The sequence below is a fragment of the Ctenocephalides felis genome, unplaced genomic scaffold, assembly GCF_003426905.1.
Source record: "Ctenocephalides felis isolate EL2017-DRISC unplaced genomic scaffold, ASM342690v1 CF-g0.4_SCAFFOLD_01170, whole genome shotgun sequence".
NCBI lineage: Eukaryota > Metazoa > Arthropoda > Insecta > Siphonaptera > Pulicidae > Ctenocephalides > Ctenocephalides felis.
In genome coordinates, this window is record NW_020537324.1 from 86,410,498 (window position 1) to 86,554,676 (window position 144,179).

The following is a 144,179-nucleotide window of genomic DNA, read 5'->3' on the forward strand; positions in this document are numbered from 1 at the left end:
TCCGGCAATCCATGGGCAATCCGTTCTTCAGAGTGGAGACATTTAAATCACTGTAATCTCGTCATTGTCCCATCAAGAGAGACTCCGGAGACTCCGGAGACGACGATTTTGCACTCGGCAGGTCTGCAATTTCCACGTCCGACGAATTGACAATCAAATGTCTTCGGACAAACAAACAACGGACTATTTAGTTATTCAGTTGGTTATTTGCAGGAAAGGATCGGGGAAAGGTCAAGAGGAATCGATCGATGGAGACATTGACTGAGGGAGACCAGGACTATTGGCGAGTAGCACTACTAATATTGATCATTATTTTTAACTTTCCGAAGGTTTAAGTTTTCATCAAAAATTTTGATTTGCTAATTTTATGTTTTCTCGACGTTTCAAGCCTTTCTGAATCGAATGAGACAAAATTTCGAAAAAGTATGTGTGTGTGTGAACAAATTTTTGACCTTTTTTGACGTTTTCTCCAATACGGTTGGACCGATTTAAAAAAATCAAAAGCCATTCGATGTATCTCGATGAGGCCTAGCGTTTATCAATTGTGCGCGACGATCAGCCAAGCCGTTTCTGTGTAAATAGCAGAAAAGTTTTCGTCCACGTTTCAGCCTGCAATTCTGAATTGATTTTGAAAATTCAAAAACAGTTCGGAAGATATTGGTTGGGAATCGATCTGATTAGTTTTTCGTAAAGATTCTTTGGCACAAGTTCTTGTAATTAACTGCTGAAATTTTTTTTTTCAATTTTTATAATTTTTTTTGGCGATAGATACCTTGGTCTTATAGATCATACTAAAATATTACAGCCCTGCGACAAGTCGTTTAATTTCAAAAATTCGTCAAAATTTGCAAAAAGTAGTATTGCCTTTATTTAGCGTTTGTCAAAATTAGACCTTTCGTCGACGTTTTCTCAGAAACGACTAAACCGATTTCAGAAATTTAAAAACCATTTGATGTATCTCGATGATTATCATTAGAGCCGCTTCTTTGTAACTACCGAACCGATTTTAAAAAAATCAAAAACTGTTCGAAAGATATTAGTTGGGAATGATACTGATTAGTTTTAGGTGAAAATCTACCAAGCCGTTTTCTTTTACATTCAAATTCTATTTGAAAGATATTGTTTGGAAATTGTGCTGATTAGTTTTGGCTTAAGATCGGCCGAGCCGTTTCTTCGTCATTGACCGTTAACAAAATTTTTTTGATGAAATTTTTTATGTTGATAGACTTCTTGCTCGTAAAAAACGTACTAAAATTTTACGGCAAGTAGTTTAATTTTAAAAATTCATCAAAGATGGAAGAAAAATGATGAAGTCAAAATTTGTGTCAAAAGTCGCTTTTATGATGTGATGAGTCAAATTTTGAATTCCTCAAATGTATAAGCCATTTTTTTGGAATCACCAAAAAAATAAGTCTGCAAACTCATCTAGTTGTGTAAAAAATTTTACCACTAATTTAAATCATTAAATAATATCAAAGGCTACGTACATTACATGATGATTATATGTGTAATGGGCAGTTGAAAATTTGATCTAAATTTTCCAATTTCGGTCGATTAAGTCAATTATTACAAATTTCAGTTATTTCAAGCTACTTGCTTCAAGGCAAAATGCCATGCTTCAACTAGTTTCAATATCCATTTTTCGTATTTCCTTTCCTATCCATCAAAGTCACCTCGGATGCTCCGATTCGACACAGGTAGCCCCCTTGTGGCCCCTCAACAATTTTTTGTTCTTGAGCAATCTCATTAATACTTCTCATCTTTTTCAATAATCATCTTTTTCCACGATTAATTTCTTCAAATTAAAATAAATAATGAGCGACGATTTATAAAAGTTGAAATTGTTTAAGAGCAGCACATCTGTCTATATATATACAAGGTCGACAAAAAACCATGTGTGGCATTTTTTCGAAGATAAATTGGGATAGTTGTAAATATGAGGAGATTAGATGGTTGGAAATATTTTATATAAGAAATAAATATATATATATATACACATATACATATAGTATGTTGATAAATAATAAGTAATTAATTCTGTTTGTTTCAGATAACAAAATTAAAAATCGACAGTAATCCATTTGCTAAAGGATTTCGAGATTCGAGCCGTTTAACGGAATTTGAAAGGTAAGAAATTAATATTATTAATTTATATATATATATATATATATATATATACTAGATGACCCGACAAAAGTTGTCCTGTAACCCACGCCTACAATTTTTTATTAACCTATACTAATATCTATCGTTTACATAAAAATAATAATTGTTGTTTTTTAAATTACATTTCACACCAAAATGCATATACATTATATACATACAAAATTATTATCATTGATTAATATTTGGCTTTTGAAACATCCTTCTCATTTATTTTAGGCATTTTGTGGGATTTATTCTATTGAGCAAATCAAAGAAAGCAAAAAATTCTAGCATTGCATTAATAAATGTAACACTGGTACTTCATGTTGGATTATCATTATTTAATTTTTTATTATTTAAAATATCCAAAATTGCATCTTAAACTTCTCTTAATCGATATCGTGAGAGCCGAATTGTATGTATTCATCTCTACTTTCCCATTTGTTGTTTTAAAGTGAAATTTTTGACGTATTTTAAAAATATTGTAGAAAGATTAGTAAAAAATGCGAATTCGAATCTTGTGTTGGCGCCCCCTAAATCGTGCACTCGCATTTTTCGCATACATCGCATTAAAGGTAGGATCGGTCCTGATTAATACTTAAATTCATATTTTAAGTGAATTAATTTGTCAAATCCTGTCTATATGTGTATCATTCAATCTACCATACATATACTGTGTCTTATATTATTTTAATTTCTGGCACATCTCTGGTGCTTTTTGGCAATAATAATGTGTACATTTCATTTTTCTCATTCATAATCATAAATTTATTATACATATTCTAATATTGTCTAGGTTCATAAGTAAATTGAAATTTTTGGCAGATGATAGTTTTCATTTGTTTTCAATGCAAACATTGCACATACATCCCAGTACTTCATAATCACATACATCCTAGAAAATTTCCTTAACAAACTTCAGAAAGATTTATCAAAATCCGAATAATCGTTTAGTAGGAGTATACAGTGAGTGCTTGTAATTTAATATGAACTTTATATAATAGCAATAAAGCTCAAATTGATTCTACGTTTTAGTTAGAAAACATTTGTATGTGTAAAAAATGCTGTTTTTAGGGTTTTCCAAGCAATTATTCGATTTTTTCTCGCCAAATTGGCCAAATCGGTCCAAGCGTTGTTGAGTTATGCGCTTACCAACACATTTTGCGATTCATTTTTATATATAAGATATTTATTTTTTATTTATTTATTTATGTTATATTTTTATTTACAATGTATGTTATATGTTAGTATAGAACATATTGGTGGTGGTGCATGGTGCATAGATTAGCAGAATGGTGACAGCCTTTCGGAGTTAGTCGCTCATAAAATTGTCATTCGGGACATAAATCCAACTTAATTAATGTCCAACACGAATTTATTGCCCACCATGAACAGACATCACAACACACTCACACAAAACATACACGAATCGCACGAATTTATTTATAAACTCAAAAACGACAGAGACACATGAAAAAAAAATGAAAAAATAATACTTGCTTGATTAGTATTTATTCGAAAGAAATTTGTTGGTAGTAAACTAAATTTTTAATATATGGTTAGTAGCACTACTATTTATTTATTGCCCTAAGTTTGCATGTTTTTCCTGAAACTTACATTTGATTCCCTGTGTTTTCTCTTCTACTGCAAGCCATTCATCCACCTGCACATTTATTTGACCTTTCAGTCCTTCTACTTTGCCTTCAATAACATAGTGACATAAAGCACTTTATTTTTTATTAATACCCATTTTCCAATTACGTAATAACACCCAGTCCAACCCAGTTTCCCTACAAATTATGATTTATTGGATGAATTCTATAAATTTCTCGTTCCAGAGAAACTATGGAATCAATGTTGGCCGAGCAACATTATTTGAGACATCCTGCTCTGAGATCTTTTCCAGATTTCGATCTGACCAATCAGAACGTAAGTGAAAATTTTGTCCATATATGTATATTAGGGTGGTCCTTAATATGGACATTTTTGAATTTTCTTGCTGCCAAGGGCTCAAATGGTTCCAAAATGATAAAAAACAATTCTCTGAAAGTTTTAGCTCTTAATATTGTCTTTTAGATAGAGCGCAATTCAATCAAAGTTTTGTATGGAAATAGCATGGAAAAATTTTTTAGGCATAACTTAGCGACAAATGAATTAAAAGTGAATATTCGTGTCATTTTTTATTGAAAATTCGATGCTCTGCAAATTTTTTTCATACTATTTCCATACAAAACTTTGATTGAATTGCGCACTATCTAAAAGTTAATATCAAGAGCTAAAACTTTCAGAGAATTTTTTTTTATCAATTTGAAACCATTTGAGCCCTTGGAAGCAAGGAAATTCAAAAATGTCCATATTAAGGACCACACCAATATACATATTTTTAATTATTTTCCAGTTGACCCTGGAAGAAAAAGCCCTCTTAGCAGCCCGTTCTCAACTTTTCCTCCGCGCGTACACTTACCCACCGCCGACTCTCGGACCACAGTTTTACAACCCTTGGACTAACCCGTATCTACAATTCATGAACAACATAAACCATTTGAATCAATTGCAAAATATGAATTTACCAGGGTTGACGAATTTTCCAAATTTGGATTTGGAGATGTATGAAAGAATTCTGAGCGGTGGTAGTAGGAGTTATGATGATGGTAGAAGATTTTTGGGGGTTGGTCGAGATTTTGCAGTTAGGGGTAGACAAGGTCTTGATGGTACCGGGGAAAAATGTTCTGATACCAATAGTGAGCCAAGTGTCTTTTATAATAAGTCTGCACGTTTTGAATCTTTGGAAGTTGATTCTGATATCAGGAACAAAATTAGAAACGAACAACAGTTCAAAAATAATCTTGAACCATCACTTGTCCACGATGATGACTTGCCTAAAACAACCCTATTGTGCGAGACCTATAAATCCAACAAGGATCTTACAAGTTCTCATTTTTGTACCAAAAATATACATTCTAAAACTTTTAGATCAAATTGTCAAAGCACGTGCAAAAATCAAGGATCTTCAATTGTCGACGAAACTAACCTCATGGACGTGAATTTTGGTTATTTCAACCACCACAATGCAAGTTTTAATTTACCAGATCGAGAAATTCAAGACAATCAACGTCCAAGATTATCTTTTAGGTACAGAAGAGCCCAGGATGGTGATTTGATTAAAACAAGTCATCATGACAAGGCTGATGTTAATTTTAAGGAATGTGCAAATCTTTATTTTGATGACAGAAATGCGAGTTTTAATCGTTTGGAACAAAATAGTGATAGCAGGATCAAAATCAGACCTCATACTTCTACAGGCTGCACCAAAATACATCCTCATGATGAAGCTCAAGACTTCAAAAACTCCGAATTTTATCATAAAAGTCGTAACTTTTCAGGAGTTCCAGGAGATTCTGAAAATCATAGCAGAAGCCAAGAAATTGATGTCCCTGAAAACAAAAGAATTGCTTATTGCGATAATATTAGTCCTGAATTAGATGATGATCAACATATAAAATTTAATAAATTTAGACAAACTCCCAAAGTTGAACTAGAAAGTCCAAATTTATTAGAACCAAATTACAGCAAAATTCGTTTGCAAGAAATACGAAAAAATAAATTTGCATCTAAATTAGATGTTGGTGATTATAGAATAAACTATTCTGATACAAGTCCTAATAAATTTGGATACACTTCTGACGAAGACTATTCAGCAAGTGGAAAAATAAGTTCTAATGACTTGAGTATCAATCGAAACTTTTGCACCAATAATTTAGAACAAAATGATTCTTTGCTAATACCATGTCCTGAAATGTTGCAAAATGATTCTAGAACCAAAATTTGTCCCGATCAAACTAATTTTGGGCATGTTTCTTCTGAACCAATGTTTAGGTCTAACCTGGTACCTATTAGGGCAACTATAAATTTTAATGACAGAACTGAAATTAAGACCAAAATTATGGATTTGATCAACAAGGACCAAGATAATCAGAACAAAAATCAGATATTAAATACAAGTACTAAAATAGATACTAGTAATTTTGAAAGTACAACTGAACTTGACTTTAGGTCAAATTTGGATACAAAAATTCAGGTTAAGGATGAATTTCAAAGTAATGATGATTTTATTAAAAATACAAGGCCAGACCCAGGTTCTAATATAATCCTGGATAATATTAATGATCCTGATTTATATTGTGATAGCTTCAAAAGGCCCAAAGTGGCATCTGGTGACAATTTAGTGAAACGTGATGAAAACATTTGATTTAATAATTTAAATATTTATTTGACAAATTGTATAGTTATTAATATAATTTATTGTGAAACATATTTTGTACATACACGTTGCATAAATAAATAAATAAATAATAAAGTTTGCACTTTTGTTCTGGCTTTTTGCATAATTTTGCAACTGTTATGATGTGAAACGATTAAGTCACGTGATATATTAATATTTTTACATCTAAATTCCATCTCATTTTACATCTAAAAAATTGATTATGTTTAAAGTTAAAATAACAAAATGTTTTATTATTTATAACTGCATCTACATTATGCATTTTTATTAATAATATTATTTAAACATTATATTTACATTACACCTGTCATTTAAATTATAAGTCTAAAGAGCCATCTAAAGAGACAACATAGTGAAACGTGATGATTAATTTTAATCATTTAAATATTTATTTGACAAATTGTATAGTTATTGATATAATTTATTGTAAAATATATTTTGTACATACACGTTGCATTAATAAATAAATAAGTAATAAATTTTGCACATTTATTTTGATTTTTTCACAATTTTGCAACTGTCAAGGTGTAAAACGATGACGTCACGTGATATATTTATATTTTTACATCTTGGTCTTGAGATTCCATTTAAATTCATTATATTTAAAGTTATTATAATATTATTTATAACTGCATCTACTATATCCATTTTTATTAATAATAATAATATTTAAACATTATATTTACACCTGTCACTTAAATTATAAGGCAATTTCTACCAAAGATTTTTGTCAAACTAGTTTTGCGACAAATGTCACTAGTGTTGTCTTTATAGTTCCTCATAAATAACTTTTATATCCTTTTAGTGTTAGATCTGTCATCTGTGTGTTTTTGCGACATTTTAAATAAAAATAGGTAAGATTATTATAATTTTATATAGATGTTTTAATATCATAACACGATGCAAAGACTCGGTAGTCGACAATTATCAGAACAAAATATAATTGTTGTTAATAAATGAACAACATAACCTCTAAAATTTGGCAGACAATTTATATAAAAGACACATGGTTTATTTTTAAGGTTTACTACATCGGTTCTAAATGAATATGTCAGAAAATTATAATTATAAATATATTTAAAGTAAATTTTGAAGTATAAAACAATATATTACATTATTTATCAAAACATATAATTTTTTTCCTTGATGAATATATTAAATAATAACATTAATACGTATAACCAAAATGGCAAGTCTGCTTTTGATAATATTATAAATTCAATACAATTTTCATAAAACAACCTTATACTATAACCAAAATGTAAATTAACTTTTATTGATTTTTGCAATATTTTTCTAACAACAATTAACTTTAACAACTTACAATAATTACATTTTTACAGGATGTTATAGTTATCCATTTTATTTAATATTTCCTAGTATTGTTAATAATTAATATATATTACTTTTCTAAATAGTAGTGTTAGTAGTGTTATGTTGTGAAGTGTGTCCTGGCCTCTTGGACTAAGCTGGTCGCTGACAATGGTAGGAAGCATGCAAAATATTATTTTATATAATTATATATATATATATATATATATATATATTTATATATATATATATATATATATATTTAGTCTTGAATTTGATGTTAACATAACATATTTTATTTGAGTTAAAAAGTCAGACGTTACATCAATAAAAAATAGTATAAGTTTTAGAAATTTATTAAATAACCATACGTTTCGGATCGCATCTTAGCCTTCATTCAGTGACAGTGAATATAACTATAAAAATTAAAACTATATAAATAATATGTAACAAATTTCAAATAAAAACAATAATAATAATAAAAGATACCTACAAGCCTAATATAACAGATCAAAACATTATTATTCTATGGTGTGGTTTTTGTTTAAAATTTCTTACATATTATTTATTTAGTTTTAATTTTTATAGTTTTAATGATTGATTTTATAGTCAATTAAAAATTAATTATATAATCTATGCATATTTTTTATAAATTGATTTTTTTTAGTTTCTATTAGGTTTCTATTAAATGTATATTGTGCGAAAATTTTTGCAAGATTATTCTATACCGAATCCCTAAGGAAAAAAAGTCGTAAATACAAATTATCCTTACATAAACAAGTTTTCTCACAGCTTGGAAAAACATCATATCATCCCCTTGCAAATATATATATATATATATATATATATATATATATCCATTTATATTATACATTTCTACGTAATCGATACGATTGGGAAAAATGCGGCTTTTATTTTGTGGGTTTGACTTGAAATAAGAATGACATTAGAATCAGTCAAACTGGTGGCCGACGGGGCCCCCAGGGACATACGCGGTCAGGATAAATTGTAAGGGGGCTCAGTGATAACATTATTACTTACATTGTAAATTTATATATATGTATATATATATATATATATATATATATATATATTAATAAAGTCTAATAAGCGGGAATAGCATCAATAATAAAACAGAAATTTCCTTTAAGTATCCTAGCCTTCATTCAGTAGAAACTAAAAATAAAATTTATAAACTAAAACATTTGAATTGGAAAAAAATATAAAGAGTATGAAGTACTTACAATTAGTTAATCTTAGTTTTAAATTAGAAAATTCAATAATTCATGGTTTCAGGATATGGTAATGCACTACACTATGTTATACAAACAGTATTTCACAAAATACTGTCTCAAAAAATCACAATTAGATAATGTGCAATATATTAACTATTTACTGGTTCAAGACATAATGGACATGATTTTTCAAAAATATTATTTCCAAATGTGTAGAATCTTGGTTCAGTGTGGAACTAGTAGCGTATCTTTTGCGCCTAAAACAGCAAATTCCTGTAAAAATCTAGTAAGACTTTGGCAATTTTCCTCGTCGGCAATAAATCTCAATATACAAAATTGCACATTATCTAGAGAGCTTCCTTTTCCCTTTTACTAACATGACGTACACGTGACGTGACGTAACGCCAAGAGGCGCTGGCACGTGACGTACTAATTGCAGTACGATGGGCAGACGACGATCACGACGATCACGACTCATTTTAGCGAAGGGCAGAGAATTAAATTCAATCAAATCAAATCGAAACGAAACGAAACTAAACTAAAACACATCCGAGACGAATTCATTGCTCTTTCATTGGATAATTGAAACTTGAAATAAATTCTCAAATTTTCCACACTTTCAAAATTTTTGGACAAATTCATACATTTTTATAGGAATTTAACATATTTTGTAATGTTTTATAACGTATACCAAGTTATTAAGCGTTTTTTGGAATTCCTTACTATTTACTAATTTTCATTTCATTTTACAAAACTTCAATTGTACTTACAAAACTTTCTATCATTTTGCAACCTTTGACATCATTTTGCAAGATTTTTGTTTGTAATATTTTACAAGGTTTTGTACGATTTTTTAAAACTTGATACTTCTTCACAAGATTTTATACCCTTTAACTTTTTTTTACAAAAATTCATACATGTTTGAATCGTTTAACAACACTTTGTATCATCTAACAAGACTTTGTACCATCTAACAAAACTTTATATCATTTTGCAATACTTTGCATCATTTAACAAGGTTTTGCATCATTTAACAAGGCTTTGCTTCATGTTTCAAGACTTTGCATCATTTTTCAAGACTTTGCATCATTCAACAAGACTTTGCATCATTACTCAAGACTTTGCATCATTTTTCAAGACTTTGTATTGTTTTTCAAGACTTTGCAATATCCAATAAGACTTTGTATCATTTTTCAAGACTTTGTATCATTCAACAAGACTTTGTATCATTCAACAAGACTTTGTATCGTTCAACAAGACTTTGTATCATTTTTCATAACTTTGCATCATTTCACAAGACTTTGCATCATTTTTCAAGACTTTGCATTATTTTCCAAGTCTTTGCATCATTTTTCAAGACTTTGCATCATTTAATAAGATTTTGCATCATTTAACAAGACTTTGCATCATTTTTCAAGATTTTGCATCATTTTTCAAGACTTTGCATTATTTTTCAAGACTTTGCATTATTTTTCAAGACTTTGCATCATTTTTCAAGACTTTACATCATTTTTCAAGGCTTTGCATCATTTTTCAAGTCTTTGCATCATTTAACAAGACCTTATATCATTTAACAAAACTTTGTAACGTTCTTCAAGACTTTGCATCATTTAACAAGACTTTGTATCATTTAACAAGACTTTGTATCATTTTCCAAGACATTGCATCATATTTCAAGACTTTGCATCATCTTTCAAGACTTTGCATCATCTTTCAAGACTTAGCATCATTTTTCAAGACTTTGCATCATTTTTCAAGACTTTGCATCATTTAACAAAACTTTATATCATTTAACAAGACTTTGCATAATTTTTCATGACTTTGCACCACTTTTCGAGACTTTGCATCACTTTTCCAGACTTTGCATCACTTTTCAAGACTTTATGTCATTTTTCAAGACTTTGCATCATTTTTTAAGACTTTGTATCATTTAACAAGACTTTGTATCATTTTTCACAACTTTGTATCATTTAACAAGACTCTGTGTGATTTAACAAGACTTTGTGTCATTTTTCAAGACTTTGCATCATTTTTCAAGACTTTGTATCATTTTGAAATTGTTTTTATTATATTTCAGACTTCATATTAATATTTAAAATTTCATATTAATTTTTATAACTTTGTACCATGTTGCAAGACTAAAAACATTTCAGTTTACAGTTTTCATTTGCAAAGTACCAAACGAGTCAATATAATAATATTTTTAATACTTTCATCAACTCAAATTTCCCTTTCCTGTGAACAAAGTATTAAAATAAGTTTTATTTTATGTCATCCCCAAAAATGCACTTGTTATAGTAATTCTACCTCGACTTTCCCACAAATAAAAGCGACAAGTGTTGCAAATAAACTTTCCCACAGGATGCACTTTCCGAAATTTTTGACACTTGCCGGAAGATTCGCCCCCGAATTCGAAAAGGACAAGTCACCCCAAAGGGACTCCGAAATTATATACGATATATATAAATTGAGTTTGATTCTTCTGGTGTGATACAATGATGATTCGGTGAAATTACCGCGAAATTCAAATTGAATTCGAGTCAATGACAAATGGTTTTGCGAGGGCACTTGTATATATATATATATATATATATATATATATATATATTAGGGTGGTCCTTAAAATGGTCATTTTCGAATTTCCTTGCTCCCAGGGGCTCAAATGGTTCCAAATAGATAAAAAACAATTCTCTGAAAGTTTTAGCTCTTAATATTAACGTTTAGATGGAGCGCAATTCAATCAAAGTTTTGTATGGAAATAGCATGGAAAAATTTCCAAAAATTTAAAAAATGTTTTTTAGATGTAATTTAGCGAACAAATGAATGATTAAAACTCATTCATTTGTCGCTAAGTTATATCTAAAACATTTTTTTTTAATTTCCAAAGTTTTTTTCATGCTCTTTCCATACAAACTTTGATTGAATTGCGCTCTATCTAAACGTTAATATTAAGAGCTAAAACTTTCAGAGAATTGTTTTTTATCTATTTGGAACCATTTGAGCCCCTGGGAGCAAGGAAATTCGAAAATGACCATTTTAAGGACCACCCTAATATATATATATATGTATATATATATATAAATATATATAAACGTTGACCGGAAGGAAGATTTATTAAAATTATTTATATCACTAATATTTTTTTTTGTTAAAAACACTCATTTTTTCGAAAATATTTGTAAATGTTTTTGACTTCACAAGACTTTGTGATTACATTGTGTTACAAAGTCTTGTGAAGTCAAAAACATCTACAAATATTCTCGAAAAAATGAGTGTTTTTAACAAAAAATATTAGTGATATAGATCTATAAATTATTACAGAATAAACCTGATGATAATTAATATAATTAATTTGATTAAAGTCAAATTGGACGTTTGCACCTCGCCCTGCTCCAAATATATACTTTTTATTAAATTTCCTTTAATTCATCGAATGTTACTTGAAACTTTTCAAAAAGCAGGTCAAAGAAGAAACACTTAATTCATTTTTTATCTCAACTCGCTTCATTTTTCATCTTGGATTGGATTATACCATGTTTCCTATAAAAAGTGTATAAAACTTACAGTTTGATTGTATTGACAAAATATAGACAAAGTAATGGGGTTTATTGTTTTTATAATACCTAATTGTATACAGCATTCAAACAACTCATCCTCATGCACTTAAAGTATTAAATACTTTTGATTCTCTAGAAATTGTTTAGAATATACCTTACTTAGCAAAACAACGTTTGCCGGGTGAGCTAGTATATATTATATATATATATATATATATATATATATATATATATATATATTTCTCCTGATTCTAATTGAATATCCGTCCATAATGAGCATGTAATTTGATTCGATGCCCGCTCCTTGTGCTCACTACTTACTTACTTAGTTGCTTACTTACTTACATCAACCCCCAACAGCTCCCTTTATCCCTTCATCCCTTCATCCCTTATCCTCTATTCTATTCCATTCAATTCAATGTTGTATCATTACTATTACTATCGCGACACTAAAAGTGCCCCCTTGTCTGTCCTCTACGGAACAGATTTATTCGCACTAAAATCACTACTAACGGGGCAACCGCCCTTAACAAAGGGAGAAAAGTTATATCGACTGGAAATAGATTGTTGATATATAAGTATTGTTTATAATAATATAATTTGTTTTATAACAAACATGACGTTTTGAGTCTGATTTGTCTTAGTATTAGAGCAAATTAATAAACTAGTGGGGTGGGTGGCATCGTGCCTTAAGGCAAATTGCTGGAACTTTCCGTACCGTAACGAAATGTTCGAGGAATATTGAATGTTTTCAAATAGATTATTATAAATATTGTAACATTGTCTAATATTTATAAGAATTATATCAACTGAATTGCAGAGTTGAAATTATTTGTTTAAAGTATATTAGAACTATAGTCAGAATTAAAAATAAAATCTGAATTATTTTCGATATACAAAAAATTAAAAAATAAAAAAAAAAAAAATGGAACAAAAATTTTCATTTCCAAAATCAATTATTTTGTTAAGACAAGCAGAAAGTTCTTTGAATCAATTGAATCGGACGCTTAGTTCTCTCAAAAACTGCCATTTTTTGTACATTTAGCTCTGTATCTCCGAAATGGCTGGGCCTGCCTTTGCGAAAAACTAATAACCCCTTCTCCCAATCATTACTAATTGAATGTTTTTTAGATCATTCAAATCGGATGGTGCGTTCTCTCAAAAACTCGATTTCTACTCTCTGCACTCTTTGCTCCTTATCTCCGTAACTGCTGGACCTGCCTTTGCCAAAAACTAATCAGCACATCTCCTTATCAATAGGAATCGAATGTTTTTTAAACCATTCAAATCGGTTGGTCCGTACGCCCGAAAACGTGGGCGAAAATTTGTATCCATACATACATACACACACACACACATCCATTTTTTCTGAAGTATGCCAAAATGTTCAGAAACCTTCAAAACGTCGAGAAATGTAAAAATTTTCAATTCCGATTTTCGGCCCATTACAATAACTTATCCTACGGGAAGTTAAAAATATTAATGTTATTTATTAAAGTATCATCACAAAATTAAATTCAGATGCATGAACAAGTTTTTATATTTATTGTAGGATATTGTGTATGTTGATTTTTCACTATTCATTAGTATTAAATTATTATATTCATTAGTTAATTAGCTTTTTGCAGATATTCTTGTTTATTCGTATATTTTGTAGTTATTCTATTTTATTTATTCGTATTTGATGATTTACTAAAAATTTTTTACGTTAACTCTTTTTACGAATTTACTATACTTTATTATGAATGATAATATTTTTTTGTTGATCTTTATGTCACAAAGTAGTTCTTAAGCTTTATAAATAAGTACATTGATTTTTAAAACATATTTTTAATTTTGTATTTGGTAATGAAAAAGATAGTTGATAAACGCTGACTAAGATATGTGTGAAAACAAATACACTCGCAGAAATCATTTTTATGATAAATTTATAATTCATTTTATTTATACATTTTTATTAGCTTTTAGTATTTACTTTTTGGGTTATTATTATAAAAAAACGATTTGATCACGTGACCTCCAGTGCCTTGTTTTTAGTAATTGTGAGTACGGATTTATAATCAAATTTTGCAACAAATTCATGATTTTATTTGTTTAATATTGATTTTACTTGTGATCACATATACTCTATATATATATATATATATATATATATATATATATATATATTATATAAATTACAATCGTGTAGAGTTCACAAACGGAGTTAAAGACATATTAGTTAATTTTTCGGTTCAGCGGATTTGTAACCATAAAGCACATCTGCTCAAATATATACGTAAACACTTATATATACACACATACATATATATATATATATATATGTATATATACCTTAATTCTGTTTTTATGGAGCATTACAAGAAACTTTTCCGAAGAAACCATAGCTCACAAGTGATTTTCTTCGACATAATTACAATTTTTCACCATCGACTTATATGAAAAAAATATGTTTACTTCTTTGGGAATTTTATGAAATTTTGCATAGTTACAGAGTTTAATGCCAAAAGGAGTCTCTTAAAATATTATAGGCTTATGAGAAACGTTTTACCTTAGAAATTATAGTGTTTTCAGTCGTTAAGTTGGAATGATTCTGGAATTACTATGTATTTTCGTTATGTTTAAATTAATGGACCGATTCCGCCCTATAACAGACCGAAGTTATTGTAAGGCTATGTTATGAAGAACTTCTATACTAAATGTTGACAAAAGCCATGTGGTTGCTGTGCAGTCAGGCGTGTTTCTCAGGTTGTCAGATAGAAAACCTAACCTAGAAACCGCACTAATATCAAAAAAACGATTTCAGATAACAGGGTCTTTCTGACTCAGCTTCATAACACACGAGTGACGTTGCAATTTATGTGTAGAAAGTCTGAATGCACGGCAAATATATTACATTTTAACAGTAATCAGTATGATTCAGTAGCATAATGTATGGAAGTTGAAGCGTAACATGGCCTTGCCATAACATTTTCCTTCAGCAGAATCAGTTCCTAAGTTTTCAGATTAGTACTGGAATGCTTTTTTAAGTCCCAGTTTGCTATATTTACGTTTGAAATTTCTCTAATATTTCATTACGTTACGGGTAGTTCTAGCAATTTGTCTCAAGGCACGATGCCATGCACCCCACTAGTTTATTTATTTATTTTTTGGTGTATTTTTACTCTGTTTTTCCCTGAAAATTTGTTTCGACACTATTTTCCTTTCGCATTTTTCTCGTTTTCTTCGCAAAAAGGTGACATACGCTCCAGGATGACTATGTATTAGCGTCACGTATGTAACGGGTGACACTTCAATTAATTTTGCGTTTCCAACATTCTGCGAAGTGTCCTTTTTTCTGGTGTTTTATTTTTTAAGACACTTGTGGGGATGTACGACCAGAAAAGATACTAAAAATCCGTAAAATATTTGCCAGGATCTAATTTGATAAAAATGGAAGTAAGTAGAAAAACAAGGTAATAAAAAAATTAATAGTCATGCATGAATGTAAATAAAATTTTCTATATTTTTAATCAAGACTCTTGATAGTTGACGACGAATAATTAAAAAAAAACTTCTTGGTTTTTTAGCACTTATTGATTTTTTGTTCAAAGCTCAACACACACACACACACACATCGAGTGCGAACTATTTTAAAGTTAATATTAAGAGCTGAGAATTTTTATTAATTTGGAAGCATTTGGGGGTAAAGAAATTTGGAAATATCCAATACTATATATATATATATATATATATATATATATATATATATTTGTATCTTGATGAGGGTAGTGCGCGGGGGCGTAATTCAGCCCTCCAGTTGTGTAGCCCTAACCCTAATTTGCTATAAATTAACCCGTCCACTCTTTATTCGAATGTCAAGCGATACACTTCACCCTAATTTATATTTGACATCTAGTTAACTACTCGATTATACAATTTATATATACGTGTATATATATATATATATATATATATATATATATATATATATATATATATATATATATATATATATATATGTATATATATATACACCCACACACACAGAGATATAATAATACATGTGCTTCATAACGGATCAGAGACATGGACTCTCAAAAAATGTACTTGATGTTACATGATTTAGTCGTGTTGAAGATAAAATAGAAGAATTAGAAGAAAGTCTCTACTATCAAAAGGAAACTCTGAGTTGACATATTGGGAAGAATGTTATTGGAGGTGTTTTTGAGATCTGAAAAGTTTACAACAGGATGTTGATGGTGGACAACTTGAGGAAGAAGCAAAAAATAAAGCATTTCAGTACTGATCTGAAAATTTTAAATTTAAAAATACTCCACCAGTTTACTTGAAATGTCTTGATAACGTCTGCTAAGTGCGAGGATCGTTAATTATTAATTAGAAATTATTTTCTTAAATAACTTTATGTTTTTTATGTAAATATATGCTTAATAGTCTAATACAGTTCAGTTTTAACGTCCTACTACACATTATTGGGTCTCATAAGCTTATCAAAAAAGACTTTCAGAAATTGATGCAACACAATATCAAGGAGCTCCTTGGAAATAAACTTCATCCTTCAAGTATCAACAATCAATAATGCATTAGTGCAATAAATATTAATTATTAAATTAGGCATTCAATTAGTGGGGCGCATGACATCGTGCCTTAAGGCAAATTGCTGGAACTTCCCGTACCAAAATTTGTTTTTAAAAAAAGATTAACATTTTTGAAAAAAATTTACTCTGAAAAAATTAGATTTTTGAATAACAATATATTTTTGACAAAAATTTACTTGTGAAAACTGAGTTACCGTTTTTGGCACTTTTTGCCCCATATCTTCGGAACGTCTAGACCTGCCTTTGCCAAAAACTAATCAGCACGTCTCCTTGTCAATACAAATCGAATGTTTTTTGAATTATTCAAATCGCTTCATCCGTGTTCCCGAAATCGTCGACAAAAATTTGTATCCGCACACACACATACACGCACACACACACCACATACACACATCCATTTTTTCTAAGGTATGCCAAAATGTTCAGAAGGTTTTGAAACGTAAAGATTTGCGATTACTATAACTTGCCCTGCGGGAAGTTAAAAATGTTGTTCCTAGTCAAAAACAAGCTTTGTCCTTCTATTTCAACCTGACCAGATCAATCCTCGATTTTCTGGTTCTCGTTAATTTGATTATCTCCCTCTGAACCATCCAAGTGTGATCTTAACATATTATTTATCCACCACCACCAGCACTCCTTTTCCCTTACTTTTCCTCTTTTCCACTTTTGGATTCTTTGGATTTCGTGTCAGAAAGTCAAATTTCACGGTCGGTCAAATTGGTCGGGGGGTTGATAGAGGGTGCTTTTCGGGGGTGCCCGAAGGGGTGATCAGATTGCCCCTATCAAAGAGGATGAGATCAAGACCGAGTCGATGGAAGAGATATTGAGTCGCTAGTGCAAAACGCATAGAGCAATTTATAAGTAGACAGAGGGGATGTAGGTGGATAATATATATATGTATATATATATATGTGTATATATATATGTATATATATGACGAACTCCGTTTTGCCACCAGATGCTTTCGTAAAAAAAAAGAAGAAATTTTTGTTTGTTTTATATTTGAAAAGGAAAAATTTGACTTTATTACACAACAGTAATGAATTCATTTTGATTACAAAAATGAAGTGTTTTTTAGTTGAACTTCTCTAAGTTAATGAAAGTGAATCCGCAAATTATCCGTTTCATTGAAGTGCTCTTTGGTAAACCACATTTTTTGTTTTTTGGTCTGCCGTTAACACAAACAAAGCGGATGGTTTTTCAACTCGTGAACAGGCAACGTATAACTGCCCATGTGGAAAACAATGATTTTCTAAATAATCTATTTGAAATTTATTCCGCAAACACTAAGCGACTGGCCTTGCGACTTGTCATTGCGAACGCAAGGCGAACTGGAAATTGCAATCTTTTGAAGTCAAACGGAAGACCAATCGGAATCATTGGTATGTCATCAAATCGCCAGCATTGATTGAATGGTGAAATTCAGTGCGTGTAGGTACATCATTATTCTTTGCGGAAAGAATTGCTGCCAAGAAATCAAGCACAATTCTGATAACTCTCACTAATGTCATTACTCGAATTTTTAATTACTGTATGTGAAGTTCCAGCAAATTGCATTAAGGCACGATGCCATGAACTAATTTTCTTAGCTATAAAGCTTGCGAAGCCCGAGACCTTTCCAAGGAATGAAAAATTGTCGAAATCGGCTCGTGCGTTCTGGAGTTAAATCGTCAGGAAGGCAAACCCGACTTATTTTTATCTATATGTAGATATATATATATATATATATATATATATATATATTCATATGTACAAGGTATAAATATGCTGAATCGTTCTCTTTTAAATGCATTGGAAACTTTAGCCGATATAACAATAGTTACAATCGTTACAATTCAGTTTCTGAGTTTTTTAGTTTAAAATAAATCTAAAGGATTTTGTTAAATTTGAATACTAAGAGCAAACATGCTTTAGAAAATCTTTTTTAAAAAATCAAAATAACCATTTAAACACAATATTCAATATAATTTATTAAGAAAATATGAAAATTTAATTAAATTAGAAACAGGATTAGTTAAAAGAATTAAAAAATTAAAACTAAATATATTTTATGAAGACATTTTTTTTAATCTAAATTTTTACACATTTTTTGTCTCAAACAAAGTTTGTCTGAAAAAAAAGTCTATTTTTTCAAGATTTGATCTTTTCGTCGGGATTTGTGCGGAGATTTTTAGCTGAATTTTTTGAATAGCAATTCAATATTTGTTTTTTAAAAAAATCAAGTTCCCTATTTTTACTCGAATTTGATTTAATTGTATTAATTTTAGAGATGGGATTTGTGGCGTGTTAGTGATATATATTCATATATTATATATTCATTATAATTTATTTAAAAAATATTATTTAAAGATTTGATATTTTCGTCAGGATTTGTGCGTAAAGATTATCAGCCGATGGCGATTTTAAAAAAATGGCAATTTAATAATAATTTTAGAAAAAAATCAAGTTGTCTATTTTTACTCAAATTTGATTTAATAGAATTGATCTCAGAGATGGGATTTTTGGCATGTTAGTGGCAGTATTTTGAAAAGGATTTTAAAGGATGATAGGTGGCCAATGACCTTGGGTGCTCTTTGGAAATGCTTTTGTACCGCGCAAGGAGTCTTCGGCAGGAGACTATTTTGTAAAACTGTATGAATATATATGTATATATATATATATATATATATATATATGTGTGTATATATTATGTGAGCATTTAATTTGCTCACAAGAGAGACCTGTTTTATCGGCGCTAATGGGCGTTTCAGTAATTAAGAAATGGTTGCGCAACGACTATCGCAAAGATATTAGCAATTAGCGGATTTTGCAAAATGCACGCACATTTTTTACATGTATCATTTATCATAAATATAGGTGTTGCTGCATTCTTCATAAAAAAACGCACTAACACACTGACAGACAGAAATTATACATATTAGGATTTTTAAATTTCTAAACTAAAAGTCTCAATTTTTTCTTCAAAAAATTATTTAATTAATTTTTCGGGGACATGGGATGACTCCTTACACCCCATCATGACAACATTCAGAAACTATTTATAGGCAAAAATTTTCAAAGAACTCAGGTACCTTCATAACTAAACTCTCCAAAGACTCTTCTAAATCATTGGATAGACAAATTGCAACAATAACAAATATAAATTAAAATGGGACAATATTTGAATACGCATTTTTTTTTAAATGTTTTAGTTTCAAAATTATCTTTTATAATTAAGAAAAACACTTAATTAAGCGCTCGTGCAATTAACACATCTTAAGACAGGTTTAAGAACGAATCAATATGTATGGGAGAACATTGCAGAGGAGTCTTGAGTTTATTAATAATTTCCAAAACTTTGCATTTGAGATATCGAGTTGAAATTGATATTATTTGATAGATAAAACATGTAAGAACATTATGGCAAATTTTAGGAATTTTAAAAAATTAGAACAAATAAAAAAATATTATTCAGTGATACAAAGTATACCTATGTGTTTTGTGATGTGATTGGTTTTAAATATTGATAGAACCGTTTCTGCAAACTTTATGCAATTATAATTTACACTAATTAGTAGATATAGTATTTAAGAATGTGTTTTGTCAAAAAATAATAATTTAAAAAATTCAGCAACATTTTTGAAAAATTAGTCTAAAAATGCAACAGAAAACGTAGATTGGTCAAATGTGTATTTGTTAGCTACATTTTTAATAACATTTGAAATACTTATTAAAATTTAATATTTTATTTGGCGAATTTGTATAAAATTAAATAATCTACAATATTGTCTAACATTAAAAGTTTCTACAGCAACTTGATACACACATAAATCACTGCAAAAAACAAGTCTCAATGAATTTTCAAGCCAATACTAGGTTTAAAATGAACCAGAAGCCAAAAATTTGAATTAAATTTTATAAACAAGATATTTAGAGTTCAGTATTTCTTACAAGTGCTCTATTACCCCCTTTTCCTCTATTTCGGTCCTTTGATGAGCCGCAATTTCCAAATGATAAACTATCACGCGATACAAGTCAAATGAGAAGAAATTTGAACTAAAAACGAGTTTCGAACAAATTAACAGAAAACATTTAATGGAGATTACTTTAACAACTATAATGAACTGGAAAAATAGTGCAAAAGTACTAACTGCATACACTGGGAAGAAAATGTTAGAAAAGATATATGAAATCTGTGAAATGCATTTTTATTTCAGTATACAAAACTGTGTACTTTATACATCATTCTTAAATCTTCTAGTTTTATCATTATTTTTTTTAATGATTTTCATATTTATTTTTGAACTTCCCGTAGTTTAAAAAAATGAAAATGAATTTTTTTATTTGTCTTTACGTTTTTTTAGAATTTTTATACAAAAATTTCAATAATATCAAAAATCGAAATTTTTCAAAATTTTCAAAAAATGTTTTAGTACAGGATATTCCAGCTATTTGCCTTAAGGCACGATGCTCGATGCCATGCCCACTAGTATATAATTTGATTTTTATAATCATTTATTAAATTTATGTATCAGTGAAGGAAATTCGTGGATCCTAACTACATTCTAGTACAAAAAAAACAGTCGAGTCTTTTGTGGATTTCTACTCTAACATCTTTCTCCTGAACATGACACCTGCAAAGTAGTCGAAACGTCCGTCGTCGGCACGTATGTCGTTTCTTTCTCAGTCATAAGAGGCAGTGATTTACGACCTACGAGCAATGTCGGTGGTCGGACGAAAGACCGATTTTTTTTTTGCTAATTTTTTTTTCAAAAATGCTTTTCTTTGTTTTTGCGTCGTTCGTGCGCAACGAGAGAAAAATTTAGTGATCCTTGTAGTAGGCGGGTGACACAGGAATTTGAATAATATCATATTCTAAGGGCGGGTACACATGGGGTAAAGGACATATTAACTTAGACTTAGTAGCACTTTTTTGTCATTGATAGTTATTTAAAGTAATTGAAAGACACTTTTAGAAATTTTTTTTTTCTCATTTGAGAATTAGCTAATAATTGATCAATATTAGTTTTTACTTTATAAATAGTACAGGACGGGGCACAAAGGTCCAATTTGAAGTTGGGCGATTATATTGTGAAAACCAAACCAATGATATCTCAACAAATAACCCATATCAAACAAACAATTATCTGACTATGTTCAGTATAACTTCCATCATGTGTTTTTTTGCTGTTTTTCAAGAATTTATTACCTGTTTGTTTTTACTTCATAGATCTATTGTCATATTTTCATTTTATAGAGATTTTACAAAATAATACCAACATTTGATCAACCAATGCAAAATATGAATTTCTTGGGTACATTTTCTACAAAGATAACACTGTAAATAACCTTGATCTGGTATTTTGCTAAGAATGTTCATTAGCAGAGGTGGAATAACTATTTATTTAACTTATCTCCTGTAAAATTGCTTTTTTACTTAATTTACTCTATTATTAATCACTTTTTAATTTTTACACTTTTGCCAAGGTAAAAGTTCAGTTGGTCCTTTTTACCCCATCCACGTGTAAGCTTTTTTTCATAAAGGTTATTCAAAAAAACAACTGTTGAATTTAACTCAAAATTAACAATACATCTAATAAAACATTCAAAAAACGTGTACTTAAAAAATTTATTAAGGTCTTGTAATCTAAACAACAGTGCTCAAAACAAAAAAAAACTAACAACGAAAAAAAAAACTTTTTGTATGGATTTTCAAACATTGTCGTTTTTCTCCCGATATCATTGTCGTAAGAATCAAGGTGATGATTAGTTATACATCTTTTGCCCTCTACTTTCAAATATTGTTGTTAAAAAAATCTTAACTCTACTGGTTTTTGAGATATCGGCGATGGATCTTTTTACTCAAGTATAAAAGTACAAAATGGAGTAAGTGACATTTTTTTACATATGGATTAGAATAATAACAGAAATCAGAACTAAATAGTTTTATAAGCTTTCATATTTTAAGTGAATTAATTTGTCATATCCTGTATTAATCTGCCATACATATATTGTATCTTTTTATTATTTTAATTTCTGGTACATCTCAGCTGCATTTTGGCAATAATAATGAAGACATTTCATTTTTCTTATTCATAATCATAAATTTATTATACGTTTTCTAATATTGTCTAGGTTCAAAAGTAAATTGAAATTTTTGGCAGATAATAGTTTTGTTTCAATGCAAACTATGACATGTCGTTTTTTACATTTATTTTCATTCATTTCTGCAATATTGCACATACATTCCAGTACTTTATAATCACATACACGCGGTAGTTTCTTAACAAACTTCAGAAAGATTTATCAAAATCCGAATAATCGATTAGAAGGAGAATACAGTGAGTGCTTGTATAGTAATATTATCTACGTCTTTGCTTGTAATTTAATATGAACTTTATATAATAGCAATGAAGCTCAAATTGATTCTACGTTTTTGTTAGAAAACGTTTGTATGAGAAAAAGAAAATGGGGTGTTTTTAGGGGTTTCCCGGCGATTATTCGATTTTTTCTCACCGTAAGAACCATCATTGGACATCAACGAACATTTTAAAAAAAGAATGGGCCAGATTGGTCCAGGCGTTTACCAGCATATTTTGCAATTCATATATAAGACGATAAAAATTTCAATAAAAGTCAGTGTCACTGCTGCTTGATATCAGATTGTCTGATGCAGGTATCAAACATGACATAACTTAAATGACATTCAGTGAGCTTGTTTCTGAGTTCATCTTAAAATATTTCTGATTCTCGATTCTATCAAGTGCCATATGTTGCTACTTATCCAAATATATTTTTGTGCAAAAATTTTTAACTTAGCCATTCGAACCCAGCCTAATCCCGTTTTCCCCCGTTCTCCTGTTTAAACTATTTTTCTCCAGTTTCTCTTGTTTTCTCCTCCAACACTTGTCGTTGACGCTGTTCGCTAATTAAGTGCACGTTTTGCCTCTTTTCGGCCAAGTGTCACACTTCATGTGTGGTCGAAGGAAAAAAAATTACATATTTAGGAAATAGGAGTCGCATAGGAGAATGAAAGAAAGATGACACAATTGATCGATTAGTTTTTGAAAAAAAAAATCATATTTTTTAAACACCTAATATTTAATAAAATGCCATATATATAAATAGTGTCCTCTATGGTGTATAAATAGGGTCCTCCTTGTGGATGGAGTCGTGAGTTTGAATCTCACTCTGGACAACCTGCATCGGGCAGCAGCGATGTCTATTTGCACTTGAAAATATAGATGAAAAATATGTTTCCATTTAAAAATAAGCCCATCTAAGACACTGCGGTGCAAAATGGCAATGGGAAATCTCTCACACTATTCTTCCCTTCCCTAATCTAATTACCTACTGTTGCGGGGGCACACCTTGCTTTTTTAACATTTATAAATTTGTATATACATATATATATATATACATACATATATATATATATGTATATGTATATGTATGTATATATGTATAAATTATAAATATATGCAAGAATTTATTTGTTAATGAAATGACGAACACAATCTAAGTGACAGATCTAAAGCGTTTAAAGTGTCATTCGGGATTTTGCATTCGAATATTGATATACATGTATGTATATATATATATATATATATATATATATATATATATACTAGGTGACCCGATAGACGTTGCCCTGTACCCACGTCTACAATTCAAAAGTTCCAAATTTTTTAATATCCTATCCTATACTTTTTAATATCCTATTTGATGTCCTGCCTTTGTAATTCATTTATGGTCTTAGCAAAAACCATATAAGAAATTCAGAAAAAAATAATATAGTATCTGCGGTAAAAGAACAATATCACACTTGATTTCACCACACGACATAATTGCTTCAATAATTTAGTCTATAATTTTCAAAATCTCGTACCATATATCAGTCGCTATTTGGCAATTATAATTTCTGAAGTATATTTTTTTACTAATAATTTAATAAACATTATTGTTTGTGTTCAAATCTTAGGTGAATTAATTTGTAAAATCTAGTTCTTCAATCTAAGATCAACTTGCTAAATATTCCATATCCAATGCCAAACAAATGAATTTTTGACACTTGAAACAAAATTTTAAATCATTTTTTTAATGGGTAGAAATATTTTTTTGCACTGTTAAATAATTTAGTAAAGTAAACCAAAATGCGACATGCATAAGTTTAAAAATGTATATACAATTTTGGACTTATTGCGTTATTTATTAAACTGAATTATATAACTTCATCTGCCAAACATGTACTGTTGACTGTATCTTACATTATTTTAATTTCTGGCACATCTCAGCTACTTTTCGACAATAATAATGTAGACATTATATTTTTCTTCTATATTATATTCTAATATTATCTAGGCTTATAAATTCAACTAAATACACATTTCGAGTGAATTGACATTTTTAGCAGATGACAGTTAAAATGTTTTCAATGTCAAACAATGATATGTGGTTTTTTGTGCCATTCATTTCTCCAATATTACTATAGTTTTATCGTTTATTAAATCTTAAAAAATTCGTTTGACAAGTTCTGAAAAGAATTATCAAAATCCGAATAACCGTTTAGGAGAAGTATCAAATAATACACCCGTACAGAATTTTATATATGAGATATATATATATATATATATATATATATATATATATATATAATTTTATTAACAACATAGTTAGTAATTTTACAACGTACGAATTGTAAAAATTCCTTATCGGATTCTCAAAATCATCGGCGGTGTCGTTCACACAAGAACTGTACGAAAATATTTTAATAAGCTCTATAGGGGAAATCGGGGCACATTTATAACACTATAAACCAAATGTCTTTCTATCAGTAAATCCAGGAATATAAGCTTAATACACACAACACCTTGATAAAATATTTTTACTTTTATTTTAAACACAAAAATTGTTTGATGGATTTATGCAAAATTAAATTGCATTCTTTAAAATCTCTATCTACTCATAAATCAGCAAAATATAGTTATACACGTCAAGATTGAATTTGCAGAGATTTTTTTATTTAATTTTTGAATTAATTTAATGAGAGTAATTGATATGGTAGCTTATTAATTTTTTCACAAATGCAATGAGTTACTTTCATATAAGTTTTATAATTTATTGATTTTTGTAAAATTCATTAACCCTAACAATTTTTGTGAGCATAAGAGTACTCTATAAAGGAGTTACTTCTATACCATGTCATTTATCCCCCCGGTCTCCTGTATGTATAAATTAGTATGTAATCAAGTACTTGACACGTTGCTACTAGTTTTTACGGAATTTTCCTTTCCTGTATTTAATTATTATTATTATTATTATTATTATACGATATGTAATAAACGATTCGAGGTGTGAATACATTTATTGTAGACAAAACCGCATCTCAGGAAGCTGACGAAAAAAAAAATTAAATAAAAACTAGAATTTGAATTTAATAAAAACTAGAATTTGAAGTCATGCAACTTGCCTTTGATAAAAAAAATACTAAGAATAAAAAATAATTTTTTAAAGGGATTCAAATCAGAATCTAATGTGATTTTCAAAGGAAGTTTTTGGTTTTGGACATAGATTGCTTAATGTTGTTTGTTTATATATTTAATTTAGAAATTTTATGTGGAACACCTCGAAACGTTTGCAAAGTTATTTTAACATAATTTTATATATTTTTAAAATAAGGCAAAAATTTTTTCTCCCAACTACTTTAATAATATTGGCGACTAAAAAAGGAATATATGGTGTGCAATATAATTGTATACAATCCAATAACATAAAATTTTAAAGTTGAATGATAAAGTGTATTTAACTAATGTACTTGTGTACAAAGACTTTTTTGACTTTAACATTTGAAAAAACTGAAATTGAATTAATTGAATGAATGCCTAAAAATTATATGAGTATAAGCTTGTATGTATTACAAATAAGTACATGCATCCATCTAATAATTAAAAAAAATCTGAATCACTTTCAAAAATATTTGAGTATTTTATACACTTCGAAACCCAATTTAAATGTACTATATGGGTAAAATTCACCAAATATTTAAAATATACTAAAAAATAACAAAAAATTGGTGAAGAGACGTATTTATAAAAGTGTACTAATGAAATTTTATACTAAAATTAGATATGACCACCAAAAATGTTGCTTTATTAACAAAATTTACCTAAATTAGTTGATACCGAGTGTCCCATGCAAACCAGTACGCTGATTTTGACGCCAACCTGGATCTACCCCTCGTTTTAGGTTAAAGACGTTTTACGCGTACCGGTATTACATGGGACACTTGAAATCGACTGATTTAGGTAAATTTTATTAATAAAACTTAGTAAAATTCAACTTTGTTATTGTTTATTGTTATTTTTAGTTAAATTCTTAAAATTAAATAGATGTAAATTTAACCTGTAACACACGTTTTTTGTTCATTTTTCGTAGTTTTTGCATTTTTTAGATACTTTGTTAAAACGTATAAAAGACTTATTAATTTTTTTTATTACCATAACTTTAATTCTACGGCCATATCAAATTTCAAATCTCCTAAACGTTTCCCAAAATCCCCAGCAAATGCGTTTATAATTATTTTTCTGTCAAATGAAACAATAATCGCTACGGGTCCGTTTGTTTCTCCTTAAGCACCTGCTTGCTTAATCTTTCACAAAATTTGGGCGTAAGAGATCTCCGATGTTAGATTACAGTTTATTATGTCATAATTAGAATTTCCTAAAAGTTGATTAGCATACAATAATCATATGCTCCATGAGCACCCATCAGTGAGAGCACATTAGAAGTTAGTGAATTAAATCATAAAGGAGCCTCCTTGGATTGTACGGGACTTTTTTTGGTAATTTACGGAACGGTAATAGGATGACATAATACTTTCCGTAGGGTAATTTACACTACCGACTAAAACCTCTGCTTTCGTCGACGTTTTCGAGAGCACAAATCAACCGATTTGAATGATTCAAAAAGCAATCGATTCTATTGACGTGCTGATTAGTTTTTGGGAGAGGCAGGTCCAGCCGTTTCGGAGTTACGGAGCAAATACAATCAGAACAGAACAATAATATCTCGAACAATCAGAACCACTGGAAATCCATGTTTATACGTACTGTAATTTATTAACTTCCCGTAGGGCAAGTTATAGTAATAGCAAAAATATCGAAAATGAAAATTTTTATATATATTTACGTTTCAAAACCTTCTGAATATTTTGGCATACCTTATTGTTACAAAAAATGGATGTATGTGTGTGTGCGTGCATGTGTGTGTGTGCGATTTGAATAATTCAAAAAACATTCGATTTGTATTGATAAGGAGACGTGCTGATTAGTTTTTGGCAAAGGCAAGGGAAGCCGTTTCAAAGATATGGGGCTAAAAGTTTCAAAAACGGTAACTCAGCTTTTAAGAGAACGGAGCGTCCGATTTGAATGATTCAAAAACCATATTACTTATATTGATGAAATGAAGAATTGATTAAGTTTTTGGAAAGGCAGGTCTAGCGGTTCCGGAGATCTAGTAAAAAAAGTAAAAAAAAGCCATTTTGCGGTCAAAAATGATCATTAGACATATTCACATCAAATTATCAGATATTTCATAGAGATTTTAACAATAAGTATAAATTCCTATGGGTTCCGTACCAATGTTTATGCGTTAGACGGCGACGCGGCGCTTACGCGCTTCGATATTTCGTCTCTATGCAGTTAAAGCAGTACGATTGCTTTGAAAAAAATAAAAAAGACATTTTTTTTAAAAAAATTTATTTTTTTTTTTAATTTTTTTTAAATTTTTTTTTTCAAAAAAAAGTAATTTTTTGTTCAATTTATAGTTTCTCAAAAATCTTATTTTTTCGAAGTAAATTTTTTTCAATAATGTTAATCGTTTTTAAAAAAATAATAATTTTTGGTACGGGAAGTTCCAGCAATTTGCCTTAAGGCGCTATGCCTTAATTGCCTTAAGACAGAATTCCACTTACAGCTAGTTAAATTTTTCAAATCGGTTCATCGTTCATTGTTCTAGAAATGAAATTAACTCATGCATAGTCAGATTGTATGTACCCATGTCCTTTACGGCTTTCTTTCAAATGTATCAATTTCTGTTTTCGAAATATATGAAATAAATGAATAATTATGAAATTTTTTTTACAATATTCAACAATATATTTTCAAAAAAATGCGGACGGGGACCGGACTCGAACTCGCATCGATCAAGCCAAATGGTTGTAAATTCGTCTCTTTAGCGACTGAGCTACATCGACACCTTAAATTGTCGATGTTTTTCATTTATCTCACAAAAAAGTAGAAAAGTTAAACTATACTCTCCCTCATCCTCGGGGATAAGGAGGTCCGGCTGCTCTTGGCAACTGAGCCTATCGGCCCAGCTGTACCCCCTCACCACGATAAGGTGGCAGCCACGAGGGGGGGGATGGGAGTCAGGGGGAGAGACGGGATTGCACACTCACACTCAGACTGTGATCACCGACCGAATTCCAAGTCGACGCGAAAGCCAGGGGAATCGCACGAGGGACTCGACCCCGACAGTCGCGGACTCAAAGAACCCGACGACGAGCACCACATTCACACCATGCACACACTTACACCATGCCGCACGTAAGGCAGACGCAGGCCGAATTCCGAATCGACGCGGGAATCACGGGAATCAACCAGGAGACTCAACCGAGTGACGTCCGCGGGACTCGAGGAACCCGACGGCGAAGCCCGCCGCCACACAGTTTGGCAGCTCTTGCTGGCCGGCCCGACTCGAAAGCTCCGGGCACCACGTCGCGATCGAACCGCTCCGGCCCTGGACACGAATTTTTGTTCAGTGGGTGGAACCCTTCCAGCGTTCTGGTCAACGGTCTTAAAGCCTGGGCCAACCAAAGACCTCACAGAAGTGGCCGAGTCCGACGATACCGTCGCCGAAGCGGAGCATCGTATCGTAAGCGCAGTATTTTATCGCGTGCATAAACATCGCAAGACGATGACGATCTAGTTCGAAGGACAGGCTGCCCTCTAGCGTCACTGATACAGTCATATTGTATGTACCCAGTACCCATTTCCTTTACCCCTTAAATGACTGTATCAGTGACGCTAGAGGGCAGCCTGTCCTTCGAACTAGATCGTCATCGTCTTGCGATGTTTATGCACGCGATAAAATACTGCGCTTACGATACGATGCTCCGCTTCGGCGACGGTATCGTCGGACTCGGCCACTTCTGTGAGGTCTTTGGTTGGCCCAGGCTTTAAGACCGTTGACCAGAACGCTGGAAGGGTTCCACCCACTGAACAAAAATTCGTGTCCAGGGCCGGAGCGGTTCGATCGCGACGTGGTGCCCGGAGCTTTCGAGTCGGGCCGGCCAGCAAGTGCTGCCAAACTGTGTGGCGGCGAGCTTCGCCGTCGGGTTCCTCGAGTCCCGCGGACGTCACTCGGTTGAGTCTCCTGGTTGATTCCCGTGATTCCCGCGTCGATTCGGAATTCGGCCTGCGTCTGCCTTACGTGCGGCATGGTGTAAGTGTGTGCATGGTGTGAATGTGGTGCTCGTCGTCGGGTTCTTTGAGTCCGCGACTGTCGGGGTCGAGTCCCTCGTGCGATTCCCCTGGCTTTCGCGTCGACTTGGAATTCGGTCGGTGATCACAGTCTGAGTGTGAGTGTGCAATCCCGTCTCTCCCCTGACTCCCATCCCCCCCTCGTGGCTGCCACCTTATCGTGGTGAGGGGGTACAGCTGGCCGATCGGCTCAGTTGCCAAGAGCAGCCGGACCTCCTTATCCCCGAGGATGAGGGAGAGTATAGTTTAACTTTCTACTTTTTTGTGAGATAAATGAAAAACATCGACAATTTAAGGTGTCGATGTAGCTCAGTCGCTAAAGAGACGAATTTACAACCATTTGGCTTGATCGATGCGAGTTCGAGTCCGGTCCCCGTCCGCATTTTTTTGAAAATATATCGTTGAATATTGTAAAAAAAATTTCATAATTATTCATTTATTTCATATATTTCGAAAACAGAAATTGATACACTTGAAAGAAAGCCGTAAAGGACATGGGTACATACAATCTGACTATGCATGAGTTAATTTCATTTCTAGAACAATGAACGATGAACCGATTTGAAAAATTTTAAAAGCAGTCGACTTTTATTGATAGGAAGATGTGCTGATTAGTTTTTGGTAAAAGCAGGTCCAGCCGTTCCGAAGATACGAGGTAAAAAGTGCCAAAAATGGCAGTTTTTGGGAGAACTAAGCATCCGATTTGAATGATTGAAAAAACTTTCTGCTTGTGTTGATGAAACGATTGCTTCTGAGGAAAGATCTTTTTTTTTAATTAAAAATAAAATTGGACACACACACACATATTCACACATACACACAGACATACATCAATTTTTTCTGAGAATATATCAATATTTTCATTTTCGTTTTTTTGCGATTATTATAACCCTACGGAAAGTTAAAAATTAAATACTTTTTTGTTAAATTTTACGTGGACGATATCTCGGATAGAGATAGATAAGATAAAATAAAAGTTTTTTTACAAATACATTAGCATCCTGTCAAAAAAAAGTTTCGTCAAAGTCGGTCCCAACGTTTCGAAAATTAGCCCAAACAAGCAGACAGACAGATAAAAATTTAAAGAAACGTTAATTTTCTACGTGCAGTTTCTATTTTGTATACATATGTATGCACTAAAAAACGACCAATTAAATTTTACAAACAGACACTTCAATTATAGTTTGTTTCCCAAAGCCTCCTGCAACCGTGTCAAAATTTCACCCACCCAAAAACAAAAGCACCCGTCCACTCCATCAAATATTTCCTAAACCTCCACTTTTTTCAATGTCAACACAACATTGCAAAATATTTTTGTACAGATCACCATTTTCTATTATTTTAATAGACTTCTGAAAACAAAGTGTCAAAATCAAAATTTATCAAGATATCGTGTTAAAATGGTTAAAAACCATTCGATCCCTATTGATAGGGAGATGTGCTGATTAGTTTTAGCATTAGCTAGCATAGTATAAGTGAAAATGTTGCACAGAGTTATTTGCAAATGCGTTTAGACTGTGACTATACGGGAGCACTTTTTCACTATTGTGCAAATTAGACAACTATTTTTTTTTAATTGAATTCGAAATGAAATGACGATTGTTAATGTACGATTTACATTTGATTTGCTTAGATATAACAAAAAGATGGCAAAAATAATGAAAGTTACAGTATTTGTAATAATATATTTGAAAACGTTTAAAATTTCTCGAATATTTTTTCATTACGGTACGGAAAGTTCCAGCAATTTGCCTTAAGGCACGATGCCATACACCACTAGTTTTTGAGAAAATGTGGCACAATTGTCCTTCGTACAACCAAATTATCAACGCTTCGTTCTTGTTAACAAAATATTGTCAATTGTCAAATGTCAAATCTAAAATCCTTTGTAATTTTATGGTGTACCTGAACGCAAAATATTTTGACTCTAATTGTAATGTCTGAATAGCACTCTGCGGGCAAAGGACCCCCTAGAGGTCCTTAAAATGGTACAGAGTCCTTTCAAGGAATTTTGGCATAGACTATTGAGGTTAATGTATTTTTGTGTTATTTGACACTTTCATGGTAGATTTTGTGGGTGTACATATATTTTGGAAATACTTGGAAAGAATTTGTTAAATGTGTTAACCAGGATGTAAGTTTAATTTTGGTAAAGTATATATACATTAGGGTGGTCCTTAATATGGATGTTTTTGAATTTACTTGCTCCCAGGGCTTTAAATACTTCCAAATTGATAAAAAACAATTCTCTGAAAATTTTAGCTTTTAATATTAACTTTTGGATAGTCCGTGCTCCAACCAAAGTTTCTTATGGAAATAACATGAGTAAAAGTGAATAAAAATTTTGAGTACAACATTGTATTTGCTTATTTTGATCATGAATAAATAATTTACAACAAAAATTTGATATATTTTATAAAATAAGTATTTACTTAGTGAGAAAAAGAAGTGCGGACTATCTTAAAGTTAATATTAGGAGCTAAAACTCTCAAAGAATTGTTTTTTTTATCAATTTGTAAGCATTTGAGCCTCTGAGAGCAAGGAAATTTGAAAACATCCATATTAAGGACCACCCTTATATACACATACAATTGTTGTAATATTTAGAGGTCAGAATAAATTGATAATAAACTTTTTCTTCTAATAATACAATTTTTTATATGTCTATGTCTAGTTCCACCCATTTTTTATATTTTATTCGTCAAGGGAGACCTCACACGTTTTTTTCTTAAAAAAAACATGAATATTTTTCTGTCATTTTTTTAAAAACATAATTATTAGGGTCGTTAGCGTTTTTAAACATTTTGACGCGAGCCCTTCGAATTTTAAATTAGGAGAAACATCTGTTTAAGGGTAGTTAGAAATGTATAGACACACACATATATACATATATATGCAAATTTCATATTCACACTTATATATAAAAATATATTCTAAGACTTTTTTTTAAAATGCTATAAATTAAAACTACTGAATATATTCTATTTTTTTCATTTGAAAGTACAATTTTTCAGGCTAATTATAGAAAATGATTTAAAACTAAAACTATGCAAAAACAAAAAGACTTATATATTGTTAGAACAAAATTTTGAAAAAAAATCGTCCATGGCGGACCCAAATTTTAAATTTTTTAACATGTTTTTATTAGTTTTTTCACACTGCAAAATTTTATTTATATTTTTTTTTAAGTTTAATTTTTGTCTAAATGAAATAAAAATTATTTCTATGATTTCTTCCATTTTTTAACAAATCTTTTCAAATTCTTCTAGCCAAATTAGAGTCTAAAACTATTCCAAAAACTCATAACTTCTCTCGGTTCGAATAATTATTAAGGATTTCATTATTTTTACGACCAGTAAAAAATGTAATAAAACTTTTACTGTTTATTTTTATATATTTTCGAACAGTAGCCATCGTTGAGAGGATCGCCAATTATACAAATTAGGCAAAAGAATTTTTTTGTTTTTTTATTTTTCGGTTTTGATGTCTAGACTCACCTTAAGACATATTATTTAGTTTAATATATAAATAAAAAATAATTATTATTTAGAAACTATATAATGAATATATACTATAGCTAAAAATATTACAAATTAGACACCAATTTTTATATTAGAATAAATTTAAAACTATACTCAATCATTTGTATTGTAGTATTCATTTTTTTACTTTTTCTTGTATATCTGTTTAGTAACTCGCGCAATATAAATAAGATATTAAGCAAATTTGTTCAAAATTAAATTATCTATATTTTCTAACTTTATAGACCCCTACTGCAACTCGGTATACTTTAAAATTACACTGAAATTAATCTGAGTACGATTGGAGTACTTTTTTTGTTATAAAATTTATGAACCACAAACCATTCGATTAATATGTATGGATTACTAGAGAAAATACTTTAAAAATGTTTAAATTATAAATTTTAAGAACAATAAATTTTTAGAACATTTTGGTATACTCAAAAATTAATATTTAAAAGTACAAACTTAACCTGAATTGCAGAAGTTCTTCTACTTTGCCAGTTGGCTTTTACTGTTTTTTAATTTAATTTATTTAAAATTTAATAATATACAAATATATTTATTTTTAAGTTAACTTTAATATTTTTCAAATTTACTTAATTTTATTTAATAATAAAATTTTTATAATTTTTGAAAAAAATTATAAAGAAAATAAACCTCTCACAATTTTTACATGAATTTCAAACAATAAAATAAAACTCACACAATTTTTATATAAAAAAAACAGGAAAATTTTGTTTAGTGTTTTTATTCCAATTTGTTTAATTTTAAAGTTTAATTTAATTTTAATTTTTTTATATTTGTATTAAAAAAAACTGAAACAAATTCCATATTAATTTTTTCATAATAAATAAAACCACAACTTTTTCAATCCAATATTTTTGTATAATATATTTCTAATATATATAATATTCAATAATTATTATATTTATATAATAGTTTTTAATATACACAGTCAACTTATAAATATTACGATCTAGAATTATTTACACGATTTTTTTTAGCAACAATTAATTAATAAACAAAATTTACTTAATAAAAACACAGACGATTTTTTTTCTCAATAATTTTCTAATAGTACGTTGTACAAAATTTTGATAAAATGTCAGACAATCACATATTTGATAAATTTACATTGTTTAAAAATTAAAAGTAAATTTTTACTAAAATTTTTGTCAAAAATTTGTAAAAACAGTAAATATTTTTTGTTTTACACATTTTTTTCGCAAAAGCTTGTTATTTTGTACACAATAAATAATCACACGATATTTTTTACATATTTACAAATTAAATTGATATTAATTGAATTAACTAATGAATTCATTTATTAAATTACAATTCAAATAATTATTATTGATAACTAATTAGTATTGACAAAAACTAACAAGTATTTACAATAATTAAATAATCCAATAATATTGAAAATAATTCTTTGATATTGCCAATAAATTAATTAGTATTAGAAAATTAATTTTGATAAAAAGTAATTAATTTTTATTGCCAATAAATATTTGGTTTTGAAAATAACTCATGATTAATTATTAACAAATTTGTTTCATTACTACTATCAATAATTATTAGATTGATATTGCCAATAATTAAATAATTATTAACGAAAATAAAAAATTATTTAACTGGTATTGATACTATTATAATTTTTTATGTAAAATTAATCGGTTTTTCAACTTACACAAATCTTTGGCTCATTTTGAGAAAAATCTCTTGAAAAAAAAGAAAAAATCGGCGGATTTTGACATAGCACATTAATGATAGAAAACTAAATTAGGTAATTTAGTGAAAAAATTAGTACAGTACTTTTAATACACAAAATATATTTCCCCGATCAATTTTCGCTTCCAAAAGTCGTAAAAGCGATATTTACACGACTTTTACGATTCGTCGTTCAAATTCTCGATTTCACGGCAAATAAATCAAACTTAAATACGATTTCTTTTCCAAAATAAACAATAAACATTAAAAATGTCACCGACATCGACAATTCTTCGTAAAATACAAATAAGAAAGCAAACATTATTAAGAAAGAGACCTCGAGCGTGGCGAGCGGAAAATTGCCGTGAAATTTTTAAAAGGACCTTCTCGACGTGTGCGAAGGTTTGGCCGAAAATAATAAAAAGGATAAAGGATATTGTGAGGATAGTTCTGTGGCATGTTGGTTAAATATGTGGCTAATGTTGGGGTAAATTTTAGACATATAGGACAAGTCGTTTGGGTACAAAAAATTGTCGAAATTTGACTTCAATTGCAAAATTTTGAAGGTTGAAAGTGCGTATGTCCGGGATATTTTAAATATAACAAAAAGGATAAAGGATATTGTGAGGATATTTTTGTGGCATATTGGTTAAATATGTGGCTAATATTGGGGTAAATTTTAGACATATAGGACAAGTCGTTTGGGTACAAAAAATGGTTGAAATTTGACTTCAATTTCAAAATTTTGAAGGTTGAAAGTGCGTATGTCCAGGATAAATTAAATATAACAAAAAGGATAAAGGATATTGTGAGGATATTTTTGTGGCATGTTGGTTAAATATGTGGCTAATGTTTGGGTGAATTTTAGGCATATAGGACAAGTCGTTTGGGTACCAAAAATTGTTGAAATTTGACTTTGATTGCAGAATTTTGAAGGTTGAAAGTGCGTATGTCCAGGATATTTTCAATATAACAAAAAGGATAAAGGATATTGTGAGGATATTTTTGTGGCATGTTGGTTAAATATGTGGCTAATGTTGGGGTAAATTTTAGACTTATAGAACAAGTCGTTTGAGTACCAAAAAATGTTGAAATTAGACTTTAATTGCAAAATTTTGAAGTGTGGAAGTGTGTGTGTCCAGGATAATTTAAATATAAAAAAGGGTAAAAGATATTTGAAAAAGTTTGAATTCGTTAGGATAGAGAAATACTGCCTTTTATACAATTATTTATTCCTATTTTGATTTTTCATGCTTGCTACGTCAAAATCCCCAAAAATTTCTTCACAAAAACCCCCAAAAAAAAACAAAAGTATCAAACTTTCATTTTTAAAATCTAAAGTTCCGTACCAATTCAATTTAATTAAATTCTCCAATTTTCTAGCACGTCTAAGTACAAATCACAAGAGTCCACTACATTTATATTTACAAAGCACATTGATATAAATAATTAAATATAAATATATATTACAAATAAATAATTCAACTCTAATAAGTTGATAGTCTTTAGGGTCCAAAGGGGTACTGGACCCTTATTTTTTTACAACACAACACTTGCAATAGCTAAAGTTTTGTTTCACTGATATAAAACACTGTACAATATGTATTAGAAATACATAGATCAACTCAGTTTTGTTAAGGGTACTTTAGACCCTTAATAAAAAATCTTAATGCACATGCAGAAATTTATTTTGGTATAAGTCTTTTTGTTCCACTGATACAAAACACTGCACAATTTAATTTTAGATCAAAATTGTCTATTTTGTAGACAATGATGGCCTTTGATAATGTCGCTGAAAGTTTTTCAGGTTTTTTGAAGCATCATCACCAATTTTTAGATGATTTAGAAACAACCTTTTGAATTAGTAGTTTTCCCATCAATTTCTGATCATTTTTGGAAAGCAGATACAATGGATTATCAATTGAGGTCAGAGATTTTCAACATTTTGATCAATTTTCTGTGGTTTTGTCGACATAATTTTTTTTACAAAACTTGCTACAAAATTGGCAATGGATAAATCATTAATTCAAAGAATCAATGATTGCCTTTCAAGTTGTTTTTCTATATCTCTCGCAATAAGAAATCATCACAATAAGAAATGTCTTCAATACTTTCCATTGTTATGATATACTTTATCCAAGAAATTCAACTATTACCAATAATAAGTTTACTATCCTTTCCCCTATTGTCAAAAATAGAAGTCAGTTCTTCCAGTTGTCTAATATTTTGGTCACTGAATCAACAAAAACTTTATATATTTTTGACGTCATCTTAATTCTTTGATCATTTTTCTGTAGTTTTGCTGATATAAATTTTGTACAAAACTTGCTACAAAAATTGGCAATAAATCATCATTTCAAGAAATTAATGATCGACTTTCAAGTTGTTTTTCTATATTTCTGGTAATAAGAAATCATCACATTAAAACTGAAAAATTTGGTAGTTCCTTTGATTTGGTAGTTCTACCAACGAAACAGTCTTAAATCCTTTTTATTGTTCTAATATACTTTATCCAAGAGATTAAATTTTTTGTGGTTTTGCCGACACCAATTTTTTTTTACAAAACTTGCTAAAAAATTTGCAATGGATGAATCATCAATTCAAGGAATCAATGATTGCCTTTCAAGTTGTTTTTCTATATCTCTGGCAATGGGAAATCATCACAATACAATAAAAGATGATCCAAAAATGTGTTCAAACAAATTTTGGTTGATTCTTCGACTTTGATCAATTTTCTGTGGTTTTGTCGACATCCATTTTTTTACAAAACTTGCTAAAAAATTAGCAATGGATAAATCATCATTTCAAGAAATCAATGATTGACTTTCAAGTTGTTTTTCTATATCTCTGGCAATGAAAAATCATCACAATGAGAAATGTCTTAAATCCTTTCCATTGTTCTAATATACTTCATCCGAGAAATTCAACTATTATCAATAATAAGTTCACTATCCTTTATCCTATTGTCTATTCTGTCCCCCAGGACTCGACGGATTAGGATAAGGACTATACCTCTGTCCCAAAAACCGGCTCTGGTTCCCACTCCTCAAATCGCTAGCCACCGGACTAGGGCTCCCACTACTGCTAGGAGTCCCCGGTTCCCTATTAGGGCTTCTATTACCCCCAGCACCAGCCCCCAAAGCCCCAAAACCAGGACTCCTCGCCGCAAAGGCCGATCCTTGCTGCAAATACTGATTCTGCGTCCAAAAACCAGCCAAAGAATTCAGGGCTCCCAAAGTTTGCAACCTGGGGTAAAAAAATTCCCCGTACGGCCCATTTGTGGCTGTCGATGTCCTCTGTTGCTGTTGCCATAACATATGGGCCCTTGCTTTTTCCAGGATCGATTCGGGGTCTGTTTGGCCCTGGTTTTGGGCCAGGCTTTGGTGGGCTAGATTCTGGGCCCAGATCATGTGGGCTCTTGCTGCTTTGTCTAAAATGCTGTCTTCTTGAGAGTTTGATGATTGGGCTAGGTTTTGTTGGTGTTGGGCGATTTGTTGGCTCAGGGACTGGTGTGTCGTTTGGGCTGCTGCTAGATGGTAGGGCGAGTGCGCGTGGGCTAGCAAGGAGTCTGGGAATAGACGTAGGGGTGAACGGAGGTGCTGTTCTAGGAGTAAGGCGTCCATTGGGTCTCTGGAAAAGAAAAAATCAAATTTGTAAAATTGTGTGTATGAGAGAGTTATCAAGGTTCAAACGAGCATTCTACTAAACGAATAGAGATAGGATTTTTAATTTTTCTACAGAAACTACATAAATTATGATGAAATGTATCATGGTTATTTGGTATACACGTATTTTCTCCTATTGTTTTTTATAACATAAGTCAACTATGCTGAAGCTAAAAATAGCAATAAAAATTTTAAACTTTCCGGGGATGTTTGCTATTTTAGAGTATAAAATGAAATTAAAAGTTCTATCAATTTTTCTATCAACTATGATGTAGCTAAAAATGACATTTAAAATTTTAACAAAAATGTTTTTTGGGAATTTCATACGTTTTGGAGATCTTTGGTATTTTCAGAACGTAGAATGAAATTAAAAGTTTTATCAATTTTTTTATTTTAAATATTGGATACGGTGCAATTATGATGAGCTCTTCAGGAAGTTTTAGTTTATGTGCATTAGGGTGGTCCTTAATATGGACATTTTCAAATTTCCTTGCTCCCAAGGGCTCAAATGCTTCCAAATTGATAAAAAGCAATTCTCTGAAAGTTTCAGCTCCTAATATTTACTTTTAGAAATAGCATGAAAAAAATTTCAAAAATTTTGCAGAGCTTCGAATTTTCACTTTTAATTCATTTGTCGCTGAGTAAGGGATCGTTCAAGTATCACGTAACGAGATTTATTACAATTATTTACATATATTATTTATATATATATATATATATATATATATTTGTGTGTGTGTGTTTGTGTATGTGTGTGTGTCTTTCTCTGTGAGAATCCGAGGTGTAAAATAAGGTGTCGATCCCTCCAGGCCTTAAGAGGTGTTAATTTTTTTCTGACATAAACGATTCCTCTCTTAATATATTCCCGTCGATAAATTTCATTGATGTATTTATATGCAATATCTCAAAAACAACGTCCTTTATAATATAATATCTTTTACCGAACACGTTTCGGCCAGATTCACAAAACGAAATGAATCAGTGAAGTACCGACGAAAATTATAAAAATAATTGAAAGTAATTAGGATAAAAGATCATCGCAAATCAACTGTAGTGTCAATTTTTCTCACACAAATCTTCTCTAAGAGCAAATCGCCTCTAAAAACTCTTAGAAACGCTAAGTCAATCTATGTGGTCTCATCTGGTCTAGTCTAATATAGAAAAAAACAACAAAATACTTTAAAGCCAAAATTATTTTTGACAACTTTTAAAATATTAATTTTAGCTCTTACACAGTTGACTTATATTCTGGAAGTCAAGGTTTGAGAACCCTATCTCTATTAAATTAAAAGAAAATCTGTGAATCTCAATTCTTGCTAATTAACGTATCAAGAAGTTCAAGCAACTTGTCTTAAGGCAACTCCGGTACTTAGGGGGCGTCTATTAATCACGTGAGCGAGTTTTTAAGGGTTTTTGAACCCTCCCTACCCATTGGTGATACATGGTGATATTCAAAATTATCCCCCCCCCACCAAACATCACGTGATAAAACTGTAAGATTTTTGATTTTTTTTTGAAAATGTTTGTTTTTTTTAAAAAAAAAAGTCAGTTATAAAATAAATACATGTGATATCTTACTATACTCCTCCCTCCCCCACGTGATATTTCGTGATTTTTAATCAAACCCCCTAAAAGCCTCACGTGATTAATGGACGTCCCCTTACAACTATTTCGACTATTATGTCCTAAATACGACGGATGTTTCACCAAGAACAAGTTTAAATTCGACGATTCTTACCAATATTACGGTTACTGTTTAATAATATTTTCATTAGTCGAATTAATACTAAAGTATTTATTATTACTTGCTATGATCACGTACGAAAGACGAAATGATTCGGCAATCGACGAGCAAAAGTCCATGTGTGTGAATGAATGTGCCGATACTCGTACGAAACGAAACGAATGCGATGATTGCACTGGGATAGTGTGAGGCAAAGAGAGACGGTGAGAGTCTTGCGTTCGAGCCCTGTAATCACGGACGCGGCTGCCGACAACCGGCCGAAGGAAAAGAACAGTGGAGGACATTGGCATTGAGACGAGTCGAGGGTCACATTTGGATATATAAACTAGTGGTGCATGGTATCGTGCCTTAAAAGGCTAGTTCCTAGAACTTCCCGTACCGCAATTTGAATTTTTTTGAAAAAAAATGTTTTTTTTTATTTTGAATTTTTTTGAGAATTATGAGCACTTTCTCAAAGCAATCGCGCTGCGTAGCTGTTTTAGAGACAAAATTTGTTAATTTGATGTGCATATGCCCGATATCATTTTTGTGTGCCAAATGGCATTTTTTATTGGATCTCCGAAACTGCTAGACCTGCGTTTCCAAAAATTCAATCTGTTTTTCATTTTGTCAATACAAATTAAAAAATGTATCCGCACAGGCATACATACTACACACACACATACATCCATTTAAATAAAAAAAATTGCGATTTTCGATTTTTGCGATTCCTATATATAATAGCCTACAAGATGTTAATTGATCTCTAACAATTAAAATATTTATAAATTAATATAATGAATTCTAACGATTAATTAATTAGAAATCAATTTTTTCACTGTGCTCCAATTTCCGTGATATTTTTGAATCTCTTGAACCAAGTCAATTCTAGATGAAATACGATTAATTGTAATTTTGGTGGCACTCATAAAACTATTTGATTTGAAGGAAAAAAAAGACCTTTAACAGTACTCATTTTATTTTAAAGCTTATTTTGAGCACTATAAAACCCCATAGAATATATAAAACGTACTACCTCGCCGCTAGATGGCTTCAAATACAACAATTAAATTTCAAACGAAATAAAAAACGACTTTGCTTTTTCATATCGATCTTAATATTGTCCCTAGGACACGTTATAAAACACCGATTTATTAAGATTTAAATTGATATAATTTTGTTCATGGCATGATTTTCGTTAAAATGTATATTTTTGCAGATATTTGCAAAAAACAATAAAAAGCGCCAAAAAGAAACAAATTTTCAGTAGTCGGTAACTTGATGTCAAAGGAGTCTAAATTATTTTCACTTTTGAACTTGAGAGTAAGATGAACCTAATTCCAAAAATTCATACAAATTGGAGCACAGTATAAAAAAAATCAGACCCAAACCGCTTCATTAACTTGGGTAAATATTTCGTATCCAATGCCAAACACATGAATTTTTGACACAATGAAACTTCTAAATAAGTTTTTACATAATGAGTAAATTTGGCAAGTTTGTACAAATTTAATAATTGAGTTTCATAAATTAATATATAGATTTTATATTAAGTCGATACATATCGAAAACTTTATGCCACTTGCATCTGATTATTTGATGAATTATCTTGAATTTCTTGAAAAAAATATGAATATAATTATAGAAATAAAAAATATGTTATAGAGGCACTTTTTTAATACTTTAAGAACTTAAACTATTATAAGATAATTTATATTATTAAATCTACGTTTAAATTCCAAATGTATCTTGAATTTCTAAGGCATTTGAGTTTAGTAGAATTTTTTTTTGACTGGTCTTGAGAAATCTGATTTGATTTAATTTAAAATCTATTTAGAAATCAATAACAAAAAGAATCATATAAATTATATGTGTAAATTTAAGTTGTTTTAAAGTATACCGAGTTGCTGTAGGGTTTGTGATGTTAGAAGAAATTGTAGAATATTTATTTTATTCATTTTTGTCAAATATTGCTTTTGAATTGGATGAGTACTTTGAAAGTTACTAAAGTCAATCTTAAGTAGTATATGGGTCCATAATTATACTTTCAAAAGCGAATTAAAGTATATCGAGTTGCTGTAGGTCTTTGTAATGTTAAGAAAAGATTATATAGCACTTAATTTTAAACAAATTTGTGAAATATTTTAATTACGTCGTACAAACCGTTTGAAAGTTACAAGGGATATAATAAATAAAAGCACCGCCAATAAATGAATAGTCAATCATAAGTAGTACATGGGTCCATAATTCTACTTTCTAAAGTATGAAAAAAAAATCTGTTTAGATATTATAATAATCATTTGGGTATTTAAATACATATCCTAATATAAATTATAACTTTTTCACGAAGAATGTGTAACATTTTAAAAAATCTGCAACGTTTCAGACAATTTATAATATTTTAAAGGATTTGACTCAAGATTCTTAATTTTGAGACAAGAGACCTTTTGAATTAAATCTGTACCGTCAATACAATTTTTCTTTTTCTTCTCAATTAAATCTGTACCGTGTTATATAGTACTTTTTTCTTCATTGCTCAAGTGAGAATTTGCCCCGAGGAAAGAGTGAAATCTGTACCGCCGCCGCTATTAGTGATAATTAGCCGACGCGCACGCATCGTCCGACCAGCACACCAATACAATTTTACATTTAGATTAAGATAATCGTCTCGAAAAGATTGAAATTAAAAGGAAATCGATGAAATACGATCGGTAATAGATCGACTAATTTATTTTACACAAAAATTAGCCATAATTTTCAATGTAAACGCAGTTTTTTAGCGGCTTTCCGACGAGCGCACTTGTTCTGCAATTTTGGACGAGAAAGGAATAATGGAATTTTAGTAAGTTGCGGGATTAATTTAATCGTCTGTAAAAAATTAGCAATAAAAGGATATTGATGAAATTCGATCGATAATTGATTGATAAATATATTTTATGCAAAATATGTACATTTATTGCAGATTTCCGACAAACTAAGTTGCAAAATTTTGATAGCACCCTCGAGTGCTATTGTATCTAGCTGATATGTCACCTTTTTTTCTAAAGCCTTTGATGAGCTAGGATAACCAAATATTTGCATATAACTTTATAATTGTCTATTTAAATATGCGATTTATATAAGTATGTTTTAATATAAATATTTTGAGGAATTCATATTTTTGTGCACCCACGCGCTTTTGTACCCCTTCGCCAAGATGCATCTCTTCCTTTTTTTAATAATCGATTTTTGATAAAACTTTCTGAAAAAACAATTTGTATCAGATCGTTAAAATCTAGGTATTTAATTACTGGATTTGTCTATTTTGATATACAATATAAAAATATATATACTATATTTATTGATAGTTATATTACGGTCTACGTTTTATTTGTGACAAAATTTTTGAAACCATATTGGTGAAATTTTCATATAGTATTCTACAATTTATGCATTTACAAAACCAACATAAAAATTAATGTTCTATTATAAATATTTTGGGTAATTAATATTTTTATCCAAATGTGCACCGGGACGCTTTTGTATTCATTCGACAAGTCATGCCTAGATTTGACTCGGTTCCAATTAAGTTATTAAATAATACTTTAAAATCAAACAAAACAATTTTAATTAGGCAATATTATTAATACAGGCTTCCATAATCAATTCATGATTTTTTTAAAAGTCTGATACAGCATTTTATGTCTTAGAAGAGTTTTTAGTCCGGTTATGGAAGTGAATTTACAATTGTACATTTAGTATCGAGATTTTCCAGTTTTCCTTGAATTTTATCACTGCAACTCGCCCGTAGGCCACACCGTTCGGAATTCAAAGTTGCGATATATGAAAAAAAAATTAAGAATTTTGAGACCTTTCTATCGACGTATAATACTTTATATGTTTTCTTTGAAAAAATATCGAATAGTGTGGATAGTTGCTGGAATTGACTGTGTTTTGGTTGATTTTATTTTTTACTTTACTCATTTGTGGTTTAAAAATATTGTGCAACAATTATATTTATATAAATGTTACTTTCGTACCTTTTGGCAAAGTTTCAAAACTTTTACCAGCATAAATGTCAAAGGTTACATTTTTGTCAGATTTGGTAATGGTTTTTTTGCGAATTGAAATAGAAAGTTCCAAAGTGACTTCCAAAATTATTAAGGGGCACAACTAGTGTAACCGCCTAGAAAAAGATGATTTTTAGGAATTAATATTAAAAAAAATACTTGATAAATCATTTCAAAATTTTACGGATACATTTACACATGTTTTAAGAATACATAGTAAAATATTTGAAGAAAAAAATTAAATATTTTTTAAGTTATCGTCGATCTCCAACGGCGTGAAAAAAAGGCCCTTCACTGCTGCAGTGATTCCGGCCTTCTACGTGGATGAAATTTTAAAAGAAAAATTCTCGTTAAATTAGATAATCTTGTCTGTAAAATGAACTACGATAAAAAACAAAAAATCAAAAATTGACAAAATGGCGGCGTTTTTTTAAAAAAAGTCGAATTTTACCCAAAGTTTTGGTCGTTTTTGGATTGCCAAAATTCGATTTTTGATCCGATCAAAAAATCGATCGTTTATTTTATGAACTATATATAGAACATGTAAAAAAAATTGATAGTGATGGGATCATTTGTTTTTGAGTAATCGCTGCAGCAAATTCAGAAAATGCTGTTTCGAGAAAAACGCGTTTAAAGATGAAACGATCGTTATACTATACACTATATATATACTGTTTAAATGGCTGTGACTCAAAAACTATTTAGGATATCGATTTAAAATTTTGGTATGTTATTTTTAAAGGAATAACCTATCAAAGTATGAAAAAATTGAAAATTTGTTTTTTTGAAAATTTCACACTAGTTGTGCCTCTTAAGGCACAGCATAGAAGTCTAGAAAATGTATCTCCTTCGGCAATTTAATTAATTTGTCCAAAAATCATCTATCCCCCGACCACACACCACTCGAACCTCTTCGTCTATCCATTATTTTGTGTTGGCATTTTTTGGCGTGTTAATTTGTCTCGATGGATTTCTTTCTTACGTCCATCGGGGTCCCTTGATCTCTTCAGTGTTCTCTCTTGTTCCCTCGGTGTCTCTGACTCTGAATGTTTCCTTCGTCGGCTCCGAAGAAAATTACAAGGCGCCGAGAAGTAATAAGTTCAACGGTGTGAGGTGTTCGACTTCTTTTATACCGAACACGCCCATTTCTGTCAGGCAATACATTTATATATAATATTCAGTCGGGGAAAAGGGAAAACTGGGGAAAAAATAGCAAATACTGGAAGAGAAACCAGGGTAAACTGGTTGGCCTGAAGGAAAGATCTTCAGGGGAGGACAAATGTATATTGACACCAAAGGAGAGAGTACTCTATTAATGCAATATTCATTAAAAAATATAGTAATAATACTAAATTTTTGTTTTTGATCTTTACGAATCAGAAATATAAGCTGCTAAGTGAAATCGCAGTTTGCTTAAATTATTATCATCTCCCAAACTTCTTAAGGTATCAAAATTAATAACAGCATAAAAACAAAACTTTTCAAAGCAAAAAACACCTATAATATTGTCTATTATTACGCCTTTTATTATAAATGATCTCAAATTGCCCTCGGGGCCAAAAACAACTTTATGGCGCAAACTTTTAATTTTTTTTCGCTTTATTGCGAATCTAAAAATTCTCTACGTTGTGTATAGACGAATAACATATTTCAAAATATTTTTTTTGCTTGCTCAACATGTTTTTTGCTGAAATTCATAAATTGCTAAAGGTGTGAACTACCACGCCTCTGCAATTAACGAACTTTCATTAAGAATAACGCATTCTGATGGGAGAAAAGAATTAAAAAAAAATTGAGAATAAGATGGTAAGAAGAGGAATATTGGATGTGGATTTGTATTTGGGCACTGAGGGTTTTGGACACAAATTAAGATTTTAGGACGAAACTTTGGAGAAAATATGAAGAGGAGGTTGTATCTATATGAAAAAATGAAACTTGTCAATTTTGGAAAAAGTATGTGAGTTTGTATGTGAATCGATTTTCGACCTTCTGTCGAGGTTTTTTCAAGGAACTGCAGGACCGACTTCAAAAATTTAAAAGCCCTTCGATGTAACTCTTTTTTTTCGATGTAGACTTGGGTCAACTTTTTGCATCTTCATATAGGGTTATATTTTCAGATGTTATAAATATATTTATAATATTGTTTCATCCTTCAGTGTTCGTGTTCAAATCCGCTCTTTGAAAATTTATCATTAAAACAATCTCCTCTCGTCGTGTATCATTCATTGACCGGCCGGGCGAGGTGTAAAACGCTAATAACCCTACGGTCCGCCTGTCCGCCGGTTGCGCCGATTGCGCCTCTCGGCCGGTCTCGCGAATAGATGTAAAACGAGTAAAAGGAGTAAAAAAAGTAAAATAAAAGAGTAAAAAAAGAAAAAGAGGCCCCAAAGAAGAAGTATCACGAGCAGAGAGTAAAAATACTAAAAATAAAGCGTTTGTGATAATGATACATAAACTGTTCTTGATGATCCGACGAGATCAAAGGGAACGCGACCGAACAAAAGCGCCGCTCGCATACGACGAGATTTATTTATTACGCTTTTGTTTTTAATAATATTGCGATATTTAAAATTTAACACTTGCGTTACTAGATGAAACTAATGTTATGTAATTGACACTTGAAGGGCTTTTATTGGTATAAGCATGCACTTTATAAATAAAATGAATAATTGAAAAAAATATTCTATTCTATTATCCTATTTTTAGTTACGTGTTCATCCGCATAGAGCGCCACTGTCGCCTTCGTCTGACAGTTATGTTATAAGTTACCAATTTCAAGATAGCTGTGGGTTTTTGTACAAGATTATTGGGTTTATATGTGAATTTATTCTTGTATAGTTTGTATAAAAGATTTTGTTAATTTACCTTCAAATTGAGCTATAAATTACAAGTTCACATGCGATTTTTTACAATTTTTTTTGTTAATTTTTGTTTGTTAATTGACAAGTTAAAAAGTGAAACTAATTTTATGTAATCGACACTTGAAGGTCTTTAATTGGTATAAGGATGCGTTTTGTGAATGAAATTAGTAATTGATAAAATTAATATTTTATAATTATCCTTTTTCTAGTTACGTGTTCATCCGCATAGCGCGCCACCGTCGCCTTCACCTGACAGCTTTATGTTAACAATTTCAAGATGGCGACTTGTCAAAACAAATAAAAGTTCTGTTATTGATTTTGTGCAAGATTTTTCGAGTTTTTCGTGAATTTATCCTTGTGCAATTAGTTTGCTGATTATAAAAGAGGTTTTTATTAATTTTTCTTCAAAATGAGCTATAAAGCGTAAGTTTTAATACAAATTTATTTATATTTTGACATTTAACAGTGACTGCTAGAATTACAAGTAGTCTTCCATTTTTTTAATAAATTTGTTAATATATTATGTCTAAGTACTAAAAACTATTAATGCCGTAACTACATTTGGATTTGTATAATGAATTTTTATATTTTTTGCTTTTTTGTTCAATTTTGTTAACAAATTTATAACCTAACCTTTTTGACATGACGGTTTGTCAAAACAAATAAAAGTCTTGTTACTTTTTGCACGATTCATTAAGTTTTTTGTGAATTTATCCTTGTGCAGTTAGTTTTTTGTGAACAAAATAGATTTTTGTTGATTGTTGATCAAAATAAGCAAAAAATCGTCAAATAAAATTACCAATAAATTTGTAACCTAACCTTCTTGACATGGCGTTACGTCAAAACATATGAAAGCCCTATTAATTTTTTGCCAGATTTTTTTAGTTTATTTGTAAATTTATACTTGTGCAGTTAGTTTGCTGCGAATACAACAGATTTTTGTTGATTTTCCTTCAAAATAAGCTAAATATCGTCAAATAAAATTATCAACAAATTTATAACCTAACCTTCTTGACATGACGTTACGTCAAAACATATAAAAGTCCTATTAAGTTTTTGCCAGTTTTTTTTATTAGTTTAATTGTGGATTTATCCTTGTGCATTTAGTTTGTTGTGTGTAAAACTGGATTCTGTTATATTTTCTACAAAATGAGCCATAAATTGTAATTTATTTACGATTTTTTTCAACAAAAATTAGTGACTAACCTAACTGACAGATTTAGTAGTAGCTATTAGTTCTTTTACATGAATTTGGTAATATATATTGTCTAAGTGTTAAAAAATATTAAAGTCGTTAGTATGATTTGGTTTGTACAAAAAATAATATTCTCAAATTTTATTATTCCAATTATTAACAAATTTATTGTAACCTAACCTTGTTGACACTACTCTCACTGAAAGATATAGAACTCCTCTATAGTAATTGTTTTTTAAATAACAATTCAGTATTGATCGAAAAAAAAGGTTTATGATAATTTAGAATAATTTTCTAATCCAAAAACCTATATCCTTTTGTTAAAATATTCTCTCTTGTATTTTTGTAAGCAAGGGTAATAGAGCAATCTTAACCGAAAATAATCCAAAATGCAAATTTCATTGCAAATTGCGTCAGAGATCCTCAGATCGAGTCCTGGCACTGTAGTACTGATTTCAAGTACTACATATAAATATGGTAGAAAAAGTTAGGGTTCGATTTTAATTGAAGTTGGGATTGAGAATATCAAAAATGCTTGAATTTAATTTGTGGTAATGATATGAGAATTGAATTCTATTGGAGCTAGAATTGAGAATACCATAAATTCTTATATGAAGTATCGAGATATCAATATGATGTTGAACGGACATCGAACACATTTATATGTAAGGACATAAAAAAGTATGTAGATATAGATAAAAGAAGTACGATGGCTAAATTGCCTTTTGGGTATGTCACTGACTAGTATTCCATAGTGTGAGGACGTGCACTATCATAAAAACAACACTTAAGAGAAACAAATATCTTAAATATTAATAAGCCCTTCTGAATCTTGGATAAAAAAATCTATATACGAGTATATATAATATTTTTCCCTTACCTGTCGAAATCAGTAAGTCTACTGGAGTCCCTAAACCCCTTCGCAAAAGGGTTGCTGTCGATCTTCAGTTTGGTAATCAGTTGGTTCTGGTAGGCGGTCACCGCCGTGAATATGGTCTCGGGAAAGACGTACGTGTGGTGCTCCATCGCCTCCAGCTCTTGGGGATTCGTCGGCACGCACGTCGATTGCGTCGGCAGACGAACCAGGTGGATGCGGGGCTGGTACTTGTGCATGGAGTTCAGAACAATCTGAAAAAAAAAAGGAAATATGATTATTAGAAACAGAGAAATTGTTTTTATTTATTTCTGGAAAGTTGTAAAATATCATTTTGCAAAAATTGTCTTAATCTGATGAAAGTGGTGATATCAGGCAAACCTTACACTTGGTAATTGGAACTTGGGAAACATCCTTAATAGATTATTATGGAATTTTGTTCTTCAAATCTGGTAAACGGTGTAAACTCATGAAAAGTTTTGTTTTGAAAAACCTTACACTCATTATGGGATTTGGAAATTCTTTTGGAAATCAATCCGATAATTTTAGAAAATGTTTTATGATAAGAATATTCACAAAATTCTAAAATATTGATCATATCAAATTGGGATCAACAAATGTATAAACTAGTGGTGTATGGCATCGTCGCTTAAGGCAAATTGCTGGAACATTAACAATCGTCATTTCATTTCGAATTCAATTTTAAAAAAATAGTTGCCCAAATAGTTACACAAAATTGAAAAAGTGCTCCCGTATAGTCACAGTCTAAACGCATTTGCAAATAATTCTGTGTGACATTTTCACATTTTCATTCAATAGTTTTCTCCCAAAATTGGAAAAGTGCTCCAGTCCATAAACAGTCTAAACGCACTTGGGTAAACATTTGTACCAGAGTGGCGCTTAGACTGTGCTTAGCATGAAATTTTTTGAATTTTTAATCCGAAATTACAAAAAATTTTTATGGAAAATAAAAAAAAAGATGTAATAATTTTTTATCCTCAAAAGCAATTGTTTTGTCAATACAAGCAGAAAGTTTTTTTAGATCATTCAAATCGAACGCTTAGTTGACTCGAAAACTGCCATTTTTTGCACATTTAGCTCTGTATCTTCGAAATAGTGGGACCTGCCTTTGCCAAAAACTAATAACCACTTTTCCCAATCATTACTAATTGAATGTTTTTTAGATCATTAAATTCCGATACTCCGTTCTTTCAAAAACTTGATTTGTATTTTCTGCACTCTTTGCTCCGTATCTCCGTAACGGGTGGACCTCCCTTTGCCATAAACTAATCAGCACATCTCCCTATCAATAGGGATCGAATGTTCTATCAATTCATTCTCCAATGTTCACATTCTACAATGTCGCCAAGAATATTTCTTAAATATTCCTTTTTGAGAACCTTTTTAGTGATATGCCATCTCTCGCGTGTAAATCCGCATATGAAATTTTTCCTCGACTTTTGCGCCTGCGTAAATACACGTCGTCGTTTTATATGAAGAAGAACAGAGTGAGAAGTAGCATGATGCCCTATTGGTCGATTGCTCTTATCACGAGGAATTTATCACACTAGACATTATTTGAAATGGACGAGAGGAGGGACAATATATTCGTATATATATACAAGTGTATCATTGAAGCACAATTATTGATCATTTCGTAATAAATTTTTATTAACTTCCCGTAGGGTAGTTATAGTAATGGGCCGAAAATCGAAAAGGAACAGTTTTGCATTTCTCGACGTTTTGAAGGTTTCTGAACATTTTGGCACACCTCAAAAAAAATGGATGTGTGTGTGTGTTGTGTATGGCATTTTTTCGACCACGTTTTCGGGCGCACGGATCAACCGATTTAATTGGTTTAATAAACATTCTATCCCTATTGATAGGCAGATGTGCTGATTAGTTTTTGAAAAATGTGAAAATGCCGCCAAGATAAGCACAGTATAAGTGAAAATGTCGCCAAGCTAAGCACAGTATAAGTGAAAATGTCGTGAGTGAGTTATTTGCGTTTATGCGTTGAAAATGAATTTGAAATGAAATGACGATTGTTAATGTTCTGGAGATAAATTGATTTATGATTTACATTTGATTTGGTTAGTAAATGACATAACAGTATTACAGTATTTGTAATAATATATTTGAAAACGTTTAAAATTTCTCGAATATTTCATTGCGGTACGGGAAGTTCCAGCAATTTGCCTTAAGGCACGATGCCATACACCACTAGTTCAACATCTAAATTTCTGATTTTTTTGATTGCAATACAATTACGTTTTGTGTCTCAATTAGGTTGGAAGTTGTTTTTATTTGATTGGACCCAAAAATATGTACTCTCTTGTATTATTTACTTTTGGTGGCAGCGGACATAAAGATATTTTTTTTAACCAGCTGTAGGCAATATTTATCATAAATTTTAATTATTGATACTTTATTTTAAGAAGGTCCCCATTTAAAGGGCTTGCTGTTGGAGTTACTTAGACATCAAGCAGGTCACCAAATAATATCAAACTTATGGTGAGTGTTTCTGGTAAACTCATAGTGAGGTTTTTTGGCGTTGTTTTTATTTGGTCAAAGTTGAAAAGTTATGCTTACTTCATTTATACCAAAAATTTGAGAAGACACTTACTGGACTAAAAGATTTAGATACCAAATAAATTCAAATGTTGTTCTAAAAAGTTTAGGAAAAAAGTATAAATATAAGGTTTCTTTTTTAGATATATCTAATTCATTCCTCTTGTTACTTCAATCGTTGATTTCCATCACTAATTGTGTTAACTTTTCATTCCTCATTCCTCATTCCTTGGCGTGTTTATTCAACCGTTTATGCCAACCAAGTTCTAAAGTGTTTTGTTCGCAACAATAACGCTCCTCGTAGTTATTTTCGTCAAATCAATGCTAACATAAATCTTAATTAAAGCTAATTGAGACGCGAAAACTATTATAGCTAACCGAGCTTGGAGAGGCACGTAGCTAATTGTGAAACACTGGGAAAAGGATTAGATGAAGTAGTAAAAATTATTTGGAAATAATTTCAATCCACAAGATAAATGAAACATTACATATTGGATCTGCTTGTAGTTGACATCTTTTGCCTAAAAATGGTGAAACAGATTAGTTTTTCATATTTACTATAGTGTTGGTGAATTTTTTGTCGAGTGCTATTTAAAGCATTTTTCCTGTGGCTTCGTTAAGAAAGAAAGAAGTTGAAGAAGACGATGTCGGTACGTCTAATTATGGGACGTGTTAATTGCTTCATTAAAATCACTTCATGCGTTTCTGCAAGTCGCGCGGTTGAAGGATCCAGAGGATTTAAAAAAGACCAGTGGTTGTTTTTGTTGTTTTTAAACAAAGTTTTGCAAAAATACCGGCGAAGATAATTGGTCAGAATTAGAGCTGGGCTTATCATATCCGAAGCCGGATCGACTCGGATTTGACTCCACATCATGGTGGAGTTATATCCGCTTAACAACTCCACAACTCCGACAACTTTGAAAGCGAAATGCTCGACACAAATGTGTTCTATAGTGTGTTGTTTATGTATCTAAGGATTTGTCAAATCCCACTAATTATTTGAAATGAAAATTTGTGAATAAATATCAATAAAATAATTTTTCTAAAGAAATCACAAATAAATGACAGGTTGTACAATTTTTTAGTCGACCAGATGACAAGAGTTGACCAAAGTAAAAACGCAAAACTAGAGAATCAAATTCAATTTAATTATTTTCATTTGGTGAGAAAATAATGTATTTTTTAGATTAATTTCATATAAAAATTATGTAGTAAACTTCGTAATGAAAGCAAAACATTTATCATTAAATATTTTCACCAAATGATAATACTTCTGCAGAATCAATATTATATCAGTTAGTTCGAATAACATATTATTACTTTTACAAAATTATATAATTGTGCGAAAGTAATAATATAATACTAAATATTTTTTGCTTAAATACTATTGGTATTACTTTTTATAATTTTTTGGTATGCATATTCCTGATTGCCGTCATTCACCGCGTACTATTCAGTAAATTATACATTTGAGCTATTCACACTTGAACACAATTTCATTGTTCTGTATCTTTGAACTAATACTTTTGTGTTTTCTGGAAAATACACATTGGTATTATTTTGAGTTTTATACCTAAAAGGTCATAAAACTACCTGTGAGACGAGAAAGCGACCGCTTCCTTCCCAAAGCAAAAACGCCAAAAACAGTAAAAGTCTGCACAAGTTAACAGATTTAATACCAGTTGAGGAAAGTCGGATATGACAAATTCTGTGAAACGACTCCACTCGGATTCACTCCGAGGGAAGAGTTGTGTCGGAGTGATAACTCCGGAGTGAGTTACCCATCTTTAGTCAGAATGGATTTTAAGGACACTAGTAGTGGATGCAACTGATTCGATTGTACAAGTAGATGACTAACAAACCAAGACTTAAACTTTATTTAAATCTTTATTATGTTTCATCTATCCCCTGTCCCCTTACCTGTCCGTTCTTGTCCAGTTCGTTGTTGGTCAATTTGACCTTCTCGAAGGAGACGACCTGCTTCCTCAGCTGCTCCGCGCTGTATGGAGAGTCAGGATGATGGTAGAGTCGAGCAGGAGCAGGAGGATCCGCCTTTCCTGCTACCAGCCACGACGATCTGTGATAGGCGTACCTGTACCTCCTCAGGTCGGTCCCTACGACGTCCAGGAGGACAGCGTAGCGGACGGAGGAGGACTGGACGCCGCCGCCGCCGCCACTGGTGCAGGAGGACGACGACGGCAGGGGCAGGTCGGAGAAGGACACCCGGAGGGTCGGAAACATTCGCCTGGAAGATAAATGATACATTTTAATAATAATTGAACCAGACATTTTGTAAAAAATAAATTAAATGTGTTATGTTATATATAAAATTTGTCTGTACGGGTGTATGATTTGATACTTCTCCTAAACGGTTATTCGGATTTTGATAAATCTTTTTGAAGTTTGTTGAGGGATTTTTTTAGGATTTTGTGATTATAGAAATATAGTTAGATTGTAGAAATAAATGACAAAAATTATATTGGAAACATTTGAACTGTTCATTTGTTTGAATTTCAGTTGTTTTTATTGCTGGGTATGTATGTATATGTTACAAATGCATGTATATATATGTATATGTATATATATATATATATATATATATGTATCTGATATATCTGTTTTACCTGGCGTTATATTTCTGAAGTTAATTTATGGCCGAAGGGGAATATTAAAAATACAATGTAAAAAGTGTGAGCGGACTTGATGCTCAACCTTCAAAAATATTTATAAAGCCAATACATTTATAAATACATTTATATATATATATATATATATATATATATATGTATTTATATATAAATGTGTTGATTTCTTCATGCTGAAATGTTTTGACGCTAATTGCTAATAACGTCACACGATACAATATAATTTTCTCGAATATGTTTTATTAATATATTTTTCAATATATTTAATATATATTTAAACTGTTTATATTTTCTAAGGAAAAATTTACATTTTTGTTTGAAAATCTGATTTGCTTAATTTATGTTACAAGTCGTTCTGAAACGTTTGGCATCAACTTTGGACAAAGTATGTGTGTGGTTGCTAAAACACGATTTTTTGTCAATTTTTTCTGAAAACGTCTTGAGGAACGTCTTAAAATATTACAAAACTTTAAATTATTATTTTAAAGCATCCCATTTTATTTAACTCTGTTCTTGCCTTTGTTTTACTTCCAGAATTTTCTTCTATACTTTTGTGTCTTGTGCCACCATGTTCAGTTTTTTATATTTTCTCTTCTTATACAAATTGATCATCTTCTAGGCTTTCTATATTACTTTTTTTTTAACCTATCTTTTTTTCATATTTTTTAAATATGAATCTAATCCTGGTTTCTTCTGACAACAAAATCTCTTGGTAAATCTGCAATATTTTCATATTGGTTACTTCCTTATTTTATCTCTCCTTTCTCCGACTTTGTTTTTGGTTCATGTCTCTGATCGAAATGAAAAGATATATCACTGGCTTGAGCAAGTTGAGACAGACAGTTTTCTCATAAGTAGTTTTTTTTTAAATTTTTTATTTCATACACCATTTTGCTAATCGCTGGAAATCACATTTTTGTTGGCAGAATATTACTTTCATTTTTATATCTAGATTTAGTTGGCACGTCAGTACAGTCCTTCTTTGGCTTTCATTTTTCTCTTCTTCCTCAATTTGTCTTCTTATTTGACCATGTACTCTTTTTTAAATATGGGTAAAATGTGGTAGTTTTCCTCCAATTCTTTGCAATTTTATCGCATCATTTTATCTTTTTCTTAGAATACTGTAATAAAAAGGTTCTATATATCAGTAGATCGTTATCCTTTTCGCGCATTTTCCATAATGTCAAAAATTTTAGCCTAATTTATATTGTATAGATTGCTATAATAAATAAACAAAAATGTATTTTCCAGTTCCTTCTCTTGAAGTAGTTTATACCATATTTTTTCTAGAGTCTATGTCTCTGATCCATACAGAGTAGGTATCCCATTGCAACATTTAACCAGTTTTTTGCTCAAAACTCAATTAGCTCCTGAGTAGCATCCTATTTTCACAAATTTTGATTTGACGATTCTTTCTCTTAATTTCCATCTGTGTTTTTTATATTTCTTCTGCATCAGTCCTAATTTATATTATCGCGAGCAATTTATTTTAAATTGGGCATTCACCTCCACGAAATAAAATAAAATAAAATAATAAGAAGTTTTTAATAAGCCGTTTATACATTTTAAAAGTCCATCAGTCAAATCGGATTAATTGCAAAACGTGTTTTGGACAAAATGAACAAACAGTAGCCGGAATTACATTTGGCAACTCGGAATAAAAGGGATAATACTTGTTTTGATATAAACGATTGAAAAAGGAAATGTTAAACAAAAACGGGATTAAGTTTGTTCTCAAATGCGGTCCTGTATGTTATGAATTCATAAATACGTGCCTAGTTCCATTTCACGCTAATTAGATCGTTAATTATGACATAATTTTCTATTTTATGCATTTTTATTTCGTTTTGTGTGTCGGTGTCGGAAACACTCTTTTCCCTCGCACCAAAAAAAACATGGATTTCAATACGCATATGGCAGGATAATTATAATAATTATGTATATACATAAATATATGTATATATATGCCTATTTATATGTATAAGTTGATGTAGAAATTAATAACTGCATACGCAAAAGGCACAATAGATGTGCAAAATGCTGAGAGACATCAGAAAGTTGCACTTATGATAAAATTGTTATTTCATGAGGTTAGTTTTGGAGGTTAGATTTTATGTGTGAAACCCCTGATCGCACAGCAAATACATATCATTACCATAGTATTTCTATTATATCAAAAAATTAATATTATTTTATCATAGTCTTTTATTATTTTTGGATCTAAAACTCCCCCTTCTTCAAAATATTCAAATAAGTCCCCCGTCTCCCCCTCTTCTCTATTTATTGTGTATTTTCCCCCCTTAAGGGCAAACAAGCAAACACACAAAGGGGGTGCATTATACTATATTATAATTCTTTTTCGAGAGGGATGAAATTTGTGTTTCCTATTACGTAATTCGTTGTACTACAAGGATAAATTATTGTTCAGGGGTGTGGTTTTCGGAAGGGTCCTTTCTCTTGGAAAGGACTTGCATTGGGGTTTGTTTTTAGATTTTGTGGTTTGGGTACGTAGGAAAGGAATAAATTTGTTTTAGATAAGACGAATGAGTGTTAGATTTTTTTGGTGGATTGGTTGTTGATTAGAAGGTTAAAGAAATGCAATTTTAAATCTAATTGAGATGTTTAGCTCAAGAGATAAAAGACACTCTTTGGCTCTGATAAATTTTAAGGTTTGTTGAATGTATTCGCAAATCATATGGACTATGATAAGACTAATCTAAATCAGCTGTGAAAATTTAAATTAAATTTTGACCTAACATATTTGATAACTTTTTGAAAAAACTGGAGCAGAATCATTTATTCAGAGTCAATGGCACAAATTATTTACATGCGGAGATAAAAATTGTCATAAAACCAAAACCCTTGCAACAATTGAACCTAATTTTTTTATCAATTATACTATGGTCATCCTTATACCTTTTGGTAACATTAACTTCGACATGTCAACATATTTATTTAACAACTTTTTGAAAAAACTGCAGCACAAGCATTTATTTCGACACTTTCATATGAAATATTTACAACCAAACTAAAAATTGTCATAATTTCAAAATCCTTGTGAAAATTATCTCAAAATTTTTACAAACTACCCTTAGATTATTCCAAAACCTTTTAGCCACATAAATTTCGACATAGCAACATTATTATTTAACAACTTTTTGAAAAAACCTACTGCACGAGGATTTCTTTACCAAATTTGTCTAACAAGATATTTGCATATGGGGATAAAAATTGTTATAGCAGCAACATTTTTGCTATTAATAATTGGAGATAAATCTCCTAACTATCTCCAATTATCTTAAAAATAGTTGGCGACATTAATTTTAATATAACAATATGTTTGTAATAACTACTTAAATAAACTGAAGCAAATGCTTTTATTTTTTAACAAAGTGTTTGCATATGGAGCAAATTATATTGTAATAGCAAAAGTTTCCAAATTTTTACCGATTATACTTCAAGGGAAGTAAAACAATTCTACAATATTATTTTTAACTTGGTAACAAATTTAGACAATAAAATTTACAACAAATAACAAAATGCTCCAAAGAGCCATCTAACTTTTTTTTTCAACTTTTCAATCAGTAGGATGTATGGAAAGAAATTGTTTTTTATTATTAACGAAAGAGGATTGTACTTTCAAATTAAAAATAAAATTTGAGAAAATATCCTTTTATTTTTCTTGCCGCATTTTCAAAAAAAAAAAGTTTTTGGATAGATCCTATACAACTTGGAAAAATCTGGCATAGGTAATTTGTTTTGCATGAAAACCCTCAGTGTTCTAGGACTTCTAGGACAATAATTGGCAACATATGCCCTTTATATATAAATTGAGATATATCCGAGCAGACTCAGAGATTCGCAAACTATAGTGGTAGTCGTTTTGAATTATTGATTGGTAGACACCGGCGCATGCGTTTAGGAAAACCACCTAGGGATAAAGGATACACACGAATATATATATATATATATATATATATATATATATATATACATATTTAAATTTACCTCTGTGTCTATTACTACTACCCTCAGTGTTCGATCCCGATGGTCAATTCCCGACAAGAAGGTCACTAATGCATTTCAAGCTCATAAATATTTTCGTAACGATTTTCAAACATCTGCTCATTATTCTCAAAAAATTCTCCAAAAATATCAACACGCGATCATATTATATTATACAAAAGTCGAGTGTTACGGTAGTCCTTAATAATAATACAAATTTGAATATTAATTGGCAAAACGACGACGACTAATTCACACGTTTTCGTAAATTGAGCCGTTAGGAATTTATAAGTATGTAATGGTAATGTGTGATATTTGGTGCGAGTGCGGCCCTGGATGTTTTCGTCTATTCACGCATTTTATTCCAAAATAAGGAATTAATGGGATTTTAGAATTCATAATTTAGGAAACGGCTTTATTGCTTCACGTTTCGTTAAACACGTTCGGAAATGAGGAAATATTGTATTTTTGGAGGTTTTTACTACTTTAAGATTTTTATTTTTAATAATTTTCGAAATTAAATTTAAAGAGCCATAAGATTAAAGTTGTCTTATATAGTTCAAACAATTGCCCTTGACTTTGAAATTTCATTTTTTTTAAATTTCAAAATTTTCAAAATAATACAATCAAAATTATCAAAAAAATATTTTATTTAAATTTAAAAAAAATTGCAAAGTTCTTAAAAAAATTAAATTACGATACGGAAAGTTCCATTCAATTATATTATTATCCACTAGGTATTTTTTATGTTCTTTACAAATTTTTATATCTCCATAAATAAGTATCGCAATTTCCAAAAAAATATTTTTAGGCTAAAATGCGCGACAACCTAAAATCAGCTGTCGATCCAGGTTGCGAGACAATCCGCCCTAACTTATTCTTGGGTAATTAAATATTATAAAAAATTTTGAATTTTTTATTTGAAGTATTTGTAGTAAATAATTTGTATACTATATTTTTAAAAATAATTTTGATATTTGATATATATATATATATATATAATATTAAAAGTTTGAACGATGCACGAAGGATGCTTTTTGCAATACAATTTTTATTATGAAAATATATGAATATATATTTATATGAGACATTTTGTGAAATGAAAAGTTAAATTTGAAAATTTCGAAATATTCACATTTCTAAATGTTTATATTAGTATTTAAATATAAAAAATAGAAAAATAATGAAAGTTATCTCTTTGAGGCATAATTAAAATTTTGAAATATTAGTATAAAATTTTCGAATAATTTTAAATTTGTTGGAAGTGTGAAAAATTTTAACTTTTTTGAATATTAGGTTTTTTATTTGGATTTTAGGTTCTAATATACTAGAAAAATTTCAAAAGCATGTACGATATTATGAAAGCCTAAATGGTACAAAGTCAGTTAGTGAGTCAAAAAAAGTTATTCTGATTTTTTTAAAGTCAGATACAAATGTACAAATATACAAATGTAAAATATTGTTTGTATGTTGGATTTTATGTTTTATGCAATCTATGTACAATCTAAATTAATGCTTTTAATGAAAACTGCCCAGATTTCTAAACTAGATAAAAAATTTCGCAAATTCTAGTCGCAATCCTCTCGATCCTGGTTACTTATCCAAGCCGTCGGTGATAAATAAATTTCACATATTTATAAATAACTAATTTGCGTTTAATATCCTAAATATCTAATGGTTCACTTACTTAGTTCCAGATGTCACTAAAGTCATCACCCTTTAGTAGTGTATATACCAGTCAAAACTACCCCTAATATAGTAAAACAACCCCTTGGTATTACAAGATGGTATTCTCAGAGGACAGGTTTGGAGACATATGTCCAAATATAGTTATATATATATATATATATATATATATATATATATATATATATAATGGATCATCCCCTGCGTTTAATAGACAAGGGTAGTTCTTGAAGATGAATTACTCCAATCGGAGCTGGTAAAAGTAGAATTTGAGTTTTTATACTACTGTTATTCAAATCTACCAATGACGACTTGGAATTTTAAATATTTTTCGATTAAGGGTAGGAGGAGAGGATGTCTTTGTGGTTACAACCCTCTATAGCGTTTACCCTTTGACGGTTCAAGTAAATTGCAATAATAGGAAACCACTGGATGTGCTTTTATTTAAAGCTCAATAAATATAGTAGATGCTAAAATTGTAAAAGTTATCTTATTATTTTGATACAAGAAAAAAATTTAACCAAGATATTTAAGATATATACCTTAAATTTGCACTTTATTTTTTATCATCTCACTCCTTCGTCTTGTTAATATCTTGACAAGTAATAAAAGTGATGCCATAAATAAGAGAAACACCAAAATGCATCTTTTTTGTCTTATTTTTATAAGTTTTTTTACCTTTTGCATCAATCGCCGCATCTTAACGATGATATTTCTTCATACAATAAAATCTTATGGCCCTCTCATCGTTTCGTCTCGCTCACACTTTTGTAATCGAAAGGAGGAAGAGAGGGATGGAGATACTTTATTTTGGTAATTGGAAAAAGTTGTTGTAAATTTGGTTTTTATGTGAGAGGAGAAGGGTAATATATTATAAATTTATATATACATATATATATATATATATATATATATATATATATATATACACAGATGTGCTAAAAGCAAATAAAATGCACTTCTATTTTTTTTGTTTGTTTCCAAAGTTTTCAGAAATTTGTTCCATGATCTCAAATTTTATATATTTTAAGCTAAAAATTTAAAATTTAAAATTATGATTTTGAGTTTTAGGATAAATTTGCTATTTTTTTATAATTTTGGTTTTTTGTTTACAATCTGAGTCAATTTTATGAACAGTTATGCACAATTTTGACAAATTTTGAATATTTTGCACTTTTTCAGTTAATTTGAGATTTTTCTAAGTAAATTTTAGACTCTTTTAATTAATATTATTAATAAAATTAATATTAGAATTTTACTGTTAATTTTATATCTAATAATTTATGTTTATATCAATTTTGGACTTTTTTAGTCAATTTTGATCAATTTTAAATCTTTTCTAGATTTTTCAGTCAATTTTGCTAATTTTGACTTAATTTTGTAGTTTTTGGCTACTTTTGAATTTTTTCGATCATTTTTTTGTACTTTTTAAATATTTTTGGACGTTTGCATCCAATTTCGCTCATTTTTATTCAATTTTGTTCATTTTTCAGTTATTAATTTCGGTCTTTTTTGGTCAATTTTGAGAATTTGGAACTTTCAGTAAATTTTGTTAATTTTTAATTAATTTTGTAGCAATTTTGAATTTTTTCGAATATTTTTGAACTTTTTCAGATATTTTTGGACGTTTTTATTCAATTTTGCTCGTTTTTATTCAATTTTTTCTATTTCTAGTCAATAGTAAGACAACTTTGTGATTTTCCAGACTTTTTGTCAAATTTTTAGTCAATATTGCAAATTTCTAATATTTTTTTCATTATTTCAGTCAAGTTTTACAGTTTTAGAAACTTTTGGACATCTTCAGCCAATTTTGGGCTGGTTTATTTATTTTTAAATATTTTTTATCACTGAAAATCAAATCTTATATGAAATTTTGTATTGTTTAAAACAATTTTGGACTTAGTTAATTTTATTTATATAATTAATTTTGGATTTTTGGACCGGCAAATTAATTGCAATTCTAAGCAATTTTGTATTTTGATATCAATTTTGAACGTTGTTAGTGAATTTTCGGCTTATTTAAAATAATTTGTTGAACTTTAGTTAGTTGTTATTTTTGATTAATTTAGGTCAATTTTATATTTCTAATCAGTTTTGATCTAACATCAAATTTTATATATTTTAAACCAAAATCTTATGATTTTGGGTTTTTAGATAAATTTGTTGATTATTTATAATTTTCGTTTCTTGTATTAAATAGATTTGATCAATTATATTCAATTTTAGGATAACTTGATCAATGTCATCTATATCAATCAGGGTTTTTCCATTTTGTATAACTTTATAGTAAGTTTTGTTGAAGTTTTGTACACACACACACACACACACACACATATATATATATATATATATATATATATATATATATATCATACTAAGAATTTGAATTGAAAATTATAAATCATGCTTGTCCGCACCTTTTAGTTACGGCTATCAACAAAATTATTTTTATTATTTATACATATATATGTATATAAATATATTTCTAAATATCCGACATCCAACTTTTCTCGAAATCTTAAAATCTTCGCGTCACTCAAACAAAGTGACAAGCGTGACGTAATAAAACGCATGACGTCAAATAAAATTGCCTTGAGATGCTTTTAAAGTTTCTACTAAATAAAAGACACTATCTAGATTGTGAACATTTATACAATTTGAACTAGGAATTGATAATGTCCAAAATTGAGAAGAATACTTGGTGAAATTAATCAATATTGATTGGGGTTGATGGAAACGATTGGAATGGATCAATATTGATTGAAATTGATAGATGCAATCGAGTATTGATTGTAATTGTTTAGGCTTGATTAAAATTACCAAAATTGATCAAAATTTTCTACTCATGCTCCAAACCTAATAGAAATTGATCAAAATGATCTGAACTTGATTGAAGCCATCTAAATTTATCAAAAAGTGTCCAAACTGATTCCAACCGGATTGAAATTATCCAAAATTGCTTAAAATCTTCTAAACCTATCAGAAATTGATTATTATCATCTAACCCTGTCACAAATTGATCAAAAATCACCAAAAACTAAACACAAGGACCTCCTGCCATCATCGGCGACACCTGTACTCCTCGTGCCAACCTCACCTCGTCTTATTCTTCCTCGATGGTTTGGCTGTTTATCTTTTATTGAATTCTTTTATTCATTTTCTTCGCTCCTTAATCTTTTCTTTATTATTATATATATTTTTTTTCGACGATATATTTTATCCGGCTGCTTAACAGTATGTGGCCGACGATAAATTTCAGTTACAACTCCAATCGGCCAACAAATAACACTGCCCAAGAAATCGTCGTTAAAATCATCGAAGATTTTAAAAAAATTATTTATAATATTTTGGGAGGAATGGATTCGGGTGGAAAATATAATTGGCAGTACGAGACTTGTACTATTATTATTGTATCAAATCATCAAAGGTTTCATATTTATTTATTTCGACGAAAAAGAAACAAACAAACGAAATAAATGGATTCAGAAGAAAAAGTTTGAAGAAAATGTTATTCAATTCAATTATTATTACTAATATTTCAATAATAAATATATATTCATATACCCAAAGACAGGTGTAACAGGATAATATCCTCATATATATAAATCCTTTCCGATAAGGATCAAATTTCCTAAACGCTCCTTTGATTATTGAAAAAGAGTTAAATAATTCAAACAAGATTGAAATCTTCACAATATAATGCGAAAATAATAGCCATCATTATTATTTCGAAAATTGATTTTATCTTGTCTTTATATAAATATCTTAATTATAAATGATTTATTTGATATTTGAAATTAACGATTTTTTTAATGGATTTTTTTTTTATTTTGTTGCAGGTGGTTGATGTGTTTGAAACAAATTTGAAGCTGCGCGGGAAAAGGTAGGAAATTTAAATCGTAATAATAATAGAAATTATATATATATATATATATATATATATATATATATATTATATATTTTAGAACAATTTTTATAAAATGAAATTGGTATTAATAAAATATGAACCTTGGTATTCGAGAATTATTTTAGTGATACTTTTTTAAGGACATTTTTCTGGTAGTTGACTTTAATATCACCACTTCAGCTACGCTAATTTATATATATATATATATATATATATATATTCAATTATATTTATATATTTAGTAAGAAAGGTGTGTCGACACAACGGAAGCATTGGATTAAAACTAAATCTACAATTTATGTCTTTTCTTTATGTATTTGTACATAAATGCATAATAAACATAAGCATATGCACAATATGTATAAATATACATATAAATATATATATATATATATATATATATATAATTATATATCGTCCATAAATAAAAGTCTAAACGACCACATCATCGAAAAGCATTTCAAAAACAGGATTAAATTTTTTGTCACAATATTTGTTAAAAATCTTGTTCAAATAATAAAAAGTAGGATTTAATGTGTAGTTGACATATTCTTGGGATATTTTGAATATTAAAAAAAGTGCAGGATTAAATATTTTAAATAAAAAAATTAGGTCTTAACTATAATATTTTATTTAATTTTAGTCAAATTTACACGTTTTTGGAATCTCTAAAGTGATTTTATTAAAATTTTAGCTCTGCTAGACAATTTTTTTATAATTGTAGTTTGAATCAAATTGATAAAATTAATTATATAAAATTAAGTTATTAGTTTAAACTATTTTGCACGAATTTAAAAGTATTATAAGAATTAGATTAGAGATAAAATTCAGAAACATGAGCTTTGTACAATATAGTTTGCTTTTAATAAATTCTATATAAATTTGTAATACATTTACATTATCCCATAGTAATGCAAAATTTAAAGTCAACATAAATTGTACTGACCATCAAACTATTATTCAGTATAAAGGAAAAGACATGCGCCCATCAGAGACATGGACTCTCAGAAACATAAACCAACATTGACAATTTTGTACTCACATTTTTGTATGTATATGTATTAGGGTGATCCTTAATATGGACATTTTTGAATTTCCTAGCTCCCATGGGCTCAAATGGTTCCAAATTTATAAAAAACAATTCTCTGAAAGTTTTAGCTCTTAATATTGTCTTTTAGATAGAGAGCAATTCAATCAAAGTTTTGTATGGAAATAGCATAAAAAAATTTTGCAGGGCGTCGAATTTTCGATAAAAAATGACACGAATTTTCACTTTTAATTCATTTGTCGCTCAGTTATACTTAAAATTTTTTTTTTAATTTTCAACATTTTTTCCATGCTATTTCCATATAAAGTTTGATTGAATTGCGCACTATCTAAAAGTTAATATTAAGAGCTAAAACTTTCAGAGAATTGTTTTTTATCAATTTGGAACCATTTGAGCCCTTGGGAGCAAGGAAATTCGAAAATGTCCATATTAAGGACCACCCTAATGTATGTTTGAAATTATCATAAACGTATCGACTGAATTCGATATATCAGGGAGGATCACATCATTTTGGTAGTTTGGGGTTGATGGTAGTTCTGATGGTAATTGCCATGTAGATATCATGCCATATGATTATTAAATTGTCATCAGAACATAGGGCAATAACTATATACACAGGATAATATATACATATATACATATATACATATCATATATACATATCAAAGCATATCAATCATTGAGGAATTAATTGAACTCACAAAAAATTTAAACAACATTAGAAATTATTATACACTTGATTTTGTTCAACAAAGATGGAAAGTAATGGGTACATTCAATTAACTAATAAATATAAAATTTATGAAATTTTAATTAACAAAAAATGTTATTAATAGGCATATTCTTAGATAAGCTTTTGGTATCTTAATGTAAAATAAAAATGTGGGAGTCTAAAAGTCGAACACTTGGATTATGATTTTTTTTTTTTTTTTTAGAATTATTATTGAAATGAACAAAATTACCCAAAATTTTTTAAAAATATATTTCGACAATTTTGTTCGGTTTGAGAAAATCTTAATTTACTTTGCTGGTAGCGAACTTAGGTAATTTTTTGATTTTGAAAATTTGTATACGTTTTTAATTAATTTCAGATAAAAATAACTTGATATTATAAATTATAATATATTTTTAGTCATTTTAAACAATACAATGTAATATTTTTCAAACCAAAGAACTTTCATGGAGTTCGTCTCAAAAATTATATAAAACTACATATTTTCTTATAATTACATATAAACACTTAGTTTTGTCACTTTAAAAAAATCTACATTCTTTTTAGGATTTTTAAAAATTTGCTAGTTTTTTTGTTTGATGACATTTGTCGTTTTTGTGTACTTAAACATCATTTACCAACTTGATATAATTTCAAGCAGAATTTTGCAACAATTCAGTTCGTAATTCACAAAACCAATATCAAGCATACAAGTCCAACGTATCTAATTATTTTTCTTACTATAGTTTGAGAACCTGTGCAATTTCTCTCTCAATCCAAATATATTATTATATTAGGACATTTGACGCCTCGAGTCATTTTGTTTGATGATACTTTCCTAACTAATGTACTGGAAATATATACATATTGTTTTTTTTCCTTCCCGAAAATTACACCTTTGTAGGTGAGAATGTGTCAAAATCATTAATTATTTATCCACTAGAGAACTACGTCTAAATATGAATAGAAATATCATTATAGATACATACATATATACATATATATGTATATGTATATATATATATATACGAGGTGTGTTCAAAAAGTACCCGGAATTACTAATAATTAAATTTCGCGGGTCTGGAGTGTCTGATTGTCAAAATTTTTTTTTTATTGTGTTGGTATACATGCCCCTAAAGTATGATGAAATTTTCAGCTATATTCACTGTTTACTTTGTCTGTGGTAGTCGCTAAGGTTCGACGTGTTTTTCTGATCTCGGCGATTTTTACAATGGAAGAATTGAAAAGTCAAAGAATTTGTATTAAATTTTGCGTAAAAAATGAAATAAAGTGTTGCAAAGTGCAAAAATTCACCAGATATGGCTCCGTGTGACTTTTTCCTATTCCTAAAGTTGAAGAGACCCATGAAAGGACGGCGGTTTTCCTCGATTGAAGAAATAAAGGCCGAATCGCCGAGAGTGCTCAAGGACATATCAAAAAGTAATATCAAGGGTGCTTCGAAAATTGGAAAAAACGCTGGCATAAGTGTATTATATCTGGGGGGGACTACTTTGAAGGGGACCACATTAATGTAGACGAATAAATAAATATTTTTTTGAAAAAACGAAAATTCCGGGTACTTTTTGAACAGACCTCGTATATATATATATATGTATATTTATATTTATATATAATTAATTATATATAATATCTACTACGTCATAAATGTTTATAACATTGCATGTTAAACAAATTATAATTATATGTCGATTTTATTTATTAGATTAATAAATTAAAATATAATTATTATTTACATTTTTAGTTCAAATAACAATTTTTTCTATAAATATTTCATGCTAGTAAATTGTAATTAAAATTGTTTGTAGATGTGATAGTTTATTTTAAACTGAATTATCCAGGGCATGGAAAGAGTATGTCTGTCTTTCTTCACCCTTTTTCATTATTAATAAAATTCTTCATTTTTCGAATATTCAAGTCAAGAAGAATTTTTTTAAGAATTTTGCTAACAAATGTTTTGAGTTTTAGTTCATTATATATTATACGAATTACTGAAAAACGCGGTAATAATATATCAAAACTTTGGAATATCCAAATGTGTCAATTCAATTTCAGATTAGGATAGCACTTGCAATGACTAGTAATGTGTTCCAAGAATATTTATATGAGGCATGCGTTGCAGTGGGTAAACCACCTTTCATTTTATTTGTATTAGGCGCTTTTTTACTTATATACCACACGCTTCTACATTCGCAATCAGTTAAAAAAATGTTAAAAATGTTTTTATGGCTTAACTAAGTTTGCCGGGCCGGCTAGTATATATATATATATCTTACACAAAATTCTTCTGCACGGGTGTATGATTTGATACTTCTCCTAATATAAACGGTTATTCGGATTTTGATAATTCTTTCCAGAATTGTCAAAGAAAATTTTTAAAAAATTTGAAACTTTTGAATTGTAGACGTGGGTACAGGACAACGTCTGTCAGGCCATCTAGTATATATATACATATATATATATATATATATATATATATATATACATGTATATGCATTATTATATGCACATTACGTGTATAAATGTAGAAAGATATGGTGTGAACAACCGTGCTTTGATAAAATGCACACGCGATAAGCGACTAGCTGCGGTGCATTTAATTTTTTGTATAAATTATATAAAAGTGCATTCGTACCTTCCTTCTCGAATGCACACAGCAAAATGCACTTTATTACCTTTATATCAAATACACACGAGACGAAACGATACATATTCACACAAAAGGTAGAAAATACTTAATTTAGGTTAGTGTCCTTGCAGCCTGCTGGAAATGTCTTTGAAAAAAATCTATAGACCCTGAATTGTCAAAGCCTCTCAAGTATATCAAAGTAGTAAAACAAAAATACCAAAGATCCAAGTTTAAGTAAAAATATGTTTGTTTCTACTTTTCTTCGATTTTTCCACCACTAGTTGTCGATACGTCAATAAATCTCGATCGATCACATCGAAAGCAAAACAATTCTACTATCGTTTTCCCTATGCATTCATATGCAAATAAATTAGACTAAGTAGCAGATAGAATGATAAGTGCATATAAATAAATGCAGCCTAATTATCGTGTTATCTATGTGAGCGCAGTTTATGTGCCGTAATTGTGTTTGCGAATGTGCAAATGTGCAAACGTGCAAAACTGCATTACATGTGCAATTGTATGAACGAACGAAGAATGGAAGTATTAGTTTAGTACAGATGTATTTATTGTAATTTAGCAAAGAACTAAATGACTAAGATCAGAGAAATGCCTTTAAATAACATTAAAATTTTTCCAAAAAATTCTAAGAAATGAACATTTGATGTATTTGTTTGTCACCAATAGATTATTGGAAGTTTGCTTAATTCCACTTGCCAATAGAGAATTTTCAAGAAATAGTTAATTCACAGTACATTACTGTACACAAGTAATTTGAAAATAAGCAATTCTGTAGTGGTGTCTTCCTGGATGTTCGACAAGCATTCGATGAAGTTTGGCACCCAGGACTTTTATATAAAATAAAAACATACCTTCCATCCAGGTATTATGAGATTTTAAAATCATATCTACAACGATTTAAATCTAGTAACATCTGATTTCCACAAAATAATGTCAGGAGTTCCACAAGGTAGTATTTTTGAAACCTTCTTATATGTTTTATACACAAAGGATCTCCCATTACTTAAAAATCTGACACTTGCTACATTCGCTGAACAAGCTTCCCGACAAACGTAAGAACATATCAATAAACTACAAATGTGGCTTGCCAAATGGAAGATTTGCATAAATGAAACCAAATCAGCTCATATCACATTTACCCTGAGAGAAGGTACGTGTCCTCCAATTTATTTAAATAACGTCCAGATTCCGAAACAGAACATAGTGAAATATCTTGGTCTCCATTTAGACAGCAGACTTACTTGGAAAAGCCACAAAAAAACAAAAAAGCAGCAAATAATGATCAAGATGAAATAATTTGATTGGCTACTGCGTAAAAAGTCTAAGCTCTTTGTTGAAAATAAGTTGCTGCTATATAAATCGATCATTGAACAAATCTGGACCTACGGAATTGAGCTCTGGGGATGTGCTTACAAATCAAATGTAGCTATAATGCAGAGACCTCAGTCAAAAATTTTACGTACAATACTTAATTTTCCGTAGTACGTTACAAATGAAACCATTCACAGCTCAACCTCAACATGAAAACGGTGCAATTAAAGTTCGAATAATTTAAGGAAAAATACAAACGCAAACAGGACTCACATTCGAACCCATCAACAGTTGATATTACTCAACCTTTTGGCATAAGGAGATTGAAACGACACTGGCCTTTAGACTTAGTCTTAGATTAGGTCTAATATAATATTATCATATTAATTGTTAAAGTGAGAAGATCTCATTGGAGTCCTTAGGCATCGCTCTTAAATTTTGTCAATTTAGCTCATAGGAATCTTTATGTATTTCTGATTGCCAGATAAAAAAGAATTAAAAAAAAAATTAATTGCTTAAATTGGACAAGAATTCGAATCGTCAGAAAGACTACGATTTTTAAGACGATGTCATTTTTTACTACCTCGAATTTCTACTATCCTATTTCCTTTCTAGTTGCCTATCTCTGCAAATAACAATAAAACAAATTTTTCTACCGATGGAATTCCGTTTTTCTCCATTCCTGGATTGGTTTGGTTCGGTTTGTAGTGGATTGGAGTATTGGAGGCAGTTAGTAGTAGGCAAGTTAAATATGATTGATGATTCTGTGCATCGTCCGAGACAACAACGACTATGCAGGAGTCTTCGGGTGGTCCCCGGGGCTAACGACACCAATGACACGGACGACAAGAAAATCAACCAGAAAAAATTGAGAAGACATTGGATACGTAGTAGGACAAATTTTAAGGACTGCGGGAGGAATACTAGATTTGAATTACTTGTGACTTCTATAACAAACATCATTGGTATATTGCTAAATTTGTGACTGACGTGTAAGTTTTCGACTATAAATTGAGTTTTATATTAATCTTGGTTCCAATTTGATACAAACGCACACTATTTACAGAGGTTGGCAACTAGGGTAGTTGGGAGAATTGGGATTCTTGGTAATAAAAATATTTACGAATGTGGAATTGGGTTCTTGATTTGTAACGTATATATTCTATATAAATATTGTATTATGAAATATTTGTTTTCAAAAATAAATATTAAGAAATGTAATTTTTTTTGTTTCGATTTGATGTTCAGTCTACTATGATCCTACATTTGTCTGGTAAGAATTATACTTTCGACAACTTTTCAAATAATTATCTGCATTATACTATAAAAAATAAATGAGATATTGGACATTAGATACCTAGTAGGACATGATGTTGGCGGTGTCCTTAAATTAAGGTCTACGAAAAAAAAATAGTTTTATTGGAGTTACTAGTAACTTGTATAACTAACATTGTTTTTTTTTAATTTGTTACCGCCAATGCAAATTTTTGACTATAAATTGAGATTTATACTAACCTTAGGACCAATTTGTAACAAATGCGATTGACAAAAATGAAAAGGAGAGTAGGAAAAAATATGAAGAAGATTTAGGGTACATCTAACATGGTGCTGAGAAAGTTTTTGGTTTTAAGGACTGCCAAAGGAATAAAAGATTTGTTGGAGTTACTTGTAACTTTTAGAGCTAAATGAGTCTTGTTTATAAATTTGTTACTGTCAATGTAATTTTTTTTTACTATAAATTGATATTTATACGATCTTTAGGACCAATTTGTTACACAATGCACATGATGGACAAAAATGAAAACGAGAGTAGAAAAAATGGTGAAGGAGACTTAGGGTACATCTAACATGTTGTTGACAAAGTCTTTGATTTTAAGGTCTTTCGAAAGAAACAATAGATTCATTGGAATTACTTGTAACTTTTAGAGCTAACATTCTTGTGTTTCTAAATTTGTGATTATCGATGTAGTTTTTTGATTATATGTTGATATTAGTACTAACCTTAGCAATTTGGTGCATATGTACAGTGTGAGCAAAATAAATAAAAAATCGGTTCAGTAGTTTAGGAGTAAATTCGAGACAAACACCGTGACATGTACTTGATATGTTATATATGTATATATATATATATATATATATATATATATACATGTGTAATTTATGCATATTGCACTTTTGCTTCACAAAGTTGCTAATGCAATTAACTAGATTGCGAGAATCTTCAATTAATCATTGTGTACCAGACTGACAATACTAATATACGATATATATATATATATATATATATATATATATATACCCATGGTTCTCAAACTTTATACCAATTGAAGAAAAACTTGCTAAATGAGAATACTTTATCTGCATATTATATTTGAATGTAAATAAAGTACTTTAAATAATCATCCAAACAATTATTCCAAATATTTAAAAAAATGGGGGTTTCTCATATGTTTCGAGAATGTTTGTCTTTTCTTCAAAGGATAAACCACATAAATTCTTTTTAAAAAAAACACCTAAACCGTAACAAAAATCATGCACTATATTCATATATTTTAATACCATTCCATTTTCTTTACAACTGACCTCTTCATTTTTTTTCTAATCTTGCTCCTTTTCTAACTTCTAATTCTACTCTATATCAAGTCAACAATTGAAATGTTACTTAATTTTGCTCTAACAAATCAGATGACAATTTTATGTCATCAATGTTAGGGAAACTTACCACAGTTTCTCGAACGTTTTTAAGTTTTTCCCCAAGAATCCGCCATTAACCTGAAACGAGGGGTAGATCCAGGTTGACGTCAAAATTCGCGTACCGGTTTTGCGCGGTACATATTGTCAGCTTTTTTATATGATTTTTGTTTGTATATTTGATTTTATTTGATTTTGTTGAAATATATATTTTTTAAAATGACTGTTATACAAGTCTTTTAGTAAATTGAAAATGTAAACTATTTTTTAAAATTGAAAATATGTATAAAATTATACAGTTTTAAAGTAACTAGGTTTTTATTTTTAAAAATCAAATTCAGCTTTGACTTTAATCTACCAATCGGAGATATTTTTTTAACTAGGGAAATAAAATATGGTAAAACCAACCTAAATTTCTTACTTAGTTGTCTATTTGTAAAATAAACATGATATAAAATCGATGAAAGAAATATCAACAAAAACTATATGGTAGGAACAAACTCTAGTCTCAATTACTAGATGTATATATATATATATATATATATATATATATATATACAGGTACATGTATAATTGAACACAGGATGTAGTCACTGATGATGACAACAGTAAAACACGCGAAACGGTCATTAGTATTTCACACCTCACAGAAATCTACTTAAATACTAATATATATATATATATATATATATATATATATATATATATATTTGTGTGTGCATGTGTGTGTGGATATAAAAATCGCCTTGGTTCTCTTACAATATCAATAACAGGTTATTTACGGTGTAAAGTTGACTTAAATCTCTTATTATCGACGCTGGAGAACGTAATGGTCAATAGGCAAATGAATAAATGGAAAATATAATAATATACAAAAAAATCAGAAAAAATCTTTCTCTGTCTTCAATCCACATATTTAAATATCCATTACCTAGTTGGCAACAATTTCAAATCAATTTCAAACACAATCTATGCAAATTTCGTTCCTAATGACAATTTCGTTGACTGATTTACGAGGTGTTATGCAAAACTCGAGCACATTTTTGCAATTCAAACTAGAAAAATAGAAAATTAAATTGCAAATTGCAAATTACAGAAAAGCAAACTTATCACAAACATTTATTGATAACAAAATTTTTATGGCGAGCTAATTGTTTCAAACTACAATGTTGAAAATTTTCCGTGTACGATGATAATAAATAATCAGTTGTAATTGGAAAGGAATTATGTTACAGGGATGGGTACCAGTCTTTTTCTTAATTTTGTTTTATCTGTACTTAAAGGCAACTCAGTGGTTGTCCATTTTTGTCCTAATGAGATTTTCCTCCTCATGATCGTATTTTTAATTGAAACTGATATTGCTGCCCCTTGATGGTTAGTTTGCAAGGCCAAAGCTCTTACCACTAAGACACGGACATGCTTATTGATTTTGTGAAAATGTTGTTTTGAGAATGTTTCGGAGTGAGTCGTCAACATTGAGCAACAATTGACAGACAGAACTAATCAATATTTCAGGTTTGGCTTCTCGAAAAGGTCAAATAAATCTTGACTAACTTGAATATATACACCTGTATATATATATATATATATATATATATATATATATATATATATGTATGTATGTATGTATGTATGTATATCAAATGTATTCTGAGTCAACAGATAGATATTAATTTAGGAATATGAACAAACAAAACTCTTTTTTGCACTTATTTATTAAATAATAATTTTCACAAACGTTTCGGGACTAGGTTTGTCTCATCGTCATTGTGTTATAATTTAAAATCTAAAATATGGAAACCTAAATTAGCATTATGTGTTATCCGTTACAAGTCGTTCATTATACTGACGAATACTATTACACGAAATATCAAATAGGAAAGAGAAAGAATAGGGCGTAGTTGAAAAATAGATGTCGCTAGGAGAAAACGAACCGTTTCTTTTCATAGAATATTTTTTCTCCTAGCGACATCTATTTTTATTCATATTTCTAAATTAATATGTATACGAGTATATACATATAGAATTTTTTTGACCAGCTTGTTAGAATCACCACAAAAAATCCTATTTTTTGATATACCACATCAGACATATTTTTTTAAATTTTTTTTACTATTTTTTTCCAAATCTGCTCAACCGATCGGCACACCAAAAAACTTAATTTTTACACAAGCATTCGTTTTCAAGGATATTTAATATAAATTTAAAATAAATACCAAAACAAAGTCGACAAATTATCGTTAACGATTTTTTAATTACAGTCGTCAAATTTTTTTGAATTGCAAATTTTTTAAGTCCATAATTGTCACATTTGTTATTTGCAAAATTACAAATTATTAATATTTATTGCAAAAGCTGCTTTATCTTATCGGGGGAGTCTTAATTGTTGCAAAAAAAAAATAATATATCGATTTAAATATATTATTACGATTATTTTTTAAATTGCATCTACATTGATAAATTTTTACGTAGAAATTACTTTTTTTAAATGTTCATTATTTTTAACATTTTTGATTCGATTTATTTTTGGATAAATAATGAAAGTACAATTCAATTTTTAAATCATGCAGATATTCTAGGATAAAATTGCCCTCTTATCTTATTTTTTGCTCTGTAATCTTAGATCAGAAAATTAGATTAGAAAAATTCATAGATTTACGGTTATGTATATTTTTTCGATTACTTATACTTATTTTTTCATAACTTTTACATTTTAAAAAATAATGTTATATTAATTGCTCTCTACACTTAATCAGATTAGAGACTAATTTTTTTCAAAGATAGTTCTATATAGGCGATTTTCGCTTGACGACCTGTAGGTACGAGTGTCGCCTATAGGTGACAATTCTGATTCGTTCTCGTTCTTTTTAGTTCTTCAAAAGTGCAATTTTCGGTTTTTAAATACATGTTTCTCGATAATGATTGGAAAATCTTAAAATATTTTGTGTAACAAGGGACATACAATTTTTATTTATGATATCGATATTCTAAAAATAGTAAGTATCTTACCAAATACTATAAAAAAAAAATATTACGTTTATACATTTAAAATTTTTGGTGCATGAGTTCTTCTCGCATTCATTTCTATTCTCATTTTTTAACGAATTCAAACAGATGTGCATTTTAAGTGAATTCACACTTTTCGTGTTGCAAATACATTTTTATGGTACCGTTGTTATAATAAACACTAATTTATACATATATACATTATAAATATTTACATGTATAAATATATGTATATATATATATATATATATATATATATATATATATATATATATATATATAGTATTATGCCGATGTGGAGTTCGCACGAAGGAGGACTCTTTAATTGCTCCTTCAAAGTGTTGTAAAAAAATGCTTATTGCAAAACATGATGAGGAATTAGTTTTTACAGCTTAATTATTTTGTAAGCGGTCTAATTCAAAGGAAACAGGAAATTGAACTAGGTGTAAGCTGCATTTTGCCTTGGGGCAAGTTAGTACATAATCAATAAATTCATGATGGGGCACAAAGGCGTCGTATGATTTATACAATATTTTGTTTCACGAATTTGACACACAGACATAAGAAATAAAATATGTTATATTTAAATTTTAAATAATTTCAAAAGTGTTTATGTATTTATAGTTCTTTTTTTTCTTTTGATTCCAAAACTTCTATAGAATATAGAGATGTTGATTCGGTTCACAAAGTCGATTGCCATGATTGTGCTTGTTACTATATTGGAGAAAGTCTGAAATCCACATATTTATATTTTTTTATATAGAAATTTATATCTTTTTATATTATTTTTATCATATATATAAAGTCTTCTTATTTGTTTTTAATTGCAAAACTCCTAAACATAAGGTGTTAAAATTGATTTGCAAAGTCGATTGTAATGATTGTGCTTGTTGCTATATTAGGGAAAGTTTGTAAGAAACATATTTATAATTGAAACAGCTCTAAATGAACACTTTTTTTTTTATTTAACCACAATTTTAATAAAAATCGTTCTAATATTCTTTATAAAAAAATGCTGATTTTTGAAGAATCTATTAAAAAAAAGTAAGCAGAAGCAGTTACTTTTTTGTACTCTACAGCTTCAAAAACAATTAAAAATATTTTTTTAAGGCTAATCTGTCCTTAATTTCAGGTTTTCTGAAGCCTGTAATTTTTAACATAAGAAGTTTAATATGAACTATTTTATTTTCTAACTTAACATTTAAATAGTTTTGGATTTAAAGTGATAGTTTTTTTTTTAATTATTTTCAGTATGTTTTTTCTCTAGTAGCTATAATATTAATAATTGAATTTTTTAGTGTTATTAGTATTGGACTTATTTTTGTATGTTTTTTAGCTGAATTATAAAATACGTTTTAGTTCTTGAAACTGTAAAAATATTAGTATATATATATATATATTGTATTATTATATATATTCTACCATTCAATATATATATATATATATATATATATATATATATTTGTATTTATAAATCGATTTTATTATTTGATTACCTTATTATTACACGGTGCTAATAATCGCGTGAAAACGTTTTGCAAATGAGCATATAAAAGTGCGACAGGTGTGCATATTTACTTTATTATATAAATATATATATATATATATATATATATATATATATACAAGAGTACCCTGCATTAAATTCAGTAATTACTAAATTACTTTATTTACAACAAAGATCTTCAATGTTCAAAACACTATCAGGGCAACAGTTTTACAAATACCATAATTACTTAATTCTTATTAAAATTATTGTTGATTTCAATCAAAAATATATATGCTAATTAAATAGTGCAAAATTATCCCACTAAATTACAATAATACAATTATTATACAACTAATTATTATAAATGAAAAATTTAAAGTTTATAATTTGCAGTCGCAGTGTTTAGTGTAATTTGTACAACTTTCACATTTCTTTCTAAATATTATTGGGTGTCATATAAGTTGTTAAAAAAATTTATATTCACTAAAAATGTACATCAAAATCCACGTAAAATTTTTCATCAAAACGTCTGGAATAACAAATTCTAAAATATTTACATTCTTCATTATCATTACAAAATCAATATTACTTTGTTAGTACCAAGTCCATACAGTATGGTTACTAATATTGCATCGTAAAAAAAGTTGATACCAAAAAAATATATAAATCGGTACTAAACCGATAATTTACATGTTTATTTATTTATTTATTTATATATTTACAATACTAATAAATAATTCAATCGTCTTCATAGCTACTTAAGGCATCAAATATTTTCTTACAAAACGATTAAGACGCAAACATGAAAAAAACATCAATTCAGTCGATACACCTGTATAATATATATATATATATATATATATATATATATATATATATATATATATTATCTCGAGGTGTCCAAAATGACCATTTAGGAGTATGTTTGTTCATGTAAATTCGTGTTCAAAATATTTTTTTTTCTTTTGTTGTAAATACCTGAAGAGCTGTCGATAGAACGACATCGACAACGAAGCACCTGTTAAAGAAACGACCAAGAAAAAAATATATATAAAGGCTTAGAAGTTTTGATACGGGATCGATTTTATACCTGGACGGTAATATATATACACACACACTTTACTGTACTATATATAGTCAGAAAACTTGTATAAACTATTTTTATTGCAAAATTAGAAATGTTGTTTGGTTTTTACGAAAAATAAGACACTACTAACTAGGAAATTATTGATCACCCTTGTCAGAGTCATAGCTACTACTCATATTTGTAAATTTTATGTTGATTTAAAAAAAAAATCATGCTTATACTTATGATGACACTAATCAGAGTCCTGAGACGTTTGTAGCTGTTACACTTATTTTTTAAAAAAAGTGTAAAAAAGCGTTCAATTCAGTATAAATTTAGTTAAATCATAGACCTCACATTACATCGACTACAAAATAAGTGTCCAAAGTTAGAAGGGGCCTGTGACGTCACTGAATGATCAAAGGTCTTAAAAACGTTCCTTGTGCTACTCCCAATGCTGTAATGCACCTTCATTTTATCAAATTTATAATTCATTAGCATTATTATTACGCTAATCATATTTTAACTTTTTTTAAATTTATATCCAATTTATCGTACTTTAATGTATTTTTTCTTTTTTTGCACATATCAATTTTGTTTAATTATAACTTAACTTAATAACGAAGGCGTAACGACTTAATATTAATAAAGTAGTATCGAGTTAATTACAAAATTGGTGCCAAATTATTTCAAGTTTTGTAACTTTTATAACTACATATCGATTTAGTGATAATCCATTATAAAAACTTATTTTATATAACGTTTTATTTAATTATTATTATTAATAATCTTCAAAGTTACTTCTGCTCAAAATATTTTCAAGAATCAATTTCTTCCTCTCTTAGCACGTGCATGTCAAATTAGTGATATTTTATGGCTTTTGTTAGTTTTAAATCAAGCAACACCTGTAACCAGGTGTATAGTATACATTTCTATATATATATATATATATATATATATATATCCGAAATCTAATCTTTGACAAGCTACTTAATAAAAAAACAATAATTGTCAAATTCCAAGACGACATTAACAAAACGATTTCAGACCCTACTCGAAGATTACACTTTTATATACAGACACATGTTTGTATATATATATATATATATATATATATATATATATTGCTGTATTTTTATATATCTATCATCCAAACGTATGTGTATAATTTTTTGTTTTGTCATTTTTTAATCGCGAGCCATTTAAGGATAACATCTGAAATATGTGACTCCACGTTTATATATATATATATATATATATATATATATATATATTTGTGTGTGACACAGGAGGTCATTTGTGGGTCTGTAAATTATTACAATATATTTTTAAAAAGCTGTTTGAATATTTATAAGCACGCTTGCATAAACTCAACAAAATTAAATATCTCTACAAGTAATTTTTAAAAAGTTTTGAAGCACCTGATATATAATTAATATTTTAAAAAAATGATTTTAAATTTTTTTAGCGTTATTAGAAAACTTTTTTGTTTATTTTATCACAAGCAAGTCGAAGTCTATAATAATAAATATTATTCCTTTAAGATTTTCGTCTAGTCTTATTTATTCAAAACAAGTTTCGAATAAAAATTAGCTCTTATTGTATTTTACCAAAATTTTTGATCTCTATATAGTAATTTTGAAATTTGAATTATTTTGATCTCTATATAGTAAATATAAGTATTTTTTCCTTATCTAATCTTACAGAAAATATTTGCATTATTCTTGTTGAGATTTGTAGTTTTTTCTGTTACATTTAGCATAATCAACATATAATTTAAATTTATTATGTCTGTATTTTCTTAATATCTATTTTTTAGTTAAAATGACTATGAAGTCCTTACCAGGCAATTTGTGATTATATGGAAATAAAAAAAACAGAGATTTCAAGAGTTATCATCCAGAAATAATATAAAGAGGTCCTTAAACCGTTCCTTGCGGCACTCCCACATACAAACAATTCATTTGCACCAAACGCATCAATCTATTACCCTATCTATTATTTTTCTATAGTGGCCCCTTTATGTTCAAATTCGTTTTCCCCTGTTTTAACTATCCTATATCATATTTTTCGATCAGTGATAGACAGCTAGCCACACACACGGGTTCACACACAGAATAATATAATACACTAAGAACGTTTATTATAAAAATCGAGATAACGTTCTCGGATCGTTGACGAATGGATTTTTTGAAAAGGTGACTTGACATTTAGAATGACAGACGAACGGATGATAAAAAACTATTTTAGATAGAATATACATATATGCATACATATATACATACATACATATATACATATATACATACATATATACATACATATACATATATACATACATATATATATATACATACATACATATATACATATAAACATACATACATACATATATACATACATGTATACATATATAGATACATATAGACACACATACATACATACATACATACATACATTCATACTTACATGCAGCTTTATGTGATATTTAAACTTTATAAGCAATATTGTTCAAAGTGATAAGTTAGGAAAATAAAATAATTTTAATTAAATTTTATAATTAAACCACTTCTCATAGACCTATAATATTTTAAGGTATTCATCTTGATTGTCAACTCTATCACCATGGAAACTTTTATCAAAATCCCAGAAGAGTAAATCTGAGATTCCCCTTGTAAGGGGACGTTTATAATCACGTGATCGATTTTTTAAGGATATTTAGTCGCCCCATACCCCTTCGTGGTGATAATTAAAATTACCCCTGCCCCCTCACCCACCAATCATTACGTATTTTTAGTTACAAGAAGAAATTGTAATTTTTATATTTTTTTTGTAGAATTTTTGGATTTATTTTAGTAACTCTGGTAAAATGTAAATACACGTGATATCTTGCTATAGCCCTCCCTCCCCAAGTAATTTTTCGTAATTTTTCATATTTTTTTGTAATTTTTTGTTAACCTTTCAACATACAGCGTCATCTCTGATACTGAGCATGTACTACAAACTAAGATTTTTTGTTTGACTGCTACTCATTTGTTTGATAGCTACTCATTATTCTCTGCTTAGTTAATTTTTAGTGACAAACCGGCATTATGTTCACTGTGATATTGTGCAAAAAAAGTAAAAAAAATAAGTTACTTGTTTCCTAACATTTCAATTGGAAAGCATCAAATCAATCACGTGTATCGTGCAAATTTTTATTTAATTTTATCAGCAGGCAATTTTTTTCTTCATCTTTTAATCACCAAACGAAATGTTACATAAAATGAAACCATCTGGTGGTGAAACGGAGTTCGCCCGGTTTGCTATGATATAAAAAATTATCTGAATACAAACAAAATATTTAATAGTTAGAAATATATATCAATTGCCTATTAAAAACTAATATAAACCGTTATTTATATAAATATGTGCATAACATAAAAACGAACATAGAAAATCGCGGTACAAATAATATTATGGGCGTGTTGCATTGTTCCCCATTCTAAATATACAAATATTTATTTATATATATATATATATATATATATATATATATATATATAAATGTGTATATATATACAGAAGTGAGAGAGAAGCCGTTTATTTAAGTCAACAATATCATAATAGTCGAGTCACTACCAAGTGACGTTTCGCAACGATTTCAATGGCCATTGTCAGGGAATTTACACACACGCGCTTTTCAATCGTCTTATTTGCTCTTTGTGGATATTGTGGTGTGTTTTTCTTGTTGTTGTTATGTTGTTGCTACTGCTAAACGGATATTAGGACTATTTGTTTAGGTGTAAATAAATAAATTTATGTTGTGACAATATGGGGAAAATTGATGAACCCGGGAGTTTTGTACATGTCCGATTGACATCGAGGAGCAGTGATATTAATTATAAAGCTAAGTTTTGTTATCGATACATATAAAAACTGTTAATGGTTGTTGATATTTGCCTCGTAGAAACTCTGTTAGTTTATTTATTTTTACTTTAAAAAAAACGCAAACGTTTTAAACGCAAAAAGTGAACTAGTAAATAGATATATAAAACTATAATTTTTATTTGTATCTTACCTTCCAGTTTTGGTAATGATCATTTCTGTCCCGAGATCGTGGAATTTGTCCCAAAGATCTTTCGTTTCTAAATGACACCGGACCGATCGCAGGTCGTCACTGTTACACCTGTCTCCTCTCTGAAATAGATAAAAATTGTTAAATCATTTTATGTATTATTTACATTAATATTTGACTAAGATCATTAAATATAATATTCTTCTACATTCATAATTTTAGACTACTTTGCTTTAAATTTCAAACTAGTGGGATGCATGGCATCGTACCTTAAGGCAAATTGATGGAACTTGCCGTACCGTAAATAAAAATCTGGATACGGAACCCAAAAAAATTACATAAAATGTGTACACCTTATTAAAATCTCTATCTCCGCTAAATGACATTTTTTTAACTTATTTTTATTGAGAGTCTATAATCTCTGGACCTGCGTTTCCAAAAATCAGTTCTTCATCTAATCAATACAAGTAAAATGTTTTTTGAATTATTAAAATCGGGCGCTCCGTTCTCTTAAAAACTGATTTACCGTTTTTGGCATTTTTTGCCTCGTATCTTCGGAACGGCTAAACCTGCCTTTGCCAAAAACTAATCAGCACGTCTCCTTATCAATACAAATCGAATGTTTTTTGAATTACCCAAATCGGTTGATCGGTGTTCCCGAAATCGTCGACGAAAATTTGTATCCGCACACACATATACATACATTTTTTCTATGGTATGCCAAAATATTCAGAAACCTTTGAAACGTAAATATATATAAAAATTTTCATTTTTGATTTTTTTGCGATTACTATAGCTTACCCTAAGGAAAGTTAATTAGCTACCTCAGAAATTTTAAGAATTAAAAATTATACTGGACGCGTGGACTGCATTTTTATGTGATTTTTTATGGTTCTGTAGATAATCATTATTTTCTTAATTAAATTTGATTAGAATGCGGTTTTATATTGCAACTTGCCAATAGGCATTACAATTATCAATTGAACGTCAATTTCAATGTTTAAAACAACTTTTCTTTTGTTGTAATTATATAAAATTATATAAATTATATAAAACAAATTATATAAAATTATATAAATTATATAAAATTATATAAAAATCAATAAATACAACTCGACATAGACAAAAATTTGATAATCAAAATTATATATTATTTTTATTTCGTTTTTACTATGACAATATATCTATAATAAATCGATCAACCGATTTGAATGATTCAAAAAACATTTTTCTTATATTGACCATCCCAGGTCAAGGATTTTGGAGATCCAATGAAAAAACGAAAGCATTACATTTGGCGGTCATAAATGATCAATAGACAAAAAAACTAATATTTTCTAAAATTTTAAAATTTGCTATTGTTTGAAATTAGGGTACGGAAAGTTACAGCAATTTTCCTTAAGGCGATACCATGCACCATTGGTTGAATTTTTGTTTTGTGTAAATTTGTAAACTCGTAAAGTATAGAAGAATGTGGCAAATTGGCAAATGTGCCCAAAAAAATCAAAAGTTTAATACCACAAATTTTGTCTAATTATTGTTTCTTTATCATAGTTATCTTTGAGTAATCGGCCGAAAATTGAAAATGAAAATTTTTGCATTTCTCGACGTTTTGAAGGTTTCTGAACATTTTGGCATAACTCAAAAAAAATGGATGCGTGTGTGTGTGTCCGCATTTTCCGTCAACTATTGAAAAATGTGAAAATGCCGCCAAGCTAAGCACAGTATAAGTGAAAATGTCGCACAGAATTATTTGCAAATGCGTTTAGACTGTGACTATACGGGAGCACTTTTTAAATTTTGTGCAAATTAGGCAACTGTTATTTTTTTAAATTGAATACGAAATGAAATGACGTTTGTTAATGTTCTGGAGATAAATTATGGATATTTATGATTTACATTTGATTTGCTCAGATATAACAAGATAGCATAAAAATAATGAAAGTTACAGAGTCTTTGTAATAATAAATTTGCAAACTTAAAATTTCTCGAATATTTCATTACGGTACGGGAAGTTTCAGCAATTTGTCTTAAGGCACGATGCCATACACCACTAGTTGTTTTTTAAATAATCAAGAATGCAACTCGCAGCAGGCAAATCATGCCCAAAAACCATACAATTATTCCCTCCTAAGTCTATTTCCCTTACCATGGGTATGTCCGGGCTGAGCCTTTCGCTGCCGCTCGGGCTGTTCGGCGGCGTCTGCTCCGTACCGCTCTCGTTCGGGTTGGACTTGTTCCCGGCGGGATTGCCGGCCGAAACGTTGCCACCACTGTTATTACTATTGTTGGACTGTTGATGTTGTTGCTGCTGTTTAGCAACGATCCTCGGACAATTGTTGTTGTTGATGTTGATGTTGATCGAGGAGGGACTCGTCGTGTGGGTCGAATTGGCGGTCGATTCGCTGTCCGAACATTGCTCGACGTCGACTTCGATGTCTTCGACGTCTTCGTTGGTCGGAGACACTGGTAATGGATAGAAAAAAAATAGTTAGTTGATTATATAATTGTTAAGAATTTTAGTTCTTTATTAGGGAATTTTGCAAATTGGACGTTTTTCGTGTATATTAGTTACAACTCTAAAAGTTGACTCAAGATCCTACAATAAATTCGATTCGGCTTTTAGTTCTTCTTTGGGGGCGTCCATTAATCACGTGAAGTTTTTAGGGGGAGGGGGGGTTTGACAAAAAATCACGAAATATCACGTGGGGGAGGGAGGGGTATAGTAAGATATCACGTGTATTTATTTTTTAGATATTTTTTTTAAAAAAGTTCAAACATTTTCAAAAATAATTAAAAAAAAATTACAGTTTTTTACGTACCTAAAAATACAGTTGATGTTTGGTGGGGGAGGGGGGGTAATTTTGAATATCACCATGTATCACCAAGGGGGAGGGGGGTCCAAAAATCCTTAAAAACTAGCTCACGTGATTAATGGACGCCCCCTTTGAGGAATTTTAAACAAAGTATCTCATAAATTTATTTCTGGTCAATAATTATATTCCACATAAAATATCTAAAACCTGACTTGAAATTATACTGATAGTCAGAATTTGAGACAAGGAATTAATTAATAAGCAAAATGTCTATTACGATGACAAGATTGTTTTAAAATTGGATTTATTTCTGGTTTATATTGGTGTTTTGCAAAAATAAACCAAAAAGTAATTAATTTGAGATGGTGCACCAAGGGTTTGATAGTTGAATTTTGAGACAAGCAATTTAGAAGTTTTGTTCCTCGGATTCTTAGTTCTTCATCCATGGATCTACAAATTGGATTTATTTGGTTAAAGTATAAAAAGTTGGTCCAAGATCGTATTTATTTTTGATTAAAACCTTAACCATAAGAAGGTGGTCCAAGATCGTGTAATAAACGCATCATAATTAGATTTTTAACAAGAAATTTAGACATTTCGACGAATCGGCTTTTAGTTCTGTATTAGGGTTTTTGAAGAAAGAATCTTACAGATTTATTTCTGACCAATAGTGATATTCTAAATAAAATATATAAAACTTGACATGAAATGACACTGAGAATTTGATATTTAGATTTTGAGACTTTGGAGTTTGAGGATTTGGAGTTTAGACTTTTGAATTCACGATTTTTGGTACATTATCCGAAAATGATTAAAATTGTCGTTGTGCTTTTATTTCTGATTTATAATAGGTATTATTTATAAATATTTTTTATGTTCTGCATAAAAATTTAAAAGTTGACTTAAGATCCTACTCCTGCATTGGATTTGGAAGTGAGCAATTTAGACGTTCTGGTGATACAAAGAATCTTGTGATTTATTTCTGATTTTATTAATGTTTTGTTAAAAAAATCTAATAGTTGAGATTTCGAGACAAGCAATTTAGACATTTCGATGATTAGATATAAAAAAACTAAATAAGCATAACTTTAACATCGTGTAAAAATGAAAAGACTGTCATCATCAATAAATCTACTATTTGAGCAGAAAAATTACTAACTAAAAGTGTAAGAAATTTTCTTAAATGCAATGATAAGAAATTATAGATGATAAGAAATTATATGTTAAAACGTAAAAGTAAAAAAAAAATTATAGATCCTTCTTATGATATATAGATATATTATGTCAGCATGAGTGATTTTACAATTTTGACAGAAAAATTACTAACTAAATGATTTTTTTTTTCAAAATGGTAGATCCATTGATGAATTTCATAAACATGAAAAAAATCATGTCGAAACGTGTAAACATAAATACACTATTGTTTTACTTTTTTTTACTTCTAAAATTTTATTCTATATATCTATTATATATATAATATATACATTTCGTCCAAAATTCTATTTTCGGTCCAATATTATATTTTTATGAAAATTATTAAAATATATATTTTTCATATTCGTTTTATTAAATTTAATTCAATTACGTGATTTGTTTTTTCAATGTTAAAGATAAGATACATAATTATTAAACGTCTTTTGAGGCTAAAAATATTTAAAAAAAATTGACATATTATATAACTCGGAACGAAGAATTTGATTCTATATTTTCAATTTGAAATAACGATTATAAACATACAGTTATTGCTTCAGTACAATAGCAATTCTTTTGAAAATCTCTAAGTATGTCCAAATTCCAAAAATCAAAAAGTTTTTTACACAACGAACAAAACTATGATTACTAATTCAACAGAATAATTTATGTACTAGTTATTTCTAATTTAATATTTTCTAACCAATGAATAAATATTATCAAAAATCCTTAATGATGGCTATTTAAAGTATTTATATAAAAATCATAATAGGTAGTTTTATTTATCTCTAGTATTTTCATAATATATCAAGTTTGTAAAATTGGTGGTCAATAGGCAATGGTAGTCAAGATGCAACAGTGGGGGCCCCGAACTAATACAATTTGTAATTTGTAAAATAAAGTCAAATGATATATTTGTTGTACTATAACTAAAGATGAAAAAATAGTGCATTTTATAAGAATAAGGCGACATTCACGCTTTTCGCCCTGAATAATTAAATAACTTATTCTATTCATAACCGTTTTTTCTGTTTGATTCGCCGTGAAATACCACACACAATGACCAGAATCGTCTTTTTTGAAATCCCAAATACAATTAGATAGATTCTTCGTTTCGATAAAACGTCAAAAATGTCAAAAGTATCAAAAATGTCGTCCCCGGGCAATTACGTATTATTAGTCAGATCACTGAGGATGAATTCGTTCCGCCGGTTCGAGGGAATTGATAATTGTACCGAAACCGAAAAAAATAGGAATCAAAATCTAAGAGATAGATTTTGGGAGCAGGAAACTGAGGTGTGAGCTTGATTCGATATTGATTTTTTTATATTGACATCAATAATTTTGATAAATGATTTTTTTATAAAACCTAAGTGGGTCGTAATTTTTATTATAAAAAGCTTCAAAAATAAGATTTTTTTTTTATCCAGATCTCATAAAACAATTATTTCTATTATACATAAACATTATTCTATTCTATTATTATTATACATTAAACATTATTCTATTATACATATACATAAATATTATATTTCGAATTTCCTCGCTCCCAATGGCTCAAATGGTTCCAAATAGATGAAAAACAATTCTATGAAAGTTTTAGCTCTTAATATTAACTTTTAGAATGAGCGCAATTCAATCAAAGTTTTGTATGGAAATAGCATGAACAATTTTTTAAAAGTTTTGCAAAGCGTTGAATTTTTAATAAAAGATTACACGAATTTTCACTTTTAATCCATTTGTCGCTAAGTTATACCTAAAAATTTTTTTTTTTTAATTTTCTAATTTTTTTCCGAACAATTTCCATACTTAGTTTGATTGAATTGCGCACTATCTAAAAGTTAATATTAAGAGCTAAAACTTTCAGAGAATTATTTTTTGTCAATTTGGAACCATTTGAGCCTTTGGGAGCAAGGAAATTCGTAATAGTCCATATTAAGGACCACCCTAATATACATATATATGTATATATATACGTTTCGTTACAGATTGTTAGTTGTTCATTTAGTGCTTCATTTAACTTAAATTCAATTCAATGCATATATTAGTACATATATACAAATTCATAAAAATAAGTATCTCCTAATGATGGTATCAAATTCCGATCGAAACGTGTGATCAGCCTTATAAAATCCTCGACACGACTCTAATTCCCAATTTATTAAAAATAAAACGCGTACCCCAAATTAACCAATAAATATTTAAAATTATTCCCCCCATAATCGATTTCCGCACACGTTTCGATTTTAACGATTCGCCTCCGACGGATGCTCATATAAGATTCGTTCTTATAAGATTCTTATCGGAAATCCTGCAGAGGAAAGAAATAACCTAATTATCGGAAATTACAGGTCTCCGGTAAGAGATAGAGGTCTCTTGAGGTCTCTCTCAGGGACCTCCGAAATGTATAATTCGGAAATTATTATTTGACAGAGACAATGAAAGGGTCTTCGAAGCCGACGTTGGCCGGAGATTATGTAATTAGAGGAAAAAAATTATATGTGAATGGATATGTATATATATATATATATATATATATATATATATATATATATATATATATATATATATATATGGGTGTAAGTGATTTAAAAATTATAGTTCTGTTCAAACGCTTCGTTTTTATCTAAGGTGTCATCTTTAGAGATATTTTGTTTAATAAAATGTTGACCCCATGAAAGTAAAGTTCAGAAAAAAATAGCAACATGTGATTTAGGTTTTTTGTCAAGTTCACCAATTTGCAAATATTTGCAAAATAAATTCATATCAACAATTAAAGAAATCCAATTATTAGAAAATTTAAAGAAAAAAATAAAAATTTTAGTCGATTTTTTAAATTTAATTTTAAAGCACTTTATATTATTACCTACTAATTTTATAGTTAATATTTGGTAACAAACGTTTTATTTTTATTCATTGCATCATTTTCAGTTTCTATATGTGTATAACAATAATTTTAGCTATTTTTTTGTTTTGTAAATTATTGCAAAAATGTGAATTGTTAAACAATTACATGAAAGCAAATGTGATTTGAGATTTTTTTACATTTGTTCTTAGGCAGGACTTGGTAATATATTTTTTTTTTTTTATAAAAATCTATCTATAAAGAAAATATTACTTACTAAATATATAATTTTTATTTGAATTCGAACGTTTCACTATTATTCATCGTGTCATCTTCAGTGACTTTTTATCTCAAAAATAAATAATTAGTAAAATTTGAAGAAAAAAATTGGGTGTTAGTAACTCAGATTTTTTTGTATTATGCTCATTATTAATTATTGAATTGTTAAAATTATTAAATCATCAAATAAGGAAAGATTTTATATTATAACATAGAAATTAAAATGGAAATGTTTGAATGAATTGGAAAATTTAAGTATTTAATTTTGAATTCTGTCGCATTTTCGATGATTTTTTTTAAATACATTAATACAATTTAAAAATGTGGAACTTTTGTAATTAGATAAATCTTTCTGAACGTTTTTCTTTTATTTCAATCTTTCTGAAAGATTTTCTATAAAATTCTCAATTAGAATTTATGAAGTATTTGAAATAATTAAATAAATCAATAAATTATATTAAAATAAATTATTTTAGATTGAAGTTAAAAATGTGACCAGTATAAAATAAAATTAATTACTCATTTAAAACTAACTGTGTGCATTTCTAGAAATGTTAAAATAATTAACTGGTTAATATTCAACCTTTTTCACTTTTGATTAGTGAATCCCAAACTAATAAAACAATTTAAAACAGATTTAGTGTTTTTAACAAATTCATAGATATGTTCTATCCGTCGCAAACGTTTTATAACAAAATATCTTATGCTGTAATATAAAACAAATAGCACTTTAAATTTAACACTTTAATAAAAAATAATTTTAATTTTTTAGTCAGATTTCTTATTTGTAATAATTATTCTATACTTTATATAATTTCTCGTATTATTTTAGTTCTGAGAAAATGCTTATTTGAAATCTTATACAAAACTTTTGGAAACTATTTTTTGTTGATAACTTGTAAATCTTATTATTAGAATTATATAATTGAATATAAAATCATTAAGACGATTTTTTACAAAGCGTTTTACAATGTGTTTTATTATCGACACATTAATTTGAATAATTTTTTTATACATAAATTCAATTAATCTTAATCCTATGGAAACGTTTAAATAAAATCTTAGTAACAATTTTTCGTTATTAACTAATTAATTTTATTATAAAATTTAACGAGTCAACAGAATTCCTGAATTTATATAAATACCTGTATTACATTATTATTTAAATTCTTTTTACGACGATGTGTAAAAGAAATTGTTTTACAAAATATATACTTGACATTGTCCTCAAAACTTTTAAATACCGTCTGAACCACTCTGTTAAACCTTCGACAAACATTTCTATCATATACCCAAAACTCTAAACAGTCCTTATATCCAACAAATTTTTCAAATTTCCCCAAATTTCTATTTTTTTCTATTTTTCAAACTTACAATTTTGCTGCTGCCGCTCCCTGTCCCTCTTGGCTTTCGACATGATAGCCGCTATCGAAAAATCGGTGCTACGCGTCAATTTATTGGGGGCGTTTGCGTTCGTGCTTGGGGGCGCGGGCGGTGCCCCGGGTCTCGGCTGTGCCCCCAAAATCATCTCGAATCCTTTAGGAATTTTTGAGAGCAAACCGCAAGTCTTTACGACTTTTTTTAACGGAGATATTAAGGGAAATAGAGGACTATGTCATCATAAAAGACACATTTAGTTTAGAAAAATTATTAATTTATTTATTTTGTACACTGCACTAAAGTTCACTGTGAGTTCATAAGTCTAAAATTTTAGTACTAATTGTTTGTAACACGTATATTTTTGGAAATTTCTAACGAGAAACTCGTGATGGGATTTTTTGTAGTGTTTGTGTTAGTTTTAACATAAAACTATTTTACTATTTATTTACTAAATTAACACAATTCTTTACAATTTTTTTAAAGTCCAATATCACCTATAACACGACAAGACCCATACAAATTTTATGTGCAATTCCATGGTCCTGAAATGAACCTGGCGGGTTTTTAGTGTGATCCTGATTAAGCCCTAACCAATGAATTATTTGTTTTGGGATCAATTTTGCACTAAATTTATTAGCAACAAATAGTTGTTTATATTTTTTTTATTCAAACAAATTATGTGTTTTTCTAATGTGTATCACAAAACTTGTCAATTTTGTTGTTCAATGTACCAAATTGTACAATTTTGGTGCTCCGACCGACCTGTATCCTTGCCAGGCCGCGTGTTCGACAAAGTTTTAGAACCACTTGCACTTGTATCAAAAATCTATTATTTCACACAATAACAACTAAAACCTTCTTCTATCAATATCCATAAACCTTTCCCCACAATTTTTTCAAAAATCACATTTTTTTCCAAAAACCACACGCGCGTTTCTATGTACACGTCTACACGATCCAACAGTACATACGTTACTGACTGCTCCACAAATAACACTTTTCGATCTGCTCGCCCTACTCTTTACAAATCTAACCTCTAATTGGTCGGGCGTGTTCTCTACATATCCTGCGATTGGTTGCAGCAGCGTTGTTTTAGGTCGTTCCTTTTTCCCGAGACAAAATATTACCCCTGCCGAGGTCAATAGAGGGTACGCTGGAGGCGGAGTGTGAGTCTTCGGTTGTCGGCCTTCTTCTGAACTGGAGGAGGAGTACGGTGTGTGTGAGTGTGTGTGAGTGTGAAAAAGAGGAGGACTCGAACAGTGGAGGACAAAAGAAGGGTCTTGGGGTAAAGGAGAGTTATACGGATTTTGGAGATTCCAGGATATTTGGTGTTAAAAATATTTTTGGAATTCGAGGTTATGACCCAAAAGGTCCATGTTGTTCTATTTTGCAGTTGCAAGTATTGTTATATGAGCTGGATATTAATGGACGAGTTTATGGTCCAGCATATCCTGATTTTTCTATATCCTGGTAGAATCGTTAGCACCCGTGTTGAAGATTTTTATGAAGATCCGTAGTAAAATGATAACATGTATGGTATGGTATTGCGCCTTAAGGCAAATTGCTGGAACTTCTCGTACCGTAATGAAATATTCGAGATATTTAAACGTTTTCAAATATATTATTACAAATAGTGTAACTTTCATTATTTTTACTATCTTGTTATATATGAGCAAATCTATTGTAAATTATAAATAAATCAATTTATCTCCAGAACATTAACAATCGTCATTTTGATTGATTGATTTCAATAACAATTTTGAACAATTAGCCATAACTAGATTAATTAGAAATAAATGGATCAATTAGTAATAATGAAATCAATCGATTGAATAGAATTTTATCAAATGGCAAAGATTTTACTAAGTAGGAATTTGTTACTTCTCTAAGAAGAATTTTGTTTTTGTTTGACAATTATTCTATATGATAATCAGCAGTTCTAGAAGATCCGAAAATTTTAGTTGCAATTTGTTCAACTTGAATAAACAATGCTAGTCAATTTCATGGTTTATTATCAGGTTCATGATATTAGCTAATAACAAACGTACCTACATCTTTAGTAAAATTAACAAACTTATTGACCACAATAATTTACCTGACTTTGAAACTTACTCTGGTATCAGCTGTTTGTTATACTTGGAAAAAAATATTTTATAAATTAGGATATTGACAGGTCCAGCACAACTTTTTATATATATATATATATATATTTTATTGACTTCCTCTAATTATAAATTTAGCCATTTACAATACATCTTAACTCCAATATTTTCTATGTAATTTTAAATATACATATTTATATTTTAATTTTTGATCTAACAGCACAACTATTGATACTATTTTTACAAAATCAAAAACTTATTTCAACATCGAACATCTTAGAAATTTGCTGTAATAAATTAATTGTATGGAATGCGACAGAATTTATATCGGTGAAACTTGCCAAAATGTAATAAAACGACTTTAATTAATTTTTTAAACCGAACATACTACGTTTTGAAGAAAAATGATTTGAAAATCAAATTAGCGAAGGAAATTTAACAAACATTTATAATAAGATAGTAATGAACAAACGAATGATCTCAGTGCGATATGCGATACAAATATTTGTTTTCTGGATTGTGTTTTATAATTTTTAATGATGCAATAAGAATTGTGCAAAAAATTTACAATTACAAATCACATAAGTTAGAATTTTGATAAAAATATATATATATATATATATTTTTTAAATATTCTTATCATTATATCTCATAATCAGGCTAGTCTACAGATTTATCGTAATGTATACTTAAACCTATATAAAAATTATTATGTCACTAAAACAGTGTAAAATTGTTTTAAATATGACTATGTATTTTTATATATATATATATATATATATATATATATATATTATATATATATATATATATATATATATATATATATATAAATTGCCGCGTGTCTGTCTACATATATCCAATTAAGTTCGTCTATTCCCAAGGCATTTGCGGCTAGTCGGCAATTTCGACAAAAGGATCGATTCGAATCCTCTTTCATTTATATTCCTTCTGTGCGAACTACAAATCCTACCAAAAACCCCTTTCTATCACCACGATATTTTACATCTCTGGAAAAACATGCGCGAGTCGAACTCCTATGGAAGAAATAGACCAGGAACAACAACTGTAATAGTAACAGATAATCCTCTTATTATAAGGAGAATGTTGTTTTCGCCAGATTTTCCGATTTGCTAATTTTGTTTTAAGTCATTTCGAATTGTTTGAGATTAAATTTGAAAAATTGATGTGGGCCTTATCACATTATACCAATGAGCTTTTCCTAGAAAAGAAATAGACCAGAAACAACAACTGTAATAGTAACAGATAATCTTTTTTTATAATAAGGGGATGGTTGTTTTCGCCAGATTTTCCGATTTGCTAATTTTGTTTTATGTCATTTCAAATTGTTGGAAACCAAATTTGGAAAATTGATGTCATTTTTTCCTAGCCATCGATAGATGTCGTTTTCTCAAAAAATAGAGGCAGCGACTTACCAAGATAGAGAAACGTCGAACAAACAAACAAACTGTAGTTGAATATTTTCAGTTTGTTTTTTCGTCTCTCAGAACGAACAGTCGGAGACAAATTCCTGTGACCACACGCAAATCGAACAGCATGGGGTCTAAGAGACCCGAGACCAGAGTCCGAGTGGTAAAAAAGTAGAGGTCTATAATATAATCCACCTCGGTACTTACGTTTGTATGTATGTATGGAAATATGCATATATCAATTTGTTAAAGAGATCTGTAGGAAGTGTTTGGAATCATATGGAGATATTGTAGATATCAAAAAAAAATTCAATTGAGTGTATAATTTATTTTCATCAAGCCGAAGGAGAATTTGCGTCTTCTGACTTCTGTCTAAATCTTGAATTTGAATGAATTTTCTTCAAAATGTAGTATAGACCGGTTAAAAAATCTACATGATTAAATTTGCTGATATGTTCTGTAAACATTGTTTTAAATTGTTTGGCCCTTTTTGATTTTTTTCAATGTCGTCCAAGTCATTTTATTAATTTTTCAATAGTTTCACCGATATAAGTTGAGTCGCGGACTATACAATTAATTTGATACAATAATTCCAGATTTTATGGCATTTATCAATTAGCAATAACTTGTAACTAGATAAATCAGCAATAGTGTCATTAATATGTACTAATTTGTACACATTTGTACTTTTAATAAGTAGAAACCAGATAGATAAATCAGTAAATTGCAATATCTGGATGTATTACTAATAACTTCTAGATTTACAAATAGATTGATCAATTGGTAATAACTAGAACGATTAAAAATAGTTCAATAACAATTTTGGACAATTAGCAATAACTAGATCAATTAGTTCCAAGTCGTTTGAGACCAAAATTGGAAAAAGTATGATCGGTAAAATTTGAGTTTTTTTCTCCAAAAACGGTTGCACTGTATTCACAAATTTTAAAGCCATTTGATGGAACTTTATCAAGATCGCCTTCGATTAGTTTCTGAAACTATTTTTTTCTAATTAGCAGATGAATTCTAAATGTTTTCATTGCATTTCTCGACGTTTTGAAGGTTTCTGAACATTTTACTGTCATACCTCAGAAAAAAATAGATGAGTGTGTGTGTTTTGTATGTCCGCATTTTTACCACGTTTTCGGGCGCACGGATCAACCGATTTGAACGGTTCAAAAACATTCGATTCCTATTGATAGGGAGATGTGCTGATTAGTTTTTGGCAAAGGCAGCTCTAGCCCTTACGGAGATACGGAGCAAACAAGAAAACAAGAGCAGAAGTAGAAATCGAGTTTTTGAGGGAACTGAGTATCCGATTTGAATAATCCGAAAAACATTCAATTTGTAATGATTGGCAGAAGAAGTCATTAGTTTTTGGCAAAGGCAGGTCCAGCAATTTAGAAGATACAGATCTCAATGTACAAAAAATGCAGTTTTTTAGAGAATTAAGCATCCGATTTGAATGATTTGAAAAACTTTATGCTTGGTTTGACAAAAAAATTATTTCAAATCTTTTTTTAATTTTTTGTATATCGAAAACAATTCAAATTTTAATTTTGATTTTGGCTGAAGTTCTAAAGCTCACTTACATACTTTAAATAAATAATCTTAACTTTGTAATTCAGTTTATATCATTCTCATAAATAAATATTAGACAATGTTACAGTATTTATAATAATCAATTTGAAAACATTCAATATTCCTCGAACATTTCGTTACGCTGCGGGAAGTACTAGCAATTGCCTTAAGGCACGATGCCATACACCACTAGTTTCAATATTCAAATTCTTCAAAAGTTTTCAATATTTTTAAAAATGTTAAAAATATCAAACTTCTCAAAATTCTCAAAAAAATCTATTTTTTCTTTTCTAGACTATCAAAAATATTAAGATATAAGATAAGACGGTACGGGAAATTCCAGCAGTTTTCCTCAAGGCGCGATGCCATACACCCCTAGTTTTAATTTACTTATATGTTTAAGATTGAATAATACTTTAAATGAAAAATAAAATTTAATAAATTAAAATATGTGCTTCTTTGTCACATCACATCTCCTAAATTTTGTTTAGTGCTCTAAGTTCGGTTAATTCTTGAGGCGTAACACAAAATCACCCCTTAAAAATAATTCATTTTATATATACATATATATGTATATGTATGTATTATGTGTGTGTGTGTATGTATATTTATAAATTTCCAGGTTCAAGTAGCGTGTAACACCTCGTGCGACACAGATCAGTTCTTCCCTTTTTTTCCCTACATTTCAGATGTCCTCCTATCCATATTTCTATTCAGGTATCTGTTACGATTTCTGTTTCGGTTTAGGTAATAACAATAATATAATAGGCCTATATATGCCTATTTCTGACAATGGGCCAAATTGAATGGAATAATCCAATTTTAGAGGCAAAACCACACACATTGTCAGGGGATGACTGACTCTGCTGGAGAATGGATCGATGGATCGAGTAGATGTGATTTATTGGATTATTAGATGAAATGAGTTTAGATTTTGATATAAATACCTTGTTGACACAAACTTTGGATACTTAACCACTATACTACAAATCAAGCACCAAGACAAGACAATAGTCTTGAGCACTGCGATTTTGGTCAGCCTTATCTATTAGTTAGTATTTCCCATATGAATAAGAAATTATTATTACCCGAAAACAATAACTTTAATATATGTATAAGTATATTTTCCAAATGATTTGAATAATATTAAATTCAAAACGAGCAGAGAGGACCACACAGCAACTACATGAGTAGCTGGCAAAAACCCTTCCCTTTTATGTTACTTTACAACTCGATATGATTTACGATGTGTTTTGTCACATGAAATAATAATAAGGCAGATATATAGGTATATGTATGATGTATATGTATATATATAGTTATAAGTACTACTGGCAATAATATAAAAAAAAATGCAAGTGTCAATCCAATTATTATTATTAATATCTATCTATCTAGTTGTATGCGGAATTTTGCCTTAAGGGAATTTGCAAAAACTTGCTGATATGTGTAAATAATCGACTTGGTCGATGCGAATTGGAATTTAGCGTCTTTGAAAATTGTATAAATTCAGTTTTAATTTTGATCAAACTTTAGTAAGTCTTAAAATTGATCCACTTTTCCTAGTACAATATAATAGGATGTTCATCAAGACCAAGAGCTCTCTATGCAAAGTTTCATAAAAATCGTGAAAAAATGGATCAACAAAAAATTGATGGCAAAAAAGAGTTCTTAATGATTTTCACAAAAAACGAATAATTCCGATTTCCAAATTAAAAACTGATACATTCAAATGATTTTTGAGTTTTCAAAATCTGCTTTAGAGTTTTGGCGAAAATTCTGATTAAAAATTTTAAATTGTATATTAATTTTAAAGATCGTAATTTAAACATTTTTCTGGATCACCAAAACCACTGGATTGCCTTTGAGTCAATTGATCCCTTTGTCAATAAAATTCAAATGTTTTTTGAAACTAATTGGATACTCTGGTCTCTCACAAACTTAATTGGCATTTTTGGCACTTTTTGCTCCGTATCTCCAAAACAGCTGGACCTACCTTTGCCAAAAACTAATCAGCATATCTCCTTATCAATAGGAGTCGTATGTTTTTTGAATCATTCGAATCAATTGATCTGTGTTGCCGAAACCGTCGACGAAAAATTGTATCTGCACATACATACACACACATACAAAAAATGTTCAGAAACTTTTGAAACGTAAAAGTATATAAAAATGTTTTTTTCGATTTGTTGCGGTTACTATTATAACTTACACTACGGGAAGTTAATAATATTAACAATTACACTTTATAATATTTTTATTTCATTTTGTGTGATCGCTAGTCAGGTTGTCTAGTATATATCTTCTATCCATGATGAGTTGTTACAAAACCGATTCCGGAATTTAATCTATCCATCAAATTTTTTTTCTGAATCGTGAAGAAATTGATATCGACGTGCTCTTTGTGCGACCTCTTCGCAGGGACCCCCATGGGACCCACAGGTTTGGGGTCACAACAATCACAAGTGTCAAAACTTTAACGACCACACACGGAAGATAAAAGAAGATTGTAAAATATATATATGAAAAATAGATAAAAATTTCTAGTTGGTGAAAAAATATTTACAATTTTTCGACTTCATTTATTATCTCGTGTCCAATTTTTACTGGGTCATCTTTTGGGTCTTCTGCAGACCGCAGATGTTTGCAAAGGTGTCGCCCGCATGTTTTGACCTTAAATATTTCAATACAAAAGAGGCACAAGTCATGTCCACACTTTTACACCCGCGCAAAATTTATGGAGGCGAAAAAATGCGAAAAACAGGACCAAATTGGGAAGAAATAATAACAAAAAATGGAAAATCATAGGAAATTGGGGCATGGGATATTAATTAATATTTTACTAAATTTCTGTAGGTGAAGTGATCTGCGTTGGGTAAAAGTTAAGTTGGTCCTTTTTGCCCCACCCACTTGTAGGGTTTTATAAAGGTTTTATAACAAAAAAACAGTTGAATCTAACTTAAACATAAAAATACATCTTATAAGACAATTAAATTACGTTTGCTTAAAAATTATATTAAGGTTTCGTAAACTAAATAATAGTGCTCACCACTTCAAAAACAAAGAACGTAAGAAAATACTCGAACATTGTTTTTATCTCCTGATATCGACGTCGTAACAATTAAGGTGATGCCTGGTTACATATATTTTGCCCTCTACTTTCAAATATTGTTGTTAAAAAATTCCTAACTTTATTTGAGCCCCACTCTACCCTAATATTTAATTTTTAAGTAATAGTAATCGCAAAAAAATCGAAAATGAAATTTTTTATATATCTTCACGTTTCAAAACCTTCTGAACATTTTGGCATACCTTGAAAAAATGGATGTATGTGTGTGTGTGTGTGTATGTGTGCGAAACGCGGATGAAGCGCTTTGAATAATTCAAAAAACATTCGATTTGTATTGATAAGGAGACGTGCTGATTAGTTTTTGGCCAAGGCAGGTCTAGCCGTTCTAAAGATACGGGGCAAAAAGTGCCAAAAATGGTAACTCGGTTTTTAAGAGAACGGAGCGTCCGATTTGAATAATTCAAAAAACATTTTACTTGTATTAACAGAAGAACTGCTCGAATTTTCATGAAGACAGGTCTAGCGGTTTCGGAGATCTAGTAAAAAAGTAAAAAAATGCCATTTCGTCTCGATGCAGTTAATGCAGAACGATTGCTTCGAAAAAAAGTTCAGAATTTCCAAAATATTTCAAAATAAATTTTTCTTCAAAAAGTCTTTTTTTTTCAAAAAAAAGTGAAATTTTGTCAAAAATTTATAGTTTCTCAAAAATGTTAATCTTTTTTTAAAAAAAAATAATTTTTGGTACGGGAAGTTTCAGCAATTTGCCCTTAGGCACGATGCCATACACCACTAGTTTTTTATTATTATCCAGTACGTCTCTGTCAACTAGGGGTTCCGTACCAAATTCAATACAATACTCAATTGTAGGTGTAAATTTTTACAAAACTTCGTCACGCTCCTTTTCTCTGTCCAAAATATTTTGACTTGTATTATGTGGTCATTCCTGAACAAAAACCAACTGAAATTCCTTACAAAAATAGAGTGAAATATTTATGAAACATGCGGTTTTAACTAAAATCATTCCCATGACAATTTATACTACTCTAGAAATAATAATAATAAAATGGTAAACGTAATTGAATAAAATTTGTTGGCATAAAAGTACATATTTGGTTTTTATTGTTTATAACTTTTAAACTATTTCTGAGACATACATAGTTTGTTACAAAAATTTGTAGGTAATTAAAATATCTATAAATTTTCTTAATACCATTTGGACCTACAGCAACCATGTGTGCTTGTAAATGGTAACAGATAATAGTACATATTTTTATGCAGCTAAAACGATTTCAAAACACGTATTTTTAAATATATATGTATGTGTATGTGAGTGTATATGTACAAATATTTTGCCTATACAATATTGTCATCTTATTGTCAATTCCCAACAAAAAAAAGATAAATACCTATTTTGATTTTCGAACAAAAAGGAATATTGTCGTTGACACTTCTGGACCACACACCTGGCTTCTTTAGAAAAAAATCAAAACGCTCCTAATTTACCAAAATGTGGCTTAAAATTAGATAAAAAAAAAATATACCAACTGGTTTCAACTTGTGCACTGAAGGTTATAGAAATACGAGAAATTATAAATAATTAAATATTATAAACAATTTTTTATACAAATGCAAACTTGTATCTAATAGTTCATTTCTACTTTGATTGATCGTCTCGAATTTGCGGTTTTTGTAACTGTTCCCAATTGTTCCTAAATTCGATGATCAATCATCCTATCAATAAAATAGACACTTTTTCAAGTGACAGATGTCAAGGTTGAAGTTGACACACTTATGTCAATAATTGGAAAAATATTGTACTCCGAATAAATTCATGTGCTTAGACAATTTTGCATCAATTTTCCTCCAAATTTTCACCAAAAACATGATTCATTTATCATTTGTTCCTCGTAATCCGTGGGTGTCAAAATATTTTCGAAAGGAATTTCGTGATGAAAAAAAAGGAATGGATAATTTTTTTCGATGTTTCATCTTCCATATTCTATTCACGAATGTTTTTTTCAATTTTATTTGATTTTTTAAATTTATGTTTATATTTATTTCGTTGTTTATTTGTCGTTGTCGCCTTTATTTTACTTTACACCTCGTCCGTTTTGTAAGTATTATTAATGATGCTGTTTTTACGACTGTCCTGCTGTCGAAAGAAATATACATACATACATACATACATACATTTATACATACATACATATATACATAGATACATCCATACATATATACATAGATACATACATACATACATACGACGAAAATTAGATTTTTTTTTAAGTTTAATTTTTTTTGAATATTTTTCAAAATTTTCGAACATTGGAATGCTTTAATATTAAAAATAATTATTTTTTTTAAGAATACTAATATTGTTTGAAAACTAGAATTTTTTAATTATTTTTTTAAATTTTGAAATTTCTTGGAAGTTTTTTGATATACATTTATACTGGTTGATTCAAATTACAAAATAGCAGAGTTTTGACACCAAATGTGACTTTTTAGACTTTTTTTGAATTAAAAATATTGATATATTTTGAAAACTTAGAATTTTTTGAAAACTATTTTTTTTAAATTTTTTTTTTTCATTTTTAATTTTGAAATTTCTTGGAAGTTTTTGATACACATACATTCATACATACATACATACATACATAGATACATACATAAATACACACATACATAGATACATACATACATATTATATGCAGATATACATATCATATATACATATATAGATTTGCCTTACAAATATTTATAATTAAACCACTTCTCACAGGCCTATAATATTTTTATAGGCTTCGGTTTGACAACAATTTTGAATAATGTCTAATAGTAATATGGTAACACTCGTGATGCACACATATATTAGTGTCGTCAATCATTATACACATTTATATAATGATAAATTATAAATTATATATTTATGATTGCATTAAAAATATGTATAATATTCAAAAACAATAATGTAATTAAAGTCATACTTCAAATATGACATGATCGGTTTGTCATTGTAATTAGCATTTAAAAATGAACATTTATTAGAGAAATGAAGTAATTGCTAATTAATAAATTCTATAATATTCGTTCACACAATGGATTATGTTAAACAACGCCTAAAGAAATATTGTTCTCGTAACTTCAGTCATCATGTAATAATGTGTTTGAAGAACTTCATGTAATTAAAATTAACATACATTCATTGACTGCTTGTATTTTTGTTACTTTTTTGCTGGCGATATAATCTCATTCTTTGAACAGCTGTAATGTCTGTCTTGCCTAAAAAATATTTTCCAGTTTAATAACTTCAAAGATTTATAAAAACTACGAATAATATAGAAATAATTTTTAATCAATAAACTTGCGTTTAGTACACGGCGCAAATGTTTAATTTGTTTTACTATTTTCAAGGAACAGGGTAAAATGTTCTTCTGATTCAGGCATTTTTCATTAAATAAAAATTTGTACTACGATGTAACTTTAAAATGCTTATTTATCTATGTCGATTTCCTTGTTGATATCGGTATGCATACAACTTTGAAGCCGGCACGCATACAACGACAGATCTCTATTCACATACACGACGTCTAATCACAATCGACCCGTATAGAAATGATTCCATCGAGAGCTATAACGCACTTCCGTTGCATTTGTTCGGATTTACACCCTGGTCGCGCTTAAAGAAGTTTTACTTCAAAAATTTGTTTTTACTACCTTACACCTAGTTTTCCTGAAAATCTATATTGTCAGTAGGCAAAACACTATTTATCTGCACCCATCTCTCCTGACAGGCGTGTAAATGTGTTTTGACACCCAATCAAGGAGTCAAAAGGACTCGAAAGGAATTTTGGAAAAAAGAGGAGATTATCGAATTACCTCACACACCTTGTCTGTCCTTTCATTGTTGGAATTTGAAAAGCGTGCGTAATCCTCTGAAAGGCGACAGATTATTTTTTGGCTGCATGCCAATAGGCCACAAATAATTGATACACATACGCAAAAGCATACTTTTCCCATTACGGTGTCAAACGATTCAGAATGACTTCAAACGTCGAGGGAAATAGTTAGAATTTTTTGGTATGATGAAAGCGAAACTTTATTGGATACATTTTACAAATAGAAATATGAAAGTTTAAATAAAATTCTAAGTTGATGAAATGCATCAGGCATCAGTGATGTCATTTGGTTAACATCAATCCCTTCTTTCCTGTTGGCAAGTTGCATCTGAATTTCAACCAACATTTGTTCTTTCAGCAGTATCCATTACCTCTAAGAAGATTTACTTCACATCAATCCTTTACTAGTTGACTTTTTTATACGATTAATTTTTTTAAACCGATTTAAAGACAAAATCCTTTTACGAAAAAGGTGTCCTTAAGGTAATAAATCAACTTGTTCTTCAAAAGTAAATATTGTTATAATCCTTTTTTTGTGACTTGTGCCACTGATCCTGGTGTAATCTTGTTAAAGTGTGACTTTTGTCACTTTTTAGGATTAGATGGAGATTAAGGATTAACGAGGAGGAAGAGATAAAGTGATTTCTTGTGGATTTTTTTTTTATTTGCCAACTGTAGAAGGATCTCTGTTATTGATATGACTTGTTTTTTGCCAGGAGTTTTGGAATGATCTTAGCCCAATTTCTTGAATTTTTATTATCAAAAGTGACTTCTTACATTTTTATTATCCCACTGTAGTTTTTAAAGCAAGTCCTGCATTTGTCAGAAATCTTGAAATAATTTAGAATGATTAAAATGGTAAAGGTCTTAAAGAAGATTTTTGGCTATACTATTTATAGTATTGTAAATTAGACTTCGTCTTTTGTGAATGATCTCTGGCCAAAATCTTGAAATTGTTATCCACCTGTATTATTTATAGTAAAGTGAATTTAACTTAGTCTATTTCTTTGTTTTGGTGTATTTTACCAGGAATATTTCTCTAACATTTTTGAAAAATTTGTGCAGTGGAATAAAAATAGTGTTTTTGAAAAGGTCTATAAAATTAAATTATATACAATATTGGCTAAGATGCAAATATTCTACAGTAACTCGTTATACTCTAAAAACATTGTGGAAAATATTTTTGATAGCATAGAACAAATCTGAAAAACTTGAACCGTATTTCGATTAATTGGAATTTTCAATCACTATACAAGTCGAAAAACCAAAAAAAACTTGCACTGGATTATATCATGTTTTTCATATAAAATGTATGAAATTCCATAGAAATGTACTTCCAGTTTGATTGTATTAACAATATATGAACATACAACCAAATATAATTTATCTTTAAATTTTTGGGTAGTTGTTTTATGATTTTTTTTTTAATTATTATAACTATTTTGTAATTTTTAGATTTTATAATTTTATTATTGTTTTTTCCGAAGACGTCTCGTGTATATTTTACGAGCAGCAAAATAAAATAAAACTTAAAAAAAAATCTTAAATAAATGTCGACGGTTTCTCTTAAATAATAATAAGATAAAAGAGTTTGGTATGCAAATTGGGTGTTTGCGAAAATTTATTCGCACTCCGAAACAGATTTTTGCGAAAACGGCCACAGATTCTCAATAGTAATAATATATTATATAAATATTGATTACTATTGGTGCATGATATCGTGCCTTAAGGCAAATTGCTGGAACTACCCGGATCGTAATTTAAAATTTGTAAAAGCACAGAAAAAAAAATTAGATTTTTTTTGAGAATTTTGAATTTTTTTGAATGTTTTTGAAAATTTGAAAATTTTCAATGTTGAAGATAATCGTCTTTTATAAGCATACTGATACTTTTGAAATCTGGAAATTTTTGTAAATTAATTTTCTTTTGTTTGTCTAGTACATTGGCCATTTTCTAAGTATACATTAATACTTTTATTTTTTTAAATACTTAATTTATTATATTTACAATTTTGACTTAATATTTTCAAAATACGTAATAAATTTTTAAAGTTCTTTCTTGCAATTTTAGAAAAAATGATAGTGTTACAAGATGCTCCATTACACTAATTACCGACTCGTTTTCCTGATATCAATTTGTAACTTTTTGGCATAAATATAATTATTTTTGGCAAAGTTTAAGAATCCTGGTTGGGTTATTATTTATTGCTCGAATGTTTGTTTATTTATTTATTTAGGCGATAGTCGTATATAATGCGAGTTGTGAAGGAAGAAAGAAAAAACGAATATATATGTTGTCAGAGGAAAAAATGCTTCGAGATACTATATGGATTTTTTTAAATTATTTATTATACATATGTATATATATATATATATATATATATATATATATATATTGTTCATTTTATGTCGGACATAAATTACGTAACGGGGTAGAAGTGTTGAAATTCTTTGGAATTCCTTTGTTGGAAATTATTTATTTATAGCTTTCATATATATATATATATGTGTGTGTGTTAAATTTCTGAACTCCTGTTTTCTTAAAAAAATCAATTATTTTATTTAACTCTGTGAGGAAACAATTATAAAATTGAACTAATACGCTTTTACCTCTATAAATAAACATTTTCCAAATAAAAAAACTAAAAAAACTTCAAACGATTCAGAATAGCATACAACGTCATGGAAACATAAAATCAGCAAGTCGGATTTTTAGCATTAGTCAATTATTAAGTCATTTATATTTTTAATCCTGTCAAGTTTTTACAAAAATCTCGTCAAAAAAATCAAATTTCAAAAATGTCTCCTCTCCCAGCCATATTTTTAACTGCTAATAAATAAATGGCCGACGAAAAGGGTTGAATATAACATTCAAAACTTACCCCATAACAACTTATCCCTTTGGAGTTTTGAATTTGAACAATACTTTTTAAAAATTCGAAAATTCTCACCAGTCAACATGTACGGAGGTCTCTTTTGCCAAAAAAGGGGTCTGTAAGAATTAAATTATAAAATGTGAAGGGACACCTTTTGACAAAGTAACGCCCTTTTTAATAAAAAAACATAATATTTTTCAAATGAATTATATCGAGATGATGTATAAGATTTTTAAATTAGCTGGAAATATCAAAAAAATATCCAAATAGCAGATAATAAAATCTGGGTGCTAAGTCGGTGAAAAATGATTTTCTTGGATACAATTTTAAACTGAGAAAAAGAATTTCAAAAACATTTTCAACTTACATAATTTCTCCTATATTTGTGTATTAAATGGAGAGTTCTACAAATTTGCCTTAAAGAAAATTAAAACATTAGTTTGTTTTTTAAATTAGATCTGTTGGGCATCATCTATATGATTATATTTATTGAACAAACAAAATTCTTTTATAAAAATGTATCAATTACCACAAAGTCCGTTATTCTCGAACCGGTCCTCTAAGCAGCCAATTAACAACTATTATCAGAAAAAGATCAAGAAAAACTAGTTTTCGATTTCAAAATTCAATTGTCGCGAAAATTTACAATCAGGGTGACAATATGTTGCGAATTTTGACTTCTTCTGCCAAAAGTCACCCCGAAGGGTGAGAACTTTGCACCGAAGGAACTTTTCAACTTTTGACATTGACTCTTGAAATGTATTGAATTTCTGATTTGAAACGTTTTTTTTGAGGTCGTGATTTGAATAAAAACGACTTTTTAAATGATGAATTAAGATATATTATAGGAATTTCTGTTATTTTGCCAAAGAAAAAAAAATTAGTTTTCTTCAATTTATATTTAAAATTTAAAGTTGTACATTTGGTGACAATTGCTTGAACTATTTGTGAAAGGAATATCAGATTTTTTATGAAAACTTTATTGAAAATGTGAAATTTTAAACTTGAAGCCATTTGCTGGAACATTTGGAAGATTTTAGTGGAAATCCTAATAATTAGTCTTATCGTCGTAGGAAAAATATGAGATTCCTTAATAAAATTTCATTGGATATGTAGATTTTTAAATTTGAAGAAAATTGTTGGACTTGTTTGAAAAATATATATCAGTTGTTTTTTGAAAAATGTATTACATTAAAAATGCAAAATTTCTATTTTTCGAAGAAGAATTTAGTTGAAAATAAAGATTTTTAGTCTTAATTTTCAACAATGTCTTTAAAATTTGTGTGTATAATGTATATATATATATATATATATATATATATATATTTATATATACACACATTATTAACCTATTTATTTCAAATACAATGTATATATTGTATATTTGGACATATTCGTGAGCGATTACCGACATTGTTAGCGGTGTAACCGAAGAAAAGACTGAAAAAAATATCAAAAACATCATCCCCATCGATTTCATTCTGTTCGATTACGGGGACAATTGTTACAGATGCCGAAAAAAAATTTTGGAAATTAGGGGTCTCTGAGGTTTGATGTAATGCGATATAATGGGATGAAATATACAAAGAATCGAAATTTATAATATATATATATATATATATATATATATATATATATATATATTAGGGTGGTCCTTAATATGGACATTTTCGAACTTCCTTGCTCCCAAGGGCTCAAGTTGTTCCAAATTGATAAAAAACAATTCTCTGAAAGTTTTAGCTCTAAATATTAACTTTTAGTTAGTGCGCAATTATATTATATAATTATATATACATTTCAGGCATCTATCCAATTTTGAACAAAAACTCAAAGTTGTTAAAAACTTAGAACAAAATTAAAATCTAAGCTAAATATTTTGTATCTTGGTTTGACTTATTTTAAAAGCATTAGCATGCAAATCAATATAAAAAAATATTAAAAAATATATTTTGCTTAAAAGAGTATAATATTGCAACGAGTCCAATGTGAATCTTATGTGGCATTATGATTCCAATTGGAATCTGATTTTTGTTATCACAGAAATAGCATGGATGATGAAATGTGAAAATTTGTGATGCAAAAAGTTCAATAAGGCTAAACTTTATAATACTTGACGATTAAAATATCCCCTATTTAAAATAAAAAGCAAAGAATCAAAAATTCAAATTTAATGCCAAGAATGGTGATTGCAGGACCAACAGTTTTAGATGAAAATTACAGGATTGAAGTACCTTGATAAAAGATTCAGAATATCATGATCGATTATGATAGTTCAGTTATCAATTACAAAGTAATACCAAATCTTGTTCTACATTCCTACAAATGTCTATGTAGGACAGTTGTAAATATATTGTTGAATAAAAAAAAACTCCTACAAATATTCCTCCTCCTCCTTCCAACCAAACCAATTTACTTTTCCTCCAACTTGTACCTCCTCCTCCTCATAATAATAAGAAAGAAAGGCGAGTCGTTATTTTTTGATAAATTAATACGCCGAGTCGTAAATACGTCCTGCAGAGCAAATCCTAGAGGATTTAGTCGAAATGAGTTATAGGAGCAGATCTTGCCACGTCCTGCAGATGCTAGCAGTCCACCTTTATATTAAAATAAAGGACACTTAATTATTTTTTCCAAGTCCTGAGAGATAATTTTCTTGTGCGAAACACCTGATGCACGGGGAAAGAAAATACGAGGATTATAAAGGATTTATATATATATATATATATATATATATATATAAACAATTCTATCTAATTATCCTAAGAAAATCATAATTAACTAGTGATAGAAAACTGTTCTATGTCTTCTTATTATTCATCTCCATTTACTTCTTATCTCTATTATCTCCTCAAATGATCTTCCACTAATTAACCCAACTTTTCCAAAACAAAAGTCAATCGTCACAAGTATCTCATTTCGCCAAGTTTCCCACAAAGTACGGGAGGTTGGGGCAAAACGGGGGCTGACATGGAGGCAATTAGCCAAATTAACCGCAACTTACCCCCGAGCCTGTTTTATGACATAATTTGATAAAGGGATATCTTTTGCGGAGGGTGAAAGTGAACAAGAGTGGAGCATTTGAGGAGTTATTAAGGGATGGAGAGATGGAGTAATGGAAATATTTACTACAAGGAAGAGATTGTGATATGAATTTATTTTATACAAATTTTATAAAAAAATATCAATTCTGATTTTTAACTTTACGAAAATTTGATGAACATTCTTTTGGAAAATTAATAATTTTGGTATACGAGGTCTGTTCAAAAAGTACCCGGAATTTTCGTTTTTTCAAAAAATATTTTATTTATTCGTCTACATTAATGTGGTCCCCTTCAAAGTAGTCCCCCCCAGATATAATACACTTATGCCAGCGTTTTTTCCAATTTTCGAAGCACCCTTGATATTCACTTTTTGATATGTCCTTGAGCACTCTCGGCGATTTTCTTCAATCGAGGAAAACCGCCGTCCTTTCATGGGTCTCTTCAACTTTGGGAATAGGAAAAAGTCACACGGAGCCATATCTGGTGAATTTTTGCACTTTGCAACACTTTATTTCATTTTTTACGCAAAATTTAATACAAATTCTTTGACTTTTCAATTCTTCCATTGTAAAAATCGCCGAGCTCAGAAAACACGTCGAACCTTAGCGACTACCACAGACAAAGTAAACAGTGAATATAGCTGAAAATTTCATCATACTTTAGGGGCATGTATACCAACACAATAAAAAAAAAATTTTGACAATCAGACACTCCAGACCCGCGAAATTTAATTATTAGTAATTCCGGGTACTTTTTGAACAGACCTCGTACATTGCTGAACCCTTCCTTAGGAAAATTGTTGGGCCTTTTTTTGGGAAAAAATTTTAGTCTCCAATTCCGACTCGCACAATCTGATTTCATATTAATCCAAAGCTGTTACAGTGTTGATATTTATATAGGATTAATAAATAACTTTTGCCTCAAATTGTTATTTACTCAAGGGCCACATGTGCGGTCAAAAATTGAACTGGGGGATGATACTCTCTCCGATTTGCTAATTTCAGACTAATGCTTCTGTTTGTTTATGATAATTTAGATATATATATATATATATATATATATTTAAATTTAAATTTATTCACCAAGGGTGTTATAATATATTGCACAATTTTAGCATATGCCCGTGCTCATTTTTAATAAATTGTTTTCGAGATTATTATATAAGGGTTTAAATTGGAGTTATTTATTGTCGATAGGTTTATTTGGTTTTTAAATTTGATTCTAGAATATTTATAAATGAGTCTATATATTTTTTATAAACAATAAGGATTTGACTTAAAAAAATATGTATCATTTTTTTAAGTCAAATCCCGGGCGACAATTTTAGTTATGAAAATCGGGGATTTTTAATTATGAAAAAAACTTATTTTGGTATATACTTGTGATTGGTCATTGTTTTTTGTTGATGTTTTTTGGATTATTTGCAAAGATGTATATGCACTGAAGAAGAGTCAAATCAAGGTTCGAAACGTTTGTTAATTTAGTTATACATACTTTTAAATGAAATGAAACTTGTTTTTCTTTCAATAACCAGATGGGAGTTGGATTTTTATTTTATATATATACATATATATATATATACATATATATATATATATATATATATATATATATATATATATAGTGATATGATTTTCAACCAGTCGTCGAAATAAAAGAAACAAATAAATACAAAATATTTATTTAAAATATACGTTTCGACACGGATTGTGTGTCATCATTCAGCAATTCTTCGTTAACAGTATCTAAAAAAAAATTTTCAAAGATCTTTTAAAAAATTAAACCTAATTTTATATTTGAAATAATTGAAAAATATACATATCACACCAGGAAAAAAACACACAAAAAATACATTGTTTTATTAAATTAATTACATATGCATTAAAAATAAAATAAATATAAAAACTAACAATATTAACTGAAACATGTTTTTCTTTTGATTTTTAAAACTGAACTTTATGTAATGTAGTTCTGTACGCAACGACTGCAACGCCAACGAGAAACCACGTGACACACAGAAGGGAAGAAAGTTAATTTTCAGGGAATTCAGAAAAAAACCTGATATTATATATATATATATATATATATATATATATATATATATATATATTATCCTCCTCCTCTCATCTGTGGTTGGTGTTGCCCAAAGTAAACAAAAGTGTCGCAATCGCATCCGTTGGGGAGTCCCGATATGTAAATTTGCTCTCGTATTGACATCGGAGCGACAGATGGCGACCTGCTCGGCGCAAAATGGCGCCGAATTTGAATAATATTTTAATTTAACCGCCTAGAGCAGAGAACGAAAAACAAATACTAGGCACAGACACAGAGAAACAATGTATATATACATATTATTGGTGTTTTCCACGAAGCCAGGTCCATGGTAAAAGAACAATATCTTGTTTATCCCTTGTTTATAGTTTACTTGTCGAACTTCTGATGATTTTGCGCCCCGTACTTATTTTATCAAATTTCTGTCTTTGCTCTTTTATTGCTATTAAAATAAAGCCATCTGAGTAGGATTTGTAGTATTTTTGCCCAAATTGTCTGATTAAAATTTAAGATTTCTACTATTGTCATTTACTTGTCATATGTAATTTAACTATATTATTTTTAAATTTACTAAATGTCTACTACAGACAGTTGAAAATTATATGGTGAAATAATAAAAAATAATTTAAAATAAAAAAAATAATATAAAAAATAAATGAAAAAAAATTAAGAACATTAAAAGTAAAATACTATTTGTCTAATCGTAAGTTTGAATATGTTTTTAATTTATCTGATTTCTGAATAATTTTCATTAAATATTAGTTTTGAAAGTAAATATATATACATAATAAGTACAATAAGAAAATATTATTTCTAGAATCTTTTTCATATGACAACCTTCCCAAAGGTGCTCCAATTCTCCAAATGACGATAAATAATAAAGAGACAACAAAATAAAACAAATGATAAAATTCGGACAATAAAGTGTTAGTAGCCGCCGTTACATATACGTTCTCATCCAGTGTAGATATAAATATGTATATGTATGTATGTATGTATATATGTATGTTAATATATTGATATATAATTTTCGCGCCGAACTTCAAAGACGCCTCCGGCTTCGGCCCTTTTGATTTCGCACCGTTAATATCTCCTATAATGCATCATATATTTCGCGACCTGTTATTTCGGACTTCTGGCCGACGATATGATATATTTATAATATTTTATAATACACCACAGTATAACACATACATACATACTTACAGTGGCGTCTGGTGGAAAAAAAAACATTATTGCAACCCAAAATTTGTCAGACAAAAATAATATAATATCTCGTCTATATAAAAGTCTCATTCTCATTTGATCTGTTACCATTTTATCCCATTTGATTTGTTATCAAAAACGCTGTTTTCCTTAGTTTCCTTAAATCATCGAGTAGGGGAGACTGGGTACGGTTGTGCCACTCAATTTCTTTATCAGCAATAATTTTACTAATGCACCAGTTAGCTGAGAGAAATGTAAAATCAATGATAGTATGAATATTTACCTACAAGGAAATACTGGAATATTGTTCTTAAATACGATGGATTAGTCATAAAATCTTTTTCCATACTTCAGCGATCATGAATTCTATTATCTGAAATTTTGTCAATTCTTAAATTTTCCTTCATAATCGTTGAGTAAGTAAACATTCTGTTTTATTTTGGTTAATTAACTTCCCTTAGGGTAGTTATAGTAATTAAGTATAGTTTGGTTTTAAATTGGCTAATTTGTGATCTTCGACTTTCACCTACTTCCTTTATCTTCATCCAATTTGGGCATATCCTCGATTCCTTCTTACAAGTGCAAGAATATTCAGACATTCGCCGATCTGGTTTCTTCTGGATGGGCGTGTCCTGTTCTGTTCTGTATCGTCCGTCGGCTGCCCTTTTTTGCGTCCTTTTTCTCGTGTTTTCCTTCCAGCCTTTTCCCTTTTTTCCTTTTTCATCATTAGCGGCCGCTAATAACACCATTCATTGCCGTTACTCACACTTCGGCACGGACGAGGAAAATAATAATAATAATATACACTTGTATATGTATATATATATATATATATATATATATATATATATACTAGCTTACCCGGCCACGCTTTGCTGCAGCTTTTATTAAAATTCGCCAAATTGAAATTTGAATCTGATGGATCAATCAACGTTTCAATCAATAGTATTTATTGATAAAAAGGTTTCTTTTTTAATTTATCTTAATAAAAAAAAGAAACTAGTGGTGTATGGCATCGTGCCCTAAGGCAAATTGCTGGAATTTTCCGTACCGTAATGAAATATTCGGGAAATTTTAAACGTTTTCAAATATATTAGTACAAATACTGTAATTTTCATTATTTTTGCTATCTTGTTATATCTGAGCAAATCAACTGTAAATTATAAATTAATCAATTTATCTCCAGAATATTAACAATAGTCATTTCATTTCGAATTCAATTTAAAAAAAAATAGTTGCCTAATTTACACAAATTGGAAAAATGCTCCCTTATAGTCACAGTCTAAACGCATTTGCAAATAATTCTATGCAACATTTTCACTTATACTGTGCTTAGCTTGGCGACATTTTCACATTTTTCAATAGTTTTCACAAAATTGGAAAAGTGCTCCAGTACATTAACAGTCTAAACGCACTTGGCTAAGCATTTGTACCAGAGTGGCGCTTAGACTGTGCTTAGCCTGGATAGTTTTTTGAATTTTTAATCCAAAATTACAAAAATATTTTATGGAAAATACAAAAAGATGTAATAATTTTTTATCCTCAAAAGCAATTGTTTTGTCAATACAAGCAGAAAGTTTTTTTAGATCATTCAAATCGGACGCTTAGTTCACTCAAAAACTGCCATTTTTTGCACATTTAGCTCTGTATCTTCGAAATGGCTGGACTTGCCTCTGCCAAAAACTATTCACCTCTTCTCCCAATCATTACAAATTGAATATTTTTTAGATCATTCAAATCCGAAACTCCGTTCTCTCAAAAACTCGATTTGTATTTTATGCACTCCTTGCTTCGTATCTAATAAACTAATCAGCACATTTTCCTATCAATAGAGATCGAATGTTTTTTAAGCCATTCAAATCGGTTGATCCGTGCGCCCGAAAACGTGGACGAAAATATGCGGACATACAAAATACACACACATTCATTGTCTCTGAGGTATGCCAATAAAATGTTCAGAAACCTTCAAAACGTCGAGAAATGCAAAAATTTTCATTTTCTATTTTCGGCCCATTACTATAACTACCCTAAGGAAAGTTAAAAAAACATTTAGAAATATTCCCTAGCAAACCTGCACGCTGAGTTTGTCGCCAACCTGGATCTAGCCTAGATTTCAGGTCAGTGGCGTTTTACGCGTACCGGTTTCGATGGGACAAGGATTATAATAGTTGTGAATTTAAAATTCTTGTTTTTTTTAAATACTGTGACTATTTTTTACTACTGTAATTTTATAAATGGTATAACATGATACCACCCAACAGCTCAATAAAACCGATTTTTTTTTAAATTCAAACTGTAACAGTTTCTCCAGAAGTGCTTTTTATCCCCAAAACGATATACATATATAAAATATTAAAAATCCTCGAGACAAGCACGGATGCTTTTATATATTTATATATGTGTAAAAGTGTACACATGTATATAAATCTGCGAATATTCTCACTTATTCCGTTTTGTACGTGTAAAGGTAATAGCGGCAGGAAAATGATTATAGGGCGGCGCGAACGCGACGATCAAAGGAGCACCATATCAGCTACTCAATATTATATTATATTATATTATAGTATAGTATGGTATATACACACCTGTATATATATACATATATATATATATATATATATATATATATATATATATATATATATATTTACAGTCGATGCCCTCAGAGCTGATACTACAATGTAGTTTCATCTCAAACATATTATAGCTCATAGCGAAAAATAGAAAAGGAAACTGTTTTGCGTGAAGACAATTATCATAGATAAAGACAATTATTTAGACACAAATTATTTAGATGTTTAGTATATAGAAACATAAACATATTGTTAAAGTATGAGAGAGAGCAAGTGCACGTTCTCCTGTGTTATCCTGGTGTTACCTGTTATTAAAACTAATTTTAATTCTTGTAATGTTTTAATGCATACACAACTATAAATAAATACTACTAACTGTTTGAGAACTTCATAAATACAATACCTAAATAATTAACTTAAATTCTTATGTGAAGCAAAAAAATTTGTAAATACTTTCTAACTTGCTTTCCAGCATACATTTGACTCTGGGTAAAGCCATTCTTATTTATAAGTAAAGCACACTTAATTTTCAATTTAGCCTATATATTCTAACACAGGTTTACAAAATAAGTGTGGCAAATGTTTTCTAAGGTGGGTTTTACCACTGAACACGAATCTAAAGTCATAATTGCGAGCTAAATAGCAAAATTTGAAAAAAAAAATATAAATCGACCAAGTCTCCGATCTAGTAACTCTTTGCATAATAATCAAAATTTTATAATTTTTTATGTTTTCTGGCTCATTGAGTTTCAATAAATGATCTATTGAGTTTTTTTTGTATAATTCAGCAGTTATTTGCAAGCATAATTCCTCTGAATTTCTTAAAATGTATTTGCAAAATTCTGCTGTGTTTTAAAATAAACTTAATAGACCATTTAATTGAAACTCAATAGTCATTTAAGGTAGAAAGTGCCAGGATATAAGATTTTAATTATCATGCAGAAGAGATACTAGATCGAAAATTTTGTCGTTTCTCTATTTTTTTTTAATTTTTTGCCATTTGAACCCAAATTTTGACTTTAAATTCCGGTTCAGAGGTAAAAACTACATTGGAAAACATATTCTGTACAACCAAGAACCAATACAGACAACTTTTTTTTGTAGACCTTATTACTATGTATGTAGTACTATGTCTCAATACAACTAAATATAAATAAGTACTACTAAATATTTTAAAACTTAGCATTAACTAAATGAATACCTGGAAAATTATCATAGTGTTTTGGGCAAATTTTTTTTGGTAAATACTGTCTTTTTTTTAGCATTCTGGCTAAAGCCATTTGTATTTGTTTATAAATAAAGCACATTTCAATTTGGTATTTTTAGTAATAAATTTGGTGAACAAGAACTTACAAATATTTTTTTTACAAATTGCACAATGACAAGTCGAGTACTAATCCAAGATTGTTTTCTTCTGAATATAAGTTGGAAAACTGTATCAGACAATGAATAATGTATATATATATATATATATATATATATATACATATTAATATTATTGTTGTCGTGTCATTTCAACATTAGTTGAAGTTTCTAACAAACGATCTAATCAGATTCCGAGGAAAATACTTGAAGTCCACGCCTCGTTTGCATGGACAACCGCCGCCGGCGAAAACATTTCTATATTATACATACTCGTATATATATATATATATATATATATATATACATACAAATACATGTATATATACATATAAATACATACATATGTATATATATTTCCTTTGTCACATTCCACAAGTACAGTATGTCTCCTATTTCGCTCCTTATGGAAAACAGTTTAAATATGAAAATATGAGTACCTATGAGAATTGAAAAAATATCTTAACTTTAATATGCAATATAATAATTCAATACTCTGCAATCATATAAGAAAGACTTCTTGTCATAAAGTAAGATAAAACATTTTACTCCTTGTGCCAAAAATTCCATCAGAAATGAAGAACTTAGACATTATCAACAGTATAACAAAGAGGTATAAAAATCTAAACATGCTGATCATTTAGCAAGGACTGTTAGTTTCAATTCGTAAAAAAATCGAACTGACTTATTTTGAGTTTTCTAATAAGTAAAAATCAATTTGATCTTTTTCTCATATTCATAGTTCTCATAACATAGATCGTAGTTGTTTTATTAATTTTCTTGGACACTTTACGAATAATTGTCTGTCAATGTCTTATGCAGATTTTTCTTTATTCATAGCATATTATTGATAGCCAAATGAAGAAGGTTTGTAAGTTAAATTAAAGATTGAAGTTTTAAAACTACCTTTCTTTTATTAATTAGTATTTGAACAACTATGTTTGAAAACATATATATATATATATATATATATATATATATAAGTGGGTGTGTGTGTGTGTGTGTATACCTATATATATGAATTTTTCTACGGCATTAAAAGCAATTACCGACACGGTGGTCTCGAGTTGAGTATCGAAAGTACGTGATTTGCTGACGAAAGAAAAAGTACGAAGAAAAAATTACAAAAATTTAAGATAATCATCGGGTCATTACATTTGTTCGATGAAGAAAAAATATGAAAAAAAAACGTGGTCGTCGGCTCTTTCTGCTCTCTGCTGTTGTTGCCGTTATTAAGGGAATAATATTTAGCGCTAATAACTTGATACTGAGACAACTTTTTTTAATTGAAAACTTCCAGAGAATATTGTCACATAAATTCATGGAAGCAATTAGTAAACAATTAATTTACTACAATCAGTAGAGTCCTTTTACACTTCCCATAGTGTAAGTTATAGTAATCGTGCAAAAATCGAAAATGAAAAGTTTTGCATTTCTTTACGTTTAGAGGTTTCTGAACATCTTGGCATACCTTAAAAAATGTAGATGTGTGTATGCATGTGTGGTTACAAATTTTTGTCCACGATTCGAAAAACATTCGATTTCTACTAATGGGAAGACATTCTGATTAGTTTTTGGCAAAGACAGATCAAGCCGTTACGAAGATACGGGGCAAAATGTCCTAACATACCAATAAAATTTTTGAGAGAATAAAGCATTAGAATTGAATCTCCATGCAACTAGCCTTAAGAAAAAACACCACCTAGTTATCATTATTATTATTATATTTCCAATATAAATCATTTAACAAATAATATTTCTCGATCGCTCTTCTTCGAGATTCGAAATTAATCACGAATACCTTTTTGTTGCAACAGACACAGAACCTGTCGACAGGTAACATTCGTCATTTTTTCAATGATTAATTGTTTATAAATAAATAAATCAGAAATACACAGGAGAAAAACACACAACGGAAACTATCGATATATATATATATATATATATATATATATATATATTTAAATAAATATTTCTCCTGATTTATTACAAAAGACGAAGCGAAATCAATCACAGGCGTGATTCCTTCCAGTTATTAATTGGTTCATCAAAAATTTGAATTTAAAATATTTCTTGGACGAAAACTTATAAATCAGTAGTAGCAGTCTGGTGGGAATATGATAAGAACAACATTAATAAAAAAAATAAATAAATAACAAAAATATATTAGATAAAATAAAATTTTGATAAATTTCATATTGGCTTCATGTACACATACATAAAATTTTCTAATATTTAGTTTTCCTAAAAACATATTAAATATTTTATTACAGACATATCCTAATGTAATATTAGGACATTGTTATATAATAATACTTTATTTAATATTCACTAATGATGATGTGAAATTTCAAATCAAAACGTATGAGATATAAAGATTCTCAAAAACTTCTTTTCTTTTTATTTCATTCATTGCTTTCCAAGATTTTAATTTTGCACTTGACTGTTATGTATTATTTTGCAATTATATAAACAATGTATAATTTAATTGGTTTTTAATACAAAAATAATATTTAAAAAAGTATTTTCATTTACCTACAGTATATCCCCGTTAAGACGTTTCTCAGGAATAATGTGTAATTATGCAAGAAATCGTATTAAGCATAATCGTCTTAACGATGTTCTATAGTACATGTACATATTGTCATGAAGAATAAAAAACACTGGCGGTATCTATTGAATTACTCACGTTTCGTTTTTTTGGTTTGCAACTAGGTATAAAAATATTGTATAATAAACTCAAATGAAACGTCGATGTTGTCTTAGTCATATATTTTTAACAACTATATTTTGCATAATAATAAAGTTTAAAATTAAAAGCTCAAAATGGCGGGTCAAAAGCTCCCTCCCTATAAGATTTTGGTTATATGTAAAAGCACACCGTTAGATGGCGACATAATTAATTATATTTTATCCACATATATTTGGTTTAATTTGCAACTAAAGTATACAAATTAATACAATTTATTAATTATTAGATTAATTATTAGATAAAAAGAAATTAATGGACAAATTGCCCTGTTTTCCCATATATATTAATAAAAAAATCCAATTTGTATAATTAGTCTCTTAATTAATATTTTTTGCACTAGGCAGACATAAACACAATAATTATAATATATAACTAAAATATTAATAAAAAAAACTATGGAAAAAATATAAACAGAGGTTTTTTCAAAGTGAAATTATATTTAGCCATTTGAACTACATTTTCTTTTTATAAATAATACCAAAATAAAATTACTAAAAAAATTAAAAAAATAGTTCTATAAATTACTCAATAACATTTATTCAATATAAATATTACATAATAAAAATAATAAGAATAAATAATCTATTTGTTAACAAATTATATATTGGCACAAAATTCACACAAAAATAAAACATTAACTTATAAATAATAATATTATTTGAGATATTCATTGACATAGATTAACTCATATAGAACCATATTAGTTTCAAAAACTAAAATTTATAAGCTTATAATATAATATTTATTTATATATAATAATTTATAAATCAACAGCGTTACTCATAAAGGCAAGATTTTGGAAGAATATTATCACAATCAATTTTTACACATAGAAATACTTAATTTACAACCTAATTATTACTTAAATTAAAAAAAAATTAAATTTAAATTATTACATTAAAAAAATATTTTAATAATGTGGATGAGCTTTTGATATAATAGTTAGCTTTATCCATATAAAGCCATATGCGTACAATCATAATAAAAATTCTAGAAATCATAAAATAATCTTTGAAATAAATATTTAAATAAATATTTTTTTCAATTGTTCAAAACACTTCAAATTGTTATATTATAAATATGTGATTATATTTTTATATAATTAAATTATAAAAAAGGCAGTGATTTTCTCTATTAAAAATGAAATTAAAATGTACTAATATTACTAAATATTTATTGCAAAATATATAGTGTATGCTTTTTCGAGCTGCTCGAAAAGGGCGAAAAGTTACTAAATAAATTAAAATTATTCCTAAATTATTAATTTTGTACATAATTGTTCTTAACCGATTATTGGTACTAAATATTATATGCATTGGATAACTTTTTTTTGCTAATTTAATGAAAAACTACATTTTACATTTATTTTTTTTGTGGCAGTGCTTTTTATTGAACATGTATTCGGGGGTATTTTATTTAGGAGCAACTTTTCTTAAAAAAATAATTGATGATAATTTACCATAGAGAAGTACATAAGTATACCTACTTAGAAATAACATTAAATTATCGACCATTTTCATGTGTAATTTGAAATATATTGCTTTTCAAAGTAAATTGGATGAAAAGTCTGGAAATGTCTAAAATTTCCGGGGAGAACGGGTATCATTTCCTAAGGAACTCAGTGTTGTATTCTTATATTTTTTTCTAATAGTCAATCAGAATATAATTTGATACTATTAAACTATCACAAGGTTTTTCTTGGCTTTAGGAAAGATTCTCCAATGAGATGTTTTCCACCTTTACAGATGTTTTTCCAGCCCTTGTACTTCAAATCACATGGCTATTTAAGGGGCACAACTAGTGTGAAATTTTCAAAGAATCGAATTTTTAATTTTTTCATATTTCCATAGGTTATACATTTAAAAATAACATACCAAAATTTTAAATAAATAGTTTTTGAGTCATACCCATTTAAAGAGTATATATATAGTATATAGTAAAACGATCATTTAACCTTTGAACGCGTTTTTCTCGAAACGGCATTTTCCGAATTTGCTGCAGCGATTACTCAAAAACAAATGATCCGATCACTTTCAATTTTTTTTACATGTTCTAAATATAGTAGTCCGTAAAATAAACTATCGATTTTTGAATCGGATCAAACATCGAATTTTGGTAGTCCAAAAACGACCTAAATTTTGGGTAAAATTCGACTTTTTTTAAAAAACGCCTTTTGTCAATTTTTGATTTTTTTTCTTTATCGTAGTTCATTTTACAGACAATATTATCTAGTTTAACGAGAATTTTTTTCTTTTTAATTTCATCCACGTAGAAGGCCGGAATCACTGCAGCAGTGAAGGGCCTTTTTTTGTCGCGCCGTTGGAGATCGACGATAACTTGAAAAATATTTAATTTTTTTCTTCAAAAATTTTACTATGTGCTCTTAAAACTTGTATGAATATATTCTTAAAATTTTGAATTGATTGATAAAGTAGTTTTTCTAATATAAATTCCCAAAAATCAATTTTTTTTAGGCGGTTACACTAGTTGCGCCCCTTAATGGAACTCAGTATAGACATCAAAATGATCGATACTCTTCAATATTATAATTAATTTTAATGGTTGGGTTCAAAATATGAAAGTAATGAGCAAGTACTTTTGGAATCGAGTTGGAGGAGTAGTTTCGATTTTTAAAAAGGCAGAATCGATATAGTCAGTTCGATCACTTAATATGGTAATAAAATAGTTTCACCCAAGATTTTTTTACGTTTCTCCATTAACATAAGATCCATTAACCGCGCTGGTGCCTCCATTCTCCATATTTTCCTCCACAACCTCGTTGGAGGCGACTGCTCCGGTTGCGCCTCCGCCGTCGTTTTGGGCGACGACATAGGCCAGAAAACCGTCCACGTCGTCCAATTCCTTCGAAGAGAATTTGGCCACTATGGTGCTCCTGCCAGAATATGGTGGAGTCAGGTTGAAGGTCTCGATGTGGGTTTGGCCTGGTTCGATATTCTGAGAAAAATAATTATAATTATATGATGTATATTTTAATTTTTCAATGACCAAGTCAGTTGGTACATTTTTTTGGAGAACGCCAATTTCAAGGTCGACCAATTTTGAACATTTTTAATACATGGTATAACGAAAAGTCTGAAATCTTGAAAATATGGATCAATTGTGTTATTTTTTTGATTATGATACTAAAAATGTCATGTATGGCTGCTGTTTCGAAGTTCAAATAGATAATTAATTATAATAAAATTAACCACGATGACCAAAAAAATGGTTACAGCTAGCTCATAACTTTCAAACTGCATAGTATGATTTTTTTATCTTGACGTTGAAACATATAATATTATAAACACACCCTGTGTTTATATATAAATGTTGACTCACCTGTTTTAACTTAATTTTCAACTGCTGCTCCAGTCCTGTACCTTCGACGATAAAAACTCCTTTTTTCAAAGGAATCGGCATTGGATTCGTCAGTCTTAGGGAAACCTATTTAAATAACAATAATAATTAATAATTTTAAATAATAATAATAATAACAATTAATTATAATCTCTGCCCTTTGTTTTATCTAACAGATTGTTGGATTTACCATTAATAATACTCAGAAATGCATTAACAATAATAAAAATGCTATAATAATAATGACAATTCTAATAATAACATAATAATAATGACAAAATAAGAATAATATTAAATTAATAAGCAGTGATTTTTATTGAACTTGTATTCAGGGGTATTTTATTTAGGAGCAACTTTTTTAAAAAAAAAGAATATTCGATGATAATTTACCATGGAGTGATCCATAAGTACCTACTAAAAAATAACATTAAATTATTAGTTCAATAATAACAATTTTTTAGTAATAATAACAATCAGTCATTGTAAATAAATTGATTAATTTAGTAAAGTTTTGGTAAATCCAAATAGGACTTGGAGGGCACCTTAAAAAATTCAATTATGTAAGACTACATAGTTTATTTTTTAATATTATAAAATTATGTAATAAATATTTGTTATTTTTTATTTTTAATATAAATATTAATTTTTACCTCTAGTGGAATTCCAGTCGTGGGCAATCCACCCAGTCTAATTTTGATATCAGGTTTTCTTACACGGAAATCATCCTGGGCATAATATTCATAATCTGTGTCCTGTATCCTGGCCATGCATGATATATTAAAAGCACTCTAAAAATAATAATATTACATTTATTTATAACTTGAAGAAATAAAAAAAACTTAAACTCTGACGAAAGTTTGTCTTACAAAATTAATTCACTTAATCTTGTTGTTTTCAAGATATGTATGTAATGTATGTAAAAAATTTGGTAAGATAAGAAGATAGATGTAACTTTTTTGCAACACTCATTTAAACAGGTTAAATCTTGTTTTTTTTTTTTAAATATTTTACTTACCTGATCTATCAAACGTCCAAAATATTCATCAAATGATACATCCATTCTTACTTCATCTGTTGTACTTGGTAAAATCTGAAAATAGATAAGCGAATTGAATAACATATACTATATATATATATATATATATATATATATATATATATATATAATAACATATTTTATGAAAAGCACTCTACTGATAAGCGACCATAAAAAAAATTATTCTAGCTAAATTCTATTCTAGAAATAACATCATAAAAGATAGTACTGATGAAGACAATTCTACTGACGAGAAAACTGAAGTTTAGATTTGACTTCAAAATATAAATAGAATATAGTATTTAGTTTGATCACAGATATGGACTCTAAAGAAGTAAAATGAAACTGAAATGAATTTATTTCATTGTCAAAATCCTTTTGGAGTGTCTTTTTTTAACTATGGTGAAGGAAAAAAATCGAGGAGATCATATTAAGCTTACAATTGGACAATATGTCAAGTTAACCATTTTTATATTTATTAGAATAACATTTGAAAATCGTTTATGATAGACCCGCCTTTTTTAAATTTTACTCACATCTCTAGTAAATTGTAACAATTTAACTTCGCCTTTAACTTTTCCAGTATACAAAACAGTATCGACTCTCAAAAATCCAGTAACTCTATGTGCAGTAATTCCGCTGCGATTTTCGATTTTTAAAACAACAGCAAAATTCTCACCGATTTTGATGTCATCGAGGAGCTCAAAATCAAACCTGGAAATAGAAACAATAATAAAAAAATAATTATGAAGAAATTTATATAAATTTCTATTTTATTTCTAGGTTGTAAATTTATATTTCTGTTACCTGACGTCATTGAAATCTTCGTTCAAATAATATCTTGAGAAAATGCTTTCGGCGTTTCTCAAAGCCCTCAACATTATGGCACGTTCTTCTTCGGATTTTTCTGGATATTTATAAGTGTGTGTAACATCCTTAAAAAAATAAAAAAATGATTAACTAGTGGTGTATGGCATCGTGCCTCAAGGCAAATTGCTGGAACTTTCCGTACCGTAGTCAAATATTCGAGAAATTTTAAACGCTTTCAAATATATTATTACAAATAGTGTAACTTTCATTATTTTTGTTGCTATCTTGTTATATCTGAAGAAATCAAATGTAAATCATAAATCAATTTATGAAAAAGACACTTATTTTATGTAAGTATATTAAAAATTGTTAAAAATATACGTACTTCTCGTTCCCATTTTCCGACAGCTTTTGTTGAAATCAATTGTCCGATTCCGTACATGTCTTTTCGTAAAAGTTTTAATGGTTGTGTTGGTCCTGCGTATCTCCAAAATACCTAAAAATATTAATTTAAATATTATATATGAAATAACTAGAACTGTGCACAATGCAGAACAAACACAATATTTTTTGGACGTTGCGTTTTTAAAGTATCTCTACCTTAAAGGTTCTATAATATTAGAAAACTGCATGGACCACTTAATTTTGCACAAATTTATCATTTCTATCCATTTATATCAGAGAAAGTATTTAAAAGTTACAGGGAACAAAATCAATTTTTTTACCTTGTCTGCGTTGACTTCGGCGTACAAAAACGCAGTATCGTGGGCCCTTTTAATTTCGCCCTGTTTAACGGCAATGACACTTGCAGGGCCGCATCGGAAACTGTCCTCGGATAATTCTTGAGGCGTCGCGTCGACCGCCTGCCAACCTCCATAGGCGTAGGCCGGGTACAGGTCCGGACGATCCATCCAGGCCTGGGTAATGGAATTAAATTTAAAGACATCTAATTACAAAGTCATACTATCATTATATACTATCATTTTAAAGAAAAAAATCTTATCATTATCAGAAAAGTATAAAATTGTGACGAAATCTGATTATGTATAGAATTCGACATGTCATGTTTGTTTATATAATATATTATCAAATCTGATTCGAATTTGCACTATAAAAAATAGGATCCTCATTCTATTAGTATATTTTTTCTGATTGATTTTTTACCTCGTTCCATACGTGGTAATTCCAAATAGAATCCGAATTGAGTTCTTCCATAACTTCTCCTTTTTCGTCCACAAAATAGTCGACAGTCAAACTTGCCTGTGTGTCGTGGGCTGAGGAGTAGTTTGTGATGACCCTTGAAGGGATGCCTAAAGTCCTTAGAGCTGGTAAAAGGTAAAAAAGACATGTTTATGCTTTCTTGGAAAGGTCACTTATGGTTTAAGGTTTTTATGGTATTGCATGATGGTGATGCTGGTTAAGGATTTGATGGAGTAAAGATCTTATGGCAAAGTGATATTACTAGGAATCCTATGAAATTGGGAACATGTGATAAAGTTTAGCAGAAAAAAGGGCACGTGATCTCATGAAATCATTAATTGGTTCAGTGATATTTAATTCTAGCAAGATTTGGGACAAATGCTATTTTTGATAAGACTCTGTAAGATTTTATAAAAACTCTGAATCCTGTACGTTTTCATATATATATATATATATTAGGGTGGTCCTTAACAAGGACATTTTCGAATTTCTTTGCTCCCAGGGGCGAAATTGCTTCCAAATAAAAAAAAAATGATTCTCTGAAAGTTTTAGCTCTTTTTATAAACATTTAGATAGAGCGCACAATAAAAATTACTTGCATCTGTTTGTTACTAATATGTGCTCAAGAAATGTCAATCTATAAATTCGTGCGCCATCTGTGATCATTTATCGTGAACTCAAATCGTATGATACATAAGAATATTTATAAACCACATAACATGCACATAACCTCTTATTAAATACATGTGAGCTGTTCTATAAATCTATTCATCATGGCATCAAGAATAATTTTGCAGCAAAATATTTATAATAAATATTTTGCTGCAAAATTATTCTTGATGCCATGATGAATAGATTTATAGAACAGCTCACATGTATTTAATAAGAGGTTATGTGCATGTTATGTGGTTTATAAATATTCTTATGTATCATACGATTTGAGTTCACGATAAATGATCACAGATGGCGCACGAATTTATAGATTGACATTTCTTGAGCACATATTAGTAACAAACAGATGCAAGTAATTTTTATTGTGCGCTCTATCTAAATGTTTATAAAAAGAGCTAAAACTTTCAGAGAATCATTTTTTTTTTATTTGGAAGCAATTTCGCCCCTGGGAGCAAAGAAATTCGAAAATGTCCTTGTTAAGGACCACCCTAATATATATATATATATATATATATATATATATATATCAAGAATTTAGTCTAATTACTTCACTCACCTGAACAAAGTACTCCAGCAAAAACCCAACATTGTCCATACTTCACAGGTTTCTTTTTCCTGCCAAAAAATATATAATAAACATCTTCAATATTTTTATAACTATTGCACTTACTTACTTATAATATTCCTGCATAATTTTCATACTTCCAATCCACTTTGTTGGTGGTGTACCACCACCATGATCATCTGACCAATTTCCTTGTACCACTCCATTATCATCAGCACTATTGACAGCTCCACAAAGGGCTCTAGAAACTAGAACAGGGTCACCTCTGGAAGCCCCTTTCAACTAGAAAGAAATAGCTTTTATTAAAATCAGTATAATGCTTTTACTTTTTGCTTTACATCTTTTTCCCTCTACTTTCAAATATTGTTGTTAAACAATGCTTAACTTTACTGGTTTTTGACACATCGGTGGTGGACCTTTTTAATCCCGGACCTTCATATATTACTATCTATTCTGCGATAAATTCTGGGAAATTATAACTGGAAAAATGTTATTCGACAAAATGTCCATTTGATCGATACCAAATTTAGGTTCTGAATTCAAATAAGATAAATAAAAAATAATATAACCTAGAAAATGTTTTATAAATACCAATGAGTATATAATTATACAAATGAGATCTTTCAAAGCACCGTGTTTGAGAAAAATATGGCAAAAAGTGCATTTTCATATTAACATTTCAAAAAAGTTGATATTTTGCGTCTCTAGTAACACTTGCGGCCCGTTTACTAACGTTTTTGTATATGAATAAAACTACAAACAAAACTACATCCTACAATTTAATCACAATTAAATCATATTCACGTAAAACATCCTATTAAACGTAATTGAACATCATCTGTCAAAATCCTTTGACATTTGACGTATTAGCCACCGTCCATTGCTTTATTAAAATACGCTTCTACAAAATTTTTCAAATTAAAAATTTAAAGATTCTACACGATTTTGAAATAATATCTCACCTTTCCGACAACCTACTGATTGGTACGAATTTTTCAAGACTAAGGCTGGCCAAATCGGTTTAGCCGAGTTTTAGCGGATCATTTAATCGAGAGCTCAATATTTATATATAAGATATGTTTTTTTTACCTTTGATACGTGAGTGATGAGATACAAGGCACAATCCAGGATGTCTTTTTCGAATTGGGCATATTTCCAAACAGTAGGTCTTAATCTGTTGTAGGATCCTCTCCAAATTAGTCCTGTATCTGCCATTACTGTTTCTTCTCTTAAAGCATCATCTGCAAAAAAATTAGATGATCAATAAAAACAACTAGGAAAGGAGTTCCATTGGCTTCAATCTTTCTTTAAGGATGTTTTAAATTCCAGTCGATTTCTAAGAAATTGTTTTATTTCATAGTAGTAACAAATAGTGTAAAAAATCATAGTGTACAAAATGAAACAATCAGTATATTTTGTGACTTTGCCTCGGATGGAACAAATATTGGAAAGAATACCGAAACTGTAGTCTTTATTTTAGAAAAATATTATTAATTTGAATGTGGTTTTAATCTTTTATCATCTTTTAGTATACCATTTTTTATACATTTTTGATAATTGCTATTACTTTTTTAATTTTTGATATTTTAATTGCCTTACTCTTTCTGATAATTACTATCTAGAAGACTGAATGTATTTCAAGTTTGTTTTCAAAATTATTAGTATTTACTGATGATGACATAAAATTGGTGGTGGAAACTTCTGGAAAAATAAAGATGTCCTAATTTTTTTTTACTTTTTTTTATAGTAATCTCTTCCAAAGTTTTATTCTAAAAATTAATTTTTTTTTTAAAACTCTATATTTTAACAAGTTAAATTTCTAGTCAGTAGATATGTCTTTTCTCTCATTGTATTTTTTAAAAAATAACTTTTCTTAAGCACTAATTATATTTTTCTTCATCCAGCATATAGTCATTTGTTCTCCAATAGTTTGTTCTCCAATAATTCTTGATTCGTGTTTCTTATTCTTTCACTTTGCTCGTTAGTAGAGTTCTTCTTACTACAATATTTATGTTAGATATGTTAGAGATTTTTTTTTTATTTACCTGCCATGTAGACTTGGTCTCTAGAACACCAAGGGTTGTACAAAACGTAAAAGGATTGTGGCAGACTGTAGCTCATGTTTTTTTGTTCTTTCGGTCTACTCCTCAGTAGAGTTTTTTATGTTAGAAATACTGTTAGATATGTTAGTGATTTTTTTTATTTACCTGCCATGTAAACTTGGTCTCTGGAACACCAAGGGTTGTACAAAACATAAAAGGGTTGTGGCAGACTATAACTGACTGCTCCTCCTCTTAATAATTTTGTGTCTATGTCCAATTTCCATTGGGCTACTATGCAGTCGTGGGCTGGGGTCACTTCCACCTAAAAAAAATTATAAATAGAGCATAAACTTTAAAGAACTAGGTGTAAGTTGCAATTTGTCTTTAGGCAGGTACCAGAAAATTCTGAACATCTGAATATAATCGAGATGATCTTTGGTTTTGGATTGGATTATTTCTAGCAATTTCTAACATTTAAGAGATTTTTTTTGACTGAACTTGAATAAAATTTATATATTTTAAAGATAAAATATTAGTATAAACAAATTGGGTTTAAGTGGCATTTTTCCTTAAGGTAACTTGAAGTAACTTTCCGGTCTTAAAATAATAAAGCTGTTCCTCTATTATTGAAATGTATTTATGCATTCCTTGCTTAACATTTTTGCCTGGATTGGTTTAGTCAATAATAATACTAACTGAAACCTTTTTTTTCTCTTGTCTGTCTTAATAAATCTAGAATATTATTCTTTTGTTTGTAATTGGAGTCATATGTCCTCCCATGTTTTGCATTGTGCACTAAAACGTGGTCATACATAGAAAGCTTATATTTGACATTTTATTATTGATTCACGCGACTTCCAATAAATAAGATTTTGTATACTAATTTTTTTATATAAAAAATATGAATTATTATTGTTCCTTACCTGTAAATATAATCATTTACATTTTTTATAAAATCAACTGTAACGATCGCGATGCTGTTTATGTAGGTGAAACAAATATTTAAATATGAATTTTTTTCTAATGCTTATGTTATAAATAAAATCATTTGAAATTTATAAATGCATTTAAAATATAAGTACCTTGCAATTTAATATATTTAATATTACTATTATTATTATTACTAAAACGATATTTACGTGACTCTCGTAGAAATATGAAGGTCTTCTAGACCTTTTTCTGTCCCAAAATCGAAAAAATCTGGGAACACGATCCCACCTGAAGAAATCACTCATTTTTGGGAAGAATTAAAAAAAATGTCTCTCGGTAATAAATATTAAGTAACATTCTTTATAAAATCAACTGTAACGATTGCGATGCTGTTTATGTAGGTGAAAATTAATTTAAGTATGAAGTTCCTTCTTCTTTGTTTATGTTATATATAAAATCATTTGTATTCAATTATTATTTTGAGTTCCTTGCCTCCAATGTTGTCCCTTCGTAGTTCCTAGCAGCAACTGACCATTGTCCATCTGCACCAATTGTAGGTCTTGAGGTCAAAGGGACTGCAACCAGGGTACCTTGGCCGTAATTTGGTACTTCGGCATCTTAAAGTAAACCAGAAATGAAATTAAACTAAATTCATGCCTGAAATGCAACTTGGAACCATTCGATTGATATTCGACTTATTTTTTTTACTTTTTTTTGTAATAATGTCTTCCAAAATTGTCTTAAGTCTTGAACCTTTATTATTAACGATGATAATGCAAAAATGGTCTTCCACTACTAAGTAGACCATGTATTACTTTAAATATGCACAATTTTTTTTTAAAATAAAATCCGAACTCTACTTTTAGATCTATTTAAAACATGTCTAGGTATCACCTTATTCTAATTGGTGTCAAAGATTAATTTATTTGACAAGAGTCAACTTTAAAATACCTGCAACTGTGAAGATGAAACTGACGGCATCTCTTTGAGGATCATATGGTCGACTTAGGCTTAGAATTAATTTGAAACCTTGACCTCTGCGCACCACTAATTTGGAACTTTTCCCTAAAAAATAGACAGAAGAAATAGAAAAATATACAGAAATTTATAAAATAGTACAATTTGGGCAATGTCGTCTAGTTTAACTTTTCTTTAGCATTTTTATTATTAATTTATTACCTCTGTGTTCTTCTAAATCAAAATCGAATTCGTTAGTGCGGGATCTGGTCATAACTTCGTAAAGGTCAGTACGATGCAAAGGACCATTGTGAGAAATACAAAGGTCAACTCCTGTAATTCTTGCTACTTGTAGTGTACTATCAGTAGTATCAGCTGAAAATGCAATAAAATAAACACATTTATTACTTGCAAATCATAAAACTATGTTTTAGTGTCTCTTTATTGTAAAGCGTCGATTACATAAGACTACACGTTTACAACAAAATGAATAAAAATGCAATTTACATACGGTAATTAATCGCAAACAATTTAATATTATTAGCTTTTTATTTATAATTTGCTTGGCGTCTCCATTATTGTTTAAACAAATAGATTTTAATGTTGAATTTTAATGTTTGTCTCTGAAAAGATAGTCCTTGGATTTTATTTATTCATTTATAGGTTAGACAAATTATTTCAACGTAATAGGGTGTGCATTTGTTTAAACTGCATCATCGTTATGCATTTAAATGCATGTCAATAGGATCCATAAGATGAGATGATTCTTTGTTTTGTTTTTGACGTAATGAGATGATGATTTATTGTGGAGATATTTAAATATATATCTAAGGACCAAAGATGCCGCACGAAGGAGAGAAAATATTATTCTAATGACGAGCAAACATGAGAAATAGAATTTGACCTATAAAATAAAAAGCAAGCGACTCTAAATTTAGCAAATTATATGTCAATCATGGAAAATGAATAAAGGAATCTACTGACGAGCAAAATGAATCTGAACATCAGAAATATAGTCCAGTCATTTAAGCTTAAATTAGATAAGAATCTCGTAATTCGAGATACCCAGCTGTAAGTCTGTAAATACTTGTATATTGACACCAAAAAGTTGTCTTAAAACCTACATATGGTAGGGTGTACGCAACATATGCAGGTTTTGAGACAACCTTTAGGTGTCAATATACAAGTATTTACAAACTTACAGACTTACAGTTTGAGGTGAACTTACTATAATGACTGGACTAATAATAAGACTACTCGTGTGCAACCAGAAAACTTTACTGATAAGATGATCCATTATCAATCCAGAAAAACTTTATTACAAATCAAACTATCTGCATCAACATAGAAAGGAAAAGAAGATTTTACTGATGACTCAATTATATAAATCTAAAATATAAAAAGCAATTTTTTTCCATTCAATTGTTCTATGACTAATAACTTTTTCAAACAGAATTTCAAGTCAGTTTCTAGGAAATTGTATTATCTGATGTTCTTACGTCATTTCAACCAGTTCATTGAAATGTATATTATAAAGAGCAATATTATTGGACTGTAAGCAAAAGAACGTTTTCTCCACCTGCCCTGAGAAATATAGTTTTGAGATAAACACAGAACAAATGTACTTCATCCTGTTTTAGTGTTTTTCGCACTCACCAGGGGGTCTGTGTACCCCAAATTCATTACTCTTATTAAAGAACTGATTATCTTATTATAATACTTTTTTATTATATATATTTGTGATTTGGAGCAAATGCTGGAACTTCCCGTTTCATATTGAAATATTCGAAGAATAAAATTTAGTTAAGAAAATATTTTTTGGAAATTAAGAAAAAAAATCCTCAAAAGCAATCGTTTCGTCAGCACAAGAAAGTTTTTTGAATCCATTCAAGTTGGATGCAAGTTCTCTTAAAAATCTGCCGTTTTTTGCACATTTAGCTCCGAATCTTTGAAACAGCTAGACCCGCCTTTGCAAAAATCCAGCTACCACTTTGCCCCAACATTACGAATTGAACGTTTTTTGGATCATTCGAATCTGATACTCCGTTCTTTCAAAAACACGATTTGTATTTTCTGCACTCTTTGCTCCGTAACTCCGAAACAACTGGACTTGCTTTTGCCAAAAACTAATCAGCACATCTTCCTATTAATAGGAATCGAATGTTCTTTAAACCATTCAAATCGGTTGATCCAGGCGCCCGAAATGTGGACGAAAAATTGTATCCACACACCAATCTATTTTTTCTAAGGTATGCCAAAATGTTCAGAAACCTTCAAAACGTGAAGATATACAAAAAATTTCAAATTCAATTTTTGGACGATTACAATAAATTACCCCTAAAGGTAAATTTACGTGCTAGACTTGGTGGCGCCTCTATGGAGTGCGAAAAGAATTAAAATGTAGATGTTGGCAAAGTAGTCGTGCTTATTTCTTTTATCTATGATGGTATTTAAAGGCTTCAAAAAAATAAATTCTTGATTTTCATATGGAATTGATCTCGATTAAAAAAAAACTTGACCTTTGTCAAAGTGTGAACGAGGAAGTTATACGAGCGTTGCATACTTTCGATTTTAATGGAACAGACACCTATTATTATACATTTATATATATATATATATATATATATATATACGCAAACAAGTATATGTTTGACCTCAGTCAAACCAATAATAATGACGCAATCGCCCATTTAAGAAAACTTGAATGCTTCCAGCTATCAAAGAAATCATTGTACAAATATAGTTTTACTATTAAAACTATTCATGGAATATATTTGTATACACATACATAAACCAGACAGTCTGAGGAACAATGTATAGAAAATATCAACTTTGCTAAATCTATATACCATCACAAAATTAAAGTTAAATTGTAGATTGTGTACAAGTGCTTAAAAATTGATCAAATTTTTCCTGTACGTAGGACATAGTATGCAACATATACTATATATATATATATATATATATATATATATGTTTAATTTGAGTTTAATATTCTGGCGTAACATCAATAAAAATAGTATGAGTTTTTTTTTAAATTTATTTATTTAAAATCCATACGTTTCGGCTAGCATCTTAGCCATCATTCAGTGGTAATCAAGTTAACTATAAAAATTGAAACTAAATAAATTATATGAAAGGAAATTTCATGGAAAAACAATAATAATAATAATAGTAATAAAACACTTACAATTTTGTATCCTAATATAGCATATGAAACCATTATTAATCCATGGTATGAGTATGTGCACATTGATAAGATATGTATTTTTTAACACAAACATCACAAATGGTAAAACACACTAATAATCATGATAACTTGACAAGTTGTCGAAACTATGTATTTACTCTTCGGAGTTTAGGATAGAAATGTCACAACTTTCTCAAAGTAGTTTTTAGCATGTGTTGATATTTTTTGGAAAATTTAAAAGGCGATGGGATTTTGTTATTTTTTAAGGAATTTTGACACGCTATTAAGAAACCACGTGTTCGCTTCGTTCAGGGCCGTATTGTCAAAGCGTTTATTTATGACTCTGTCGTTATGTAATTGTAAAAACAACCCCTCAGCGAATCTTCTTTTAATTGTATTCTCTTCAAAATGTAAAATTTTAGGGTTAAAAAAATCGATATTGTGATTTAAATTTTTAATATGCTCAGTTAACATTGTTTTAAATTGTTTGGGATTTTTTCAATTATTTTTGTGTTGATAACACAACACAAAAATAATTGAAAAAATCCTAAGCAATTTAAAACAATGTTAACTGAGCATATTAAAAATTTAAATCATAATATTGACTTTTTTAACCCTAAAATTTTACATTTTGAAAAGAATACAATTAAAAGAAGATTCGCTGAGGGGTTGTTTTTACAATTACATAACGACAGAGTCATAAATAAACGCTTTGACAATACGGCCCTTAACGAAACGAACACGTGGTTTCTTAATAGCGTGTCAAAATTCCTTAAAAAATAACAAAATCCCATCGCCTTTTAAATTTTCCAAAGAATATCAACACATGCTAAAAACTTCTTTGAGAAAAATGTGACATTTCTATCCTAAACTCCGAAGAGTAAATACATAGTTTCGACAACTTGTTAAGTTATCATGATTATTAGTGTGTTTTACCATTTGTGATGTTTGTGTTAAAAAATATATATCTTATCAATGTGCACATACTCATACCATGGATTAATAACGGTTTCATATGCTATATTAGGATACAAAATTGTAAGTGTTTTATTACTATTATTATTATTATTGTTTTTCCATGAAATTTCCTTTCATATAATTTATTTAGTTTCAATTTTTATAGTTAACTTGATTACCACTGAATGATGGCTAAGATGCTAGCCGAAACGTATGGATTTTAAATAAATAAATTTAAAAAAAAAACTCATACTATTTTTATTGATGTTACGCCAGAATATTAAACTCAAATTAAACATATATATCAACATCAAATTCAAGACTATTCAAATATATATATATATATATATATATATATATATATATATGTGTGTAGTAGATTAGTGCTTAATGTTTTTTTTAAATTTCTTTGCTCCCATGGCATCAAATTCTTCCAAATTGATAAAAACAAAATTTCTGAATGTTTTAGCTCTAAAGTTTTATTTAAAGATAGTCCGCACTCCGAACAAAGTTTCTTGGCTGAAAACATCCATATTAAGGATCACCCTAAAATGTAGTAAAAACTTTAAAAGTCTCAACTATTTATAGTACAATATGGTTTACATGCTATTTATAGTACTCACAATTACAAATAAAATTCTGATTGTAAAAATTTGGGACGTGAATTAAATTTTCTGGTACTAATTATAGTACAAGGGTCACTCTATAGTGCATAAGTTGTATATATAAAAGAAATTTAATTTTTTTTTTCTATAACCATATAGTATAAAATGCTTTAGTATAATATATACTATGTATAGTACATACGATTAGAATAAAATTTAGGTTGTTTGCAAAAGTTTACAAGTTGAATCTACTTTTTCTGTACTATTTACAGTACAACTGGCTTAGCATGGTATGTGCACAATATATAAAATATCCATAGTGTAATAAAATTATTTATTATTAATGATGAAGTTCTGAGTATCTCTAAAACTCTACAAATTGAATCAACAGTTTCTATACTATATATAATACAAGTGGCATAGAATTGCATTAGTGTACAAAAAAATGAATTGAGTGCATACAACTTGGACTAACTTTTTTGGTATTATTTTAGTACAATGTATACTAAATTAAATAAATTAAAATAAAAATAAAAAAGGAAATCATTTACTTGTGGTGGCTCTCACGCCATGGACCTGCCTTCGGGCAGACTACCATTTATTATTATATAATAAATTATTTTTTCCTATAAGTAGATTTAAATTGCCCAGGGCAAGATGTTACTTTCTTTTTAACGTATTTATTATCTTTGTCATCAGTTCAAACCTAAATCTTCTATATTTATTTATTATCAATGTATTATGATTTATTTTTAAATCAAGTCAAACATATGTTTTAAATCAGACACTTCAATTTTTTTTTTGAAATTGGAATTTTTAGTTGAGTTATTTGTGAATTCCATCAAACAAATCTGTTTTATTGAATTTGGAAATGTTCCAAGTTATGAGAACGAGAGCACGTGTTCTCGATCTTATGAAGATATTAATATTGGATAATAAAATATTATTGCTTTTAAAATGATCCAACCAAAATACTATATAAAGTTACTTTGGTAATACGACAGAATTATAAAATTATTTAAATATTAATCATTTACCATATCATCAGTATCAATAATAATTTTTATTAGCTTTTTATTAGAAATTTAAGACGGAATGCCCCTTGAACCTAGTTTTTTTACTTTTGACAAATAAGCTATTAATTCTAAAGCTGGTACTTTTTAGAATCATGTCCTCTGACAAAATGGGTTTTGTTATAACGGTCACACAATGGGTTTTGCTCTATTTTCAGATTTAGTTTGTTTACATGAAATCTCTCGTACGTTGCGAATTTGTTTACAATTCGCGCGTTTGACAGTAAACTTTTGGCTTTTTCAACTAAAACAAACCAAACTAATTATAATCTGAATAATTACTTAATGACTAAGACACTCTCTTAATAGATTTAAGATTTCTTATCCCTAAATATTAAATTTAGTAAAACAAAAGTGGGTAGGAAATAATCTAGACAGATGATTGAAAATTGTTTGAAAGTCGAAGATATATTGATGATTCATAAAAATTAATATAAGTTTTAATTTTAATTTTAAGTATTAATAAACTAACCTTACAAAATTCTCCAAAAAATTTGTTTTTTTATTCAAAATGACCAAAAATAGCCTGTAAATATAATCATTAACATTTTCTATAAAATTGACTGTAACGATTGCAACACTATTTGCATAGGTAAAAAATTAATTTAAATATGAAGTTTCTTCTAATTTGTTAAAATATAATATAAAAATCAATATAAGTTTTAATTTTAATTTTAATTATTATTAACCTAACATTACAAAATTCTCCACAAAATTTGTTTTTGATTCAAAATGTTCATTAATTTGTAAATATAGTCTAACATTTTTTATAAATTAACTGTAACGATTGCGATGGTATTTATGTAGGTGAAAAATTAATTTAAATATGAAGTTCCTTCTAGTTTGTTAAAATATAATATAAAAATTAATATAAGTTTCAGTTTTAATTTTAATTATTATTTCCATAATTTTACAAAATTCTCCAAAAAATTGTTTTTGATTCAAAATGACCATTAGTTTGTAAATATAATCTAACATTTTTTATAAAACCAACTGTAACGATTGCCTAGCTATTTATGTAGGTGATATATTAATTTAAATATGAAGTTTCTTCTAATTTGTTAAAATTCTAATTTATATGTTTTAATTTTAATTTTAATTATTATTAACCTAATTTCGCAAAATTCTCTAAAAAATTTGTTTTTGATTCAAAATGTCCAGGATTAGTCTGTAAAAATACTCTAATTTTTTTGTAAAATCAACTGTAACGATTGTAGGTGAAAAATTAATTTAAATATGAAGTTTCTTCGAATTTGTTTATGTTCTAAATAAAATTTTATGGACTTTATAAAAGCATTTAAAATATAAGTACCTTGCAATTTAATATATTTAAAATTACTATTATTATTATTATTAATACTAAATTGATATTTACGTGACCAGACGACTCTTGTTGAACTATGATGATATCTAGGCCTCCTTCTGTCCCAAAATCGAAAAAATCTGGGAACACGATCCCATCTGAAGAAATCACTCATTTTTGGAAGAAATTAAAAAAAAATAAGTCACTCGATAATAATAATTTATAGAAAAACACACATGTAAAAATAAAGTCACTCAGTTATAATCATTATTTGGTCACAAATCGAAAATCACAAAAACTGTGAATTGATATACTAATATAGTCACGAAACACACTTTGAGAACTTGTTTTATATGATAAAGGATAATATGAAAATTTAAATAGTTTATTGTTAAATTGTTTAATAAATAGAGCCACTCTTGAGAACTATTTTATACGAAAAAGTGTTTGCTAAATAAAAGAACTGCAATTTTATATAATATTATTAAATTGCTGCTTTTTTTAATTATTGAGCACTTTTGTAATAAATAAACGCGTTTTGAGAACCTTTTCAATACTAGAAAAATTATTTATTAATATAAATAATTATATATTAAATTGATTTATATAAACTCACTTCAAGATCTTTTATTATTAACTTAAACAAATAAAAGCTCCTAACTAATAATATAACAATTTATTTGCATTTTTTATTTTTTAAGTATATATTTATTTATATAACAAATGTGAACTTTAATTTATTTATTTAAAAAAAAATCTGTTGCATATTAATTTTTTTTTATATATTTAACACCCACTATTAAAAACAGTCACAACGATATGTATATATATATATATATATATATATATATTATATGTATGTATGTATATAATTATATAAAATTGTTTATAATTTTTTAATTATTATTATTTCTATTATTAGTGTTGTTGTTCAACTATCGAGTTGACATAATACACTAAATGTGCGACTAGCCAGTTTAATTTATTCAAAAGATAAATCTCGACGTCGTTGGTTCCCCACTATTTTCATATTATATTTCTTAGGATAGAAAATGATATGATTCATCTCCGTTTTTGCTGCTGATTTTGGTTCCGAGAAGGAACCAAAAAAATTGGAAATCCTCAGAATTTAATAGTCACTTATATAAAAAAATATATATTAGATACGTTTCGGCACTAAATTTGTGTCATCATCCAGCAGTACAAATAAAAAAGTACGAAAACATGAAACAATATAAAATGATTTAAATTAGTAAAGAGACAAGCATGAGAAAAAAAGCTCAAATTAAGAATAAAGTTACACAATTTTTTTATAAAACAATCAATATGTTTTTTATAACAAAATCAATATAATTTATATTTAGTATATTTAAATATGTATTATTACATAAAATATAATGTATTTCTAAATATTTAGCAAATCTATTACCATATCAGTCATATGTGTCTGACGCCAAAAAATTACATCAGCCTAGATATCTATTTGTGACAAATAATAGTGTTTTTTGGAGAAAATATTTGAAATCTGAAAATTTTCCTGTTATTATTGTGGCGATTAACGTGTTTAATCATTTTTGATAGTACGTTTCGACAATGATTTGTGTCATTGTCAATGATTTATTAAGATAACTTTTTTAAGAGAAAAAATTTATTAAGATGCATTTTTTAAAAGAGAATGAATTTTGTTAAAGTTAAAAAAAATGTTGTCATTTGCTTTTATCCTTAAATTTTATTTAATGTTTTAAAAATATTGATTAAATTTGATAAAATACTTAAACACATTTATATTTTCTTATTTTCAACTTTTTTTTGGATACACATAAAATTATGTATTTTTTATATACTAAATTTATTTAATTCTCTATTTTTTTCGTTTTTTTTTCTAATAGGCTGAATTGTTCAAAAATGCTTAATTTTACTTTATTTTACCTTTTTTGTAAAGTAATGTACTTGCTTAATTCTTTAAAAATCTTTTTTACAATTGCTTAAATCTCAATATTAATAATAAAAAATATTTATATATATTTTTTACACAAATTATTGGTATTTTTAGCTTTTTGTTGAATTTGTTTTTCTTTACTTTAGTTGTTTGAAAAACTATTTTTTAGTCTAAAATACTACATAAATAAAATGATTGATTAATTTGAATTAGTGAATAAATTTTAGTTAAATTCATTGTATTTCGAAGTAGAATTTTTGTAAATAGTTCTATTTTTGGAATTCACTGTTTTTCACATGTATTCATTTTTTTTTTCAAATTTAATAAATATAATTTGAGTTTCTTTAAAAAAAAATTATAACGAACTGAAATATTCAAAAATTGTTTTGATTAGATGATATAACATTAACAGACTTATTTTTATAATTTACTGGTTTTGCATCTTAACCTCAGTGTACAATATTTTTGAAATTTGATAAATATAATTTGCATTTGCTTTAAAAAAAATGACTAAAATATACAAAAATCTTCTTGTGGTTTAATACTCTTCTATACCAGTTTTCTGTCATGTGGCCCTCACTTTGGAAAACACTGCTCCATTTGAAATAATTAGAATAATTTATTGATTTTGATCACACTGATAAGGAAAATCTTATTATCCAAACATTTGTAAGTGGAACATTATTTAGTTAAAAAAAATGGTGCATGAGAATGTGCATAGTTACAAATATAATGTGTATGCAAATGTGTATATATATATATATATATATATATATATATATGTATATAATATGATTCATATTCTATTATTATGAAACTATATTTTTATTATTATGAATGAATCAATTCATAAGTCAATTGTTATAGTATGAATTTTCGCATTTGAAATACCACGAAAACCGCCGCGATGAATCCCACTCGTAATTTTAAATAAATCATTACAATACGAACTATAAATAAACTTGCAATTTAAAGTACATAGTAAATTCGAATGATAAATTTTCGGGAGTACATACATCATCGTAATCATATCTCTAATAGTTCCTGGTAAATTTACAGAATGGCAATTTATGATAAATAAATTATAAATCATTTATCGTATGAATTTCGGCGGATGGTTAGATAATTCGTCATTGGAAAAAACCTAGATAGAAGATATAAGGATAAATGAATTTGATATATTAAATTAAAAAAAAAGATATATGATTTTGCTAAATACATGTAATATCTTACTGTACCCTTCCTTCCCCGACGTGATATTTTGTGATTTTTTGCAAATCTCTTCCTCTCCCTAAAATCCTCACGTGATTAATGGACGTTCCCTTATAATGATAACACTATTTTCTGTCAGTTTAAATAAAAAAAATGTCATTGAATTTTACCTAGCACTAGACAATTTTCTTAAATATTGCTTGACAAGAAATAGTCTAACATTTTTCATAAAATCAACTGTAATGACTGCAGTACTGTTTATGTTGGTGAAACAGGACAAAATTTTTTATTACGTCTTCTTAAGCAGTATTATAACAAATCCAAACCTAAAAATCAAAATCAAACTATGACCACATAATTATAGTTATTTTGTATAAAGTATATATCTATTTTTTCTAATTTTAATCGATTTTTTATCGTTTTTGTTCGACTTTGTTCATATAAGGTGCAAGCGACCTATATTTGTAAATGCAAAACGTTCCCACGTGGGCGGAAGACATTATAACTATTACTATGGAGAATAGTTTATTGTTGCACAGGTAGAAGATTATTAACTTCTGCCTACATCCATCTCTACGACGATGATTATTTTTCACATACACAATAATACAAAAGTATACCTATATTACTATACTATATCATAATTATTGTAAAAGTTTTCGCCCATATAGTTACTAAAAACAAAGATCGAAGTTGGGTTTGAAAATTTATTTATAAATTTTGCATACGTTTTGTGTCCAAATTTGGAACATTAAACAATCGATGCATATAAGAGTTATCATAATCAAGTAAAATATATGATTTTTGAACATGTAAAAAATAAAAGTAGTCATAACAATCTTGAGTTATGCACGAAACGTTGATTCAAACGTATATATGACTTATTAAATTTTGACAAACATATTTTTTAATTTTTTGAACTTGAAGCTTCCTTTTTTACTCACAGAAATATTTATTTAATTTATTATATATAATTCTTTCTATGTTTTAGAGATATATGATGTCCTCTTATTTATCTTCAAAATGTAGAAAATATTTATAAAAGGAATTATTTTTTTTGCGATAAAGGAAGCTTTTAAGATGAGAGGCCATGAAAAGCCAGCTGATATTTTATTTTAAATTTTATTTTATTTTTTAATAAAAATACAAAACCATTGAAATAATCATAAAATGCATAGAATTTTGCTAGCAAATTTAAAATCTATATATTTCTTTCTAGATATGATAGAACTACACAGTACTAGATTGGAAAATCAAAATCATTAATGAGGTAAGAGTTGTATCTGAAAAAATATACATATATCCACTTAATTATAAAAAAAAAATTATATATTTAAAAAGTTATTCAAAATATTATTAAAAAGTTCTCAATTCGTCTCGAGGGTTCATGAAACACATGAATTTATAATTTATAAAATATATGTATATATTTAAGAAATTGAACTAATATAATAACAAAAATAAGGTGAAACAACAGAAAAACCTGAGTTATAAATGAAATATACTTCATGTAAGTGAAAATTGAGAGTCCCACGCAAAACCGGTACGCGGATTTTGTCACCAACCTGGATCTAGCCCTTGTTTTAGGTTAAAGGTATTTTAGGGGCTGGAAATACACTATTTTTAATGCCACACATATATAGAGTCCGTCAGATAACTTTTTTTTTTGAAAATGCTATATATAAACTACTGAATATTTTCTCAATTAAAATCTTTTCTATTTGAAATTGCAATCCTTCTGGTTAATAATCGAAAATAATTTCATTGAAATGGCTGTCTAACTTTTAAATGGCAGTCAAAAAATTCTAAATGGCTACCAATAAAAAAAACACCGGTTTACATGGGACAGTTTTTTACATAGCTCGACATGGTTCTTGTTTACATTCAATTTTAGTTTAATTTTTCAGATATTTTATTTTATAAATACAATAGTTAAAGACGTTTTCTTATACATTGTTTTTGGTTTTTGGGCATTTTTGTAAATATTTTGTTTTGGGCTTTTTTATAAGTATTTCACTAAAGATAATTTAAATCAAGACTTGAAAAATGGACAGACTCATTAAAAAAATATATTTAAGACTAACTTTGTTTTTTAATGGCTGTATTTTTTTCTTGTACAAATTTTTGTAACTGTACTACCAAGACAAGTAAATTTTTGGGAATAGAAATAAGGGCTTTAACACGTTAACTGCCATGTAAGTCATATGTGTCTGGCATTCAGTAGAAGGAGAAAAAAATGCAATGTAGAGCCTTGTCAGTCATAAAGGTCCGCCATATAACTTTTTCTTATTGGTAGCCATTTAGAATTTTTTGACTGTCATTTAAAAGTTAGACAGCCATTTCAATGAAATTATTTTCGATTATTAACCAGAAGGATTGCTCTTTCAAATAGAAAAGATTTAGATTGAGAAAATATTCAGTAGTTTATATATAGCATTTTCAAAAAAAAAGTTTTCTGACGGACTCTATATATGTGTGGCATGAAAACTATTGTTTTTCCAGAAATTTTGGCAAAAAAAAAAATTATAAGTTTCCTTGATATAGCTTTAACTAAATTATCTGATAAAGTCACCATGGCCCATGTAATTTTTTTTCTGATTATCATTAACGAGTTAAGAGTCAAAATCATAAACAGTTTCTACATAGATTTAATAAATAAATACGAGTGTTAAAAACTTTAAAAGAAAGTCTCATGTAAGATATCCTGGTTGATGAACTGAACTTATAGCAATTTGTGATAATTTCATTTTGGTTAGTTCTTCTATT

General features: G+C 28.9%; 2 protein-coding genes across 2 annotated transcripts; both read right to left on the reverse strand.

Annotated features, from left to right (window-relative positions):
• Nucleotides 1-38,842: 38,842 nt before the first annotated feature.
• On the reverse strand, nucleotides 38,843-91,770 carry LOC113367897 (T-box protein H15-like). Its single transcript, XM_026609471.1, has 6 exons — nucleotides 91,617-91,770; nucleotides 85,261-85,577; nucleotides 83,115-83,233; nucleotides 54,741-55,065; nucleotides 50,256-50,503; nucleotides 38,843-39,512 (listed from the first exon to the last, which is right to left on the reverse strand). The coding sequence occupies exons 1-6, from the start codon at nucleotides 91,768-91,770 to the stop codon at nucleotides 38,843-38,845; spliced, it is 1,833 nt and encodes a 610-aa protein (XP_026465256.1).
• A 30,498-nt stretch (nucleotides 91,771-122,268) lies between these two features.
• Nucleotides 122,269-138,498, reverse strand: LOC113367898 (annulin-like). Its single transcript, XM_026609472.1, has 17 exons — nucleotides 138,335-138,498; nucleotides 131,357-131,509; nucleotides 131,129-131,242; nucleotides 130,670-130,794; nucleotides 129,413-129,569; nucleotides 128,295-128,446; nucleotides 127,315-127,487; nucleotides 127,197-127,255; nucleotides 125,933-126,093; nucleotides 125,494-125,685; nucleotides 125,154-125,264; nucleotides 124,766-124,893; nucleotides 124,495-124,672; nucleotides 123,938-124,012; nucleotides 123,573-123,710; nucleotides 122,905-123,009; nucleotides 122,269-122,520 (listed from the first exon to the last, which is right to left on the reverse strand). Exons 1-17 carry the CDS (start codon nucleotides 138,435-138,437, stop codon nucleotides 122,269-122,271), a joined length of 2,376 nt encoding a protein of 791 aa, XP_026465257.1. The 5' UTR covers nucleotides 138,438-138,498.
• Between the last annotated feature and the right edge of the window lie 5,681 nt (nucleotides 138,499-144,179).

What these genes read in the sequence shown, in the direction of transcription:
- LOC113367897 (XM_026609471.1), bottom strand. Translation starts at nt 91,770, where the DNA reads ATGATTTTGGGGGCACAGCCGAGACCCGGGGCACCGCCCGCGCCCCCA. An exon ending in AACTGGACAAGAACGGACAG is followed by an intron (nt 50,504 to 54,740) that starts GTAAGGGGACAG and finishes TTTTTTTTTCAG; the next exon opens with ATTGTTCTGAACTCCATGCA. An exon ending in AGACTTACTGATTTCGACAG is followed by an intron (nt 39,513 to 50,255) that starts GTAAGGGAAAAA and finishes TTTCTTTTCCAG; the next exon opens with AGACCCAATGGACGCCTTAC.
- LOC113367898 (XM_026609472.1), bottom strand. Translation starts at nt 138,437, where the DNA reads ATGAGTGATTTCTTCAGATGGGATCGTGTTCCCAGATTTTTTCGATTT. An exon ending in ATTATGCAGGAATATTATAA is followed by an intron (nt 127,256 to 127,314) that starts GTAAGTAAGTGC and finishes ATTTTTTGGCAG; the next exon opens with GAAAAAGAAACCTGTGAAGT. An exon ending in CGACTGGAATTCCACTAGAG is followed by an intron (nt 123,010 to 123,572) that starts GTAAAAATTAAT and finishes TTATTTAAATAG; the next exon opens with GTTTCCCTAAGACTGACGAA.